The sequence below is a fragment of the Pempheris klunzingeri genome, chromosome 12 (assembly GCF_042242105.1).
Source record: "Pempheris klunzingeri isolate RE-2024b chromosome 12, fPemKlu1.hap1, whole genome shotgun sequence".
NCBI classification, from domain to species: domain Eukaryota; kingdom Metazoa; phylum Chordata; class Actinopteri; order Acropomatiformes; family Pempheridae; genus Pempheris; species Pempheris klunzingeri.
In genome coordinates this window covers 12618257-12728620 of record NC_092023.1, presented here as the reverse complement: position 1 = coordinate 12728620, position 110364 = coordinate 12618257, and the positions used below count along the sequence as shown (strand labels likewise).

Below are 110364 nucleotides of genomic sequence, written 5' to 3'. Positions count from 1 at the left end.
CATACTCTCCTATCTTTTAACCTTGTGATACCTGAGGAAATGTACACATACGCACATTTACATTCATATGAAACCACGCACAGACTCCCACAAGCTCTTATCTTCAGTATATTCCAGGGGGAGAAGTCTTCAAGCTTCCAGTGTCATACCAGAGCACAGAAAGGTGGACAAAAATTGGAAAACAACATGTCTCTGAGGAAAAAGTGAGATGATTAGGATTCAATAGCCTGATAAAACAAAGAATACAAGCTCTAAAAATGTACATCATGGGGGGGCTGTGGCCACTGAGACAACAGATAAGATGCATGTCTGCGCAGTAGAGAGGGGACTTGTGCAAACTCTCAGGAAAAGAACCTAAGCATAAACATAATGGGCACTTCTAATACACTGCTAATAAGTATGCCCATTCATTCAAGGAACCATAATACCTTGTCTTACTTGTATTTAGGGGGTAGCTTTGTTACTATAGTTCCCATGATGATTAAAAGTTTTCCAAATGAGCTATTAACAGCTCCTGTTTGCAATGCATCCATGGATGTAAAAACAACTATCAGTGGATTACTGATGATTCTTTGGTAAATTCTGGGCTTATAAAAGGACCTTCACAGCTTTCTAAGCAGATTTTAGAGACATTAGAGAGTTAGAGATAGAAATATCCTTGAGAATTGTAAGTTCCAATTGGATCTAAATATAGGTGTATCATGTCTGTGTGTTCAGATCTGAGAAAGAGTGTGAATTTGGAGCTGTTGGGTGCTACAGGTTGTAGTATCTTAATTGCCTATCTGAGCTTTGTCACAACCACTGCTGCAACTGCAATTCTTAGCCTGGTTGGTAAGAAGGACAAATCAGTGGGCCAAACTACAATTACCATGTTCCAGTGTTTTTCAGATCACCAGCATGCACTCATCCATTTCACCTAACACAGTATCTTTTCCACAGATCTCTCCTTCTACACCTCTGGTGTTAGCTAAGGATTCTGAGAGAATGCCAATAAAAATGACCATAAAACACTGTTAATCAATGAGCAGTTTGGTAATCTTAACATTACTGTTCTCCTTTTAATGACAGTTTAACAAGCTTTACAAGTATATGGAAAAATCTGTAAGCCAAGGGTGCAACTTTTCTAGAGAATACATTCGATATTTGATACTGGTGGTGATCAATTGTCAGTTACATACTGTTTTTACATTAGCTATACCAATATTTACAGAAATAATTACATTACTAAGCTTGTACCCTCTGTGTCTTGTTAGATAGCTATGTAGGAAGATGACGTTCCCATTCTTAATCCTACTTACCAAGTTCTCATTTGTCAACTGTCTCTCCAACCGGGGAAAACAGCCAACAATGGGCACAAACCCAGACTGACTACACTGTTTGGGGTGTAATAAATATTATAGCCTCTAGGGGTCACTAGTGGGGCTGTCGGTCTGCCTCTCACTCTCTCACTACGGTGGTTTTGTTGGAAGGTGTTACAGAACTCGACCCGCTGAGAAGAAAAAAAGAGGGGACGGACTGAAAACTATTTTCTTCTGAGTGAAAGTGCTGTGAGGCCTGGCGGCAGTGCACACACACACAGAGGAAACTACAGTGTATCTTCTCAACTGTCTCATTACAAGAAAGAGGGTTTGGTGGAGGAGAGTGGAGGGTGGGCAAAGTGGCGCCAGGCAGCAGGCCGAACCTCCCCCACACACACACACACACACACACACACACACACACACACAAAAGTCCCACAGGAGCCCATTCAGCTGTCAGTGGAAGAAGAATAGAGATGATAGACAGGCAGAACTAAATGAGGTAAAGGTAATACTATTCAAAAGAGGTGACAGGTACAGTCACTCTATATGTGTGTGTGTGTGTGTGTGTGTGTATGTGTGTGTATATCTCGGTGTTTTACAGGACATGTCAATCAGTAGGAAAATGAAGCTAGAGTGACATGACCGCTGGGCATGTGTCTTCATCGAGTGCCATATGTGAACATGTGTGTCTGAGCGTGTGTGTGTGTGTGTGTGTGTGTGTGTAGATCACTTGAAGTACCATTCCAGGTTTGGAGGGCGCGTGGAGGTGAGGAGTTGAAAAGTTCAGGTGTCCAGAGAAACAGAGCAAGAGAGACCTTTAGCCCCATAATGAAAGAAAAGCATACAATAAGCAGTAAATGAGAGAGTAGTAGACACACAAGTGATCAGACAAGGAAACAGGGAGAATTATATTATTATAACTATTGTAATACACAGAATCTACTCCAGGACAAACAAGTCCATAGGGCTGCAACTACTGATAAGTTTAACATTGATTAATCTGCAGATTATTTTCTCAATTAATTGATTGTTTTGTTTATAAAAAGTCAGAAAATGCACATTATGACTTCCCAGAGCCCAACAATTCATCTTTAAGTTCATTTTACTATCATTTATGACAAGGAAAAGCATCAAATTATCATATTGTAGAAGCTGGAAAAGACTAAATTTGGCATTCGTGCTTGAATAATTAAGCAATAATCAAAATATTTGCAAATTAATTTTCTCAATGGACTAATCAGTTGCTCCTCCAAACTCTGAATTTGTGATTGTAATGCACCTCTGAATTGTACTAGTTAATTTAAATGAGGAAATCAATCCAGTACCCAAATAATGGAGAATGTAATTCTCAAACATCATGTTGCGGCCTCAGTGTGTCTGTGTGCTTGTGTGTGCATGTGCAACAAAGAGGGAGAGACAGACGGACACAGGGTGACAGAGAGACGAGTGGAGGCTCTTCTAAGCAGATGTGTAAACGTCATTAGAGGAGGTAATGGAGGGAGGACGGTGGGAAGTGCAGGGGAAAAAAAAACCTACTTCAGCAGAGGTATTTACCCAACGGCTGGAGCAGAAACACAAACACAGCAGCAGTAATGACTGAGACAGGAGGGGCAGGGAAAGACAGAGAAAAAGAAGACGTGTTTGGTGGGGAATGTCTTTTCCAACAAATCTTCTGCCTAATCAAGACCTAACAGAGCAAGAGAGGGGGAGTCCTCTAGCCTAATCATGCCTACTAAATGTTTTAACAATCCAAAATTTCCACATTCCAACAGGATTTCACTAAACCAGCAACGGTTGTCTTTCACCCCTGTTCAGCTAATAGGCCTAATCCTGGCAAGTGTTTCTCTAAAAGCCGAGTGCATCTGCCCTACAGCAACGCCCAAGGGCAGGAAAGACAATACTTCCAAACCAGCAGCACAATTGCTGGCCGACTTCAAAGAGATTCTCGGGGACTATGTGCCTCTCCGGTGTCTGTCCCCTGTCACAGCGAAGGTGACACGTGTCACACTGACCGTGGTTTTGTTTATGTTGTTGGATTTTCTTCTCTTAAAGCTGTTTGGTGCCCTGTTGTTTGCCCCTCACCTCCTGACCACAAACACACATGTAAACGGTAAACACACACGTGGACTCACAAACAAACACAAATGATGAAATATGTCCATTTGTGTGCAGACACATAGACACACAAAATCAAAAACCAACATGTCTGCATACATACAACTGCTCACTCAATGCATAAACAGCACAACAGTATACATGCACATACATTTAAACTCTAGGAGTATTATTTCTTTTTTAAACTGTCTTGTATTTTTCTTCATATATACTATTTTTTTCCTCTAAGGACTACAGATCTGACAAATTCACAGAAAGGGTAGAGCAAAATTGCTCCTAATTGTGCCTAGAGGACAAAAGCTACACTACTGTAACATTTCTTGCAAGTCAGTTTTGTTTGTCAAATATTTGTACCTTCAAAAGTTCAATTTTATGTGGGACAAAATCATTTAAAGGACAAGGCTGTCATTTTATACAATACAAACAAGAGAGAGAGATCGTGAATTTGTTGGGGACTATTTTCAGCCGCACATTTGGTGTGCTGGCATTTTTTATTGTATACTGCAGCAGTGTCCATGTTTATCACAATGAAGGAAAATGTTACCTAGTGCAATGTTGTCTGCTATGCAAACAATGCTTGTCTGTAGCATCAAGTCATTATAGTTTTGGCCTGTTGACAGAAAAGTACAGATCAGTTGAAAGTCTTATTCTTAGAAGCAACAGTAGAATCAGTGAGTGATCTTGAGACATTGTGGCATGATCCCTTATTGGCTTCCCACCCATGAAGACAGTGGTGTTCAGTGAAGTTGCCAGCATATCTGGAAGCACTATAGCTATGGTGGATAACCTGCACCAATGAGGCGTGTTACCAGCGTGTTATCTTAAAAAAACTGTACCATTAGTAATAATTTAGTAAAGACATCAGCTGAGGCGCATTATGTGTCTGTATCTCTGCAAACATCTAGAAACATTCAGCTTAGTTAAAGCTTTCCACAATTGGTGTACACAACCACATATGCACTTTGAGGCACACGCACGTGCACACACAGAACCACACATAAACACACACAGCTGTCAGGAGCTCAGGAAGACGGGGTCCTTTAAAGTTGTTGTCAGATGCACAGAGTGAGATGGACCCTGGCAAAACGAAAGGTCACGACGAACGTCCCCTAGACTTCTCAGCGGTCTTATTTCCCCGTCACACACTCACACACACGCTGTCTGTCACCTCCCAGACGAGGCCATGACACCTTGGACACCTCTCAGCAGGCAGTGCCTCCCTCTGCCTCTCTCTCCCTGACAGGTTGACATGGCACAGAGTGGTCGCACGTCAATGGCACTCGGGACCAAGAAGTTTGTTCTCTTTGCTGTGACCTCAGAGATGGACGCTGGTGTCATATCTCCCTCCCCCCCCTGCTGCAGTACGCGCCTGTCTAGAAGTAGGAATAAAATCCTTTCTGGCGTCGACTCTCAGCTCTTCTTACCTTTACCTGGCAGTTGTCTATCACTCTTCATCACTGCAGTATGATCTTTAGTCTGGGCAGTGGGGTTTTCAAACTCACATTGGTTTCTATGTTGGGGTTGCAATGACCTCAATCATAGGATTTATACACAACAGCAGCTGACAATCATTTTCATTAATGGTTGCCATAATCCATTCCTCACTTTAAATTAAATAGGTCTTAAAATTGTAATTTCTTTGACCAACAGTCAAACAGACAATCAACTAATGGACTAATTATGTCAGTAACAGCCAGTTAGTCAGTGCTGTGAGCACCACAAACAAATATCCATTCACTTCTACCTCATGCTCATGTACATTTAATTTTTATTTTTCTCAGATTTATAGGAATTTCAGTGACATGATTTATTGCAGTCAGTCACAATAGGAGAACAAGTAAGGGTTTTGTGTCTTTCGAGGGCACAGACAGGATCGGATGAACATATTGGCTGTTTTGAGGACTAAACTGTCCATGTTTGCAGTTCTCCTCTCTCTACACCGTTAGATGCTTAACCAATTGCTAAATACAATATGAGTATACACACTGTAAAAAGAAAACTGATGATTGCTAGCTTCTTGGTTATAGACAGTTGACGTAATCAAGTTTGGCTTTTGTACTTGTTCAATGTCCACAGACACATTGGGGGAAAGTTCTTCCTATAATTGTGGAGTCTGGTTATTTGTCACATACATTAAGGAGTCAGTCAAGTTGCTGCTGAGGTTTGAAATCAGAAGAATGGAGGCACAAAATAAGACAATTGTGGACGTATGCACACTCACATCTAGCTATTCTTCATCTGTCAGAAAGCCTAAACACCTAGCCGTTAATGAAAACAGTCAAATCCTGACCCAAGACTCTCAATAAGAGGGTACAGTCATTGTGGAGCTTTAACGACATGGTCTGCACCCCATGAGACACATACATAGACACAAAAGGGGAAATTCTATGACACTGATTTCTGCTGTTTATTCAGGACAATAGCAGCGCTCTGCCTCTACTGCTGGGTCAAGTCATGTCTTGTCAGACCTCGTATCCTCTTTCCATTGAGCCTGATGGTTGCGAGTACCACAGGGCCCTATGCCGGGCCCCATGTTAAACACATTCACCCTGCAGTTAAACCTGTCTGACGTAAAGAGAAGAGGCTCGTCTTTCACATCAAACGACCATACCACCTTACCTGCCCCTTACAATTCAAACAGAGTTTACCACGTTTAGGTAAACGGTTACAGTTGAATGTTGGAGATTACATTCATGTAGCAGTTACTATTTGACCTAATTAAAAATATTATCCAACCCTTTTGTCCTCTCTTGCACGTCTCTCTTTTACCCATAATGCCATCTGTGGATTTGGTAATCTTCATTAGAGCCTCTGTGTGACAAGCACTTGAGAGCTTAGCAGTTAAAACAACACATCACTCTAAAGCATCATCTGGGAGGGTAAAAGTCATTTCTCACACGGGGAAGTGAGTTTGACAGAGGATGCGCAACTGCTGGTTTAAAAGCCTTCATGTGTTGTTATTACAAAACTCACATCTTGCAGACTGGACTGAGGCACATCCGACCACACAAGTATATGTTTTTACAGAGTGTTTGTACCTAATGTAGTCTGAATCTGTCTACAAACAAGACTAGTCAGACATTAACAAACATATTTTAGTAATACAGTCCATTCACCAAGCAGATTCTAAAGGGTCTAGGCCTAAACAGCTCCCCTGCCCTGGTTTGATGTCCTAAAATCTCAGTCTGATCTATAAGTGTGTGAAAACACTTAAACACATGCCAACATGAGGCCAGCCATGTGAAGCTCTTCAGCTTTCCATGTATGAGTGTGTGTGTGTGTGTGTGTGATGACGATCAGAGACAGTGAGGATGAATTAGTGTGCGACCACTGTGACAAATTTCCCACCGCCGTTCTTTTTAACATATGACAGGCCCTGCACTGGCTCACACATCCACCCCTTTCTCTCCCATACACGTACATAGGCTTAACGTCGTCTAGGCGGGCCGACCCCGGCGGCTCACTGTCGGCACGGCAACGAGCGCTATCCTGGCTAACATCTGCTGCACGACCCGGGGCCACTCAGAATGGGCCTTAATCCCCACACAGCCATGTTGTGGGGGAAAACATTCTTTCCTTTTAGTGAGTGCAGACAAACAGGGACAAGCAGTGCTGCTGGTAACCTGCAGGCAACCGGCCTCTTGGAAGGACCCAGAATGTTGTCGGTTACGTGGCCCCCAATTGTGCAGAGGCCCATTATGGCTGTGCAGAGGGGTGTGACCGCCAGCATCGGCAGCGAGTTGCCGTCACTGGTCCAGTTGGATGGATTTGGGTTTTGAGGTTAATGAAAGGTGGTGCGAGTGGGCTAGGTGGGGTGGGTCAGGGAGGGTTTGTCAGCCAGCGTTGTTATGCGAAAACAACAGTTGCATTGATAAAAAATGTGAACCACCTTCCACCCTCTCTGATGCGCATTAGCTGCCACATCAACTGGCTGTGGATCCAGGACACTGTTGCTGCCGCATTTCTGGTCATCCTTCAGTGAGTTTTTAAAAAGTGTTTGTTACTGTCAGCAGCAGAGCAACTGGAGAGTGAGCTTTCAGTTAGGACAGATGCACAACATCAACCTGTGGCGATTTGGTGACCCCTTGTGGTTACTATCAAGACACAAACACATTCACAGAGAAAAAACACTCTTATTTATACATAAAACACTTAGATACTCTCACCAAGAATCATTCAAAGTCACACCACGACAGGTGAACAACTCCTCTCTGAAACAAGCCGAGCCATGATCCTTCATATTACTGTTTCTGATAAAGATCTTTGGCAGTGACGCACGCAGGAAATTAAGACACAGCTCCATCAATCAGTCCATCAACTGCTATGAAATATGTATTTGTCTTAATATGGAGTTTGATTCCATCAAACCCATTTCACGGACCATTTCCCTATGCAAACACCTCCGGGAGAAAGAGGGAGAGAGAGAGTGGTTGAGGCTCGCTCAGAGGAGGAAACATACCTCCAAGGATGGCTCCGTGTGTGTATATTATGAGATTTAATTGAATAGTTCTGCATCAGTGCCAAGAAGTTAGTTGGTGTGTTTGCAGAGGTCTGTGTACTTTCTGATTGAGGGCTCGGTAGTTTTTTTTCTCCTCACCGCAAGCAAATACTTGGCTAGAAACAAAGTCCTTCTCTGGTTTCAATCACTGACAATCAGTGAGAGAGAAACTCAGAGAGGTGGTAGGTACATCAAGGCACATTGGAAACATTCGTACGCCTCCAGGCCTTGTCCTAAAAATGCCAAAGCCACACAATAACAACAGCTCAAATGGATCTGTAGGCTATTTCTAGAAGCATCTAATTCTCAGCTCGGCAAAGGGTTATTTGGAAAATGTGCTCTGCTTAGTATAAGACACAAATGGGCCTCGGAAAAATACATTTCCACAGATAATGAGAGGCATTGAAAAGGTATATATCATTGATGTTGAGTTATCACCTGCAACTTTGGTCATACAGGAATTTTCTTTGTTCAAAAGAGAAGTGAAAAAAGCCCACATCTTTCAGCTACCTGGGTAAGAATTTGGATAACACTTACGGCAGTTCGACCATGGATACATATTTTGTGTGAAGTCTGTTTCCACATGACATGACAGTTCCAGAAAGATTAGGTTATTTGAAGCTCAATGAGTTCTCATCAAAGCTGCGTTAATAATGGGCTCAAAGATAGATGAACTTCTTGAAAGCAGGAAGAACATTTTTTGCAGTTTACCATTTCCCCAGCTGGATGGCTGTCATGCTAATCATCTTAGAAATCGCTTCAAAAGGGGAGACAGAGGTTTGGGCTATATGTGCAAGGTGATTTCTTTTCCAATGATTTTCAATAGCACAAACATGCTCCATTATTGCACCTAGTTTCCCTTGTTTTACACATTGTATTCTCCGTCTCTTCCATCTCACTTTTTCCCCCATTTACTTCCCCCTGTAGAGCACTTTGTAACTTCTGTTTTCAAAAGTGCTATATACACATACTTTGCTTGCTTGCTTGGATTATTATAGTGGCTTCATGAAATCATCACAGACAGATAATTCTGCTGCTTATGTTCCCACTAAAGCCTTGGATAAATACTTTTTGGATTTGACCATGCAAATTTACAGAGATTTAAACTGTTCCCATATTGGAGGAAAACATGCTCCGGGTTTCAAGACAATTTGGCAGTGTAAAGTAGTGAGTTTAGCCTTGCAAAAAGCTTAACGGCCCACTCTTGTGTTTACTGTACTATTACATTTTTTTTTAAAATTTTTTTTAAACAAAGCAAAAGGGTGTCAAGATCACTCCGTTTCACAGAGCTGCCAAATTTCAGGGTGAGAATTTGAAATGACCCTCTAGTCGTAATCCCAGTTTTTAAAGCAAGAATATGGCTACAGCAACAAGTGTTTTTGGAGAGTTTTCACTACAAATCTATCAACAACAGTTTGCTGTGCAAAGTGACGGCCAAGAAAAACTGTGGTTACTACAGCCTTTCACTGACACCTAGTGGATTTTAATGGCTACTGCACATAATGGCAAACGACAGGACAGGCCAATGCATGTTCATTTTAAGCACAGCAACTGTCTGCATTACGGTGTAGGTAAAAAAGGAACCAAAAGTCTTCTGTTCCATTCGATCTAAAGCATCATCAGCTAATCCAAGATGACACCACGACACAGATATGCCACAAAGTAAACAGGGTGATGGTACAATGATGCAGAAGTTACATATGATGGATGATAGCAGTGACGATGATGTAATTATCTGCTGTTTGTGTGTTGTTTATGTACTTTTGTGGATGCGCTCGTGTGAGTGCAACCTGCTATCTCACCATGTCTGCTGGTACACTGTGAGGGCTATTTGGTCTAGCAAGGCAGATAAAAGGGCGATATTGAGGCTGGTGGGTGTGCTGGCTATCTGGCTGCCAACGTAACGGGGTCACTCAGGTGCACTCTGGAGGGAGAAGTGGAGGAGCAGAATAGGAGGAGATAAAGCAGGAGAGGACAGAAAGGGTGGAGATGAGGGAAGGTGAAATGACGAGGGAACAAAAGAGGAGGAGGAGGAGATGGAGTGGACAATGAACAGAGAGAGGGGTCAGAAGAGACAGGCGGCGCTGAGAGAGACGTGCTGCTGCTCAGGCCATCATGGACTTATCAAGATTTTCACAGCTCAGAGAGTCACAGTGTACTCTGTGTGTGTGCACATGTACGTGCATGCGTAAAATCCAGGCATTGCTGAGCTTTAAGCATGTTCGCACTCCATGTGTATAAGTATATGCATGTGAACGCATGTGTGTGTGTGTTTGTGGTTTGTGCATGTGTGAACTCTGCCTACTCCCCTCGCTTCTGTGGGGCTCCAGGTTTCGCCCAGTGGGTGGGACAAAACACCCACAATGCCGATTGTTTTCACAGCACGCACACAGAGGATCAGGCCAGCATGGCAAACTGGCACCAGATATTATCATGTGTGCCGCTGCTGTTTTTGGTTTCATTCTGATTTCCTTTTTACAAAGACAAAGTATGCCTAATCCCCTCATGTCAACCTGACTGTGGAGACTAACAGAGAAGAAAATAAACATTGTCTAACTTGTCAAATAACAGTTACAGCAACAACAGACTCTTTCAGATGTGCGCTTATGTGAAGTCATAACTGTCACAAGTCATTTTAATAAAAACTTTTCAGGGGATTTTCGGTAATTTAATAGCTGATGGTTCATAGCCGCACCTGATCCAGAGCACAGTGAAAGACACTATTTTGACAGAAAAAGCATTGCCTTAAAATCAGTAGATCCCAATTCCAGATATGAAGTTCAGAAATATAAAACGGCCTTCAATTCATACAGTGATAAGTTGCTAAAATAAGACGACATATGAGAGATGACTATTGGTGCTTTCATTCAATATTCACATACCAGAGATTTTTGAGAGAGAATCAAAACATGTAGAGTACTCCACTGTTCACATCTCTCAGTAAGAACATTTGAATACATTTAGAAAGTTGTGTCACAGAGGTGACGAATAAACACAAATGCCTCACCACAGTGATACTGAGTAACCAAATATTACAATACAATAATCCAGTCGCATCTCATGAAATCGATATCAATACTATATTGATACACAGCCAGGCTGGAATAGATGGAGTAGGAAATCAATCAACACAGAGGCAGAGAAAAATGAGGACGGCTATTTTACCACGAACTCAGCTACAGTATTAGCAATGCGATCATTTGTATCAATCTAAAAACAATAGAAATCTAGCTTACATATAATTTGCTTTGCTATCATGTACTGACGAAGCCTTGCAAATGCTAAAAACGTAAAAGTGTGGCTGTTTCCAAATTGCGTGCAACAAGCAAAAGTGCAAACACCATCATCATGAAATAGAATAAATACACAGAATCCAGAATCATCCAAATGACAAATGAATCTACTAAAAACTCTGATTACTTTATTAATATGTTAAATAGCGTCGCTGACATATGGTAGGTCTCATTGTTGTCTGTCTTGTAATGTCATGGTTGCCATAAAGAGAAGTACTACGAGCGATCGAGGCTTACTGGTCCTGCACATCATAAGAAAGTAAAAAAGAAAAAAGTGTGATGCAGTCAAATGGCTTTAACAAAAGCTTAACCTCACGGTCAGAGTTTCTTTAAATCTTCGTTCTCTCATAGATGATTCTCTTCCTGACGAGTGGCGTCGTTTCTATATTCTATGACGGAAAACTCTTAAACGTCTGGATCGACCTTTTGAGGAGTTCCCACATTTGGTCTGCAATTTAATTTTAGTATTTGAATATAAAACTTTTCCATTAACTTAAACTTGAGATCACAATTTCACAGTGATAAAGTGAAATACACAAAGCAATCAATACATAAAATGAATCTCTTTTTTCAGTCTTAAAACAGTATTTTCTGCTTTGTCCAAAATACCCCTGCAGATTGTCTTAGTTATCATATTATGGATCCTGACCTAAAATGAAATTTGGCACCATAATCATTCATTTAAAGTCACGTTTCATGTTTCTGGCCACCTGACAAGTCCAATATTCACTCTTCTTTTTAGTTGTGCAATGGTCTTCACCAACTTCTGAGGGATATTGATTATTATAGATATAGATTCTAAATGCTCCACCATGTTGACCAGCTATATCTGCAAAATTTGGCTACTGTTCTTCCCTTTGGCACTGGGCTGGTTTAGTTGGTTATCAATTAAAGTTCAACAAAAAACTGGATCATCAAAACAAGTTGACCACAGCATACTTCAAGGCCCTTCCGATCAATGTAATATACTCAGAGTGATCATACATCACTACGCCAGCAGGCAGACAGCTGTGAGCACCTATTTGTCCCACACTGACACCCATGACAGACACAAGCACATGCCACACAGAGGGGTAAAAATGTAACTGGAGCTGAGAGGAACACTGCCAGGCTGTGGCAGCTGCTTCAAACAGCTCTGAATCAGGCTTTCACACACACATCCTTTTGAGAAGGGAAGCGCCCGTGTTAGCCCCTGTCACTGGCAGGTGGAGACATGAAAAGCGAGGGCAGTTTTGGCCTTTGGATGGAGAATTGGTGGTGGTTCAGGTTCATTTTGTGCCATCAGTTTGACAGACAAGACAGCAGGATGTTGGACAAAAAGGCAAATATTATCATGACATGAGAATATCTGAGTCTAGCGCTCTAGTATTATCAGTGGATTTAAAACATCAACTCTTTAACTGAGTTCAGTCAAAATGCATGTAAATTAAATGCCAACTCTATATAGTGGATATACATTTCATTTGTGTTAGTCAGTTAGAATTGATCTATGTAGGAAATTCCTCTTTTGTAAACCTCCATGCAAAATGTCAGAGGTCAGAGCCACCTGCCAAACACCAGCCCTGCGACTTAATGCCCAAGGCTCCCTATGTTTTTATGTGTGTTTTATTGACAGGAAATTGATTACATTAAAAAGATGTAAACTATGATAATGTTGTAGGTATGATGATTATTTGATTTCCATCAGACATTGTTTAATCTAAAGAATGGGTCTATTCTCTGAAAGATGAGTGAGTAATGAAGGTGACAGCTGATGGAATAAAGGCATTACAGGCTAGGGTATGCTCTCAATCGCCTGTTGAGGACAGGGTGAAAAACCTGCCATCTTGGAGGAGGGGAGATGTGATAACTCCATTGGGGATACAAGTCTACAAATAACCCCTAATATTGTCCCTACGTAGCCAACACATAAATTGAAAATGGAAGCAAAATGGAAAACGGTGCTCACGCCACAACCAAGAATCTGTTTTAACCACAGTATCTTTTGGCACAGCGCTTTAACTCTGCAGACAGTCAACCAAGTTCTCCTACGGCGAGACCACGGGTGACTCCAGCCAGGTGTAACGCCATCTCCTCTGCTTTTTGTTGAAGTCATGTAATGAGCCTGTAATGAGGCCCTGAAATATTGATAACCATGCTCACCTAACACTGGGCTTCTGTAGGGGTCCTCTCAGCTCTATAAAAGGTAGGAGAAAGAAAACACTTTACACCTGCCTCGCTGAAGAACCAAAGACAAGGAGACAGCTTTGAAAACAATAGATCAAAATCTCTACGTGCAAACAAATTTTGTGATACATGCAGTGTATTAATTACATGTCCAGACTAAAAACACAGTTTAACAGAGATATTGCAGGATGCTTGATTGAATCATCCCTTGTGCCTGTGGGAAACTGAGGACCCTCTGCATCTGGTTTATGTTCACTGACCTGATCATAAAGTGTAAACAAGAAGCATCTACACGAAATCAAAACAGCGTCCTTCACTATTAATCACCACCATGCACACTAGCAGTCTCACTACTCTTCTACAAAGAGACAGACTGTCAGTCAGACAGAGGGGGAAAGAGGTGAGACAGGTAGCCAGCATCAACTTACCTTCATTGACTCCGTACTTGTAAATGTTTCCGTGCTCTTTCCGAGGCTGCTCAGCTCCAGTGGTTTGTGACCTTAACATACCCTAACTACAAAACTTGAAACGTGCCTGTCACTGCAAACATGTATAGCTAACTAGCTAGTCACTTTCGTTTGATTATGATAACATGTGAACGCCAGTCGCTCCGGGTAGTTAGCATCACCCAAACTTATCAACCAGCTTTACACTGGAAACGTTTACGTTTAACCAGCTTCATTTGACGTGCTGGTCGCTGCTCCGTCCGTCTAATAACACGTGTCGGTCCCCTGTCTGTCTTCCTAACGAGCTAAAGTAACTAACAAACTGTACTCTCGATGCTAGCTGCCACTTTGCTGGATACAGGTCGCTTAGCAACAAAAAGCGGCACTTTCAAGGCTATGCTAACCGTGTAGCAGACTGTAATGCTAACGAGTTAGCTCATAAAGCAGTGATATCCTTCAGAAGCCCGTTTATATAGCTTAGGTAATGGTAGCACTACTGATAGCGACGTTCTCTGTGACTATCCACGGTGTAACTTGAGAAAAGTTTGTAATTTTAATAAAGGACTACAGGAACCATGGGGAAAACTACAATTACCTGGCTCCTCAAACTGCCGTACGACTGTTACAAGTGTCGTGATCAACTGAGGACTTAAATAGGAGTGACCTCCGGGGTGAGCGAGAAGTGGGAGGAAGAGCAGCAGTTATCGTGTGACCATGGTGAGTACAGCTGTCTGATTTACCGGTTATTATTGTTCTCTGTCATATACTGTGGCGTAGATATCACGCAGATTTCCAAGTGATCCAGTAAACTCTTAACAAAGTGTGAATAAGTTCGCCAATGTTTGCTATGAGAGTTGACTTCATCGATACTTGACCGGTAACGTTACAGTATGGCTCGCTGCATGATGCAACCAGCCCCTCAGGACATAAAAGTTTATTTATTTAAAAAATCCAGTCCTCATGTCATATTCATGAAACGTAACGCTTTTGTTGTTAGTTTGCTAATTTAGGGGGTTGAATGAACGCTCCTCAATGGTAAAGATGGCGATGAACTCGATAACCTAATTATATCCTGGTTTTGTTATGTAACAGTGAGTGCTGTATGGAAAGAACCACAGTCTATTTTTGAACTGACCCCCTGCTTTCTAAAATCCTGTAGACAAGAAGAGACACCCACCCCACGTGCGCTGGACGATTAAACTGTCACTTTTCTACCTGTCCTCGTGGTGAAATCAATGCTAATAGCACTAACAGCTGTGCTCTTTGCTTTGTGTCCTGCAGTCTGAGCCTATTAGAGTTCTGGTGACCGGCGCTGCTGGGCAGATTGCCTATTCCTTGTTGTTCAGCATTGCCAAGGGAGATGTCTTTGGCAAAGATCAGGTAAAGAAGGGCTTTGTCTTGCTCACATGACACTCAATTCCCTTATCTCATTAGGCAGTGTAAGGGCAGTGTAACAAGACATGCACAGGATACTGACAACCTCCAGTAGACAGCTGTGAATACTACAAGCTATTCCAGGTCATATCTGGGGGCTGACATTGAGCAGATGTTGCTCCTGTGGGAATGGATCAGATTGCACCTGCTCGTGCATGCGCCCTAGGACGAGCCAGGATTGTCCTTGAAGTCAAGGAAATGGATCTAGTGCCAAGAGTCTTAGGCCAACTTTAAAGCCACTTGATCCATTTGGCGCAGGCCATAGTCAGTGAGCCACATGGCTTAGGCCACACTGTTCCAGGGACAACTAAGTCCCCCACTGTCTTGTCATTGGGAATTACAGTTGAAGTGGATTTAAATTCAGTCCAGCATGTTTTATTCATTTCATACCTACTTTCTTCCTCACTCCCTCTGTCAGCCAATCATCTTGCTCCTGTTGGACATTATGCCCATGTTGCCTGTCCTGGAAGGTGTTGTCATGGAGTTGCAGGACTGTGCCCTCCCACTTCTGAGAGGTAACCATTTAACCAAATCAAGGGTGGAACAAATAATTGTCTCCTATGAAATTTTGCTTTTGTCAGTTACTGTTAATTTGCCATTTTAATGAAACCTGTTCTTGAAGAGGCAGAGTCTGCACACACTGTTTTTGATTCTCAAATCGCCTCATAATACAGTGTATAATTATGTATTATATTTGATTATATTGTCATTTTAGGGTTCTGGCTTCCTTTTTGTAGAGAAAAATATTAATGTATTGTAGATGACTGTTTCATATGATACAGTCATGTTTGTGCACAATATATTAATGATATGAGTTATCCCATGAGATTCACTCCCAGTAACCATGCTGTAGCTCTGGCCTAAGTCCTAAGCATGTGCCATCATCATGCCGGCACACTTCACCTCGAATTTAGTCTTCTGCAGTTTTAGTTTTCTGAAGCCTCTAAAGAAAACTTACAGTTCACTCTTATAGGAGAGCTGCAACATCTATTGTTTGGGATGCAGCAACTATGGTTAGGTTTGATCATCAAATACCGCACATATTCAATAATTTCAAATAAATGTTGTTATGCATGAATAGTCTTTGATGTTGTAGGCAAATGGCGCAATTTGTGTAAAGAAAGATCAATAGGCATAATTTTGAGATGCTTGATAAATACAGCCCCGGCTCCTTCCATTCAAAATCACTGTTTGCTCGGTAGCACTGAGGAAAACATTACATTAAACAACTATCAGAGAAGGGATTTATTTTTCCCTGAAGCCAGCCATGCAGAGGTTTTAGGACCTTTTAATGCTATTGGGGCAGCAGTAGTTACACAGAGATGCTGGGGTAAAGGTGCACCAGACAGATCTTGTGTTTTTGCAGTGTGTGTACAATTTTATGGATGGAGCTGTCATCTCTTACAAAACCAGTCTCAAGATTTTTTTGAATCAGTCTATCATTGAAGGAGCCTGTTGTTATTTTTAACCAACACCTCCCAGAACATCATTCGCCACCAGCTGACCGCTATTCAACTTACCGAAATACCAAAATATTTGAGAACATTCATCAAACGCTTTTTACTCTTAGGACCAAATATCCACTGTCAGAATTTCAAGACAGCTGGGGCTTATTTCCTTCACTAAGATGCTTCATAAATATGGGTACTGGCTTCAATTTTTGGTGTCATCACTGTAAGCGTTGTCATAACATCAGTCGTGAGGCGCCATTATGTGCCATCTCCATTGTGACCTGGAATTTTTCCTTTGAATTGGTGCTGTTCTTTGCTTTGTTTGGACAGGGGCTGTGAGAGGCCCCTGTATTAACTAACTGTGCTGCAAAGACAACGCCTCATGCATGGAGATGGGCCCAGCCATATAGTACAATGCTGGTCACTCATGGGATACATCCAAAACACATTTCTCAAAATTGTGTGTGTGAGACAAAGAGAGAAATTAGTTTGAGGCTATTTAAGATGGAAATGGACAAGACTTTAGCTGTGTGCTTTGTGTAATCTGGGGTAATTGTTGTAGGGAGTGTATAAACATCTGTATTGTTCACTAACCTTTGTTTGGAATTCAAACTGAGGACGCATTTCTGTAGCACAGCGATCTTTGCTAAAAGACCGCCCTAATATCAGCTAACCAGTTAAAAGGATTGTTATGAACATACATTACCTACTTGGTTCCAGTCAAGTGGGAATCTGCCCAAAAATTTGTTTGGAAATTATAGAATGTCATTATCCTTGTTAAATTTGTGTATTTGTAATTTTATTTTCAACTGAAAAAAATACACCAAAGAACAAAAATGTCAGTATAGGTGAATCACTTCCTTATAGCCAAAACTTTGCAACCTTGTACACCTAACGTTTCTTTTGGTCAAGGACTAATTGGCCTATACATCTGCTGAGGTTTTTTTTGTTTTTTTAGATGAAAGATGTGAAGGAACAATACATACTATATAAACCTATTCAACCAGCATTGGTAATTTTCTCTTTCCACAGAGATCATCCCCACTGACAAGGAAGAGTTGGCCTTCAAGGACCTGGACGCAGCCATCTTGGTGGGCTCCATGCCAAGGAAGGATGGCATGGAGAGGAAGGACCTGCTCAAAGCCAACGTGGCCATCTTCAAGAGCCAGGGAGCTGCCCTGGACAAGTACGCCAAGAAGACTGTCAAGGTAAAGATGCAGGACTTGGCTCATAGACGTGCACTAACATGCAGATTTACTGAGATGTCCGCTCCCTGCCTTTTCTATTTGTGTCAAAGGCAGTTGAGTGACTGTTTTGCTTCTGGCTAAGTTGCTTATGTAACTTGCATTGTTTGTGTATAGGTAAACATTTGATGCTACTGTGCTTACACCAGTTTAATTCCCATTGTTCAGAGCTCTCATGTTAGCAGACATGGCAACACTGTTCAAAAGTACAAGTTTGTTTTCATCTTTAACACATTTTTTTTTTTTTGGCCCATTTTTTTCATGGAATTCATGGAATATCACTGCTTTTAAAACAAAGTGGCTCCACTCTGTTAATAAGATATAAAACCTCCAGCTGATTTTTAAATGAGTAACTCTACACCCTGGGAGGACATAGTAGTGGGTAGTTATTAATCTGTTACAATCATGAGTTTTCGATGAGTTGGATCAGATGAGTCACTTGGGTTGTATTTAAATGTGTGTGTGTGTGTTTTCAGGTGCTGGTTGTGGGAAACCCTGCCAACACCAACTGTCTGATTGCAGCCAAGTCTGCTCCCTCCATCCCCAAAGAGAACTTCTCCTGCCTCACTCGTCTAGACCACAACAGGGCTCGCTCTCAGGTGTGTTCCTTTCAGCTCCCTTTCTAACTTCCAGGTCTATTTACACTCCCCTTTACAAATTCGCAGACTTTTAGCTGCCACGTTGTCAGTTGTTAGTCTGAGCTGATGGTGAAGCTTAGGTTTGCTCTCTGTCCCTTATGCACCGACCCTGTAGGTGGCGATGCGCTGTGGCGTCCCTGCGACACATGTGAAGAATGTGATCATCTGGGGCAACCACTCGTCCACTCAGTACCCAGACGTGCATCACTGCATGGTCAACCTGTCCGGTAGTGACCTTGCCTGTTTTGATGCGGTCAAGGATGACACCTGGCTTAAAGGAGATTTCATTGCTGTGAGTTACAGAAGATTCACTGTAATCTATCGGACTGTGATACATTTTGCATTTATACACAGTTCCTGTGTCAGCCATTCAGAGGTGCATGATATGTAAAAATTATACTTTCTACGTCTGCTAAAGTATAGGACAATCTCCAGCAGTTAAAATGTGTTCACATTTTACAGAAAATTCTTCATTGATTTTCTAAAGTCAAATAATCAAATGGAGGAGTTATATTTGACAAGAGAAGTAATTAAGATCAAAAATTAAACTTGACCTGCTTAACAAACTATGAGCAGGTTTTATTGACATATTTTGATGCTTTGAGCACCACTGACAGAGATAACTGTTGCAGACATTTGAGCCTCGATCTCAGAACCTTGACAAAAAAGCAAAATTAGCAGTACCTTTTTTTTTTTTTTCTTTTTTTTTTTTAAACCCTGCATACTCATTTCCATGCTCCATGGTCTTTCATTGCAGACAGTGCAGCAGAGAGGTGCTGCAGTCATCAAGGCCAGGAAGCTGTCCAGCGCCATGTCTGCTGCCAAGGCCATCTGTGACCACATGAGAGACATCTGGTCAGGCACCACTGAGGTAAACGCCATATTTATTTATATTGTAGTCATCATGTGGGAATGTCGCCTGTTGCTGCAATCAATCCTCATTTGTTTATATTATTTTACCACATCCACAAACTGGATGGTGTGTCAGCCTGGTGGAAGAAAGGCAGATTTGTTCAATGTGCTGTCTGAATGAGATGAGAAAGAAAATGAATCTCATTTTTTTTTGTGTCCTTTTTACGGGGAACTATGCAATATTTTGTTTAGTAAGATAAAAACAGACATTGATGATGGAATATGAGTATGAATGATGCAAATGGATAGAGCCTGTTGTTCACATATGAAACATCTGGATTTGCTAGTTACTTGGAGAAAGCCTGGGATGTAGACAAAAAGCTCTTTATCAGGATAAACTGTAGGTATGCAGCAGTTCTTTTCAGTGAACAATTTATTTGAAGTGCGCCATTTCAAATGTTGTTTGAAAGAATATAGGCCTACATGTCCTTTATTTATTTGGTGAATGTTACCAGAAGATATATGTTTTGTAAAGTGACCGTGTCTTGTAATCCCATGAAGGATGGGCCAGAAGTGGCATAACGCAAAAATAAAACTCACTCACTCATTGACCAGGCTTATTTCAATGGTTGTTAATATCTCTTGTTCTGTTGGATGTGTGCACATGTTCTTCTGGCTAATTGTGGAAGTTAGATTCAGGTTCATGAACACGATTTCACAAACCATGGATTTGCAGGGTTTCATGAATTTTTAAATCTACCAAGAGTGTATATGCATATTTCTATGCCAGTGTAAGTGCAAGTGTACACATGTATCTACTACCAGGATTTTGTGGCTAAAGTGTGAGATTCAGTCTCTGTTTGTACTTCTGATGTTCTTTGTGGTGGAAGTTGAGTCTTATTACTTTGATTTCTGGCAGGTTACATATGGCTCTGTTTTTGTTGTATCATTGAATACCTATTTAGACAGTGGTGATGATGAGATACCACATCTGGAATACGCACCATTGTATTCTTCATGCACTCATGACCAGTTTTTCCTCCTTGTGTTTCAGGGTGAGTTCATCTCCATGGGTGTTTACTCCTCTGGTAACCCCTATGGGATCCCAGAGGACCTCATCTACTCATTCCCTGTCCAGATCAAGGTGAGGCATAACAGACCTTGTGTTTACTCCTCTAGTGGCCTATTTTAAATTCAACTAGTGTCCAACTTTCAATAAACAACATTGTGTTTGTCCTCCAAAATGTGAAACAATTTTGAGGTTTTAGAAAAGATGCAAGTGAGCAGTGAACATTAAGGTTTGTATGCATGTGTTCCAAAATACAGTACTTATAAAAGTATGCCGTGTCCTCAGGACAAGACCTGGAAGATCGTGGAGGGCCTGGCCATCAACCCCTTTTCCCAGTCTAAGATGGAAGCCACAGCGGCAGAGCTGATGGAGGAGAGAGATACAGCTGTGGCTTTCCTGGGAGTATGACTAGACCGCCCCCAAACTCCAGACGCACGCCTGTGATAAAGCACTCCACCAACCCCTACATTACTGTGTGTGTGAGAGCGAGCGAGAGCGAGAGAGTCAATGTTTATGAGTGTAAAGGCGGATCTATACTTGTGTGTTGGGAAGCTACGGTGTAGAAATGAGCCTCTGCACATAGCCATCATAGATTTAGCTACGCTGAGGTGCAGCTTTTCAAAAAATGTGGTGAGCTTGGGTTGTTTTTGATGCCGCTGGAGATTATTCATAGTGAAGACAACATTAGAGAAGGTGAAGAAGCTCAGTTTTCCACCTCCTTTTTGGTACAGACATAGTCTGTGATCTGTAGGACCAGACATATTGTGTGATCTGGCACAGCCCTTTGCACTACCAACTTTTTACTTGTTCTGATCAGTGTTGTCTGTCACAAAGCGGGGTGAAAAAAAGAACATAACCAGGTTTACATTGGCTATAAATTATTGCACTCCATTAGTCTCCTTTTCACGAGACACCCACAGCAAAGCCGCTTTACACCATGACACACAAGTATAACTCCACCTTAAGTATATACTGAAAGTCCACCAAATTTGTTACCAGCATAATTTATCTCAAGTGAAACATGGATGGTTGTTACATATAGTCAATGATGCATTGAGTCCTCAAACACTGGAACAGTTAACTTTTAAAGCTGAAACAATAAAACATTAAGTAATGTAGTTTCATAGTAGTCTCATTTCTCAAGATGCTACACTTCTAAATGTAGGCAGCATAGGGCCTGAGTGGTTGGCACTGTCACTTCATAGCAAGACAGCAGACCTAATTCTGGGAATAATCTGACATGTACATTTTGTCAATGTGTATCAATATTAACAAACTCAGGTTTGCATCATATAAAATTATACCTGGCAGACGTAGTTACCTGTATTGTGTATAGCTTTGGCAAAAGGTATTTGCAAACAGTTTATAGGTTAAATATTGTACAGTAGAAGGGAAAGTGCAGTGCAATGTCACAGTTTCACCAGCCAGGGGCAGTATTTCTTAGTTTTTCATTCTCTCTTAGCAGCATGAGAATGATTATGTAATGTCTTTAATTAGTTAAACTCACAACGTGACATTGTTGACTAAAATTCACCAATGACCCATTGTCATTAAAGGGGTAAATCTACTTTAAAAAAATGAATTAGTCCAACATTAATGGGGTAAATCTGTGGAGTGCTGCACACCCAGTTTAATACCATGTTATAATGTATGAATATACTTCAAAAGATGACCCGGTACTTTAAACCTCCGATACAAACACAACAGTCAGTACGACTATATGGACTTTTTTGGTATTTTTTTATTTCCAAACATTGAGTGCGTTCTTTAACCCGGAACTACCACAAACCACGTCTACACGTAGCGCAAATCTATTGGCTGTTAAATCACGTCACAGGAAAACAGCGTTTGTCATTGGTGGAGACCCTGCTGCAACGTTCCCATTCGCTCCTGCTCAGAATGGTACTGAAGTGTAAAATACCTTCAAACTAATTACCATTTTAAGTTCCTCAGATTTTTACCCTATTTTTATTTGTTTAATTCAGCAATGTCACAGGGAAAGAGAAAGGCAGTGTTTTAAGGTGGAAACCTGTTTAAATAAACCATTTTTTTGTACATCCCGTGCCTCCTCTGCGAGATTGCTGTGGTCCTTCAGACCCGCAGAACCAGGCCGACCCCATCGACTTTTCTTCCGCCAGCGTCCTACAGTCACACAGTAAGAAAATGGCTTTAAATATATGCACATTTTATGACTTTGTCGCATTATACCAAGCGGGTGTTGTCGATAATCGTCCAATCATGTTAGCCAACTTGTGTGTAGCCTAGCTCGCTTTTTTTTTTTAGACGTTTATCGAAAACGTTCCTCGTGTGGTGTTCACGGTACCGTCGTTAATTTGAACGTTTTGCTGCCTGTCGAGGATGCACATTAGGGGACGTCCATATGAATTAAACTTTAAGCGCGTACCGTCTCTCTCTGTCCATCCATCCACCTGGGCTTCATTTCAGCAGCCTCTAGCCTCTGAAGTTCCCCGTAAGGTAGCGTTGTGTCATGCGGGCGGACTCACTGGTGTGCACCTCCCCGGTTAATAATTAACGGGATGTTTGATGACAGCGTAAATAAAAAGAGGGGCTGAAAATCATCGACTCTGTGGCAATAAGGTAATAAAGAATTAAAGCGAAGGGGAGGAGGCAAAGGGAAAGCCATGGCCAGAGGTTTGTTGGCAGCCGCACAGCCAGGGTTTGTGACGTGGTTTACAGTACTGGGGGCTGGAAAATGAGAGGCAGACACCGCAAGCATTAAAAGATCCTGCCAGATCAGATCCAGCTTCCTGTTCAGGGACAACATTTGGCTGCTGTCCAGAAGATCCGTGGGATCGGACAAATGTGTCCTTGTGTCCTTTCTTGGTCTATTTTTTTGTTTCTATCTTGACGAGTACGTGAGGTAGACAGGACGTCTCATCCTCCAGAGCCCCAGTGGTGAATGGACTTGTAAAGGTTGCACTTCTGGTACTGATGATTGCTTTTAGGACACCTCAAGGAAACTTTTTAATTAATTTACGGGATGTTTGCTCAGTGACACTTCGGGTTTCACTGTGAATGATCTCAACAATATTTCACCTGAAGCGCTCCTGTTTGATCTGTTTTGGATTTCTCTTATTATTGAACCGTGTGTGTTGCTGAATTGATCGATACTTGGCGGCTGAACATGGCACTTTATGTAGAAGGTGAGTACTGTTTGTTGCGGAGGGTATATTCAACTCTTTACGTCAGATGTACAGGTGAATAAGTTACTATATGGCTAACCATAAGAGGACTTAAAGGGCCATGCCTGTGTTTTTTACCTCATCAAACATTTCTCAGAGCCAGATTCATTCTTCTAATCCACCTTTCATACCATGTTTGAGCTTTTAAATTGTATTTTACTGTCTTCCAAGCCGAAACTTAGTTCATTTCAGTACAGTATTTAAATCAACAGGCAAAGACTTGAAGTTTGCCTCACATATGAGCTGGGTTTCATATCTGTCTGAGTTTAAAATGCTATTTGATGCCTTCATGTGAAGGATGGACGCTCTGATACCTGACACTCAAGAGCACATTATAGTTTTCTTTACATCATCCCCTCTATCACCACATGAGCAGTATCCTAGTCCCCCTCTTGAATGCATTAAGAGATGGGTAATAAACTCTGAATTCTTAAATGGAGAAACTTCCCACCCACACCCCGCTGGACCTCACAAGTTAAAAAATGTAAGACATTTGTTATTGATTCAAATCAGTCCGGTCTGGAACAATGAATGTACCTACTAAAAAGACAGATTTTTGGGCATAGTTGCTAATTGTTTAAATCTTCAGATGAGAGCAGGACCTCAGAATGATGGCTGCTGATTAGTTGTCAAGTTGACTTAATACTTAGAGATATGATAAGCCCATTTGCTCAATCACCTGACTAATGTAACGACAAAGACGCAATCATCCTTGGAATTTGCAGAGGGAGCAGGGTATGAATAAGAAACCTTGGTCTGATGATCTGAGTGTCCTAGAAGTGGAATAAGGGTGCAGAAGTTCAGAAATGTATGAACGGGTGAGACCATGTAGGGGCTCGTATGTGACTTTGAAATCTACTCGATACAAGTCTACTCTACTGCCAGCGAAGGGATGGGAGGATCGGTGTGATGTAGGATCTACTGCTTAAGATAGTAAGATATCATAAGATCTTAAAATATCACTGTAAGCATTAGCCACAAACTAATAGCCAGGGATTGTGACATGCTGGTGTACTGCAAATCCTTCCTATTCCTCCTGCTGCCAAGTAAGGTTACTCCAGTTTGCTCACTGTGCAGTCTCTCTCCCCCATTCACACTAAGGCAGCGGTTCTCAAAGTCCAGGAGTCTTTTCAGTGGATTCCCACCAATTTATTTTTACTATAATTGAAAATCCTCAAGCAACACATTGACAAAACATATGGCTGTTTTGGTCATGGGTTTCATACACTCTCTGTAATAAAACATCTAAAAGTCCATCCACCCTGAGACAAAATCCTGTCAAATGGCAGTCCATGGTCTAATTTGTGTCGGTTTAGGGGTCCTTGAGGTGCTTGCTGTCCTTGACTTTGTCTGCACATATGTATCTATATCTTTTAAATGGTTGGTTTAGTTTTTAATTTTGATTTTGTATTTTTGGTCTTATTGCAGCTTTTTCTCACATGCTCATGAAACGTAACCAGTTCAACAGGTTAATTAGCTTTTATCGCACTCACAGTCACACCCCCAGCTGTCACACGTGGTCTTTGAACTTGTTTAGTACTCTCAGATAAATGTGTCATGAGCTAATAGCTATCATATTTATATATGCAAACTACACTTTAACTCCTTTTGTTAAACTCAGATGTGGGATCTGAGTCACACAATGTCACAAACAATTACTCCGGGTTTTATTTTTCCTGTTTTCTCCCGTTTTTAATCTTATCTATCTGTTCGAACTTGACACGTGCAGTGTTTTTGTGTTAAGCAAACACCATAATAATGTGGAGGGCGTTGTTGACCATGATAACAGGTACTAAAACAACTCCCTACATTCTGGATACTTCAGACCTGTTACATCATCATTGGTTATGAAAGTTAGAGCAACTCTCAAGATATCATTGCTTCATATGCTGCAACTCAACTCAATAAATAATTACTTGATTGATTACCCTGTTGATTATTTTTAGTTTGGTCCATAAAACATCAGGAAACAATGCCTACAATACTCTACTAAGAAAACCAGCAAACTCTTACATTTAAGAGCCTGGAACCAATAGTAAAGATATAGAGGAATATCAGTAGACCTTTAGTATTCCAACAAAATTTTCCTTTTGTAGCTTTTTTGTGATTTAAGTTAATAAAATAAATAATAGTGGTCCTATGAAACATTTCCAGAATCCAGAATAAGTTAACATTTAAGTATGTTGCAGCTGTGTAAAACTCTGTCCCTTGTCTTCCACTATCTTTCCTGTCCAGGTCTAGCAAGGAGTGAAGGAGTGACCAACGGAGGGATGGCTGAGTTCCAGGAAATGATGCGGCGGCAGCTGGAGAGCTCCATGCACACCGAGCTGGAGAAACTGCTGGATACCACCACAGGCACCGAGAGAGAGGTACACACACACACACACACACTCTCTCTCTCTCTGTGCCCCTCCCTCAGATTCTCTCCAACCATCTGGTTGTGATTTAGAGGGTGGTTGGGTCACACACGAACACAGGGAAAACACAAAAGTGACACATACTGACGCACGGTGCAAATGAGGGTCCCACCTACAGACACACACATACATAAAGTATACGTCATAAAATTGCAATAGGCGAAGTTTTTAAGCAAACATTCATCCATTTATCAGCCTAGGTCATAATAAAATGCGTCATTAAAGACTTCCAGCGCAACTCAGACCCTGTGGATTTGTCCTGTTTGCCCAAAATGAATTCTGGTGTTGGGAGTGGACACATCTCAGCCCTCAGCAGCAAATTAATGAAAAACCTAAGGGTGAAAACAAAACGGTCTCCTAAAGAGCAACAAGAAAGCCGGACTGACCATCATTTCATCTTTTGTTTCCTTTGGTATAAAACAATTATAGACCTTGAGGCAAACCTGTCTGAACACACACACACACACACACACACACACACACGTAAAAAGCATTAACCAGGCAAACTAGCAGGGATCACAAAAGATAGAATGATAGAGAACAGAGTTGACAGTCAGCCAACACAGGCGTGCCCTGCACTTCATACATATGTTTGATTCACGGGTGTTCACAGTAAAAAGCTTTTGTACTTGTAGTAAGCACTAACAGTTGCTGGTTGAACTGTGCAGGTCTCCAGTGTAAGCATATATACAAATGTGAATATGAAGCAGACCAGCGACAACCCACTTGGTTATTTATTTTGCTTACCCTCCAGGAATAGAGATTCTTTGCCACACATTTAAAATCAATTATTTATATTTTTCAAGACCTTAGGTGGCATTGTCGTTCCTTTTTTTCCCATCTTATTTTGTATAGGCATGTTAAAAACTAACATGTTAACTTGGAAAAAGCATCAGATTTTATATAGAAACAGAAATAATGGTGTAAAGACTTGGCTTAGTTACAGTCTTGATGATCACCGTGTCTTGTCTAAAATGACCAAATATCTGTCAATAACATTGACAAGGTCCCACATCACCATTCTGATAATGTTCTATGTATGATTACATCACATACAATCTTACAATCTTGGTAAGAATGTAAGCTCAACACATCCATAAACTGAATGAGTATCAATGTGTATCAATCAGTGTATAACAGAAATAAAATGTGCCAAGTGCTAAGACTTTACTACGTAGTGATTTGGTAGCTACAGTAAATGTCACCTGAAGAAATCAGCATTACTTAAACACTAAATACCCGTGCTTGGAAATTATTGTTTTCCCAGATGAACAAAGGTAGTTTTAAACGGCATCCGTATAACTAAATAGAACAGTGGAGCTTGTTCAGCAGCTGAGGTTAAACAACCTGTTTCACTGTGTAATTACAGCTAACTGAACCCACGTTTTGTATTTGAAGCTTTCAGCTGACTCTTTTATCTTTAGTGACTTTCCACACCAATAGAAGTTTCAATTCATAGATCACCAGCTTGATGTTGTGATTGAAAACCATAAATGGAATCATTGATGGCCAAAATCCTGTTAATTTACTATAATTTTTAAAGAGAAAAGTAGGTGTTTCAAAGATGCCACTGAGCATTTCTGCCAATCAGAGAAACCTGGTTGATAATCGGTGCACTTTTAGGAGTAATTAGTACAGTTTTCATCTTCCTGGACAGGAATGAGGAACTGTCATTGGGCAGAACTGCATTACTGACGTCAGCCCGATTTTTTTTTTTGGAGGTTCAAATAAAATCCTTGTGCTTTTCAGGTGTCCAGGAAAGACTTTGAGGGCTTCAAGAATCTTTTCCACAGATTTCTGCAGGTGAAGGGGCCATCGGTGGAGTGGATCAAGATACAAAGACCTCCAGAAGACTTGGTAAGTCTAGATTGTGCGTTTTTGTGTATTTCTGTGTGTGTGCACATGCATCTGAAAGAGTGAGAACATTATGTATGGTGAACCATATTAGAACCTGTAGTTTGCAACAAGCTCTTCATGTTTCCTGCATCTTACAAGTGACAGTACAAACTATTCCAGTGTGTGTTCTGCATGCACAGAAGGATTAAGCCGAGCAGTCCTTTGTACTTTCTTGTCAGGAGAACACTAAGTCAGAACAGGGCTGAAATCAGGCAGTAAAAACATCAGTTTTAGACATATAGAGAATCACAGTCTGCTCCATTTCAGACCCCAGCACCGCTCCATTAATGCACAGATGTTACATGAGTTTACGTCACCAGTGCACACAATCAGATTTTACCTTTGAACCACCTTTTATTTGAACACATTCCACCATTATTACATTTGCCTTGTCTTTGGTGTCTACAGATGTGTTGCACCTAGCAGGTTACAATTCAAAATGAAAGCAACCATATGCAGTTTTTCACCTTCAGTCAGTTGTGTGTTTTTAGTCAAAGACTCAGATGATCAAACTCCCATCCTGCACCCGTCACTCACCATGATGAGCTGTCACGAAGGAGAGCCCAGCTTTAGGCTGAAGCTGTGGCATCAGAGCATCAAACAAGATGACACCAGACACATTCGGTTTAAAAAACAAAATGATGATCATTGATACTATTGCACTTTTCTGCCACATTGTATTCCACTGTCTGGCAAAGAAGGACCCCCATATATTTTTTAAATTTCTTGGACCCTTTCAATGTATGCCAGATTTTCTTTCGGCTGTAAATTACTCAATATCTTTTTTCCACAGAGTATGAGAAGGCAGTATTGATGATTTACGTCCCATTAGTTTTTAGACATCTAGCCAATAATGTCACAAAGACAGTCAGACCCCTTTGGTGCCAGCCCAGGTAAAGGCACTGAGGAATGCAGAACAAAGCGGATGGCTCAATAAGTGTCCCACTTACCTCTGTCAAAGTATTTAAAAAGATGTACACAACGAAAACAAATGCACATGGTTTTGAAGTTGTTTGATGGCATTTTTCACACCAGGGGTCAACATTGTCAGATTTGGAAAAGCCTAACTTTGGTGTGAAATGTTTCAAACAGAAATACAGTTGATATATAAGACATTGTACCAACTGGAAATACAAGTTAAACCAGGACTGTGTTTAACAGAAGGAAACATGTGCCAATATTGGTGTAAATGGAAAGTGCATTTAAGTCCTGTTTCCTTTATGACTCATGTCTATGACCTGAAAAGGAGCCTAATTGATAACATCGTCTGACATCAAACTCAACAGTGTTATAATATCATGTGGCTCATAACTCCTATTTCAAACCATCTCAAATGTTAATCTCTATGTATTCTGAGAATTCCTGGCTGATGTCCATGTGGAGTTGCTAGAGGCAGTTATCTTGAAATACCTTTAACAAGTAAGTAATTACAGCGCAGTTCATTTGTCTGTTTGTCAGCAGGATTATGGAAAACTACTGGCCCCATTTTCCTGAAACTTGGTGGAAGGGTGTAGCATGGGCCATAGAATACCCATTAAATTTTGGAGCAGATCTGGATCTGATTCACAAACAAGCAACAATACAGGCTGAATTGTAACACCCATGTCTGTGGCAAAGTCAAAGGTGTGATGCAACTAAGCCTACAATTAAAATTTTTTTTACATAATTTTTATAGTTTTGGAAAAATATCCTGACATATAAAGTGGTTGAGCTTGCAGATTTACAGATCACAGAAGAGTGGGCTATTAGCCGTGCTGGAGGTCTGCGCTTTCTAGCTGTAATTATTTTATCACCATAATGACTAAAGTTAGCTCCCACTATATTTAAGTATTATATAAAGTAATCATGTTATGTAAGAGTTCAAATGATGGTTTCACTTGAAAGTCATTTTTTCTCTTTATGGCCTGTCAATCACTTGACTCCTGTTTCTCAGTTTTACTCGACTCAGACAAACAAAACTGCAAATCATTCATCTGTTTTATCGATGTACAATAATCCACTTCCATCCAGAATCTGTGAGTTTTTTGGGGACGCTCAGATAGAATTGTTTCCCCTGTGTTCATTCAGTAGCTTTGCACTGCCACTGCAGTCAATTATGAGTGCTGCTGCTAAAATCCTCCCTCTTTTCTTTGTCTAAAGAACATCTATGTAGTGTAGTGAGCCAGTGAGTGGTTAAGCCAGAGCGAAAAGCGAGCTGCTAAAAAGTGACAAGAAAGCAGCGGAGCAGAGGAAAAGGTTTGCAGTAAGTTGTCAATCTGGCAGTAAATGTACAGTATAGACTACAATGTGTCAGTTAATAAATGCTGCAACTTCATAAGACCAAGAAGCTTCTTCTGTTGTTTTCCCCAACTGCTGGAAAAGTGAGCAAACCTCTCCCCTGTGCTTCCAACTATAGTGTGTTGGCTGAGCAGAGACACCTAATTGATTATAAGGGAAATGTTGCTGCAGCAGCTCGAGAACGGTCAGCATACGTAATGTGCTCAATGGAGCCTCTCATGTTTATTGGCTGCTATATAATGTAAGCAAAATTCATAGGAAGTTAACATTGATGCAAATGAGCCGCAAGCTGGTCACCATTTAAGCTAATGAGGAGAGAGTTCCTTTGGATTTGTGTAATCTTTGTTGTGTTTCATTTAGTTTATGTTTAATTGTGACTTTCCTCCATATATTATTGTTTGCGGTAAACCACTTACGTCAATGTGGTCATTATGTCTGGACAGGACATTTGGTTAGTGTTGGTTAATGTTTGTTCGAGCATTGGGGGTAAGTCTACAGCAACTACAGCTTTGTTTTGGTGAATTGTTTGTTTGTCATGTGCATATCTCCCTCACTTTTCAAAGTTTATCAGAAAGAAAATCAAAAATGTACAAAAATATAATTTTCACCAGAATATAAAAACCCCTGAATGTCAGGTTAAAAGAATAATGATTTTTCTTACAGTCAGTAAATCCGCTGAAAAGACCAAAACTAACAATAAATTAATCTCACTAAGTGCTGTATTGCCTGTGGAGTTAAATCTTAATCCTCTGTGCCATAGAGCTCCATTATTCTCCAAAATCTTAGAAACACATAAATGAACCACACTGTTCCACTGGATGACTTGGTCCTTCATTACAATGAACCTGGGCACTGTTGTTTATTTTGAGTTGGTCCCACATACATGCATTTCATTTGTTGATATTAATCTCAACAAATTTCTTCCATCTGTTACTGTGTACAAATGTACAGTAGGGATTTAGGCCTCAAGAGCCCTTCTGGTGCCAACAGACACATTTTTAACTGCCTCTTCAAGGCGAAAATGCCGTTGTGCCATTATCCTGCACCAACATCTGTGTTAAACGTACTTAGATGGAACAGTGGGTCATTGTTGTTCCACCTCTGAGCCGGAGGTAGTAACAGAGCCGCATCAAAAAGGGTGAGCTGGCATGGCAGAACAACACTAGACACTGACACAGTTGTGTTACATGGTTATGTTACATGCAATTTTGCTCCTGGAAAGCAGGTATGCCGTCTAAAATCACACACTGGGGCGGCAATTTGCTGCCAGTGTGTGGCTCAGTGTAAAATCATGTGCATTGCTGCACCTCCACTGCCACTGCTCCATCCTAGGGAAAACACCGGATAGCAGGGTTTGAAGTTTTTATTGTGTTACTCAGCAAGGTGTAACAGGTTAATTAAAACAGACAGCTGATTATAATGAAGCAGTATCAGTGTTGTATAACAAAATGCTGGTTTTGCATCACATCTACAAGTGTGCAACCATCTCTCTCCACTCAACACTTGGATCAGATGACATGTGTGTAACCTGATTCAGGAAGCTGTGGTTCTGTACAGTACAATCCCCCCTTGTCTTCTTAAAACATGCACCACTTTTCTCGATCTTCTCCTCCCCAGTTATTCAATAGACACCCGAACCTCAATAACACACCTTGCCTGTTACAGCACTCTCTTGAGTTTCCTTGAGTGGGTTTGAACAAGTCGGTTGCAGGATAGATGAAACATGTCAAATTTCCCAAGTGTTCTATTTGTTCCATACCAGTGTCATGTGGTCCAGAGTATTGCTGGAGCACACAAAGTATTAGAGTCATGAACAGCACAGAGCACAGCAGTAACACTGCCAAGAGGGGTTTGTTGACCAATTAAGTTATTCAGAGCTGGGTGTGAGTGGCACTGTGTAATAAGCTGTAGTTTCAGCATCATCAACATTTCATCCAATGATGTGACTCAAGTTCAACATTCTGCCCGTGTGTGCACTCCGCTTGTCTCAACAACTGTTTATCTGATCTACTACACACTGTGCGAACAAGGAAGTGCACTGGCATGTATGAAGTTGTTAAAATGTGAAAGAGAAAACGGATCTTGATCTCTGCAATATGGATGAGCAGTTCTTGAACACAGCAAACGGCACCTACGAGGGCCAAACAATCAGCATGAGGTCCGAACGGCCGCCTGGTAGTCTGAACAGGCACTGCACTAGTCAGGTTAAAAGCTATTAAGCCACAAGACATTAGAGATATTAATTGTGGAACAATGACGATAACTCAACGTTCAGAGGGTAGTACCAGTGTTTTCAATTTCCATTAAGTTGACTACAAGAACTGTGATTGGATTAGAACTGTGATTGCTTTGTGCTATTTCACATACATGTTTTATGATGTCAAGGAGGTTGAAGATGGAGATAGAAGTCTTTTTTTCACTAACACACATCTAGCTTGACAGTATCGCTGTAAAACTTCTGGCCACTGCATTCATTAATATATGTAATGTAATGTTGTGTGAGTAGTTAAAGCAGGATATAGCCTGATGACTTGCAATACAGCCGCCTGGTGTTGTAGAGGTGCTCTTAATTGGTGGAAGCCGAGGCTGAACTATAAATCCTATCCAGCCTATCAAGCGCATATCTAGAGCGGGACTCCCATTTACTCCTTGCTTCGACCATTAATCCATCTTAATGTGAAGTTGATCCCTGGCACCTCCCGTCCGTTTTTGTCATGCAAGTGGTGAAAGACTATTATTGGCAGTGGTGGAAGATGTGCCTCTAAACTGACATAGTAGCCATGTTGAAAGGAAAAAAGTAGGGTAGGCTGATTCCACTGTAAGACAACTTAAACAACATTTTCATCTTTCTTTTATTTATATATATATATATATATATATAATACACTAATTGTGATGTGAAGGCATAGTGTCAACAGGATATCGTCCAAATTCAGAGATCAGATTGTGTCATGTAGTGTATGTTTCCTACTCTGAAAAGTCTACACTGACTTTAAAATGCCCCACTTAAATGTTCCAGCAGTCATTGCCTATACTAGACCTCTGTTGACTCTACATTGACTGTTCACTATCCTGTTGGCAGTAAACTAGACAAACCGCAGGAGTCTTAAGTTTCCTTTTGATGGTGATGTGGATCAGTCACTTACAAAGTCAATCCAAGTGCCCAGTCATCAGTGTTTCTTTGAGTTGGTTGTGCAGGATTTCCTTGTTCTCCTTTTCTGAAAAAGCACATGTTGAAGGTCTTCCTTCACTTTCAGTCACAAGGGATTCTCTCAGAGCTCTCCTTCAGTTTCCTGAACACTGGGTTTAACAGAGTTAAAAGTGCAAACTTATCTGATTCGGTTTGATGTCAAGGGAGGATCTTTGAAGTCTGAACTCTGTGTTTTGTGTCAGTCAAAATGCTGCGCAGTCTGAGGCAGCACTTGAGAAGAGCCTGTAAGGAAATGGAGCACCAGACGTACACGAGTCTTAGTGTTGGTTTGCAGGCTGCATTTTAAACCCTGAGAAAGTTCTTGCTGTTTTTTCTTTTCCTACTGTGACTTTGTGTTGCACTTAGCTAAACACGTCAGTGTCTATAATGTGAAGCACTTGAGAAAGAGAAATGGTCAATGGTTTTTCTGTGGCTGGCAAATTATGTACTTGGAAAAAAATTAAATTTCTACAAAGATACGTCAAAAATACATGAATCAGATTTGAACATTTATTTTTAATTCGCTGTGAAGAAAATCAGTCCTAGTTTGCTGTCTACCCACAATCATCTGTTTTTGTAAGAAGAATGGATTTAACCTCATATATTTTTTATTTTGTTGTGATGGGAGAATGTATGACTCACAAGAGAACTGAAAACACTGCAGCTGTGAGTTGTTAAGGCGTAAGATCAGATTACCGACAGGCTGAGACCAAACATAAGAGCATGTTAGAGTAAAGGAAAAAATTAACTATTCTATCCTACTAAAGATACTAAAATCTGCAGGTGGACTGCTGATGGATTTAGAGATATGAATGTCATCAATGAAAGCCAAATCTACAGTGAGACACACTGACTTATTTACTGCGAAATGCTTATATTGATTACTTGTCAGATTCTTCAGTCTCTGCAGCTCTCTTTTCATGGTAATAGTGAGAAAAAAGTCAATGAAAATATTCATGGATGAGTTGTCATTATCAGGAAATGAACGATGCAATAAAGGCGCATGCCATCATCTATATCAGGTTGGAGCTGAAATACAATATTGGAAATTTTGTGTCATGCAGCACAGATATGATGCACATTGTTTTAATTTTGATCAGATTCCACACCAGCTTGCATGAGTTAGTTTCATGCAAGTTCCAATGATTTAATACCATAATCAGAAAGTTGCATATAAAAACCTTCAAAGACAAAATGATTTTCATATGTGACCATTTTTAACATTGCACTCGTTCACGTATGAAAACCAACTGTCGTGTGTCTAAAGTGCAGTTTCTGAAGCTACACTAAGGAGAAAAGGCTGATATGAAAACGTGTCAACACACACACACACACACACACACACACACACACACACACACACTGAGCAGAGGATATCAGCGCTAGAAAGTGGCTGGATGTGACTTGGTATGTTAAACACATTACCAGGCAGCTGTGCAAAATGTAGTGACAGTGAATCACTAAGATGGTTTTTCCCAACCGTTTTAACTTGTGATATGCTTGTGAGTCATAAGCAGTTCAACTAAAAAGTGGTTTGATAAAAAAAAAATGATAGAAAAGTAAACTTAATTTTGCTTTTTTTTCATTCCTTTAATCATTGTGTGACTCTGGGTACCACATGGTGACTCTCAATGGATCAAAGCTTTATCTCTTTAGCTTTATCTCAAAAGTAAAAAAACAGACTGGTCGGTAAAATCATACACAAAGCACGATAAAAACATAATGTGTTTGGAATTATGAAATAATGCCAAAGTTGCCAGAGCTGTATTGAAACCTTGGTAGATAAAGGTGCTGAACAGACGCACACGAAGGTGTGTTTAAGGAAAGTTACTTGTTATTTCTGACATTTTTCCTAATTATCCACCAGATAAAACAAACAAGATTTGTTGCCACATGCAATGTTCCTACACCCTGTTGTGAAATACAAACCGTGCTCCAAATATTCTTTTCAAAGAAATTTCACAGGTTCAGTTGGTTCATGCCAGAGATGTTGCAGTGTGGCATTTGTTGGCCATTTTTGTTTCAGTCTCAGTGAACATTTACAAAACTTCCTCATTTGCTCGCCTGGCACTGGACTCTAACCAAGCCTACACAAACACAAAGCCTGAACTGTCTTCTCCTCCTCAGTCTGTAGCAAGCAAGGAGTAACTGCATCACTCCCCAATTCTGAGCCACCTCATTTATTTTTACAGAGAGAGAGGGAGAGAGAGAGAGAGAGAGAGAGAAATGGAGGAGAATAAAGATGAAGTGCAAAAAGAAGAGGTTTTGCAGTGGAAGTGAGAGTTACATAAAAGAGAGACAGAGGCAGAGAGAAGATTAGAGCTTTGGGAGGGAAAGTGGTGAGACAAGTATTGAAACAGGGAACATTAAGTGAAATAGAAAATGACAGTGACACACAGTAATGAGATGGGGAAACAGACTGTGTGTGTGTGTGTGTGTGTGTGTGAGATGAGGGAACAAGGGTAAAGAGTCGTCATTTAGCAACATCCTATGAGTAAGAGTGTAAGTATGGGAAAGAGGAGAAAGGAAAGTAAATTACACTTTTTTTAACAACAACTGCCAAAGACAGACTCACCATCTCCCCCAACCATATTAATTATTCAGTAGCTTTTTAGTCTATGAAGCCAGTTTTGACACACACTCACTCCAGCGACTAGTGGAGCTGACAGGCTGACCTGTCGCAGCAATAATTAATTGGTATATTTTTGGCATTTTTCAAGTTGTGCTGATGGATGAAATGAAAGAAGAGTGGTGAAGGCAGAAGGAGATGGTGCTCTTTTTATGGGCACTTCCCTGATCACTGGATAGTACACTCAGTAATATTGTCCAGAAACACAATAATGGACAGTGCCAAACGTATTGTAGTGGCAGAGTACAGATTTAAGATAAGATATTCCTGTATTAGTGCCACGGCGTGTGTGTTACAGCAGCAAGTACGCAAAAGCAAAAGAACAGCAGAAACAGAACTTCAGTAAAACAATAAATAATAAACTAGTGGACAGAGATACACACAATGTGTTCAATTTAAAGAAGATGAAGTATAAAAATAGGGACAATGTACAAAGGGGGGAATATAAAAAGTATTGCACATGAAGTGCGGAAAATTTAGTTCTAAATAAATATATTGCATAGACTGATGTTCTGAATGATAACAGTTGGTGTACATTATAGTGCTGTTATTGTCAGATTTGGTGCATGTGTGGTCCACTTGGAGCAGTGCTGGTTGTAGAGTCTGACAGCTGCCGGAAGGAAGGACCTGCGATATTGCTCCTTCACACACTGAGAGTGTGTTGCTGAAGGAGCTCTCCAGTGCTGTCAGTGTGTCCTTCATGTGATGGAAGTTGTTCCGTCTCATGGATGATAACTTTGCCATCATCCTCCTCTTGAGCCTTCTTGATGAGCTTGTCCAGTCTCTTCCTGTCCACAGCTGTGATGCTGCTCCTCCAGTAGACCACTCTATATAAGATGGCTGATGCCACAACAGAGTCATAGACGGTCTTAAACAGTGCCCCCTGCACTCCAAAAGGCCTGAGCCTCCTGAGCAGATAGAGTCTGCTTTGCCCTTAATTGTAAAGGGCATGTGAGTTGTCGGTCCAGTCTAGTTTATTGTTGAACTTCTGCAGGTGGCAGGTGTGTGAGTTGTAAGTCTGCAATGTAGAGGGTGAAGAGGAATGGAGCCAGTACCATTCCCTGCGGGGCCCCCGTACTGCAGACAACCATATCAGACACGCAGTCCCATGTCCTCACTTACTGTAGAGGGTTGGTGAGGTAGTCCAGCAGGAGGTGATGGTCCACAGCGGTGTTCTCCAGCTTGTCCCTCAGAAGTGCAGGCAAGTGCTTTTTGGTAATACTCCCAAGATAAGCGCACTGCCGAAAGCATGCCTAGTTGTGTCCTGATGAATAGTGTAGGAATTGATGTTTCTGTTTTTAATTGTAAATATAGTACTCTAATTTTAACTGTAATTTGACATATTAAGATAAACTTAAATTTGGTGTCATTATATATCAGATTATGTATCAGTTGCTCCTCCAACAGACTGCACAGTCATTAGCATGGCACTCGGTAATTAAGGGCTGTATGTATCAGGTATTTTAAAGGTGTGGATCTGGCTGAGCCTGTCAGACAGACAGAAGTAGCACCAGATTTACCTGCTCTACCTGGCCTCTGACACCCAGTGCCGTACGCAGACGTCTTCTGCTCAGCCTGGTGTTTAATCCTCCATATGAGGTTTAAAAGTGAGACTTCTGTCTAACTAGATTTCCAGGTATTTATAAGACTGGACATCTTCAATTTCAACAGAGTCCTGCGTTTTTAAGAATAAAACACATTAAGTCTTATCAGCAAAAGCCATGGGCACACAAGATTGTTTAATCTCCATACAAATTGGTATTAGAAGTCTGTGTTGGAGTAATTATTAGCTGCCACCAGCAGCTCTATAACTTTTCTCTGTTTGTTGGTCTGTTCACGCAGATTTCCTCCCACCATGGCAGCTACAGTTTTCACCCCAGGATGCTAAAACTTGCCATGGATATCAAGTCTGTTTGTGTGTGTGACTGCATGCATGTGTAGATGCATTAGTGTGTGTGGCTGCAGCTATTGCGAATTTATACTTGTATAGCCTGTGAATAATAATAGATCAAGCACAGAAACCTGCGGTACCCCATTTGTTATTAAAAGGGAGGTTGATCTGAGACCATCAGCACAGATCTCTTGTATTCTGTCATGTGAGGGTTGTCTCTGAATTATTTGTAGGTATTTGTTTCACTGTTCAGTGTTTTCTCGTGTATGTTGTGTTTTTGTATAAGCCCCTGTAATAATGGAAATCCACTGTGTACTCCGACACTAGAAGACAAGAAAGCTTCTACCCACGGGCCAGTGTCGCAAACAGGAAGCAGTGTGCTAACTTTCTCACCGCTGTAGCAACACCAACAACAAATCAAGCATGTTCTAGTTATAATAACTGTGTGCTTCCACTTGGACTCCAGTCATGCAGATATCTTCCCTCCTCCACTGATGCTGATTAACATGTTGTGCAAACCATATTTTAGTTGTATAACAGTGTGAATCCCTCTGGCACAAATCTGTGTCGAAGCAATACTGAAATCCATCACTGGGCTCTCTTTGCTCTAAATAAAATGTCCCGTGGGTGTCTTCCAGGTGCTCAGTCCTACAGCTGACAGCAGCTTGTCAGTCAAAGTAAAAACATTATGCCACAGTTTGCACAAGAACTGATGGCTTAAGAATAAAAAATGATACAGAAGAAGCTTTATCCAGCAGCCTGGTCTGAGAGGTGTTTCCTACAGGCTACTAAGTGTTGTGTTAACTTGGCTGGAGTAGCTGCAAAAACACAAACTCACACACAACACACACGCGAGGAAAGAAAAAAGCGTCTTGTCAAGGAAGGGAAATGAACATCTGGGAGGGGAAGCTGTTTAACTCCAGGGGTACAGGGGTAGGATGGGAATCCCAGCTGAAAAACGTTTAACTCAGTATAACAACATGCACACCAACGACCTCTCTCTTCCCCCTGAATTTCCAGCTAGCGTTTTTTAGCTGCTGGGATTCGTACCAGTCAACACTGTAATGAACATTAACATTCCTTTCATTTTACAACTTTGGACCATGAAACATCTTTTGTCCTACGTGATGATCACTTCCCATCTCTGTGAAGAACAGAGAGTGAGCGGCAGCTGTGTCTGTTGTATTTGTAACCTCAGCCCTCATGTGGTGCGAGGTGAGGGGGTGAGGAGTGGGGAGGGGGTGAGGAGTGGGGGGGGGGGGGGGTGTAAACACCTCCTGATGGAAACCGTCTGCTGTGTGTCCGCTGTCACTTATTGGCAAGTCTGTGCTTTTAGCAGGAAAGGACGCAGGATGACTCCAGACCTTTTCATTTCCTAACACACACACACACACACACACACACACACACACACTGGTAGATTTATTTTATTTTCAGAATGCAGACGGACTCGCACAGATCTAACGTCGACACGCTCCCACCCATTTTAACAACAAAAAGCTGTCGTAACATCTGGTTAGAATCCGCTGTCCCTGGATGCCTCCACACACAGCTCAGTTTTCAAATTGATTTTAAAAAATCCTCTTGAAAGAACGAAATTCATTAAAGATGAATGAAACTCGAGGAGAAACACAACAACAGTGGAAAAGCAGGCGGTTTCTTCCAAACTGATCCTGCTGCTGTTTCACGTTTAATTTGTAAGTGAAATTCCTGTGAATTTATACAGACGACACATGCTCCAGGTTCAGATGGTCAGCAGCTACGTGGTCACATCCTGTGATGTATCCTCCCTTCACTCCTTCCTGCTCTGTGAGAGAGAATGAAAGAAGTCAATGGGTGTGTATACGCTGATGTGAGAGTATTGACCCAGTAATGTAGCTACTCACACATACACACACACACACAGTTCTCCAATGATTTTTGTGCTGAAGACCATATTAGAAACAGGTTATCTTCTGCATTAAGCCACCAGAACTCCTAATATCTACACCAATCATACAAAAAGCACATCACAAAATGTGCCATGTGTCTTTTCTATTGTATTTTATGCATGCAGCATTTCCTTCCTTCTTTCAAAAAACACTTTGCACCAGAATACATTTCACATTTACATGTTGGTTCAGCCCATTACATTGGAACTGGTAATGGTTAGCTGGTAACTAATCAGCCCACACTCAAAGCTGTTACAGTCTCTGTGCTACATTTCTTGGGTAAAAACCACTACGATAAGCAGTAAGATTAGAAAAATGGACATCAAATTACCACATATGGCCTCTTGATGTCAAATGAAGTCAAATTCAAATGACAGTCATGATTGACAGCGACTGCCTCTCTTTCCCTCTCATCCAGATCCAGCCCTACGATAAGATCGCTGCTCGAGGCCTGCCAGACAACGTTGCTGACAGCCTGAACAAACTGGTGGTGGTGAAGCTGAACGGAGGCCTGGGCACCAGCATGGGATGTAAGGGCCCCAAGAGCCTGATCAGTGTCCGCAATGAGAACACATTCCTGGACCTCACTGTGCAGCAGATAGAGGTACAGAAACATAGAAACACATGACTTTAAGGCCTTGGAGAGCAAAGATGTATTTGTAAGATGTCAGAACCTTGAAGGTTTATTGTTCAGTTGCTCCGAAATAGACATTTCAGTGAGTAAAATGCTATAAAAGATGTAAAGTGGCAAAAACGAATGTGAGCTGCTGCCATTCAGAAAGACCTTTAACTATATAAGTATATATTCGTCCACAGCTCACTGATGAAACCACTCGTTTCATTTAGGCATAAGAACCAACCAACAGTTTACGGATCTTTATTTCAGAAGAAATAATGGATCAGGCCGCTGTGACACTTAAACTTTTTCGGAAGTTGTTCTCATCTCGCAATGTTTCTTTAGGTGGTTTTTTTTATTGTTTGATGTCAGCAAACCTCCCACCCCTTCTGGTAAATCCATCATTGCATAATAGCTTAAATTTTACTTTCTTCTCTCTCACAAGCATGCCTTTACAAATCCCATTCTTGGCAGCAGGATCGACAGTTAGGTATTGCCCAACTCAACACGGTCGTGTATACAGCAGTAAAATGGCCGGTTCCTACTCTGGCGCACATGGTGTGGCTATGATGTCAGAGTGGGTGTGGCGCAGCGAGCAGAAAGCGATGTAATATTCATCTGCTCTGAGAGCAGTCATTCTGCTTTTAGTTTGAGTTGTCAGACAATCACAAGCGAGGAGCTTTCTTGATCACTCCAAGCTACAAAAGTGCAGAAAAATATGTTTACCTGAGGATTGAGAATACTGCCACCTGTGCTTCTCAGAAACCCCAGATTACAAGCACATGTCTCTTCCTCTTCTTACCGTGCAGCATGTATCACAAGTCTCTATTTCTTTACGTATCTGAGTTGCTGGGGGAGGAGATGTGTTTTTTAAGAGCTGGCAGTCTTTTGAAAGGAATTCAGTGGAATATCTGGGGGGAGTTGTAGTGAAAGAGGATCTGTTGGTGTGCAAGCAGGCAGGTCTGCAGGATTGGCAGGGAAACAGAGGGGGCTGTGTGTTGGAGTAGAGGAGTGTGTGTGTGTGTGTGTGTGCATATATGTGTGTGTGTGTGTGTGTGAACATGTGTGTGGTTGTTTTTGCCTGATTATACATCGAGACATGACATATACAATAAAAAACCTTATTCACTACACCAGCCATACAACTACAACCTTTGATTCATATATGTCCATTCAGACTTTAGTATGCTCCACAAAAAATAAAATAATAAGAAGAATCACATATTCAAGCAGCATTTTGGGAGAAGTTATATACAGATCAAAGTGAAGCCAAAGTTTTGAGACAGCATTAATATGAAGAAAAATATCTGTCTGTCAGCGATGATGATGCCAGAGCCTTGGTGTGTGCAGTATTGTGTAATTGAGTTTATATAGAGCGTGTGTGTGTGTGTGTGTGTGTGTGTGTGTGTGTGTGTGTGTGTGTGTGTGTGTGTGTGTGTGTGTGTGTGTGTGTGTGTGTGTGTGTGTGTGTGTGTGTGTGCGTGTGTTTGATAACAGCCTCACGGGACACTTCTCTTCTCCCAGCACACTGCTCTCTGTGTCCGAGTCACTGCTCTCCATTTTCCTCCCAGGTCTGGTCAGATTACCTCCCAACTGAATCAGCCTATTTAGAAAGAGAGAAAATGGATCCATACACACACCGACCCGTAACCACGTCTCCTGTGTGAGACGCCCTTCTCAGCCACCACACATTTCAGCACAGAGACCTGAACACGCACACTTAGAGCAGCCATGCAAGATTGGGCTTACTGGAATGGCGCCACCTGGCTGCTGAAGACTTACTGCTTTCACCTGAGCAGCTCTCTGTTACTGCAGCTGTTAAGCAAGTTGAGTTAAGAAGCAGGTGTAAAAGAGTCTTTGGGCATGATATCTTCAACATGTCTAAGATTACCTTCAGACCTGTTGGAATTAGTGCCATCCATATTAGAGCATCTTTTTCTGTTAATGCAAGTTAGAGAAGCAGCAGGAAAACTGGACTGTAGCTTCTTTTCAGACTTGCACATGGTCGGTATTTTACTGGCTGTTTTTGCTGCATGTAGCCTCAACATATTTTAGAGCTGATTATAGTATAATAATAATAAAAAAGATACACATTATATTTTACATTCGGCCCTTTTACTCCACTTTTTACTCCAAGAAATCAAATGATCTAATATTGGTACAAAAAAAAAGAAGCAAAGATTGGAGAAAAGTCCAAAAAGGAAAACAAATTAGTTTTTTCTTCTTTAATGCACTTTGGACCCTTCAGATTTATCTTGTGACACTTTGGAGGTTTCCAAATCCTAGGTTGGGAACCACTGAACTAACTGTACTGTATTTAAAGTAATTACAACAAGCACCACTTCTACCTGTCATATATAATAATATGTCAAAGAATTGACATTTCACTACTGAACCAGAACTTTCACTTCCAGTACATTTAGCAGATAGTACATGTGTACTTTGCTCATGAAGGATGAAAATCATTAATTGTTTTATGATTCAGGCAGCAAAAGAAGTGAGTCCAACTTTTGCCCTTGCGTAAGCAATTTGCTGTTGCCACCAAAATGTTTGGTGTTTGTTTGGTGGCTTTCTTGTCACTGCTCATCATGTGGACGTGGCAACTACAGCAACCACATAAAGGAAAAAAGAGCTCATTTTTGCAGAAGTGGACCCTGGTTTACGTGACATTTCTTCAAGAATATACAAAAATAGAAAATAAAGAAATGTCTTAAAGTCACACATCAAAATTACATTTATATTTGGTAAAACTCAATTAGTTTTTAAAACATGTAGACAGAAGGCAAATAAAACTTAATCCATTTTTATAATTAAATAGTTACAGTTACACACATGCAGTTGTACCCAGTTTTATCTAGATTGCCAACATGTAGGAATTTTTGAAGACTCCTGTGTTCTCTTTTATACTGTCAAGGTTTTCTTAGTACAAAACAGCAGTTTAAAAATGCAAAAGAACATTTCTACACATTGGAGCTTTAAGATATCCATTGTCCAGTGTGTATCCAATAGGTGCATGGAACGGCACAATATTAAGACAACATTGGACAAAATGTTCAAGTCACTTTGGTTACTCTAAGTCATTGTCATCCCTCCTGTCCTTCGTTTCCACACACCCACTGTCAACATATCAGCAAATTGTGAGTTACTCCTTTCTTAGTGTGTTTGCAGTGCGTTATGTTGTAGTGTTTGTGGGCAAAAGTGATGTAAAAGTTAAGAGAGGTCTTTAACAACTCGAAGTGTCATGACGGTTCCACAGAAGGATGTGGGGAAGTTATACACAGTCACGCTCAGTTTATCCACTTATTTAACTCTTGCAAATGAGAGGTCAGTGTTCGTCCTGCCCACCCATCCTGCTTTATTAATGGAAAGGAAGATGTTCTCGCTTGAGTTTAGAAAAGTCAAATTAGCGCTTGTTTTCTGCCACAGGCTGGAAATTCAACTCTTTAACAACATCCTCACGTCAACCTCCCCACTGATTCATATCCAATCCCAACGTCTTCCTCTATTCACTTTAATGTTCTCTTATCTTGGTAAAAAAAAAAAAGAAAATGCTTCCTTCTCTCCCTGGGTATTACTGTCCTTCTTTGTATTCATTCTTATCACACAATCACGTTACAGAAATATTGTTTCCTGGGCAGTTGTTCTTAGTATTCATTACATGTTATACTGATCCAGGAATTCATATGTATTTTGTTGTGTCACTCCTTCTACAAAACCAAGTACAAATGCCATAACTGTCGCTTGTATACAAAGACAGACTCCTAAACAGATGTTCAACACATTTATCATACGTACGATAAATGTGTTGAACACATATCCTGCTTCCCATAGATCTACATACATAAAGATAATGGTCTAATTCTAAATCATCAACATAATTCATTGTTATTTATCTCCATGGTTTCCTTTCTGACTTGGTGGGTATTTTAAAGGGTGTTTCTCGCCTCAACATATTTTAGAGCTGATTAGTCACTGAATTGATTTATCTTTGATATAATCTGCATAAAGTTTTTGTCCTATGTTGCATTTCCTTACAGTGAGACATTGATAGCATTAGCAATAGCGTAGCGTTAATATACAAATGGCCATCCCCTCTGGTCACATGATGATCAGCCCGAACTCCAAATATGAAAGACATTTCTGAAAGATGGTTCACATGGAGTCTGTCAGCCTCTCACAATACCTGCCTGCTCACTGTTACAGACTATCCAGTCCATTTTAATTAGTGGGTCAACCTAAATGTATAGTCTATCACTGAAATCAGAATTGTATACATATAAAATAAAAAAATACATTTTATTTTCTTTATTTTATATGTATACAATTCTGATTTTTCTAAACCATTTTCTAAACATATGCAAAAATGTTCAGTCAGATCTTTGACATTTCCATCCATTTTCTTTACCTCTAACTTTAACCTTGTTATCCCCTCAGGAACCACTGTTAATGTGTGCTTTAAAATTCATTTACTGTCAGTTGCTGCGTTAGCGCTGCGCATTGGCCGCTTGTAGAGGTCAACTGTTCAACTGTCGCTGGTATTTATATGGTTTGTGTTTGCTTTGTCAATGTCCCTTAGCACCTGAACAAGACTTACAACACAGACGTGCCCCTGGTCCTCATGAACTCCTTCAACACAGACGAAGACACAAAGAAGATCCTGCAAAAGTACACACACCACCGCGTCAAAATACACACCTTCAACCAGAGCAGGTGAGAGAACACACTGGTAACTCTTCAAGTACAAGTCATGTTGGATAACACGCCTGACATTATATCAGCCAATACTAATGTATGCTGAGATTAGGTCATACCAGATATTAAATTGGAAGACGATAGAGTACACAGAAACAGTTATGGGCAGATTTAAGCGACACCACTCGTTAGCAGTATTGAACCCAAATGTACTGAGTGAACTCACTTTGCTCTAATAATGACCTGATCTATACTGTGTGTCTGAGTAGCCAGTAGACAATCCCCTGCTGTGTGCTGCGTCTGATTCTACACTTGAACAGCAGCATCCAGACAGGAAATGTCATGTAATGTATGGAGGAAGTCATTAATATTTAATGCCCTAGTGTCTCCAATGTGTCAGTCAAGGGTAACGTACTTTTTACTATCTGCTTTGAATTATTCAGAGCGCTTGTATGTTGTGTGTGACAGAGGGTGCAAATCAGTTTTGGACTGGGTGGGGGGATGTTAGCTCTAGCAGCACAGAGAAAGTGGTTGAGTAGTTGAAATGTCAATCAATAGGAGAACAAAGAGAAGTCTGTGGTCGGGGTCGTGAGAGTAATTCATAAAAGGCAAATTAAATTCATTGCTCATCACACTATCTGGTGTTCCAGTTCATGAGGGAAAGTAATCTGCTTTATCCACCAGACAAATCCAAAAGTTGTCCTACCTCTTTCATTATTTTTTAGCCAAACTAAACTCCCCACTTGCCTGCCAAAGTGATGAGGAGAATAAATAAACTTAACAGTCCCGCTTGTAGATCTAACTCTGTGTATGCTTGATTCTTTTTCAAACTTTTTTTCCAAACCATTCCTGCAAAGATCCCAAAAATCAAGTTAATTCTAAACTCCAATTAAAATATAGGTAAGAAAGCCAGCTGTTTCCTAGTATTAACTAACTAAGGAAAATAAGTACAGTTGTAAATGAAATAGATAAGAAAAAATAACATACACACAAATACAATGAAACTCACCAAAATCTGTAGATGAGACTAAAAAAACAAAGTGACTTGTACTTGAGAAGGAGGAATGAGAAAATGCAGATTCACAGCTGAGATCAGTGAACAACTCTAAGTGTTATTGATACTCATTTAAAAAAACAAAATCTAAGCGATTCCTTGATAAGATATATGATGATTTGCCTGTGTAGTCTGGAAAGAATAACTGTTCCTTCTGAGGCAGAAATACTGGATCTAAGAGACGAAAAACAATTTTGTGGACATAACAAAATGTTCTTCGACTTGGGCCTGAGAGGAAATAAAACCTTTGAAGTCTATGAGCTCACATCAAAACCGCTCATCTGAAACACCTTCTCGGAAGAGGCGGCTGGATTTAAACCCCCATTAAAAAATGGTGCACCGTGCAGCTCCTCTCACCTGACCAGCTCATCTGCATGCTGAAATATCCCCAAACTGCCAGAAACACAGGCAGCTCCCACTCAGTGCTGTTCCTCACGATGAGGTTTGTTAACTCAACCTGACGTAGATCCTTCTTAGAAACCCTTTGATCAGTTTAATGCAGAGCGCGATGACGGCTTGGACTCTCTGGCTTGTTGCCTCATCTGCCTTCCTGGAAACGGCAAAAAAAAGTTTACTTTTTGACACCGTTGTTTGAAGTCCTTCAGTGATATGAAAAGATGAAATTTCCATGCCGCCTGGCGTGTTACTTTGTTGGGAAGCTTCACTGGCTTTGGATGTGGAGCAAAAAGAGTTCAGACTGCTTTGTCTTTGTGCTGTTTGTCTATTCAACATGTGCAGTGTCAGACTGACAGCTCTGACTGTTTGACTGAGATTAAAAAGTTACTCTGGCTTTCTTTTTAGAATGACTTACATAGTAGTCTTATATAAGAAATACAGACCTTATACATACCAACAGAACAGGAGATAAATGTTATATTTCATCATCACATGTATTTATTTAAATATTCAGCATTTCATCCACAGTTATTAGGATTAATTTTACTCTGATAATCAATATTTTTATATTAACAATACTTGAAGTAATTACATCTAGTGTGAAGGGTGTCCTGTGCAGTGTTCATGTACGTGTTTGCAATACGTGAACAGTATGTTGAGTTTAAAGCTCGTTGCACTGCCCCCAAGTGGCCTGAAAAACAAATAAATGCAGGTTTAAATGTGGGTTTTGTCCTCTCTAGATCTAGGTTAAAGTCAGCTCTACTCGTCCACACTCACACTTTTAATTCCAATCGAATCTCAGATCTTTGATTAACTTCAAGCTGACAGTTGATGATGCTGAAGATGAAAACATTTTTGCAGTGGATACGATATGACGAACAAATGATAAATTACAATGTTGAGTTATCATCCAGCCAAATGTTTGTTGATGTATAAAGTGAATTTAAAACAAAGAAAAACTTCATAGCTGATAGCTGAGCTTGATTGCTTCCTCTGTCCAGGTACCCTCGCATCAACAAAGAGTCCCTCCTCCCTGTGGCCACAAACCTGAGCATGACTGGGCAGAGCGCAGAAGGCTGGTACCCTCCCGGGCACGGCGACATTTACGCCAGCTTCTACAACTCGGGCCTGTTGGACCAGCTGATCGCGCAGGGGAAGGAGTACATCTTTGTGTCCAACATCGACAACCTGGGAGCCACCGTCGACCTCCACATCCTGCACCACCTGACCAGCCAGCCCAACGGCAAGCGCTGCGAGTTCATCATGGAGGTGACGGATAAGACGCGCGCTGACGTCAAGGTACGTGGAGAAGGTGGACTGGGTTTATGTATAGCGAGTGTTGATTTGTGGATTCAAGCCATCACAATATGTAAATCACAATTTCTTTACACATAGAGGAGGGAGATATTCTTTGTATCAGTTCATGCAGCATTATTTTGCGTCGGTTTGCATCAGTAGACATGAGACATCTATGTATATCCAGTAAAGAAAGATATTAAAATTTAACTAGAGTAGTCTTTATGTCTGAAATAAATGGAGAATAACTTCAGTGTGAAATTGCTGTTGGTTGTAATTTTCATGTTTTCTTCATATTTTCAGCCATACAGATAAATTTAGCTTAGTTTCATATAAAAGTATCATATAAAAATCATATAAAAATTATGTAAAATTTTGTAAAATAAGTGACTGATGTTTTTCAGGGTGGCACACTGATCCAATATGAAGGAAAACTGCGTCTGCTGGAGATCGCTCAGGTCCCCAAGTCCCATGTGGACGAGTTCAAATCGGTTTCAAAGTTCAAGATCTTCAACACCAACAACCTGTGGCTCTCTCTGGCTGCTATCAAGAGGCTGCAGGAGCAGAAGGCAATGGACTTGGAGGTTATAGTCAACCCCAAGGTGAGTGAGGAGGGGAGGGAAAAATACAGTCATGGCAAATATAAATCAATTATTTGGAATATGGCAAAAAAGAGCCCAGATAATAATGTCTAATTCCCTGTATGTCTTCCACTCAAATACTACAGTGAAATATATCAAGGTATAAAATGTAGAATTTCTTCTAATTTTCCGCGGTCACATAACGAAGTCACTGTTTTTTTTGTTTGTTGGTTTTGTTTTTTGCTGAGATGAGTGAACAAGAAAGAAAGTTTCTGCAGTTTAGTGAGGTTTTCTGTTGGTTCAGATGAGCTGACGATGATTAGTAAAGGATTTAGCTGTAGATTAGAGGTAAAGACCTTAGAAATGCTGTCAAAAAGCCTGACCAAACTGCTTAAATTTCAGAACATGCAGAAAAACCATGGCTTAAAATTGGAGGACTGAGGACAGACATCTTTCACATACGGCCGTCAGTGCTGTGAAAACACACCCACTGCTACCTTACAAAGACTTTAGTGCCTAAGCCCGATTAACACAGTTTTACTACCGCGTCCATCAGGACAGATAACATGAGCCTCGACCCTGTTATGTCAACAACAACATAAATTCTCTAGTCGGAGGTTTTCAAACTGTGAGAGGTCGCATGAGAGTTGAAGGTGGAGATTCAAAAATAGAGGGTGGTACAAAGATACTACGTGAGGTTAAAGGTGGGAAACAGTGGGAAGTTAGTTTGACTCTGTGGTGTGACCCACTCGATAACACGGTCGGCAGCAACAGCAACAGCAACAGTGGAGGCAATTAAGGTACTTTAACCTTTAGAGGGAGACATAAAATCTGAAGATGCACACATGATACACATATTATTAGATTCAGTGGGACCTCCCAGGTGATCATTCATCCTGATTTAAATTAATGTCCTAAATGTCCTGTTCAGACTCTGATCAGAGAAGAAAGACACTCCTTATTTCTCCTGAACTTGCCTGAGAATCCTCATGTTTCATTATCAAAGTAATTCAGTTGCAGTTGTCTGTACATCTTTGGCTGCATTGCAAACAGGAGCTGCTAATAGTGAATTCAGCAAACTTTAAACTGGGAATTTGCCAAAATGTAAAGGCTGTATAAAGGCTAAAAAAAACCTGGGCTTACATTGTAGCCCACAGCTAACTCACTGACTCCACTGCAACAGTAAATTCCCTGTTTACACCCCCAACAGAACCCAAATTGTGGGAACTGCAGTTCCAAATTTAGAATAAATGGGGGGGTTGGGAGAGCACAGCTGTCTCATGTTTGTCTGTCTGATGCTACTGTTTGTCTGTCTTCATTTCCATCCTGTATGACAGCACAAGCTCTCCTCCTCAATCAGCTAAGTTGTTAGAGCGCGATCAGTCTACTCTACTGCTCTGTCATGTAAGATGCTCTGTTCTTTGTGTTTCTCCCTCATCCTTCCCTTCCAATAAATTATGGAGCCCATCAGAGTGAAATGACTCATAAATGTCCTTGTAATAGTCCGCTGTCAGATCATCAAGTATGAGCCTAAAGGGAGCCAGTATAAAGAGGGACCGCACCAGGATGTCTGAGTGTGGAACAGATGCCCAGACGAAACACTTTCAATAGCCAGCCGGCCTCCCAGAATAATATCATCTGTCCGGTTTTACCACGTCCATCCTGTCCCATCAGAAGACGTAGTTTTGCATAGCAGAGCAGAGAGATGTCTGCGCCACTCGGCTCTACAGAGACCACCACTTCTGAATAAATCATATCTCACTAAAAAGAGTGCTGAGGAAACCTACATTTGAAAACCTCGCTCCTCTCACTGTTTCTGCCGTCCTGCAGGGCTTTCTGAGCCCTTTGTTGTCACGTGGAGTTTTTACATACAAAGGAGAGAAAAGGAGCTTTAATCCAATCCAGTTTTCTGGTCACCTCTCTGGTGGCTCATGCGCTCTGCTGGAGTCCAGATTAAGCAGCGTGTGTGTTTAAAGGGGAGAGTGTGTGTGTGTGTGTGATGGCAAAGGAGAGACGGAGACAAAAATGAAAGTTTTATTTCCCCCCACAAATATTTTTTTACTTCATAGGCCACTTGTGTGACTTAAACTTTAAAGCTTGTTTTCATATAGTTTACTTTTACATACATTTCTTTTTAATGACAAAGTGAAGCAGCAAAATTTGAGCTACAAGAATCGACCTAAAGGAAAGGTTTGACTAAATAGTTAAAGTTGAATTTAATCTTTTTTTTCTTTGTGGAAGTTTCATTCTAAGACCCCACGTCTTCCCTGTGCCTGTTTATCTTTTATTGCCCTCCAAAGTGCTCGGCGACAGAGCGATCTTGTTAGAAGCAGCGCAGCAAACAAATTTGACTCGATGCGACTTGATGTTATTTTGGTTGTGCTCACCCAGAGGCACAGCGCCGTGCCTCTGCTAACCCCCTCAGTGGAGGAGCACAGCCCCAGGCTATGCAAATCTGCAACCAGCACAATAAATACACAGCTGAACCCCCAGCCTCATTCCTGTTTGTTGCTTTTCATGACCTATAGATGTAATTGTCCAGCCCCTGGCTTCAGAGTCGCACACCGTGTCATAGCAACAGTTATGTAACCACTGATAACTGTGTGCTGTGTGGCTGCAAAACAAGTAGTTAAAAACATGTTAAATTCAATGTTTGATTCAAGTCTTTTTTTTCCCACAACAACCAAAATGCCGTATTCTTTGTTGCTGTCAGACTCTCGACGGAGGCCAGAACGTCATCCAGCTGGAGACGGCGGTTGGTTCCGCCATCAAATGCTTTGACAACGCTCTGGGGATCAACGTACCTCGCAGCCGCTTCCTGCCCGTCAAGACCACATCGGATCTGCTGCTGGTCATGTCCAACCTGTACAGCCTGGAGGCCGGCTCTCTCACCATGAGCCCTAAGAGAGAGTTCCCAACAACGCCGCACGTCAAACTGGGCAGCTCCTTCACCAAGGTGATTACTTAACAGTGTGACTGCAAAAGCATGGAACAAAAACATGTCAAAACAGCCGCGAGTTTACCTACTGTTATTATTCAGAGGTTCTCTGATCATTTAAGGGGCCTGAAAAGGCTCACACACACGCAGCAGGTTGTTTACATTTATTTACTCTTACGTCTGTCTGCATTCAGGTTCAAGAGTACTTGACTCGCTTCGAAAGCATCCCCGACATGCTGGAGCTCGACCACCTGACCGTGTCAGGAGACGTCACCTTGGGGAAAAATGTTTCTCTCAAGGTAAACATCTTCACTCAAATTAAAGTTTAATTGGAAATAAAGCAAGGAAGATTTTCATGTTGTGATCAAAACCCAACATCACTGTCAACTCTCTTGTGAAATTTAAAGGTTTTAAGGGCACAAATTGCACTTAGCCAGGAAATTAAATTTGTATTTGGTCTAAATGTGCAGAAGTCTCCTCGGTAGTGTGAGATAACCCAGAAAGACCATTGCATTATTTATCCTGGCGAGCACACTGATGGCACAAGATGCTAGAGATACACTGTGGCTATTATAAAGGCCATGAGTGATGAGTGGCTTCCAGCTTTTTCAGTTTCCATATTCATTGTTGTGGTATCGATGAGGTGCCAAGTTACAGAGATAAACCTGTAAATTGTACTGAAAACTCAATGTACATTTTAACCAGGGATGGAGGGAGTGACAAGTAAGTCAGTTAAAATGTAGGGTCAAGAAGTAATGTCATATGATGATGCTATATGATAGAGGTGTTAAATTAAAGACCATCTTTAGCATACTAAATAAAGTGCATTAACATTTCAGCAGAACAGCATCACGCCACAGAGCCCTCATGTAGCCTCACTAGAATTAAACAGAAAAAAGGAAAAAACTCAAACAATTAATTAAACAAAAATGACAGACAATAATAAAAAGGGATGTCAAGCAAAGGGCCATTAATAAGCTTCAGAAATTGACACTTTAACAACAAAACAGCAGTTACAGCCCTCAGACACACATATCACACACTACAATACTGATTTTTTTTTTTTTTTAAAGTTCCCAAAAGACAATAATGAGAATAAGTTTCAGTTTTAAGGACATGATGAGGATGAAACAGAACTTTTCAGAGTTAAAGTCTTTGAAAGTGACCGGCCCTGCTGGCAGGTGGCTGTCATTGATGTATTGCTTTAATTAAATCCTGGTTTGAAAATGTCTTCCTGTACTCCTTATTATCTCTGACAAACAAAGAAACGAAACTCATCACTCTTCCTCCTTACAGGGCACCGTCATCATCATCGCCAACCACGGAGATCGGATTGATATTCCAGCTGGCTCCATGCTGGAAAACAAAATCGTATCGGGCAACCTTCGCATCATGGACCACTAAAGCCTTTTGCGATCCCCCCTCCCCCCCATCTAACCCCCCCCCCCCCCCCCCCAACACACACACACACACACACACACACACACACCCTCATCATGTGACCTAGTTGGCTTTATCCCAGACATGTGACCTGTTTGCCATGTTTCCCCAACACCAACACATTGTGAAAGGAAGTGGCTTTTCCCTGAAGGTTGTGTATGTGAGTGTGTGTGTGTGTGTGTGTGTGTGTGTGTGTGTGTGTGATTGCATGTGCAGTGCTACTTTGCAGCTGAAGGCTGGGACTGCTTGTTGCTGGGATACTACCGCCCTCCACGGGCCGTTTATTTTATGATAAAACATTTAATAGTGTTAATAATGAGCCTCTCATAGCCGTCACTTTAAACAGTGGCCTATGTGGCCATGATAGAGAGAAAAACAACAAATCAGATTTTATTTTTATTCTTTTTCAACTCTAGTGATTTTGACTGTTTCTTGGCCAGAAAACAAAACCTGCCAAAGCAGACTCAAGACAGATAGGCATACTATAATAGCTGTGTGATAATAATAATAATAATAATAATAGGAATACTAATGGGACTACACTTAGAAGAACAAACCAGATGAATCTGTCATCATCTCCACCCTGAGTGTGCGCTAACAGCACTGCTAATGCAATCACAGAGTGCACTTGCATAGAGAGGTAAAGTCACGGTTTCTGAACTTATGGAAGAGTTGTGACCAGCACAAAGGACTCACTATCAGCTGTGATAAGATATGTTCAGCCTAAAGAAGTTACTGCAATAATGTGCGGTTACATTTTGCTGACATATCCGTGTCCCATGATTCCAGGGGCTGGAGTCGTTCCCAGCTTGCAGGTCGCCCGTGTTTCACAGGGCTGATACATACAAACAAGCAACTATTTACTCTAGATTTAAACCCCTTTTACACAGCCGGTTCAAAGCGGGAACATTGTGCCATTACTCCACCTTGGCATCTGTATACAACATACGAACAGAGAATATGGGGAACTGTTGTTCCACCTTTTTCGCTGCCATCAGAGGTAATCCATATGCGACAGCCAGACTGATGTTTGTGCTGAAAGGATGAACTGGCAGGACGAGACAGGAGTGTGTTTCTGTTGTTTAGACATGTTGTCTGACACTGATACTGTGTTGCACGTCTCGCCTGTCCTGCCTGTCTTGCCTCCAGAATGCCGGCATGTGATCTGAAATCACTCAGTGGGGCATCACTATGCCGTGGTTTGGTTCACTGTGAAAAAAAAAAAGCAAAATTGGCGTGATGACAGGTCGTCTTTACGGCAGTATTGTGAGATCTCTGTAAAAAAGGGATAGTCTCCAGTTTATCTGACCATCTTTGAACTTAAGGAAGGAAAACCCCTGAAGATACACAGAGAACAAATATGGATTTGAACCCTTAACTGATTCAGTTCAGCCCTGTGATAAGTTCCTGTAAATCAGACATATAATCCATTGTAGATGAACGTCATGTACACAAAGCCTGTGACTTAAACGTCACTCAAGCTTCCACTGAAGAGGCAAAAACATCAGATCTGTGCAGAGAGATGAGGAGACTATAAAGCTCCTTGAATCACATGGTTTTTCTTAGCCACTGTTTTAATTACGTAATCTTGCACCTTCCTCCTCTGCTGTTTAAAGTCAACCAATTGGAGAATTGCTGCGTGTTAGTGCACATTTTCTTTGTGTGTGGTGCTGGGCAGGTAGTGTAGAGTGGGTTTATCAGGACTGTAAACAGCTGCGTGCTGCGTCTTTACACTCAGCCAAAACATTAAAGTTGGGAAAATCAAATCAAATGAGTTTAAAGACACAAAAAGCTGCAGGGAGGTGATAATTCTCAGTGGGGTCGTAACTGTGAATCCAGTTAAAACATTATGAAGTTGTGGAACCCTGCAGAAATCAAGTCTGAAGTGAAGTTTGTGCAAAGAAATAAATTGGTAACTTTCATCCAGAGCAATGACAACTGTGACTTCCATGTAATTGAGCGTCGACCGTACTCCCACTGGATATCTTTACCCCTCCAGCGTCCAGGCTAACCTTGTCTTGACTTAAAGCTCCCAGACGTTTGTGCCATGGAGGAGAAACTAATGTGTGTGATGTCTGAGCGACTTCTGTCTCTGCCTGTTTGGCGCCCTTCATGATAATCCTGGATGAAGACTGTAATGATCCGCATCCAGGCACGACCGCAATGCCATGAAATTATATGTAAGAATTGCAATGATATCATTTTAAAGCAAAGGCCTTTATTTGTGATGTGAATGATGGAATATATCAACAATGTTGTGCATTATTTTTGTTTCTATCCTGTATGTTTACTCACATTTTGACCTTAATGTTGTAAGAAACCTCATGCCTCCATTACTTTGTCAAATCCCTCCTGTTGCCTCTGTCCATCCCGTCATTCGGCGTTTGCTCCTCACACAAAGCGACACAGGAGGTGCAATACTTTCTGTAGTGTTTACACACACACACACACACACTCACACTCACACTCACAGATTCAAATGGCAGACATTTTTAAGACATGTACACAAAGTTTCAGCGTGAGAATACTTGAGATGGGTCTGACACGTGCAGACCGGAAGCCTGAAAGCAATAAGTGTTGATCTGTGACAGAGAAGAGGTCTCAGCCCAGCCCAGCTCTGCGTCCTCAGAGCTGAATAAAGTGCAATATGAAACAACGAGCATGTGTCATCTGTTGTGTCCCGATCACACCCACAATCACTTCACCCATCAGTAACCTAATCCAGTTCAGATTTAACAAACAAGATACAACACATGATTCACTGAGCGTTGGAGGTGCTGGCAGGTGGATTTCTGTACAGAGCCAGGCTAGCTGCCCCTCATTGTTTTCAGTCTTTATGCTAAGCTAAGCTAACTGTCTGCTGGCTGTAGCCTCTTATTTAATAGACAGACATGAGAGTGGTGTTAATCTAATTTTATTATATATATATATATATATATATATATAATATATCACTTCTCTGCAAACAAGCTTTGTGTTATCACTGATCCAATGGGAAGCCTTTGTCGACTGTTTTTGTGGCCACATACAGCACAAATTTATGACAATGGGTTTCTTTATTTGGTTGAGTTAATTTGGTCCCAATAATTCTTCCAAACACAAGACAACAAGTAATAAAATAGCAAATTCAGAGCTTTTATCTGTTTAACATCATGTTTTTGTACCTATTATACATTTGTCATTAAAAATACAACCATCCTGTCTAAAGGTAAACATTCAACCAGCCCACAGCCTAAAAAACACCCAGAAGTAGCACTAGCATGAATAGATCTGATACAAACAGTTTTTAATCGTACAGAAAGAGTCCCTATATATTTCTCAAATAAATACGGTCTGGTCACAACAAGTGGGTACTTTCTCAGATTCACAGGTACCATTTTTCAGTCAGACGATCAACAATATGCAGCGGTTTAGCCACTGGTGGCGTCGTCTCTCTCCTCCGTCCCATTCCAGGCATCACAAGATTCTTTGGGATCTGCCATAATCGGTCTGTTTTGAATCCCTCTCTCTCTATTCTCTTCACCAGTCTGCCATTCACCTGGTCCAGTAAAAACACAGACAGCCAGTCACTCATCTGCTCCCCTCATGCAGCAGTTAAGCACACACAGGGTGTCACAGCACTCACCATGGTGAAGCGGTCGAACATGGACATAGAGTCAGACTGAGAGAAGACAACGTTCATCTCCTCAAACAGTGGACTCCCAGTGTCGGGGTAGCGGATCGCCATGTTCCCTGTGTTTAAAGAAAGATAGTGACGTAAACTTCAAGTGCATTAGTCTGTTTAATGTCAGTGGTGTTTCTTATGTGTTTTTCTGTGGAAATAAGCACCTGGACATGCTGCGTAGACAAACAGGGCATCAGACTCCACCGGCCACAGTTGCTCCTGTTTGACGCCTGACAGCTCACTCGCATCAAAACAGGGCTGCTTTGAACATCGCTCCACTTCAACTGAGAAAAAGAATTAAAACATATATATAGTATGTTGTACAAAAGATTAGCACTTTGTTCATGTGTTCTTCCAGTTACAGTCTTTATTTTACAGTCAGATTTTATGCATTTTGATGTCAATTACAAACCTCCTCGACATGCTTGTATCACGAACAGTTTGGGCTTCCCGCGCAGTGCTGGGCATCTTCGGTTGTCGAACATCTCGAAGATTCTCTGCAGCTCGATCTGGCCATCGGACACATTAATGTGCCCAAGACTTCCATGGGCCATGATGAAGAGGGTGAGGCAGCAGACATCTTCATCCAGAGACGTCTTAAAGTCTTTCAGTTGCTCCATCAGACCCTTAGAAGCCAGTAGAAGTCAGTGACAGGCCCATAAAAGGAAAACAGTAAAGGGTTGAAGTGAAGGAAAGAAGAAAATGTAGTCGTACCACTTCAGTGAACTTGGTTGTCTCATAGCAGCTAAATCCATGCTGCGCACCGAACTCAAGCACACGTTGAAAGTCGTGCTGGGATCCTTCTCTTGATTTGTCACAGACTATCAGAGCCAGTCGTCGTCCATCCATTGTGTACCTGCCCTCAGGTTGGTGAGCCTGCAGAGGACAAGACAGCTGACGTGATATGATGAAGTCAAAGGTAAACTAAAATGTTCTATTGCTTTGAGCCTGAAAGTATCTTCTGTCTTGGCCGTGAACACTTGATTAAGACGGGTCACAGCGTTAAGTGGGGAGGGGTCAGAGGTCAAGAGAGAAACATCAGGAGTCACTGCTCGGACAGAGGAAGGAAACATCTCCCTTTGGTAATAACATTACGTTTCACCGGTTACAACATACAAAACATAATTCAGTACATTCAATACACATTAGTAATAGTTCTTGATGTTTTTACATTATTTAAGGTTTTTTTTTTTTTTTACACCAAGCATAATGTAAAATGATGGTATTCAGGTAAACATACTGAATGACACACACCAATCATAGGTCAAACCATTGCTGAATTCTAAAAGCTAGAAGTGGCACTACGACCAGAGACGGTTCTGGTTCAGTAAAAAGAGCACAAGATAAAGCAAAACAAAAAGAGAAAACTCAGTTTGCTGCCATCTCTTCCTGTCACTTGTGCATTTATAATAGAAATATACACGGACCAGTCGGGGAAACGATCCCCTGTCTGTTCTGTACATCCTATGTGACCTCTACATGTCTGTGACACTCTTAACTCTTTCACATTGTCCTTAAAATCAGGCTCTCAGGGCTTCTTCCAATTAAATTAAAAAATGATAAATAATTTACCATCATCCAATCATTGCTGCTGTCTGAGTACAGTCATTCAGTGCCTGTGTGACAGCAGATACTGTAACACCTCGCAGTCTGCTAAAATATGATTTGGACACAATATAAAGGTCACACCTATTACATTTACATTATAACAGTGGCTGTTTATCAGTTTGGGGCAGATGACTAGTTTGTAAAGCTTAGTGTTCATAATTTGGCATTTATGGCGGTTATTACAGAGTTTGATCTCACATCTGGATAACACAGCTCACGTTCTGCTTTCAGACTCGCACTTTAACGACACTTAAAAAGTTAAACCCAGATAAGGCTTCATGAACTAAAACATTAGCAGGCAGATGATGGTACTTACGATCATGTTGTGTGGTTGATTGTTTATCAGGAGGGTTTGAAGGCTCAGAGCTATTTCTTCTTCTGTGATTTTGTGGGTTGAGTTTTGATATGTCGTTAACATCTCACGGTACCTGGCTTGGCTCAGCGCTACATAATCTTTCGCGTACACAGCTTCCACACAGACTTCTTGATATTACATCCAGCGCTCCACTTGAGCGTTGGTGCTCAGCTGGTTTGAGTAATTTGCCATCTTTCAAACTAATCTTTAGGAAAAGTAAAGTTACAGCGATGTACAATCTTCTCTCTGCATCCTCATCATATGTGCACCGGAATGGAAAGATGAGCGTTAAATACAGCAGCACAGCGCCACACCCACTGTGCTGAGATAGGTGTAGGCTACTGCAGGTGAAACTGAAAGAAGAAGCAGATAAAGTCCCTGTCTTTAAGTGTTTCATCTCAAGTGTGACAAAGGGTGGGTATGGAGGCCCATGTGATGGAAAAAAGACCGTGTGTGTCAGAGAAAGTCTCAAAATAATGACTTCTTTTGGATATTAAGTCATTATTTTAAGATAGTTTCTCATCATTTTGAGATACTAAATCATTATTTCAAGAAGGTTTCTCATTATAATGACCTACAGGGTCTTTTTTTGAATTACAGTGGTGAACATTGGCCTCCATAGGTTGGTCATACCAAGTAGATTATGATCAGCTCAAAGATAACAGGATGAAAAGATGAAAACATTCGGCAGATGTTCCCAGATATGAAAATAGATCCAACACCTGTTTTCCAGTAATAACATTGCTTGAAGTTGGGCCTGACGACAGCACTGCAACTGTGGACACCGATGAACTGAAAGTCATATTTATTTATTGCACCCACTGACACAAACACACACACACACACACACACACACACACACACACACACACACACACACACACACACAGGACCAGTTAATCTTGTTTCTCTTCCAGTAACTTGTTGTCTGTTTATCTGTCTATTTTCTAAAAATATGTCAATGCAAATCATTTCTCCATCAGCAGAACATAATGTTAAGCATGTCTGCCTGACCTTCCCTTCAGTTTGTGTGTGCGTGAACTTCAAAGAAATACTGGTTATCTTTGGCAGATCTTACTGTAAAAGATGAACATTTCCTTGTTCATTACAGAAATAACTGTTATTTTAGTCTTTTTTTGACGTCTCTGATCACTTGATTGTGTTTACTGACTTTGCAGCATTTGTCATAAATACTGCATGTGTTGTCAGGTTGATGAAGATGTTTCCTTAATTATTTAATTTGCTTGTGTTTTATCTATTGGCATGTGTTTGTAGTGCGTCAATCTCTCAAGGCCAATGCACTCCAAAGCCCAAATCAGTCAAATCTTATTTGTGTGGCACCTTTCACACAGGTTAGTATCAGTAGAGTTGCGTTGAAGACTGAAGTGCTGCAGTGAGATCCATCAGTTCCTAGAGTCGCCAATTTCCAATCGATGAAAATGAAATGTAATTCAAATTTTAATTAACTTAATTAAAGCAAAATTAAATTTTGTGTCACAAAAATACATACAAATATATAATAATGGAGCAGTGAGATCTGCTCTTTGCTAAAACCTGGTCACTGTGACTGCAATTTTAATAGTATTATAAATGAAAAGTATTATATCCGAGCTTGACCTTTACACCGTGGATCACCAAATTCTTTTACATCAACGTTAAGACAAAGCATTCTTGGTCATAGTCGGTAAGGCCTCCTTTCCTTGCCTCATTTACAGGTGGTGTCCCTCAGAGGTCAACATTTGGCCCCTTCTCAATTTGCATGCTCTCTGTAGGTCATTTATTCATAATATCACAACTTCAGCCTCTTTGGAAAACGCAACCATTCACAGGACTCTTTGTATCTGGTCACAAACAGTCTTGTCCAGGTCGTGTGTGTGGGATCAGCTTAGGGCTCGGCTAGTTCTCATTTACAGGCAAGTCTACAGTTAAAGTCGCAGGTGTCAATTCTTAGCAGGTTGAAAAAACTATTTATTTTGGAGCAGTAACGTTTAATATTAAGAACTGGTTCCTTTAACCAAGATCAAAAAAGTGAAGGTTTACCGATGCCAGGAGAATAAATAACTAAACCAATAACATAAATCTTTAAAGGAAGGGACCACTAATCAACCTGGACTTACAGTCTTAAATGTTTAAAGACTTAATGACCTCATTGCAACACAGTGACAGTAAAAGTATTTAATCTGTGTAATGAAGACAAACCAGTTTGCTCCTACAGTGGATTTCCAGTAAAGCGATGGCATGGTGTTGACTCTAAATATGAAGTACGTCAACAGCGCAGACACACTGACTACATAACCGCCTACTGACTAAAGGTCTCTGACGAGGCTGTGACACGCAGAGATGGCACATGCTTCTAACATGGTAAGTTTTATTTATATAGATTTGAGTCTCTAAAACCCAGATTGTGTTAAGAAATAGTCAATCATCATTTGTTCTGCCTGGTGGCTTCAGTCATGTAATGCTGCTTTTCTTGTCTTTTAGGGTCTGGAGAGATATGACATGACAGGGAAACGTGAAGCACTGATGCTGTGTGTGATGAAAGGAAATCAGGGTGGCCCAGCAGACCTTCAGATCATGAAAACGTTTTTCAAGGATTTTGGTTTTGTGTCTGAATTCCTGATTGACGGATCCGTCCAGGTAGGCCTGTGTTCTAACTATGAGCAAATATCAAAATGAATTTATAATGAATAATGTTTTGCATTAGCTACAATATTCCTTTTGGTGGGGGGGCTGGGAAATGTGGGGAATCAGGAAATGAGAGAAAAACTGAGATCCTTCAGGGACAGAATCAACCGCAGTGACGAGAACATCAGCTGCGTGCTCGTGGCGACCTCCTCCCACGGAGTCCGCAAAGGCATCATTGATCCGTATCAAAAGGAGCTGCAAGTGGAAGAAATCCTACAGAATTTCAGTGATCAACAGTGCCCCAAGCTGAAGGGCAAACCAAAGATTTTCATGTTTGATGCCTGCAGGGGACGTGAGTAGAATCCAGCTGTTATTACTGACATTAACCCAAGTAAACCAAATCAGCCCAACAACTAGTCCTTTTATGTGTTATTTGCTAGATTCATATTTGAAGCTAAATATAATTATTTTATGTATTGTTGGTTTGTTTAATCTGTAATTATGAACCATATCATGTAAATTCATCATGTTTTGCATGTAAGACCTTTATGTGCAAAGAAACCACAGCTCTTAGATGAATGTAGTGGAATAAATAGTACAACGTTTCCAATGGTAGAAAGGAACTTAGTACATTTACTCTAGAACTATCAGTGTTGAAGTACTTGTACCTTTTAAGAGCATTTGATCTACTCCATCCTATTTCAAAGGCAAATATTGTGCTTTTAACTCGAATGCATTTTTCTGGCAGTGTTAGTCACTAGTTATTAGTATACTTGGATAATCTTATAAAATCAAATGCATTGTTGATGAGTACATTTTCAACATTTTTCGGCATGAGGCCCCTTACGAAAAATAGTTACGTTTGAAACAATGATAAATAAAGTGTGACAAATTTGAAATGTTTCATTTGCTGTGTGTAGACCTGAAGGACCCTGGTGTGTCAGCTGATAGAGAAAAAGACCGTAGACTGCAGGCTCAGTTAAACGAACAGATGAAGAAAGAAAAGCACAGAGTCTTCATGAAAACCTATCAGTCACCGTGGATTCATGACATGATACTCTTTTATCCAACCAGACCAGGTAATGCCCCGACACCTGGCATTATAAAAGGTGACAGGAGCATAAAAGCAGGCCTAATCCTGTGTTTGTCTGCTCACAGACTTTGTGGCCTGGATGACAACCGAAGGATCCAGCATGTTTGTCAAAATGGCCGAGGTGCTTGCATCAGCCGACACAGAGAACGAGCATCTGCGTGACCTGTTTGTGAAGGTAATTCTTCTCAAATTGCTCTGCTTTACAGTTGGTTTTCATAACGCTAACAGAGGGTAAAACATGATCTCTCCCATTTAATAGGTGAACAAAAAGATGGTCAATGAAGATATTATGAGCAAAGATGGGATCAGAAAGAACGTCATGACCACTGAGTCAACCCTCTCCAAACTGGTCTACTTGGGCAGAAGGAGAGGCTCAAGTGCTGAGGACACTCGCCATATTTTCCTTCTGTCATGTTTTCTCGCCTGTTTACGGACTTTTAGAGTTAGATTTTTGAGGGGCTCAAGAGCCCTGTACATATTGCTTCAATCAGACTGAGGTGAAGATGGATGCATGGATGTGTTATAAGAGGAAGTGCAGTCACTTTGCTTGCCAAATTCTTGAGCCAAAAAAGGATTTTCTAGCTTCTGTGTTACATGATTAGTGTTTCTCCTGCTGACACGTAGACTTTAGATGAAGTTGATGTCATGCAAATAAACATAGCGTTTGTTGGCTCTATAAAACCCTCATCGATATAAAACAGTGGCATTGAGGTCTCATGAATGTCTTCAATGCATTTCCTTCCTTCTAAAACACTAGAACTCTGTGAATGTTATTATTCCTGTATGACATCCATCCCTCCGCTACCTGTCGTTTTCTCAAATAAACCCGGCACACAGTGAAATGTGTCACTTTTACACTTTATTGTTTAAAGTCGTTACAAAAAAGTGTTGGAAACATTCTTTGCTTTCGCCTTTACAAGCACAAGGAGACGGGAGGAGAAGACGACGAAGAGGAGCGAGTGGAGGGAAGTGGGAGGGACTGACAGACGTGTGTTTGTGTAAAAAACAGGGTTGAGATAACAGTACAGAGACAAGAGTGAAGCCCTTACTCACACACTTTATCCACACAGAGAGATGCGGCACCTCAGAGCTCATGAAACAAAACAAAACTGTGTGAAAAGAGAAGCAAGACACAAAACTTTAAATCCAGAATAGACTTTTTGAGGTATCCTCAGAAGACCTTAGCAGTGTGTGTGTGTGTGTGTGTGTGTGTGTGTGTGTGTGTGTGTGTGTGTGTGTGACACAAGTCATTGTTTTTCTCCCTGAGGTGAGTTAGCGTGTTACAGTCCGAGCACTGGGGTGATGACCACGATCTGTGTACGGTGTGGACAGATGGACACATAGTGCACACTTACAATCATCAAAAACACATCAATTACAATCTCTCTACCACACACACACACACACACACACACACACACACACACACACACACACACACACACACACACACACACACACACACACACACACACACACACACACACACAATCGATACCTGCGGAGGCTCTGTGTGAACACTAACGAACACATTGTGGACGGTTTGGAAGTGACTCTGATCATTAAAGCTGCTTCACTGTTGGGAAGTTTCTACAGTTCGAGTGTGTGTCTCGCTCTTCGAGTAACCTTGGACGGACCACAGTGACGCTGCAGGATGTGTTGTTGTATGTGTACGTAGCAGGAGTCCGACAGAATTTGTGTTTTAAATAATGTGCAACACATCAGGACGGTTTTCTCTGCACTCATTATTTAGTCTCAGATTGTGTGTGTTGTTGTTGAAGTCACATTATGGGTCATAAATATTTTTTTGTCTCCTGACATTTGAAACAGTTGTTGACACAGCAATCTAACTACATGGTCCATTTAGCAGTTGTACTGGAGCTTTTGATCATATCACATCATCTTCCTCAGCAGTTTTGTCATGAATGTGGATGCTAAGATTTACATTTTTTTGATCACTTTAAAGCCTTCTCATTTACGCTGGCTTAGAAACTGACATGTTTTTTTTTTTTAACAGCATTACGATCAAGACTCAAAATGCAACAATTGTCTATAAACGAAAGAAAGAGTTCCTTTCTTGTTGTTTACCCACCTCACAGAATTAACGTGTTATTCATTTGAGGTTTTAAACGTGTACTTTCTTCAAAATTGAACAAAAATTGATCTGTTGGGGAGAGTGTGTCAATATAGATGCTGTAATTGTAATGAAACCACCCCTACAGCTTAAGACACTGTTAACTGCACACTTCAGAGTGAAATGTTGATGTAAAACAATGACCAGATGATCTGCATTAGAAAACTACAACCAAATATTAGATGTTCATACAAAAAGTAAAAGAGAAGTCCAGATATTTTGTACTCACATTGTAGAGCCTCCTCAAACATAAAATCGCTCCATCAGGCCCACTTCAACACACTGTTTGGAAAGCACAAATTTACCCGAAGCCCTGATGAGTACACACACACACACACACACACGCATCCATGAAGAGAATTTTGTAGCTTGAAGCCATGTGTGTGTTTGCGTGCATCAAACCTGAGTCAAACTGCTACAGTTGTCTTTTTCTGAAACGTGTTTCGTTGCTCGATGTGTCGGGCGGATGGGACTTGCTGTGCTGTCGCATTTCAGGTGAGAGAAAGAGAAGTGAAACGGCTTTTGAATGACTTCCCTTCAGCTGCCTCAAGTCCCCCTTCTCTGTCATTATTTTCAAAATAAAACAGGTAATTATCAGCCTCTGATATGGCTGACAGCAGCATCTTACAATACGGTCTGGAGCAAAGTTTCCATTTCATTTAAATGTCTTTTGTGGCTAAAACAGTCGAGAAGCTGTCGTAAGATGCCATTATTTATTTCTTAGCTCAATGCTCATCGATTAATAGTGATCAGAATAGCTGAGCCCCCAGACATCACAGCAGACAACCAGACGACTGTTCTGCTGCAGCACTGAGTCAGTTTAACCATGTACCAGTTCCTTTTTACTTTTAATATACTGAATCGTATTTGACCAGGTCTGGTTAGAGAGTGTGTGTGTGTGTGTGTGTGTGTTTGTGTGTGTTTGTGTGTGTCCGTGCATACTGTGTGACATTAGCTACATAGCTGCGATATCATTGCTAACCTGTGATCAGAAAAGATTCACTCACCCACAGAAAAGTTTCACTCGGACTTTAAAGGGAGGGAGCAGTCATTCAGGCTATCTGACCGTTACACAGACGCCAAGAAGACTCAGTTTCCCATAATGCTTTAGGAGGTTTCCATTCCAAATCTATTGCTCTGAATGTGAAAAGGCCATGGTGATGCCTAATGAGAGAGGAGTATAACTGAAGGGTTAACACACAAAGTGAGAGCACGCCAGAGGACGGGGCGAATAAATATGACGAACAGATCAGAGAGGTGAACATGGGGGAAAGACACAGAACGAAACCCTCAGAACACACCTAGAACTTTATATCTGATTAACAATATACTGTATTTTCAAATTAAAATGCTAAATAGTATTGACGTTAGGCATATCTGACAGATAAAGGATGAAGCGATGGTTCCTGGGCCATAAATAAACATCTTTGTTTAAATTAGCTCTAAGAGATGTACACAGATGTATATTGCAACAATAAACATGAATTAAAACCGTATGTTTGCGCTACGGTATGTTAGTAATTTTGAAAAATACTGTTGTTGAAAGTTCTTTCCGAGAAACAAACAAAACCTTTACCCAGCAGTGTTCTTTGTTTGGTTTTTGTGTCTCTGGTTTCACATGAAAATATAGAAATCTTTGTTGTCATTCATGAAAAAGCAATACAAAGGTCACTTAAATATGAGAAAGAGACAAAAAAAGGTCCAGAAAAAGTTTATATTTTAACTGCAGAGGAGGGGAAACAAATCGATGTTGCTCCCCATTTTCAATGCAGGGTCAGCGTCCAAACAAAAAAAAAAACTCCCCGCTCTGTCTCACCCAAAGGATGCTGGGAAGTTGTCCCTGCTAGTCGAGGGGTCCCTGGAAGATGAGTCTGACGTAGCCCTGCTCACCTGTCAGCTGCTGGGCGCAGAAGGGACAGGCGGCGTGGAAGGTGTGTGTGCCGTGCGGCAGCGGGATCTGGCTCCAGAAGGCTGCCGTCTTTTCCGAACAAACATGGCCACAGGGGTTAAAGGCGTGGGTGGGTGGGGCGGCGTCTACATAAAACCCCGCCTCACAGCCCAACCACAGCGGCACGTACGGCCCTTTAGCCCTGCACATGGGACACTCCCTCTGCCGGCCCTCCCGGCCCTCCCGCTCCTCGCGGTGGTTGCCCCAGTTGTGGTAGCCGTGCACGTGGCCACACTGGAGGTAGACCCAGGGTTGCTTCTCGTCCGGCGTGTCCTTGCGCCGCATGGAGGGAAAGGCCAGCGTGTTGAAGCCCACGGGACACTGAGGACGGGCTGCGTTGATCTCCTGTCGCAGCGCCTCCAGGTGCTTGAGCGTGGGAGTTCGCGCCAGGCCTTCAGCAGTGCGCCACAGCAAGGTTGCGCCACAAAGGTCGATGAGAGAGCCGTCGACCAGCTCCTGACTCTCAGTCTCCACCTGGAACAGAGAGTTAGAGATGAGCAATAGCATAAAAACACAAAATACAGCAGATGAAGAGCCATATTCTGACTTTATGACGACACCAGGTATTATGACAATTTATAGTCTACAAAATAAAGAAAATCATGTCTTGTTTTGTCCAAAACTGAGAAATATTCACTTCAAAATTATATAAACAGGAAAATTTTCTTTTTTTCCCCAAATATTCCTACTTGTTTTCTTACGTTTATTCCCACTCCAGTGATGGAATATCCCACCACACCTCTCACATATTGCATGCAGGGACAGGCTCCAACCCTCATGACACTGAATTTAAATAAGCAGTTTAGAGAACGGATGCTGTGTATGAATGACTGCTTCCTGCTTCAAACGTACAGTAGGTGGCAGCGTGACACAGGAGCTCTCCCTCAGACAGCTGTGTGATTCAGGGAAGAGCCAGGGGACTGACAGCTGGAGGCAAGATGACATGAGGAAACTGAAATAACAACAGTGTAGCCCCGAAGCTCGGTCAGATCAGACACAGAGGGGAATTCCATGTTTAGATAACCAGAGAACAACAGGGGAGGGACAAAAACAGTGGATGAGGGAGGGAAAAACACGAATAAACAAACTATTTTTAAAAAAGAGATACACAGATGAGGGGAGGAGCTGCTCCCAGGTCTCTGGTGAGAGCAGTCATACCGACACTGGTGCTGAGGTCACTCTGTTTGTCTCGAGGGAAATGCATTTCTGTGGCAGCAGCACAACACCGCCACGGGTTGATGTCTCCCTCCTGGTGACAGTTTCTAACCTTCATGTATCCTGGGAAGGTTCGCCGAGCGCACATGTGTCCTTTATGTCATCGATGCTCTGTTTCACGTTGATGCCTTAACACACATTCACATCTGCCCAGTAAAATCACTGCCTTTCTACTGCTGGCCAACAAGCTGCTCAACTGGAACGAGCCAGAGTTCAGTGTCTCACTCCAGGGAAACAGTTGTTGTTGTTTTTTGCTGCCCGGATCAGATTTTCCCAGCTGTTTAGCTGATTGCAAACCTGAAACTTTTGCGTCACACGGCTGCTCCTCTAACCATTAACCTAGTGCCGCATCAACAACAAGATGACAATATGAAAAATTGTCTGTCTAATCAATAAACGACCACACATGCATTTAATGATCGGACTGCTCTGGGTCGATTCCATCAAACATCCACACACTCTCACCCTCGACGCACAGTTATGATTTAATTACACAGAAGCGAATCATTTATCAGCACAAAAGCTTAAACACAACAGGAGCTCAGACGCTGTACTCTGCTCATTTATTATACTTCACAACAGTCCCCGCAGCAACCACTGTGTGTGTGTGTGTGTGTGTGTGTGTGTGTGTGTGTGTGTGTGTGTGTGAACTGCACTGTAAGATATTCCTAATTAAAGTGGCTTCAACCTTGTGTCCAACTGCAGAAGGTCAAACAGCTGGCCTGCTGGCAAGGCTGAGTGAGTCTGTCCAAAAACTGCAACAAGCCTGCACGAATTATCTTTACCTCACAACAAAAACTAAAAATCACCTGGTGTTTATTTCTTTAGAGTAAATAAAACCATGCATCAAAACTGGGATGTTAATTTTAGCCTCATTTGTCTTCTCTCAGTTTTATATTCTTTAATATTCTTTATATTCTTATATATAGTATAGTATATTCTATACTGATGGATGTTTTTAAAAACAATGTAAGGACAGACGAGATAACAAACAAGGGATCTTGAAACCAAAAACTCAGTTTCAGATTCAGAGATTCATTCTCGGACACACACACACACACACACACACACACACACACACAGAGAAAGAGCCTCTCTCCTGGTAGCTGTTAGTTAGCCCAGACAGCCTTTTGGCAAACTTGCTGAGCTAACTCCCCCCCCTCCCATTCAATCAGAAAGTCCTTCAGCTGTTAACCTTCGCTAACGCGGGGCAGTTATCCCATTTAGAGAGCTGTGTGCTTTGCAAAGACATCGAGGGGGAGGGTGCAATGTGTTAGATTACAAAGCTGAAAAAGGTTTGTGTGAAATGCTGTATACTACTGAAGTCCAGCTGAATTTTATATTTAAGCATCCCTTTTTTTCACTCAAAAATCAATGTCAATGTACTTTCAATGTGTTGTTAATAGTGTTTAATACTTAAACGAAGAAAAAAATATTTCCTATCATGTCAGCAGCAGCTGGAGAGGCGTGTCTGTGTTTGATTGACAGCAGCTGGCAGGCTGAGCACTGGCATGGGAACAGGGAACGACTTGCGCCACAGCCACAGGCGGGCATCGTGTAGTTGGAGGTGCTGAAGAGTGAGGACCACACCAGCATCTAACCGCAGCAAGTGACATTTGAAGTTAGCTGACCAGCCAAATAGCTGTCTAGCCGGCAAATTTTGTGCAAGCAGTGCGTTTTTGCTTGGTGAATGTTCAGTCGCTTGTTCAGCAAGCTAAAGGTGAAAAATAAGACATGTGTCCATGTCTGTAAGTTAAATAAGAACGACACTTTAGCAGGAATGTTAAAATGGGTTGGGTCTGTGTCTGCTGTGCTGTGCTGTCAGTCTCAGTGTGACTGTCTGCCTATGATCAAACCCTGATATTACTGCTTTACGCAAATATGATTTAAAATGAAGCCATTTGATTAAGAAAACAAGCTCTCCATCAATGTAGACGGAGAACTAATAGTATTCCGACGAATTAAATACATTTCTCCCATTTGATTTACAGAGCTATTTAATTTCTTTTTTTTTCCATCTGCAAGCAACATTTGTCATTAAATGCCATTTAGATTCTAGTTTGTCTTTTAACATCTGCATAATGGTCCCTACAATAAACATCATTTTTCAAAATGTATCCAAATATTTGAAAAATCGTCTCTATCATCACTCTGAATAACACAGAGCTCCACTGTTGAGTGGTCTTGTGTGCATTCAGCATGACAATTAAACCCCATAATATTCTTACACTGTACATAATGAGAGTAGGTGCTTTCCCATATCTAAATTGTCATTTAACTGGGGAATAATGAGTGGTTTCTATGGTCATGGATAATACACACACAGTTAACTCTCTGCATGGTAAAGGGCAGGTGGAGATAAGAGAGCTGTTAATATGAGCAGCATTGAATACACTCGAAAACAGGTGGGATACCAGATAAAGAGGGTAATTAATAATAGAACGGTGGACGAGCTGACTGTGTGCTTGTGGTTGATGATGTGCATGATGCAGAGGAGAGGGACAGAGGAGAAAAAACAAAGACCTAATTAAACACCACCAACAACAGAAATCCAATCAGATGAATTCCACAGGTGGACACGCTGATGACACAGCGGGAGTGTTACGATTGGCCGACAGCCTCTGATGTCAGTTATAGGATCCCTTTACGAGGTCCTGTTACACACTGCTTTGACAGCCGGACCTGTTGCCATGGAGATGGTATCACGATAACCTCCTGGTGATGTTGAGCTATGACTGATGTACCCCTGCCAGAGTGACAGGGTCAGTACGTGAGTTGTGAGTTGGAGCGAGGGAACGAATGAGAAAGTGAGAAAGAAGGAAAGATAGAAGCTTTTTGGTGTTTAAAAAAACCCCACTGAACTCTACCTGCTCAGCAACAAACAGCAGATACATTTAGCTACTAATTGGTGAACTAAGTGGAGCATTTAGCAGCTAAAGAGCTAGATATTTCCATTAGGAGTTGTTAGAGACCGAAAACAGCTCAAAGAGAGTGAATATTGGGTTTAAATTCATCAGGTGGTTTGAATAAACACGATTCTAAATGAATAATAATGTTGCTGGATATGTAAATAAGCAGCTGTTTGCTAACAAGTATTCAGGTTAGTCTCAAAATAATCTGGGAACACACTCTGGCTGCGAAAGACAAAGTTCTTCAGCGGTTGCATCCCAGTTTTGAATGTTCTGAGCACGAGTTGCTACCTGTCCTGCTTCTTTTCTCACCATCTTTCCCCGCTGCTGTGCTGAGCGGGTCTCCCGCAGGGTGAAGACGTTGCCGCAGACTGAGATCTCCCTCCAGACACCTGGTTTTGAGTCCTGGGTGAAGCCATTTCGAGGGTGCATCACCAGCACGCCATTGGTGGTCAACCCATCCATTTGACCATCGGAGGTCTTCCACTTGGCAGCTTTCTCCTGAGATAAACAAAGAAACATGGGAAGGTGTGATCAGGACAATTCAATTACGTTCATCTACAGTTACAGACCTGAATCGAAGATCTGTTCTACCTAAATACATCATGTATTACTTGTCACGTAGCTGTCCAACATTAAGAAGCTCTATTGTCATGCATATATTGTTTATCATATTGAGACTTGGCCAACTCTTCTTTCTTGACTTGTGTCACAGCTGCATTTTGTTGTGCACACCGATGCTGACACTGCAGCTTGAAAAACACAAGAATGAAAAGTAAATGTTGTTGCCAAGGACGCTTTTAAAGGACATTAGCTGTTCGTCTGCTGTCATGACTTTGATGAGAAGAATAATGTTTTTAGCGTCTGACATGAAATGAAGAAGATAAAAGGGCACATTTGGGAAAAGACAACATATTATCAGAACAGACGCTGTCCTTCTGGTTTTGTGATGCTTTCGCCTTTCATCTTTCTGCCCTTTACTCTTTCACACTTGCCTACATGTGACTGAAGCACAGCTCACCCCAAGGAAGATGTTCTTGGACGAGTCGAAGCCTGCGGCGTAGATGCGTGCGGTGTAAGGCGGCGTGCGCTGGCACTTGATGCGGCAGGCGAAGCGGGAGATGGTGCTCTGGACCGACTGGGTGTCTGCATTGCTCTGGCTTCCCGCTACCGTGTCTGTCACTACAAAGTCTATGGGACTCTCTGTCGATCGACCAATCTGGTGAAAAGACATGGAAAAGATCTGTCCAAAATGCATTCCAGCTATGAGATAATATAATAATGTGTTTCCTCAGGGGAAGCTGGTTGGAAAAGAGAAAAACAGCAGAAAAATGAAGACAAAAATAATTAAAAATAACTTGTGCAGAAATTGTATAATATGTAATCCACTAAACAGTTGAAATACAGGTGGATAGTGACAAAAAGTATTGGTATTACATTTTACACTTTATTATGTTAAGCAGCATGTAGGCACAGGCCGTGGAAGTTTTCATCTGGTTGACATGCACTGCTAACCTTGAACAAAGCCCATAATAACATTGAGGACATTCTGTACTGTGATGATGGATACTTTGCTGCCCCTGTCAGCTAGCTGCATCACCACTGTACCATAATCACTGCACAGGATGGCCTCCCACAGTGTCATTGCTATAATCAAGCAAAGAACAGGAAGACTTTGCAAAAACATTTTGAAAAATCTGTGTGAACAACATTTCTAATCCAGGAGCATAAAACTAAATATCCTAATATTGCTATATATATTTGTAATATATTTGCTAAGTATGCAGAATTAGCTTTTAGCAGTTTCTGTTTGCAATTTATCTGGATTACTTTGACGCTGAACATGTGATGATGAGGAGCGTTTTTTTTTCCTTCTTTATGAGTGGATTTATGGACATTTATTCGCAGTCGGATGCAACTGTCTACCGATTTCCTCTGGAAATGTACGTCAAACTGAATATTAATATATGTGTATCATGTCTCTGAGTTGAGCTTTGACTGAGTTGTGACTCCGAGAAGGAGTACAAACCTTGCCCCAAACTGCAGAGCAGATTGCAGCGATTTTTCATGTGCAAATGTGAGGCATTCTTCCCCAGATACATGCAGTGTATATATCAAACAAAGTAGCAGGTATACAGTAGCACAGGATGGGTATATATGAGCCACGAGGTTGTGGTTGAGAAAAGAAATGTGAATTAACTTTTAACCTACAGGAATATCAACATAAAAGTTCACTAAACTATGAAAAAATAAACTGCCCTGCACTTCACCCTCTGTGTCCCACCGTGAACTTTCCCCTTGAGTTCCCCCTGGGAAGGTGAATCTCACAGTTTGAAACCCTGTGCTCTAACACAGTCAATGGTGCAGCTCCATTACTAAGCCCTGTTTAAGCTGTAGGGCTGAAATGGAAAAAAAGAGAACTGTAACTGGCTGTAAAACTCCATTCCTGGTGGTAAAAGCTGAGGCTTGTTACCTGGAACATGTCTGTATTGCTGTCATGGGTGTACTCCACCACCACCGTCTGGGCTCGAGAAAGAGTGTAAGAGATGCTGTGCTGGTCTTTGTTGCTTATGGCCTGGTGGGACAGGACGAAAGCAGAAATGAATGCAGAGAAGATAAAGAGAGGGAGAAAGATACTTTTGGATGTTCTCAAATCAAACCTGTCACTTAAAATGTGCATGGGGATTGAACATGAACATGCTTTATAGCAAAAACCTCTCTCATCTGCTCTCTGATCCTTACAGGAGAACAATAGATACACATGGGATGGGTGGGGCGGGTGAAGAGTTCAGCTATGCAGTCACTAGCTGGACTTAACACAGCCTCAACATCTTCTCAGTAAGTCAGGACCACCCAAAGTACAGAACAGGAGAATCATGCTTTCAGACTCTTTGAATTACTGCAGCTAAAAGCCTCTGTGTGTGTGTGTGTGTGTGTGTGTGTGTGTGTGTGTGTGAGTAAGAGAGGGTGCTAAAGTATGTGTGTCCGCAGAGGGTCCACAAAGTGCAGATGTTAAATCTAAATAAGCAAAAGGTCCTATCACACTTACACCCACACACACACGCCTTGCAGTCCTCTGGTCATTTGACAGATTTTGGAGGATTTCTGGGCACCCTCATAGTTGACGACGGAAACACACGGACATGTGCTTCCCAGGACTACAAAACGCTCAGTTACCTTCCTCTGGACCGCTCCCATTTGTTTCTCTTATAAAACCTTCAGTGTGCTCTAGTTAAACGCTACGTAAAAACCATTGTTCAAATACCTTTTAAACCTGGACTGAGCCTTCTACTTGCTTGTTTTCTGCTCACTCAGGGAAGCATTGCTGAGCTGTACTTTTCCTGTCCTGTTCTAGGGTGTGTGTGTGTGTAATACTTTAATATCACAGACCAAAAAGCAAACAGAATTTCACAAAAGCCTTTGGTGGAGCAGCACACGTCAAATCCACCAAACTGGGTGTGTTTTATTTGATGTTGTTAACACACAAAATCATACACCTAAAAAGTCAAAGCAGAACATTTTCTAACTTTTCATTATCATTTTCTGTGTTTTAATATGCTTCATGAACACTAAAGCCACCAAACTCTGATGCAAACTTTCAGTTCAAGAAGAAAAGAATCGAAACTGCTGACAGTGTGGAGTTTCGCTGACTACAGATACAGTCCCTGGGATGACTAAATGATACTGTATTTTATGTTTAAGTGTGTGTGTGTGTGTGTGTGTGTGTTTTTCACCTTGGCTGCCTGTGGAGAGCAGGCGACGTGAACTGTGCTGGGTTTCACCCCGTTTGCCTTCGGTCTCTTACAAAGTGCAAAACGGCTTTTACGTCGGCCTCGGTCGCCATTGGGCAGAGAGCCATTGTACCTGCACGCACACACACACACACACACACACACACACACACACACACACAAACGTAAACACACACACAAGCATACATACAAAAAACAATGGGGCATTATTGTCTGAGCAGCTGTATAATACACTGGAAAAACAGTTGTTGTGGAAAATGTTTGAGGCATTTTGGTGCACCTCTTCCATGGCCCTAAGACCGTGTACATGATCTCACACACACACACACACACACACACACACACACACACACACACACACACACACAAATAGCAGCCTATACTTTTCATACATGCGTTTTACAAAAGCACGTCATGTCCCATAAACAACAAAGGCCTCCAAACATAACCCCTGAAAGGCTGAGAAAATAAACACACAAAGAGACTCATTTAGCCTGATACATGGCTGAGGAAAGGAGAATAAACAGAGGCGTTCCCTCCAACAGAATGGAGTCTCTGTGATTCCCAACAGCACCGTGACTGTGCTGTTGTGTCTCAGAGTGTGTGCTTGCTTAATATCCTAAAGTAAGAAAACACTGAGAAAACCTTCATCATCTCCAACTACTGTTCAGAGTTTTCAACAGCATTTTTATGGGTTTCTGAGACTGAATTGACTGAAATGGACCTGTGTACAGATGATTCATTATAGTGTTTATATGCCAGGGTAACATAAAAGAAAAGGGATTAAACCCTCCCAAAAAAACAGTGTTCATAGAAATCAAGATTCAACAGAGCAAAAGATACCCTTTGACAACAATCTTCAGTGATTAACAGCCAAATCAGTGGACAGTTTTAGGACTGAAATTAAAAACGCTGGATAGAGAAATAAAGTGCACATTTGCTATAGCAGCCAATGATTAAAATTGTAGCTCTACTTTGAGTTTCCACTGGTATAAATATATGTATATGGAGCACATTGAATATACAGATGTTTCAAAGGTTTATTCTGTATTGCATACACACACAGAAACACACACACATGTTTTAGATAAGCCATTACCAGTGTTAAGTGATATTCCTGCTAACAGAACCACAGCTTTATAAACATTACCACATGCACAAACACCGCTCACTATTTCAACATTGTTATGACATCCAGAAGCCACATAAGTTATGGACTCCTCTGCCTTTGCTGATATACTGCAACTCGACTGCTGTAAATGCAATGTGATAACTCAGAGAAACACGACAGAGGCATGATCAGAGATGAAATTGCTTCCTACAGCTTTTTGCTTAGCTATGAATTTTTCCATTTTCAGCAAACGTTTACTAGAAAGCCTGTAATTCTAACTTTGTCATCATCCAAGTTTAAGGTCTTGTCCTTTGAAAAAGTATCTAAATATCAGCAAACCGGATATTAAATGCTTTGGCTAAGGCTAAGTCAGCAAACACAATAAAAAAGAACAGCATGTCTTCTCCTAAACTTTCAGAATGCGTACCATTACCCAAAATGTTTAAAAGTCAACTTTTAAGATTTTCAAACTTTTCAGAAGATTTCCACATAAGTACAATCCAGTGAAAACCTTTACAAATCACAGGTAAGCACATACAGAAACTGAAGGTTGATCATTTTAAACCAGTCCAAAAAGTTTTCTTTAAAGAAGTTAGCATGAATAAGAAAAAACAAGAGAAGACGCTGAGACTGGAGTGGTACTGCAGTGCTGGCTGGACGACCTCAGCACAGTCAGAACGTGTCTCTGACCAATAGGATTCTTGAAATGAAACCACCCACTGTACTGAGTCCAGTAAAGTCGACTCAGACAGGTTGCAGTGACGCCCAGCCTGCAGCGAAATGTTTCTGTGAGAGGGCAGATCTGCTGGGATCAAACAGCGCTGGGAGGGTTTATGAGTAACCATGGTGAGAGAACAGAGTCACAGCAACGTTTGGGAAGAGTAACCATGGCAAGAGCGTAACCATGGTGAAGTTTAGCCCGTATCCGGAGAGAGGGCAGGGCACTCTGCTGGAGAAAGCTCAAAGTGCTGCTGGCAGTTCAAACCCAGGTTCCCATGGGTAGCAGTAATGTGTTAGTGTACATACACAGTGTATCCAAATACTCTCAAAACAATGGTCTAAAGGCTAAAGGTCAGCAACAAGTTTGTATGCGTTTGTGTGTGTGCGCCTTTACAGGTTGTTCATACAGTGAACAGGAAGGACCAGAGTTAGGAAAAAGTTAGTCTGTGTGTGCAGACACATACTACAATTAGCAACATGTGTGTGTGTGTGTGTGTGTGTGTGTTCTCTCCAAACACAAGTAAACTAAAACTCAGCAACAAGCAACCACTTATACAGTAAACCCCTAAAAATATAAAGGCAGGCTGTATGACCAATTACTCTCTAAGTTGCTCTCTGTGTCTCCTGTTAACATATGTTAACATAACACGGTTAATAAACCAAAGGCACAGGCTGCCAAATATATAAAAGTTTGTTTTTAAAACACATGGTGCTTAACACAGAAGTTACAAAGTAGATATCAAATGACAGCATAGATGTTAAAATATATCCACGTGCCGAAACAACTTATACGCGGTGTGGAAGTGAGAAAATGTTTCTTTCAGTGAGCTCCATCTCCATGTGTGAATATATAGTGCCTCATAAATACAGCTGCACTGTTGTACACTGCACTTCGTGTTTGTGGCATATGTGAAAATTCAGTCCACGCAAATTAAAAAACGCAGTTGTATAAACATGCATGTGGACATACAATTACTATGTTAATAGAAAATCACACACAGTGACAGCAGTGATGGATTTGGAGGGACTGCAATGTCGTCACAGTTGTTTAAAAAGCCACATGGATGTCCAGAACGCCTGTAAACAGATCGTCCCCAGAGACGCACTGCAGCATTCCTCCGGATTTGGCCATTAGCATCACTAGGCTTCAAACATGGTAATGTTAGGCTGGGGTTAGCGAGGAGGCCAGACACAACACTGTGCTGTGTGTTGATGGGGTTCTCCGTTAGTACTTGTGCGTGTGTGAGTCTGTTCTTGGTCACTCAGGAGTTTCAATTAAATCCAAACACTTGTTTCAGCGTTCAGAGAGAACCAGATGGGTGTGGTTTACCACAACTGAGCTGTTTACTTAGCTTGATCAGGAAGACATTCTGTACTAGCTTACAAGTAATTTACCGTGATTGTCCATCACCTACTAAACTAAAACCAACCAAATTAGCATAATAAATGTACTCAGAAAACAATGACAACCTTGAAGAATTATTACTAACATCATCGGTATCAGGATAAGAGTTTTGTGTCCTTTAAAGTTTTTTTGGTATTATTCTGTTATTCATGAAGGCACACACACGAAAGATCAACAAACACAAGGAAGAAGAAGACTGCAAGCAAGCAGACATGAATACAAATAATGCACAGTTGGAGATATTCAAAAACGTCTGGTTTGCAAATGTTTTATGTGGAGGGAGATGTACTCAACACATTTGTCACACCTGAAGGACACACATAATGTACAATTTTTGTTTGTTTAGAAAGAAACCTCCACAGAGCACCTTTAAGTCATTGTCACAGTAAAATTTAGCTGCACCTGGAGGGAAGCAAGCTTTTTACCGTTTAACTGGGGGTGACCTTAACTTTAGGTGCACAACAGGGTCCTGAGCAGCCTGATGCAAATGTAATGAGTCAACTATAAAATATAATCGTTTGCGCCTTTTAAGATTCTGCTTTCAATGTTTGCAGCTACATTAAAGCCATATTTTGTGAGGGAAAAGAGCGTCCTATGTTGTCATGACCTTATGTGGCCATTATATTTCAATGAAGTAGTTCTGAAGGTTTGAGGCCACACACACTGTAATGCATATCAACTACACCTAGAGCAGCCTTATTTGCAACACAGTGCGTGATTACTCATGTCATCCAGCAAAAAGTGCCCCTATTTACCTTTTAGAAAGTGTGGCCTGACCCAGAATCAAACACTAGGAGCAGAAAAAGACGAGTAAAATGGAAAACTGGGGTTCTCCCTTGTAAAGGCATGGGACTGCCTTTACTGCTCACTGCGTTTTTCCACTGGGGAAAATTTCCACGGTCATCTCCCTGACAAAACCGATCCAGCACAACCCAGAACAACAAACTGTGAGTCAGCTGTGAAGCCAACTGTGTGTGTCAGAGTGACACATGAAAAATGTGTGTGTGTATTTGTGCGAGGCTCTGCTGTACGTGCACAAGAAAATCAAGTGTGTGCGTGTGCAAGGAGTCTTTCCGACATCTGCATTCCTCTGTGGAGTGGGCTGGGATGGGGAGTGGAGTGGAATAGCCCTTTGGGGAATAAACAGGAGACAGACAGATAAAGGAAGTCCTTCACCATCAGTTGTTATTGGAGAAAGAGTGTGTGTGTGTGTGTGTGTGTGTGTGTGTGTGTGCACTTATATGTCCTCTATGCTGAAGATGCAGGGTGGGGTGGAGGGTTTTTCCTACAGCTGAGTATGTGGACTTGAGTCAAAACAAATCTCTGGAGGGAGAGACAGCCAAGGTGTTTATGATGAGTATCCGGCGCTGCTCCTGGCCAAAATTGATCTCATCTTGTAATACAGACCCTTTCCAAAAAATTTGAATATCATGGAAAAGTTTATTTATTTCCATAATTCCATTCAAAAAGTTAAACTTTCATAGATTATAGATTCAGGGCCCACAATTTAAACGATTTCAAGTATTTATTTGTTTATTTTTACATAATTTGGGCTTCCAGCTCGTGAAACCCACGAAAACAGGAATTCAAAAAATTAGAATACTGTGGAGAAATCAGCCCAAATTTTGCGGGGCATGAATGTTTTAAACTGAGTGTCACACACTAATCATCTACTAAACTCAAAGCACCTGCACAGGTTTCCCCAGGTGTCATTAAATTGCTTCAGTTTGGTTCAATTGTCTCAGTTCGGTTCAATATGGGGAAGACTGCAGACTTGACAACTGGCCAGAAGACCATCATTGATACCCTCCATAGGATGGGTAAGCCACATAAGTTCATAGCTAAGGAGGCTGGCTGTTCACAGAGTGCTGTGTCCAAGCATATCAATGGAAAGTCTAGTGGAAGGGCAAAATGTGGCAGGAGAAGATGTGGCAGGAGACGATGTGTGCTTCAGCGGATTATCAAACAGAGAAGATTCAAGAATCTGGCAGAGATCCAGAAAGAGTGGAATGAGGCGGGAGTCACAGCTTCAAAAACCACCACATTCAGACGCATCCGGGAGGTGGGCTACAACTGTCGGGTTCCTCGGGTTAAGCCACTTCTGAGCCTGAGCCAACATAGGAAGCGTCTCAACTGGGCCAAGGACAAGAAGGACTGGACTCTTGGCCAGTGGTCCAAGGTCCTCTTTTCCGATGAAAGTAAAGTGTGCCTTTCATGGCACAGGACCTTCAGGACCTGGCCCCTGCCCATACCACCAGAAGCACCAAAACCTGGTTTGATGCCCATGCCATCACAGTGCTTGACTGGCCAGCCAACTCGCCGGACCTAAACCCCATTGAGAATCTATGGGGTATTATCAAGAGGAAAATGAGGGGCCCAAAAACAAAGAAGAGCTGACGGCAAGCATCAAGGAAATCTGGGCTTCCATAACTCCCAGGCAATGCCACAGGCTGATTGCATCAATGCCACGGCGCATCGAGGCAGTGATTAAGGCAAAGGGATTCCCAACCAAGTATTGAAGATTGAGATATCGTTTTGAAAATACCATATTTTGATTGATTTGATGTGATCCTAATTTCTTTCTTTTTTTTTCTGCAAAAACTGAGAATCTATCTATCTATCTATCTATCTAAATTCCTGCGAGTCAACTGAGCAACCCAAGTGCTTTTAAACCCTTACTGCATATGCCATCAGATGTTTGGTCTGTTACAACAAGAGCTCTTTGTCACAACTATTTCCATAGTTCTTAAGTTAGAATTATCTCTTTAATTATAACATGTCATCATTGGCATATAGTGTAAACAAAAGAACGACACAAAGTCACATCAAATATACACTAAATTGTGTGCTGCACTGTGTTCAGACTGTGTCTCTGTATCGTGGTAATTCAAGCTTAACTATTAGTATCCAGGTGCCACAAGGAGCCCTGTAGTGTTTTCCAGTAAACAAATATAAATTATACATTTTCAAGTCCAAAGTGAATTTATGTGGCTCCAAACTAGTACTCAGATATTGGGAGTGTTGGAAACACTGACTGGACTGAGCTAGAACAGCAGCAAACTGCGACCAACACATCCAACCATTATCAGCCATGACTCATAGATCCAACAGTGACTAATACAGTCAATTGGGGCCAAACGACACAGTTCATGGTCAAGCTACACAACATAAAGTACATAAGAACCTGGCTTAAACCTGCAATAACTGAGCAGAAATACCACAATACTGACATATCAGCACCTTTTAAGCTGAAATGGCGAACTGTTTGGCAAACAGTTGCTAATTTACAGATCCAGCAATTACAGAGAAGCATTATCATTCATTTGGAGTTGTGTTTTGGCCAACTGATAAGTCCAATATTCACTCTTGTTTTAGCTCTGTTTTTGGTCTCTACCACCTCCTGATGGAAGTATAATTAATGTTTGTAGTGGCTGTTTATCTATGCTTAGCGGCTGCAAATAAGCTACGGCTAAAAGTCTCACATACATGCCTCGTCCCTGTCAAATAAATCAATTAAATTAAATTAATATGTCTCTTTAGCTACTAAACTCTCCACCATGTTCACCTGCTAGTTACCAATTACACCTGCCTGCTGTTTGGTGCTGAGAAGGTGGTCTACAGTGGGGTTTTAGAGTGTTTTGTTCATCACTATGAACGACCCCTTTCACATTGTCATCTGATGCATTCTTATAATAAAAATATCATATTGTAGCTGCTTTAATATCACAGTGTCGAGATTGTTATTTATGGGGCGGAAATGTATGTTTTTCCTTGGACATGTGTATGTATTAGATAGATGCTGGTCACTACGATTAAAAATAAATCTTACAGAAAAGTTAAAAAATGAGGGGTACATTCACAGAAGTATGTTCTGGTTGTAAAAGTGAGTGTGTGTAATCTGTTGTTGCTTACCCCAGCACAATGAGCTCTCCATACTTCACTGGCACTTTGGTGGAGGCGGTGGTGGAGATGTTTTCCTGCTCCGGGGAGTACATTGGGCACGGCTGATTGAGGCTTGGAGGAGGAGGGGAGGCAAAATGGGTGAGATCCAACAGGACGAGGGAGACAGGAAGGGGAAAGGAGGGGAAGGGAGGGGGGAGGTGCTGATCGAGTGGAGCACTGGGGGGAAAGGAGGAGAAGGAAGGGGAAGGGTCAGCTGAGCCTCAGCTCCACCCTCTCATGCTGCATGAGTCCGTCTCTCGCAGCGCCACTTGTCCTGCCCTGCATGGTGACAAGGAAAAGATTTACACAAAGATTAGTGTGTTTACTTAAGAGAGGGATTCACATTAAGTTTCCATCTTAAAATTGTATATGTTTTCTAGATATAGATTTCTATAAATGCCCTTTTATATTTGATTTTATGCATGTGGATAGCAATCAGTTTATCTGTTTTTGGGGTGACTTCTACCTCCTGAACACTTTCCTCTGAATATTGATGTGATTTACCATCACGGCTGCGTTTTAAAAGTCCAGTTTTAGGCCTAGTAGTACACATGTTGTGATTTAGGCAATGTTTAGACAGACAACAGCTCTACATAAATAAGGTCCCATTGGGGTGTGTTGGTTCTGTTGGGAAGTCGGTGAGAGATGAAATTTTTGTCTGCTACTGGTTGGTCTCCTCGCACTACACAGTCCCATTGAAGCTCCTCACTGATGGATGAAAAGACTCAGGGGGTCACATGTCTCTCTACTTCTTCTCCAAGTCAACTGTGAAGTTGCAGAACAGTAAAGCGCAGAAAACAGAGCCATCCCCTTAAAGCTGATGTAGTGTAATTTTAACCAAGACATTCAGAGCCACTTTAAATAGCTCAGTAGGTACAAAAAATGCAAAAGACACACCGACACACTTCAGCCTCCAAAGATATTGTTGCAAAGTTTCAAATAAAAAGGCCTTCATCAAGAGATACAGGAGTGCATGTGATTTGCTGGGCAGGGTGGCTGTCTGTAAATGCTGACTTCATAGAATGACTCAAAACGCACAGCTTTCTAAATACACAGGAAGTCACAGCGAAAGTAGACACAGAAAGCATGTGTGAGAAAAGAAGGCATGAGAAAAAGGAGAGGATGGACTTCCTGTTGCAGCAAACCCAGGAAGATTTTGTGCACTTTCGACATTGTGGGTTTACATTAAACATGACCTTTCTTGTATGTCTTTCCCTCTCTCCCACTAACATGACAAAAAAAGCAGAGTAAACATGCTAAGCTATCTTTAAAAACAGGAGCAGAATAGAAATAATAACGTCTTCACTTCCAGGCAGCCCTGCTTATGTGAAGCTGAATATTTCTTCTGCAATTCCCAGAGTGCAAGAGAATGCAAAACCACACATGAATAAAGCATAGGAAGTTAAGTGTTTTGATGATGAATACGAATGGGGAACTTTGTTTCTTAGAGCTCTCAGTAAGCAATGATGAGCAAGAGGGCTGATACAGTCCCATCAGGCCGAGTGGGAGAGAGTCACACAGCGGGCTTCCAACAAAATGTCAGAATAAAGCATTATTCAGTATATGCGAAGGCAATGTTTGTATGCGGCATCAAAATGGACAATGTAGCCTGCAGTTCAGTAAGACTAGCTGAACCTTAGTATGACTGCATCATTCAGCTCTGTCAGTCTTACAGATGCCAAATGTCCCATGTGAACACTACCTAACATGTGCTCATCAGCGAACATTTCTGAACTTTACCAGCTGTATGATTTAGTTTAGCATAGAGACTAAAAACAGAGGGAACCTGCTCGACTGGCTCTGTCCAATGGTTACAAAGAAAGATCACCAATCAACAAGTTACGTCTGTTTGTTTAATTCGTATAAAAACTGAAATAAACGAACAATAGTTCAGTATTTCAAGAGCAAAGCTAAGCTAACCAGCTGCTGGCTGGAGGCTTAATAGAGACCCAACGTCCTGGTGTCATCTCATTTTTTTCAAAAACTTTTTCGCTGTAAACGCTGCTGTCTTTTACAAGGCTTGCTCCTCTCTGTCCTGCTGTTAGTACAGACGTGTCTCAGCTAGAAGAAGCCCTTCGACTTGCCCATGGACTTCTTTTGTTGAGATGAGAGATTTAGCCTGTGACAGTCTAGGGTTAAAAACTGTCATCCTTATATATACAAATGAGTGAATCTCACATTTGAGTAAAGTTACGTCCCAGAACTGGAGTTTTTGGTATTTATGTTACTACAAATGCCAGTGGGATTCTAAGCGAGGCTTTCTTACTCCTGAAACAGAACCAGGAAGTTGCACTTTCACTGTGACTCTTTGTGGACATACATTAAAGTGGTATACTTTATTCAAGAAAATGAATAAATGTATCTCCCAAAATGTCAAACTAAAAACTATTGTTCAGATGATTTGCTGTGATCTAACCTTCATGAAACAGTTTGCATAGAATCAAATATAATATTACTGAACAGCAGCACCATGTGTTGCACCCACTCCTACAACAAGTGGTGCCAATCTCCCTGTCTCAGCCTGTCAATCACACCTCCAGCCCACATGCTCGGTGGCATCCTGTAAGGAGAGTTCCTCTTTGCACTATACCATAAATGCATACACACAATCAGTTCCCCCTTGGAAATGGGAAGTTACAGGGTATTTACACTGTCACCAGCTTCGCTCATGGGTTCTCCAGTTTTCATACACTGGTGGTGGTTTCCAGCTTTGGTCTTTAACAGCTACAAAGTTTTAATTTGCAAAAGCAAATAAAGCTCTTGTGTTTTATATTTATATTTATTCATTTAAACTATCAGTTTAAATTAATAGCAAACATAACCAACAAGATGAGTTGATTAAATGAACATATACTAAAAAGAAATCTAAGGAACTGGATCCTGTAATAAAAACACTCTTTGGAGAATCAGATTGTCTGGATATCATATAGGTGAAGGGCCACGTAACACTAAAAATGGCTTATTTAGGTTCAACTGGCCTGTCTTAAAGTGTTAGAGTGCTCTACCTGCAAACTGAGGACCTACAATTATACAAATTGTTTCACAGCCTCACACTTTAGTGAGAAGTAACACTTAAAGTTATAACTCATATCTCAATATCTCACCTCGCAGTGTTAACATTGTGTTAACAATAGATCTATATTCAGTGTAACACAACACAACATCAGTGTAGCTGTGGACAATAAACCGCTTCATCACACACAGTGAGAGGGAGAAAGGAGGTTGGAAATGAAATAGTGGTGACACAGTCAGTAATCTCATTAGGGTTCAACACATTTAAATTAGGGTTCAGCAAACTTTTCAGCTTTTTCTGACAGATGACAGTGAGGTCGTGGTTTTCTTCCAGATGGAGGCAATAAAAGCAAAATGGAGGACCCTGAAGATTTTGCAGGAAGGAGAGAGAGTTGAGGGCATCTGGCTCGGACTACAAAACTGGACATAAGTCTGAGCCCCACCTGCGCCACTGACAGAAGGGGTTAATCCCACACACATGCACACATGAGGCATTGTCACTGCATGCGAGAACACCAAGCTAAACTGTGAGTGTGTAAATTCCTCCCTGTGCACACACACACTCACTCGTACCTGCACACAGTCAGTAGTGTCGAGGGAGCTGTTGGCTGACTTGCCAGGAATTGATTTTTACCTATGGATCCAGACACTGAAGACCAAAAAGAAAATAGGCCAGAGTGTGACTGGGTCCTGCTATTGTACACATGTCCAGAGTGCTGAATTATCTTGCTGTTTTGACGCTACTGTTATCAAGAACTCAATAAAAAGCAGAAGCTGCCTCTCCAGAGCCCATGTCTTCCTCATCCTTCAATCACAAACAGTCTTCCTCCATGCTTTCTCCTGCGTGGCACAAGGACAGCAACTCACCCAGCCCAGTCTCCCTGGATATAATAATAATAACACTGGGCCATTGTTCAGTACAGCACTGTACATGCAAATAAGCCAAAAGTATGGTGAAGAGTTTGGGGTGGTGCACAGAAAATCCTCAACATTAGATATATACATTAGACACTGCGAACAAATGACTTATTATGTCTGTTTTAATTAAAAGCTCCACTCGTGGGGAGCTGGGTCAATGCAATGCTGAGTGACAGTTGTACTTTCTTTCATTTAAACTTTCTCCTTTATTTGCTTGCTATGAAACCAATCATGTCAATTGTTTTTATGAGGCTTTCATTGAGGAAAAACATGCATTGTGCATTATTGATCATTAAAATCGTTTTAGTATTTTCTCAGAATTTGCATCCACGTGCGTACACGTGTTATAAATATGGGTGTGTATATAATTTTACAGAGTGTGTGCCTGACGAAGCGCTCGGCCTCTGCATCTCCGCATGACACAGAGCTCTGTGTGGCTGTGTGCCAACTGCTGCTTAGCTACCGAGACACACAGTCCTACAACAATGGATCTAGAGCTCAGTGAGAATGACTGTGCTGGCCGGGGTCAGGGATTGTAACAGCATGCTGCTGACAGCAGGAACAGCAACCTCACACTTACAAAAGCCCTCATAAAACTTAACTGCAAGGAGGCATGGACGACACCTGCCATTCCCACTGGCTACCAATGCAGCACAACACATGACAAACAAATGCACATGCACTCAGGCAGGAGCAAACATACATACTCCCGTCCTCATGTTAACGCCGAAGCAGGGCAACAGCTGCACTTCTTTTGAATGTATCGCCAGCTGAGCTGCAGTGCAACATGTCAAACTGTCCTATTTAGCATACAAGCATATCAGAGGGCAACACATAACCATGTTTTCTGAGGATCTGAGTCCTGCACAATGCTTTCATATAGACTTAAATGGTTGTAATGCTTGAAATGGTAAAATGCTATGCAAAAAGGGTGACACACTTTCAGGATCATACGGCATGGTTCTGTGGTAACAAACAACTTAACCAAAGGAAATGTTTCTCGGCTGGTAGGTCAGGAACCAAAAATGGGTCAGCAGATATTAACAGGGTGGGTCATGGACAAAGACAAAGACAAGTCAATTATTCGACTAATCTACTTCAACATCAGAAAATACTAGAAAATGCTCATTTTAATTTCCCATAGCCTAAGATGCCATATTGCAATTACTTGTTTTGTCCAACCAATGGTCTAACCCAATGATATCCAGTTTAGTATATGACAAAGAAAGGTAGTAAATCTCTCATTTCACAGGCTGGGAATATTTGGCATTTTTGCTTGAAAAATCACTGAAAAAAGTACTACTTGGTTAACTGACTGATTGTTCATCTTACATTATTAGCCTAGAAACCATCTTTAACTACAGTAACAAAAACAAAGTGAGCCCCTTTTGCTGGGAACAGATGGATGCAAAACAAGACATAAAATAACAGGAAATAAAAAAATAAAAGCTGACTCAAAAACTAAAGCAAACACAGCCAAACAAGAAGACGGCCCACATCAGGCAGTGGGTCAGGGACCCAAAAGTTAGAAAAGAAAACCAGGACCTCCTACACAGTGCACCATCTTCATTACTGGAAAGTGGTAATGATACCCTCCCGGTAAAGTGGGTCATCGGATCAATAAATAATAACAGATGCCTGGCACAGACTCAGAGAGGATGACATGTTTCTGGCTTTCTGGACTTGTGGAGCTGTTTAATATGAAGTCCAGCTCCTGCTGTGTGAAAAGACAACAAAATGGACTTCATTTCCAAAGTTAAATAGAATATAATCATTCTAAAATATTTAGGGTTACATTTGATTCGATTGAACAATATCTGTTACTACCTGTATTATCATTTATTATTATTAAATGACTTGTTGAAAACAATCTATCTTGCTTGGGTTGCTCATATTTCTTTTCCAGACAGGGATGGCATCCTCATGTGTCTGCGGTCTCCAGAATATGTTTAGAAAACTGTAGGTTATGGATTTATTTTTCTGTGTTTTCAAAGGACACTCAAAGAGCGACGATATTTTGCCTGCTGAGCTGAAACTAGCTGTCAATACAACGTAGGCTGAGAGTGGATGACAGCTGTGTTAGTGCAGTTATGTGTGTGTGTGAAAATGAGAAATGTATGGGAGGGAAAAAAGTGAGCTCGTCTTCTTACTTGTGGCTACTGTGATCTTTGTCATAGCCTCTCGTCAAGAAGGTCAACAGATACCTAATCACCACAGTATTACTGGCTCTCACCACATCCTCAAACACTCTCAGGCTTTTCGGCGTTTCGCACCTTTCATGTTCCTAGCGAGCGGCTTGTGTGTGAGCGAGAGGCTTTGAGTTCCCCAGCTGTTCAGAGCTGAGCAGCGGAATCACACGTTTTCTTCAAAAGCTTACAGCAACAATTTTCCAAAGACAGAAAGTCTCTCTCCGCCTCTCCCTCCTCTTCAGTCTTTTCATCTTTGCATCGTTTCTGATAAATGGCCCATTCCCTTTATCACAAATTGATGGTAGATGACATGATTGGGGATTGAACTTCTTGGTGTTTTATGTACACTAAACCAATACATTCACATTGCACCTCTCGTCATTTTCCTGTCTCACGTCAGCGGCTCACTTTACAGAGAAATGCTCACTTCTATATAACAGATCCTGGTCGGATTGAGTTACAGTAGTGCCAAAGCCAAGTCTGAAACTAAAGACAGAACATTTTCAAAGAGTAATGTGTGCTGTCAAATAAAAAATGGGCAGAGCCAGACCTAAAATGGAGTACTGACAGTCAACTGGCACAGCCGGATGCCACCTGTGAGATAATCTAGAACAGAGGTTTTACTGTATGACGTGTCTCAGACAGATAGAGGGGAGACGGAGGGTGAGACATGTGGCAAAGATATAAGATGCATGGCTTGAAGTTAGGTATTGTAATTTGGCTCGACAGTTGCAGCAGTGGGTGTGACACACAGCTCAGTGAGGCAACCTTAACAGCTTTAGCACTTGATAACTGCAATTTGAGTCATAGTGTAACTCAATCAAATACACACATTTCTATACTCAGTGACTTTCTGAGGACATTATTATCTCAAAATTCTTGTGAATATATGTCTGTAAATCTCCAGGGACATCATAAAAAAATGACACTCCTCACAACTCCAGAACTTAATATATCTTAAAATATCATGTTTATTCATTTTTTTCATTATCAAAGTAATTCAGTAATAACTATTCTTTACATTAATGGGTACATTGCAAACCGGAAATGCTAATAGCTAATTCAGCATACATTTAATGCTAAAACACTATGGTGTAAGGAATGATGAAAGACATTATTCATCTTGATCTGAGCTGAGCTTCCTGTCTCTTTTAAAACAAACAGCTGCTTAACAGATGTGTGTTTGAAAACGACTAAGTGAAAATACACCCTTAAGTTACAGTTCATGTTCATTCTAGTGCTGAATATATTCATCAATTAGTTCATTTGTAGAATGACAGAAAATTCATATTCATCCATTTGTGCTGATTTTGATATTTTAAAGAGTAAACGATTTATCAGAAAACTGATCAGTAATGAAAATCATTAGTCCATCTAGCAGAAGCGACTTTAGCTACTTAAGAGAGAGCATGGGCCTCACATCTCTTCCTAACATACAGTGAGCTCTGGTGGATGGAGCATGAAAAAAATTGCCCAGATACACTACAAATCATGTTGCAGCGTAAGAAGGGAATGAGATTTTTTTCAGTGCTGTTGTAATTTCATGTCTCAGATATTGATTCATAATGCGATTTTCTTCGGTTTTAATCATGAGGATCATACAAGATGTGCTGCTGCTCGACCTCATAAATGAGTCTCTCTTCAGCTGTGTTGACTGCTGTCTGGAGGGAAAACCGAAACGGAAAAGTCAAGCAAGTAGGAGCAGGTTGAAGGTGAAGCAAGGACACCAAACTTTGAGCCGGGGCGGGAGGTTTTTCAAAGAAGCAACACATCTCTTAGCCACTTAGCAGGTTAGGGCATCTTCACTGGGAAAAACTGAAACTATGTGATGTTCACTCATTCACATCCAGACCACTTCTGGAATCTGTGTTAGCCTACTTTCCCCTAGAATTTAAAAAGATGCTTTAATGGTGAAGCTAGTGCGGTTAATAGTAATGTCAGCGACATACCCCACACACTCTCATTTCCTGTCACATGCAGGTCAGGTTTCTATTTCTATTTTAGTTGTTAACCTCAGCCTTACTGCATAAATAACAGATTACTGCACAGTGAAAAGGGATTTCCCTGTAAACAAAATGATGACATAGCAAATTGTACAAGAAGTGTCCATGTTCAAACAATAAACATGCCAGTAAGACAATAATGAGAACAAAGACATAGTTGAAATAAGCACGCTCAGCTGATCGACCTCAATAGCTTTCTCTGTCAAATTTCCACTCCAAGAGGAACTCCAACCCACTTAACCTGTGTCCTGTTTGGAAAGCAGTGCAGCCTTTCAGCTCAGTGGAAGAGAAAAGACATATCCACGTGCTTAAAGTCATGGCAGAGGAGCGAGCCCTCAAGGAAAAGAGGGGACTGCTGCAACAGTCAAACCCCAAATGGAACAGTAGTGAAAACGTCTCTTGGGAGGTGTAATTGAAAACTTAAGTGAAATTTTTGTCAAGTTGAAATTTGAAACTTTTTTGACACAGTGGCAGCAAAGGTCTGTCTTAAAAAGCAACTTGGGGAGTATTACAGTGTAAGATTAACTTTTGGGGGAATGTAGCAGCCATGGACTCCACCATTTAATCAGTGAGGGGTGAGGGTTAGCAGTTGTGCCATTGAGTTAAAGGGTGGTGTTAAACATCTACAACTCACCTAAAGTTTCTCCAATCATCATACAGAGCAAAAGAAAAAAGAATTTAGCATTCAGCTCAAGGACAACAGTCTGTCTCTGAAAGGACCTGCATGTGAGGGAGGACAGAGCCACGTCAACACCTAAAATCAGAAACCTCCCAACTTTCTGTGACAAACACCAGCTGCTTGGTGAGACATAGTCGAGTGGCCTGCGAGTCGTCTGCCTGTCATTCATCTCACAGTCAAAAACCGCACATTGCTCTGCTCAAAATGATAAAAATTATAATTCTCTGCCACATTATGATTTCCCATCCAGAAAACAGTGAACCAGCTGGTCAGCCACAGCTGAATGTGCCAATGTTCAATGAGTGGATGAGACGAATTGCCGCCTCTTCTCAGCCGTACAGCCGACATGATTTTTGTGAAAGTGCAAACTCTAAATTAAGTATTTTGCACAAAAGCATATTTGGGTAAATTGTTTCACATGAATGTGTTTTGAAAATGGACCACGCCAACCAAGGCAGCAGGTGTTCGACTGGTGAGACAGCCTTTCCCACAACTGAATGTAAGGTTAGTTTGACACAGTGGCACAGGAAAAGTGACAGTAAAAAAGCCTTATGGATCTGGACGTCAGTCATCCGGTTATTGGCTTGAAAGAAGAAAAGAGCATGAGATTAAAGGCTTCCTACAGTTTCTTGGAATGTCTTTCATTGCTCTTCCAAAGGGTGACTAATCTGCAGAATTATGCAGCACATCTTGCAGGAGGTTTTACGGTGGTAGGAAAAGGGGGGACTGCTGGGTCTGACCATAAACCTCATCCTTGTAAGTGGTGCTTGTTAACCCTACAAATAAAGTGTTCCGGAGATATTCGTTTGACTGTGTGAGGCCGTATGTGTACATCGGCGGGGACGTGAACTGCATTTGAGCGTGCATATGTGAGCATTCGTGTGGGTGCGAGCTCATTTTCAGACACCCTGGGTCTGGTCTCCAGTGTGTAGAGTTGCATGGTCGGGTCAGTGGAGAGGATTGGTTTGCACACTGTGAAGATTAGACGCTCGATGATTCGGAAACTGATCTGTGTGGCGGACGGGGAGCTGGCAAACCTGACGCCAGATTCTCTTTTCTCCTCTATCTTCCATTGTGTTTCTTATCCTTGGTCGACCTCATCTGATCGATGAACATGGACAGTTTCCATCAGCATTGCGGAAAGAAAGATGAAAGATGGGAAACATTGTATCCTAGTCATCTGGGACATGGGAGGCATTGTTTTTTCCCAATATTTTCACAAAATGTATGCAATTGAAGTGTATAAGCATATGTGCTTGAACAGAAGGGTTCCACTTAGCTTATGCCTGTTGCATTGACACAAGTCTTGATTATCCCAGTGTTGATCAAGATCTCTAGATCATTACTTCTAATTCTTAAAATATCACACTGTACCTGCAGCAAATGGTTGTTGTTTTTTATCTGCCAATGCTCATTTATATTTTCATTCAAAATTGTTATGAAGTGCACTCTCAAACTAAAGTGGGCCTACAGTAAAACTAGCAGATGAATCCAATTTTAAAAAAAGATAAGTTTGAAATCTGCTTTGCATTAAGTAAATATAGTTCAGTGCAGTTTTGTTCTGAGGCGTGTTGCACCTGCAAAACATTGCTGGGATATACTGTTGTTTTAAACCCAAAGCGACACCACATAGTGTTAGTGTGCACCAATTAGAACTGCTGGCTGCTATTTTATACTTGTTTATGCCACTCCACAGATCACATGCTTTCATCACTTTAGAAAGAGTCTCCAGTGTTTTCACAAAGTTCATCTTTTTGACATCTGAGTTCAGTTTGTCATAATAAGGTAATGGTGTGAAGGAGAGCAGAGTTTGATCAGTTAAAAAAAAAAAATTTGTTGGCCACTGTCTGGAACTTGCAGATTGTCTAACGAGTCACTCGATATATGTCTTTTAACAATCACCCTAATGGTAAGATCAGTTTTATGTTTGGTTAAAGACATAATCGTCATCTCCATAGTGCTGCTCAGACTAAGCCTGAATCACTGACAGAAAATACTGAAGGAAACCACACAATTCAAAAAGGTTTATTAATGGTAATCACCCGAATAATTATTGGGAACTACATTTTTATAGGTTAGCCTATATGATACATTTATACAATAGAGAGACCTCCCAGAGCATTGCTGGCTACCTACCAAACTAACTGGGTGAAAACACTCTCTTTGAGACAAAATGTAATATCCGCCAGTGTTGTAGAGAATCGCTAGGGGTAATTTTCAAGTCTGTTCATACTTTTTCAGTGGTGTGAATTGGATTTCAGGAGCAGGGCTGCAACATGTTTTCAATTTTCTTGTATTTATTCACTGCATGCTAAGATTTTTACGTGTCTGAATGAATGTGTGCTGCGATACTGCAACTGTAGCTGGCGACTGTTTTTTCCCAACCCTCGTGGGAAATGATCAGACTCATTTCTATTCACACACCAGGTCGCACAAAAACTCTGAATATACCATTTCAAAATAAACCCACAGTGTGTTCTAGCACACATAAACAATTTCCATCCACAGGAACTATAAACCTGACATAGGACCTTTTGACAGGGAAAATCAGTACTGATGCAACATTGTAGAAAATTAATGTAGTGTGAATTACGTCTCCTGAAGCTCAGCTGGGTGCACACAGACAGATAAGACTGGATTATCAACACAAACCAGAGTGTGAATTACTAATAATTACACAAAGAAATAGAATAATATAAATGTTCATGTGTGTGAGCATATGCATGGTTTAAAGATATTTTTCTTTCTATATCATACTTATTTCTGGAAAGCTAAACACACACTGGACCAAAAGCACAGGGCCCTTTCTGTCTAGGCATACACATGCCTGTAGCTGCTCCAAAGTGATTTAGGCTGCACAGAGTCAGCGTGTCGATGCACATACAACGTCCCAATTCCCAGCCCACTCTCAGACGGGCACTCACTTCTCATGTTCAATGGTCCCTGGAGGTGTTTTCCAGTGTGTCCCGGTGTGTGTGTGGTCCACTATTTACACCAAGATGGCGGGAAACATACTGTATGCCACAATCATATGAGACCATTACACACTGCTTGAGAGGAAGGAAGAAATATCAGAGGGCACACACAACAAATGGACAGCCACTTCCAGGTTAGAGGACGCTGGAGACAACAAGGTTGTAGCTGAGTGTGACCTCTGGACTAACCCTTAAAAACACTCCTAACAAGAACTGCAACACACAAAACTCCTGTTCAGCACAAAGAAAAGTAAAGCAGTAGCTGCTGTCAGGTCTACATTCAGAAACACAGAACTATCTCAAAAAACTGTAACATGGGCTGCAACTAACATCTATTTTCAATCAACACATTTGTCTGCAGCTATTTTGCTAATTGATCATTTATTTCGGTCATTTTCTAAGCAAAACATTTAATATTGCCTTGTTCCAGCTTCTTCGTGAGTATCTTTGGGTTTGGGAATGTTAGACAAAACACGACATGATATTTTTTATATTTTCTGACATTTTATGGACAAAACATTGAAACAATCGAGGGCAACAAGCAGCCAACATGTTTTCTACAGAAAGAAAAGCTTCTGGTGAACTAATCTACAGCGAGTGATTTGAAGCTCGTGAGTCTAGTCATCATATTTACTCCAGGCTGCACCTTATGTCCACCTTATCACTGGGATGATTTGATTGCCCCTAAATACAAGTCTGTCTTCACTGGGTCTGATTTTGTTGTTTGTCTGAATCATTATAGTTAAGCAGCACTGTAATTCACTCTGGATTAGAGAGTCTGCCAAATGCCACGATTAGAAATGTGAATAAACAGTAGACTTTCTGTGTGACGACCAACCTGCCTACTCAGGATGGTGCACACATGCTCTCTAACATGACGAATAAAAAATTAATTAGCTTCGGCCCATCTGTCAAATTTTTTTTTTCACCCTTTTAATGGAAACATATTACAAGATATCTACACTCAGTGGTGTCTGGGCTCTCTGGATTAACTATTATCCTATACCAGAGAGCTTATAAACTAGTGCACAAAGCAGACAACTTCCCCATGTGCTGTTACAAACACTGTGAGTCTGTACAGACAACAAAGTGGGCAATATTAGACCATGCTGAGCTACTTTTGTAACTATGACTATGACGGAAAAAAGGAGTAGTCTGTAACAAGGCAGACTACAATAATCCACTTGGGCATGGTACCAAGCACTTGACCTGAGGAAGCGTTGCCACAACAATACTCACACTCATCAGCTATAAACAGCAAGGCATGAAATATGTGGAGCGGGTCAGGAAAAGGACTTGAACATTAGAAACAAGGTGAGGAATGTAAACCCGAGCTGTGTTGTTGAAAGCAGATGTGTACATAGTGAAGATGGCATCAAAAGCCATTGGGCCTCACACTTACCAAAACCAACACATGAGGACGCATGCTGAAATGTCCTGTAAACGTTTTCTAGGTGGCTGAAAAGCCAACACACATCACACCTCTCTGACCAATTTCAGCTGTGAACATCGCACGTCAACCAAGGCACAGATCCCCTAAAGAAAAATAAACACGTTTCAATTGAAAAGTATGCTAAATGTAATGTACGTGCAGGACTAGATCTTTCATAATGCACAACAGCACTATTCGCACCTCCACCATCCACTTCAAAAAAAGCAGACAGGAGTCGGACCCTTTGGCGCCAAACTCCTACTGAGAATTAAATTAACTCAAAACAAACTACCGGTTGCTGTGGAGGCTCCAAGGGTCTGGCATCTCCAAAGAGCCCAGGATACAGGGCCGCTCCCAACAAAACAGGGTCCTCAGTTTGACCCTGAGGCGTTGGATAGCCGGACTTGTGCCAAAGGTCCGCCTGTTTGGAGAATCAGTGGACTAGAGTACATGTCAGGTACTCATTTCACCATGAAACAAGGTGAATCTGTTGTGTAATCCCAGCGTTTCCTTATTTCTGCTGTTCAAAACATTGCTAATAAAAGGAGCTTAGGACAAGCAGTGGTAGTTCCTGTTTTTTTTTGTGAATAACTTTTGAAATATGCAAGTGAATCAGACTTACTCCCATAATCTAATTTAAGATGCCTTGAATTAAAAATAATCAGAGTAAGCCTGCATTCTCAAAAAAGTAGCTCACTTGGAATGAGGAGTGGAAAAATGAATTTAACATAGAGGACATTTCCAGAAAAAAAGACATGTTATACAATTTATATAATTCTGCTATGATGAAGATCAATCAAAAGGAATCAATTAAGGGGTGAAACTGACAACAAACACTTTCCCCAGTTATTTGAGTAGCCCAATCTTTTGGTCTTTATTGAGAAACTACTCAAATTGTTTGTTTTCAACCAGCAGTCCAAAACCCAATGACCTACAACTTACTATCCTGTAAGACTAAGAGAACCAGAAGATGTTCACATTTGAAAATCTACAACCACTGAATTCTTGGTATTTTTGCTGAAAAATACAAGTTAAACAAATATCAGAGAGTAAAACAGTCAACAAACAAAAGTTTTTCTCAAACAACTAACCGTCTTTCAGCTCTACCACTTCCTTTGGCAGGTTTATTGATTACGTATAAGCTTTATGCCTACAAGCATACAGTGATTGGAATAGAATGACGTACTGTGCATCAAAAATATGTGAAAAAATGTGTGGACACTATGACGTGGTGAGTAACCATTTTTCCAGTTTGAGTTTGATCATTCAGGTGTAATAAAAATTTTGGAACTGGAAAAGGCTTAAAGTTACTGTAACTGTTTCTGTGGTGCTTTGTCCATTTTGTAACTACCACAATTGCTTTTTCAGTTTCAAGGGCAGGTCTGCAGCCTGCGCTTCGTCAGAGCAGCCGACTGGTTTTCCTGTAAGCTGCGGCGGGAGGAAGCTAACTGGTGACAGAAGGCAGAGAAAGAAATAGGAGGGCCAGCGTTCGAATTACAGTCTCATCAATGATTCAGTGGGAAGAACGCAGACTGGTGTACACACACAGACAACAAACAGGCCTGCTGGTAGGCGACAACGAGATACAAACACATGCAAAGTCCACAGAGATGCAGACATGTAAGCATGTGAGCAAACACACACACACACACACATATAATGACAAACTGATGCTGGTACAGTCATGCACATGAGGACGTATTGTACAGACAGACACACACACGCACAACACCAAGTGCCTCTACTGCCAAGTGCCATCTCCTGATTGTACAAAGCATGCAATGTGACCTTCCTACAAGCAAAGTACAGCAGAACAGTGTGTGTGTGTGTGTATGTGTGTGTGTGTGTGTGTGTGTGTGTGTGTGTGAGAAATGTACGCTCAGCATTCAGTGCAGTAGAGAAAATTGAAAACCTATTTAAAGAGCCGTTATTCACTTGATATTTACATGATTTACAAACAAGTTTGTAGTGCTGCATAATTTAAATAACTGACAAAATGAAACCTCATTACTGCAAGGTGTGACTGAGGTCAACATAAGTCAGTCTTTAGGGACACAATGCATCCATATCATGGCTGTGTAACACACAGTGTATTAGTGTACCCTATGGACGGATGGGACACATGCGCTGAGCTGGAATACTGAGGCTTCGTTTCTTTACAGCTGATTTTCTCTCTCTGACCTGCTGTGGTGTCTGTCACTTCAGCTTTTTGCCAGTCACCAGTTGCTGTGCGTTACAAAAAGCTCATGCACACTATTTCATCTACACTGTCTGTAAAACTATGTCAAATAACAGCTCTTTATAATCCAGAGGATAAACAAATTCTCTGACTCATTCCACCTTTTTGATGAATTATTTTGCCTTTTTAGGGGGTGGTTTTCCTCTTTTATTACTGTTATTATGTTGACGTATAGACAATTTTCAGAATTGCTTATACCACTGTATATACAGGCAAAATGCTGTGATTGAAAGTGCGAAAGTGTAATTCCACTGCTTGCTTATATTTCTTAACACTGAGCAAGGAATGCCAAAGTCAATTTATCAGCAGCTTAGCACTGGTTGATTGGTTTAAAGGAAAGAATGCTATAGCACCAAGCAGCAACATAAGTAACTGCAAACATGGGTGTGGGATGCCGTCAGCCTATCGTGATTATAGTTCTCATCTCATTATTGTTTTATAGAATTTGGCCAGACATTTGAAATATTTAGGCTACATCATTTCACGTCAGCTGTAGTTCAAAACAGTAAGAATTGAGGTATGAAATGCCCAAAATAAACGCTATTACTAGTAAGTAAGTTCCTAGAAAACATCAGGGGGGAAGAGGTTTTCTACAGTTGCGTGCTAGAGGTTGATTCATGTTTCTGTTTCATCCATTCCTGTTTGGGTCCTTGCTCTGTTGGTGGAGGTTGCGTTTCTCTGGGGATTGAAAAGGGAGCGGTCTATATAGGTCTAATTGTGCTGCACCTGGTCATAGTTTGTAATCATTAGCCTCTTGTCCACTCGATTGAGGCGAGCTAGTGCTTAGTGCTGCTAGCATTCAGGCTTCAGTGGGGTTAGTTAGGATTTTGGCATCACTTCCACCTCAGACGTCTGGCTCTAATTCCTGGATTTTTTAAAATAAAACAGACTTCAGATTTCTGGAAATGAGTGGGACTAAAAGTTTATCTTTGGTCTAAACAACAGTTTCACATGTTATGTAACCCATTTAAGAATGACCAATTCTGCTTGTGTTTCATCACAGCAACTGTCTGCTGTTGCACACAAGGACCCTCAGACTTTGATTATTTAATGGATTTTCAGCAACTACTGCCCAGTCTTTCTCCGAGAGAGCAGTGCTGCCTGCAGAAGCCACAGCTTCAACAACTTAGACACTCAACCATTTGTGTGTGAGTGTGAGGATGTACACGCAAGCCCATTTGGGACAGGAAGGTTGGAAAGTGAAGCAGGAAATGGCAATCATGCAAGATCAGAAGGGACTTGATAATTACAGGTCTGTGTGTGCATGTGAATATGTGCAACAGTGTGTGTGTGTGTGTGTGTGTGTGTGTGTGTGTGTGTGGAAATGTGGAAAAGAGAAGGTGCCAAATTATAGCCGTAGTTTCAGCTGCAATAGCCTGTATGAACGACACAGCACGGAAACCACAGAGATGGAATCATATAAACACACATACACACACTCTCACAAAACTTTCTTTTACATTTTCTATATAACCTCAACACGGCTTTCAGTTCCTGCTTGTAAAAGGAAATTAAGGTCCATGCAGCAACAGGCTGTGGTTTCAGTTTGGGCAGCAGAAGTGTTAAACACACCCAAAACTGAAAGGTGAAAAATTAAGAAAGTACTTCGTTTTCGTTTGCCTTTTTCTGGTGCTGAACAGCTGTCATTCAAAGTAGGAAATGGCTGACATCTACCACTTAAAACCTTTTGTCTACATTTGGGATGCTTCAGCGCTCCACCAGCCACTTTGGAACGTCACAAATTATTGTCAGGAGGTCTTCCTCTGCTGTAAATCTACTGGGTCCTGTTTTGGTGTTACAATACATCCATTTAGCACCTGTGTCACAATGCATGCATCTGTGATTGTCACACTGCAAAGAACACAGTGTATTAAGGCAAAACAGGCCGACCATGGTACACTACATAAATCATTCACTGTATGACAGAAACTAGCAGTCTAGTCCATCTGGTTTTGCCAGACTAGACTGCTAGTTTGACAGTTACGCTACTTCATTAACCATCGTCGGACTATTAACGAAATAGTTGCAGATACAACTATTCGACTAATTATTTCTGCTCTAAAAATGGGTGATGAAAAAACCCCAAAATGTTGATGAAAAAAGTAGACACTTTGAAGTTTTGAAAAAGACGTTGAGCACAAACAAGTTCCGCTCTCTTTCACTCCTTCCCAGTCGAGCTAAATAGCTTAAATGCTTACATCATGCAGACAATAAAGTAAAATGTTGCAATGTTATTAGTTTTCCCTCCTGACATGTTTCAGCTCCTCTTGTGTCAGCACATCCCTGACATTAACAGACATTTTTCCCTGAACTCCACCAACATTTACAAATAAGGATTCTATTCATGAATCCGGCTGGTTTACCGTTAAAAGTCATAAAGCTGCCAAATAGGACTGTGAACTCCCCAACAGCTTTTTTTTTTTTAAATGAGCTGAACAGTCTCACTATGATTCAGTTCCCCCCCTCCCTTACTTTTCTGACTCAGGTATTGGCAGCAGTGGAGAAGCCTTGGTGTTACTTCCACTGACAAAGAGGCAAAAGGAGGAAAGAGACAAATACAAACTTTGTAAGTGTGAAAGATACATAAGACAGTGAGAGACATAAGAGATTTATTCATTTTTTAACCAACAAACAGGTGACCACACACACCCGTGCGCACAGACAAAGTGCTGAAATAGCTTCTTGAATAAATAATAAATAGTCTCCTCAGAAGAGTGAGATTAAGACAGATGGTGTCATGAAGAGGGTAGGCACTCACAGAAAGAGAGTCTGCATTTAATGTTTGTGCAGGTGTATTTTCTGTGTCTTTTGTTGTCCTCTTTCACTATGCATTCAATAACACAACAACTCTGAAGGGACCAAATTTAAATATTTTATAGGGTTTACAATAAACTGATTCCTGCACTACCTTAATTTGCATAATTAATATGGAAGCGTCTTATTACTACCAGACAATAACAGAGGGGAAATACAGGGACTTGGTTAGTGTTAGTTTTTTTAATGAGGTGAATTTTCATTCAGCTTAGTTGCATGTTAAGCCTATGTGAAGACGCAAGTAGGTAGTAGGTAGGTAGTAGCCATCCCAGACCAAAAAGTGTCAGAGCTAATTGAATATGCAATAATGTGAGTGACAAATACCAAATTTGCACCTATCACAAAGCTTTAAGACTCACGTTCATAATTGTGTGGAGACAAGGGGAGAGACTGGATGAGGATGACAGAACTGGAGTTCCTGATGAGGTCAATGAATAGAAGCCAATCACCTAACTTGCTTGCAGTATGAATGCCTTGTTAGCAAATGTATGGGAAACTGATTGAAAATGATTCTGACAGGAGGGAGAGTAAAAAAGAATTGTACTGAGCACAAGCAGCCTCAAGCAACACTATGGAAAAACGCTGGTGGTTTAATGCCCCCCCTCCACCCTCCTCTTTCCTTCCCTACCTTGGAGAAACAAGGCCATAAAAACGTGCCCACTGTCTGACCCACTTTCCATGACAGACGTAATCTCCCTCCACAAACTTCAGCCTATTTACCAGCCCAGCAGACAGTAAGCCGGACCGGGAGGAGAATGCCAAGCTCTTCACACACAGTAGGGGGAAAGCTGCCGCTCAGCTGTGCCGAAGATTACACCCGCGGATCCCCGCTGAGCTCAACGGCCCTTCCTAATGAAACTACACATCACAAGCACGTGTACCCAAAAAGATCTGTGCAAACACTTACCAAAACAAAACTCTCCTCTCACGATAAACACGCAGTACACGTCATTGAGGTTTAAAAAGGTGCAAACACGCAGTCCTTTGGCATGTTGTTGATATGTTGGTTTAAAATCAAACAAGCTCACTCAACACCAGGGTGTTAACCGACTGCTGGCATGATTGTAAAGCTTTCATCTATTTCCATTGTATATGCAGTAAAAGTAGGTTTCCACACAGTCCACACCTAGCTCAGTCTAAGAGTTCGACTGTTTCCTGTAACTATTATTCATTTGCTACCTGACAATAGTTCTTACTGTCAAATAACTTGAAGGACATATACATTACATATATGACAGTCACTTAAAGGCCCCATATTATACAAAATGCACCTTCAAAAGTGTCCCCGGTGTGTCTAAAGTCTGTCAAACTCTGAGAAAAGACTGTCCTCTCTCCATTTCTCCTGTTTCCATCTTTCCTGTGTTAAAACATGCCGTTTAGATTTGTCTCCTCTTATGATGTCACAAGGGGATCTGAAAACACTTACAATGTGTTTTTTTTTTAACATTAAATCATGTAAATGTGTTCTAGTCAGACCTCCAAATACAAGTACGAGCTTGAAAATGAGCAGAATATGGGACCTTTAATGAGTTTGGCTACTGTCTTTTTATCTTATAACTAGGACTTGGTTGGAAGTCAAAGAATTCAGAAGCTTCTGCTTATTATGCAACACAGATGCAGAATTTTAGAATAATAGAATAATAACACTAGTGAATCTCATCTTGAAATACTAGACCCTTCACATATCTTACTATTGAAAGTCATTCTTATTAAACTGACTGAGTACTTTTAATGAGTTTCTTGTTTCTTCTATATGACACAACTTGCTGAGCCTAAACAAGACCGCACAAAACCTTTGAATTAAATTAAATCATTAGAATTAATTGATGAAATTGGGGTTGTGAGTTTTTTTTTTTCCTGGACAGCAGTGATACAGCATCCAGCCCAGGCCAAGACTGGGAGGCCTCTCTGTGTCCCTACAGACTGGGTTACTAAGGATACTGGCAGCACTGAGCCTCCATTAAGACATCAGAGCTCTCTCTGCGCTCCCGTCTGACACCGTCGGCTCCAGTTTCCTCCCTGAAATTGAGACTCTAAACTGTGCTGGAGAACACACACACACACACCCAAATTGCAAATGTGCAAACACCAACGTGTATGGGCAACACTTACACACTCCACTGTTACATGGGAAACACTGTGTCCCAAGCACTTCACACTAGAAGTGGTCACCATTTATAGGACTGTGAGAATGCAGACTTTAAATAGTCTGTGCAAAAATATAATAATGAATCTTCGTTATAACCGGCAGCGCTGTTTTAGCAGGTATCGGTGTTGCAACTTGACTCTTTAAAGCTCTCTACACCAGATCCAGCTCACTGTTATAGATCTCAAGTTCAAGTTCAAAATACTGCATTTGTCCCTAAAGGAGCAATTTGAGGCGGCAAGCATGCAAACACATAAACAATTAATTTAAAACAAACAGAATACAATCCAAAAATACAAATACTACAAAATAAGTTACCACCAGAAGGAATATTATCTTTAGAAGAGGTAAAGATTAAAGAGTAAAGAAGTAAAAACAAGATTTGACATGGACACAAACAATTTAATTTTATGCTAAGTTGATGAATCTCATACGCATGGCCTGTACTGATGGTTTTCTGCACTATGTGTTTGTAAGTTTCTTTTTATAATAACAATAATAATAATCATAATCATTCTTTTCATCCACGCCTGGTTTCTCCTGTGTTACACTTTTCGAAAGCTCACCAAATAGTGACGAAAAAAAAAGGTCAAAAAGTTGCCTATGAAGCAGTTGTAGGACTTTGAAGGGAGATGCAACAAGTATGTAAATGCAAAGTTTCAGTATGAAATGTAGCTCTTCCAATACTTTATTCTCACTGCTGGTAACTTCAGTAGGCAACTAACTAATGAGTAACTAACTAAGGGGGAAAGAGTCACTAGACTAATGAAATGTAATGGCCACCACCACTGGCCTGCATTTCAGAAACTTAAAGTTTCCTGATCAATCATCACATTGACAAGAAGACAATGGAAATAAGGTCTGGGATAGATTAGTGTAAGTCTGTCTTAATGTAACATTTCCAACACGGAGAAGGGAAGTCAGCGAGATCCCTGTCAGCCAGCCAAACCTATCAAATCATGGTTTACCAGTACAGAGTGGCAAGGAGACAGCAAGGAGGGTGGGAGAGGAAAAGAAAGAGAGGGGGGAGAGAGACACGGAGGCAGACTGAGATGGGAGATGGAGATAGAGAAAGAGAGGGAGGGGAGGACGGGAGGGGAAGTCATTAACTGGCAATCAAGCTTTAGTAATGGCAAGAGTTCGTGCATTTGCTTAATTCCTTATCAGGCAATGTTCCCTTTCTCCCCCGCACCACCCACCCACCCACACCCCCTCCGTGACAGGTCAGCATGCAGTCTGAAAGTGATGTAAACTAATATCTGCAGCTCTGTAGCCTCCACACACTCAGACAGATAAGTCACTGCTGACCAGAAGCTTTATCTTTACAGGGCGTCTGATTTCTACTGAGATAAAGAGAGTCAAAACAGGTGCATGGGTGTGTGTGTGTGTGTGTGTGAGTGTGAGTGTGAGTGTGTGTGTGTGTGTGTGTGTGTGTGTGTGTGTGTGTGTGTGTGCAGACAACTTGACAAAGATCAGTACTTTGCAGCTGCAGCTCTCACAATATTAGCCCTGTGATGACTTACCTGCCGAGTGCACGGACATTACTACAGTAAATGAGGTGAGGTGGCGTTAATAAAATGATCACTTCATGGTGTCAGAAGGACAAAGCAGGTGACGGTTGATAACAAGGGACGCTGAACAGGCTGGCTAACGCTGAATTAGCCCACTGACATAAAGCGTCTGAGCACTATCATCGTTATTTAGGAAAGTCAGGTGGCTTGTAAACACGTACTCACTGCGATATAAATGATGAGAGGTCCCTTTATTGTCTTCGGCGTGGCTGGCCGAGCTGCTAGCTTGTGAGGCTTTCCCAACTTGCTGAGGATAGCAAGCTAGCTAACGGTCCACCGGCATAAAAAAAAGGATATTTCGTCTTAATTTCTCCCTTTTCTGGTTTACCAAAAGAAAAAAGTAAACCAGCACCACGTAAAAGATGAGCCGATGCGAGCTTGAGTTATTTAATCTCCTGTTCCCGGAGTTACGACTTGCAAACGCTCACCGTGAGACGAAATATCCACGGTGTTTTATTTTAAATGTCAGGCTCTCCGCGGTGTGCTGTCCTTTGTTGTGAGCATCTCATCGTAAACACTGAGCTGATCTGTTCTGCCCGTTCTCAGCCTGCGAGCGTACGCTGTAGGAGGGGACCGACGTCGCCGCAAAGGACTCTGGAACTTGTAGTTTCACCCCGCTGCTAGCAAGCAGGGCTCTAGCACACGTGTTTTTAGTCTAAATACGTTTCTGAGTATTCTTCCACTATTCAATGATGCAGCCGTAACTATTTAATATACTGTTGAGTAGTTTAATGTGTGACTGTAGAACTCATCATTTTGAATGTGAAATATCAATCCAGTAACCAGAACAGTTAGATTAATGTGAGGTAAGTATTACATTTGTATGTCTTTTTGAAATGACAGTGGAGTATATGAAGTCTACACTTGAAGAAAAAAATTATTTATAAATATTTGAATTAAATTCCAGTAACTGTAACTAAGTACATTACATGAATAAATGTATTTCATTGCTGTCCATGGTGCAGTGGTCAGTACTGTTGCCCCACAGCAAGAAGGTTGCAGGTTCAAAGTTTGTATGATCTCCTTGGATGGGTTTTCTCCTGGTACTCTGGCTTCCTGCCACACTCTAAAGACATGCAGGTTAGTTTAATTGGTCACTCTAAATTGCCCGTAGTGTGAGCGCAAGTGGTTGTCTTGTCTCTATGTGTTGGCCCTGTGACTGACTGGCAACCAGTCCAGGGTGTACCCCGCCACTCGCCCAATGACAGATGGGATTGGCTCCAGACTCCCTGCGGCCCTTAAGGATAAGTGGTACAGACAATGGATGGATGGATGGTTTCCAACACTGCTGCTGAGTAATCCTTGGTTCAACAGATCATTGTTTAAGTGGCTAATACCTGTCATATCCTGTAGTTTTGCAAAGTAAATGCACACAACCAGCATTTAAAATGTACTTTGTACTTGTAAGAGTGAAGCTAAGAGTGCAGCTAATCAGCAGTGAAATATAAAATAAATCTCACAACTCTCACAAAACTTTATTTCATTAAGAGGTCAGATCTTAAGACCACAGTAATTGTCCACCTCTGGGTGAAATCAATGATCACATCTGTCAAGCATAAAGTGTCCCAATATGACATGCAGCTGACAGCAGCATGAACTCACCTTGAACGCCACTCAAGACCTTCAGCTGCTCCTCTGCTTCATTGCCTCCACGTTGAACTTTGATGTGAATCCGAGAGATTTAGGCTCCGCAGACACACATGACTCCACTCCCTCATAGGCTCTTTCATGCTCGCTTTCATTCAAAACACCTGGCATACCATGAGTGCTTAAATTTTCAGACTGGGTGGATCCAACTGGAATGAAACACGACTTGCAGAGCTGTTTCTGTCTGCATTACTGCTGTAAGGAAGAAAATCTAAGTTTTCTAACCTGTTCTACTTTTTTTGCTTTTATTTGGTCTAAATAATATAATTGTTAGATCCATTTAAAGAACTTTATTGATTCCCCTGAGGGCCCATGCACAGTGAGCCACACAGGTTACAGCAGACAAAGACATACTGCCACAGAAGGAGTAATAGTAACACATGCTTATATTCCAAGACAGCATTTATGTAGCTCAGAAGATGATAATAATGTTAAGTATTTGATGCAGATGATCACATATTCAATAAATTGCTGGCCATAAGTGGTGCACCTGATAACATGACCAATAAAATATGTAACAAACATAAAAATGAAATCTTAAAAATTAACTGTAAGAACAATAACTAGGAAACAGAAACATAAAATTTTGTTAGAAGCACGAACTGTGTCAAAACAAGCGAGTGTCATTAAGAGGTTTCACAGCTGTGGGTATAAAAGACCTTTTAAATCATTCGTAGAAAACGACCTTTCACTTGAGAAGTGAATCCGTTCCAGATGTGAAGCAAACAGCATCGACCTCCAGTTTGTCAGTGTGTGTGTGTTTGTGTGTGTGTGTGTGCAAGACTAAAAACACGTGTGTGTATGTATGCACACATACTAGATCTGAGTGGGAGACAGTTCCTTCAATGTGAGAATAAATGGAAAAATCAGATGAAGCCAAAACCAGATTAAGTAATATTTAACTTCCCTCATGATAATGACACACACACAGACATGCACAGAGAAACAGACTTTTTTTTTAAACTGCTGAGACGCTGTAATAGACACACTTACGCTTGATAATAAAATACATGCCTGCTGCTGTACTGAATGCCAGAAGTGAGTAGAGGGCGTTGCAAGTGTGTTTCAGTAAAAGGAGTTTGCCTTTAAGACTTTGCCTTAAGCAACATAAGAAACCATGTGTGTCTGCACATATGCACACACACACACACACACACACACACACACACCTTACATAATCTTTGCTCACATTTTAATCTGTGTTTGAACCCTCATGTTTACGTTGCTATGGTTACAGCACCACCACCTCTCCTGGACGTTTCCAGGGCTTGAAGCAGCGGACACACCTTCCTTTGATTCCACGGGTGAAGGCGCTGCAGCCAGTTCGCTTCCCTCCTGATGGATGTTTTGACATGTGCTTCTCTTTCCAAGAGCCAATGAGCTGCACTTCTGTGTGAAGCGTCAGGATATTATGAAAAATGTCGAGAGGCACACACACACACATGGTGCGTGTGGTCTGATTACAACCCTCAGGTATCAGAATCAGAATCAGAATCAGAATTACTTTAATAATCCCCAGGGGGAAATTGCTTTTTGTTACACACAGCTTCAAAAGAATAAGATTAAACTTCAAACACAAAAGTAATAATAGTGATAATAATAATAATGATACAAATAATACCACTACTACTAATAATGATATATAACAACATGTACATTCAGAGTGAGGAGCTGTATTATATTATAATAATAATACAAATAATACCACTACTACTAATAATAATATATAACAACATGTACATTCAGAGTGAGGAGCTGTATTATATTATAATAATAATACAAATAATACCACTACTAATAATAATAATATATAACAAGTTGTTTTTTCACTGTTTGTTTTTATCTGTGTGTTGTACGGTGTCCTTGAGTGCCTTGAAAGGCACCTATAAATAAAATGTATTATTATTATTATTACTCCGAGTGAGGAGCTGTACTATATCATAATAATAATAATAATGACATATAACAACATGTACACTCAGAGTGAGGAGCTGTATTATATAATAATAATAATCAGGTGAGTCCAGAGTCCAGGGTCCTCTCCTCTGTGGTGGAACAGTTCACGTACTGGGTGAAGTTGGGCAGTGCCTTTGCCATGGTGACATGGTTGAAGACAGAGATAGCAGTGAGTGCACTCAGGTGTAGAGTCTGTACCCGGGCTATGGCGGAGTGGATGACGTCACACGCCGAAGTTGGGTTGGCAGAAGGAGGAATGTAAACAGTCACCATGACAACAGATATATAAGTTAACAGTATACGGTGGATCCTGCCGATGCTTGTGCTTTCACATTGTATAAGTCCTTGCTTAAGTGCAAACCCATGTTATTCTTTGAAACTTAGGGCATATTATCTGTTGCAGGTTGATTATTTAACTTGCAATGAAAATAATTCCAATTCCACATTTATGGTACCTTTAACAAACACTTATGGAAAAGTGATAAGTGAAGTGCTATAAGAGACACACAAACAGAAAATAGTAAAATACATAATAAAACAGTTAGATAACAACTTTTCACTGTTTTATGTGCTTCTGATGCTTTTTTCAATATGCACTGGATAAATTCTCACCATTTTTAATTTAACAAACTTTAATTTGATATGCATGCAAAAAACAGTTCGTATGAACATAACAACCATATTTTGTGATGTTCTTATTTTCTTTATTTCAGTTCTCATAAAATGTTTTTTGAGTCCTCAAACTACACTGCAAGACAATCTTAAGGACCCAAAGAGTGTAGGCTGTAGTGCAGCTGCCTGAAAATGTCTGCAGTGAAGCTAAGTATGATCGTTAAAGTGTTCAAACCAAGTCTGAGTCTAAATTGTAGTCATGAATGTGGAAATAGTCTCTTGGCCTTTAAGTTAAAACCTCCGCTGCAGCATTCTGACTGAACTGGAGATGAAAAGTTATTTCTGTCTGCGGAGGATTAAAAAAAAGTTTTGGATTTTGATGTGCCTTACTTGCAGCAGAGATTCATCCCCAGAAATACCATATCATAATAGTTTTTCATAGCTCAGTATTTGAATTAACAGCAGCTTCTTGCAGTTTCTGTGTTTGACAGGACGCAGGTCTGCTACTGAATGTTTTGACAGCAATTGAACTGTGACCTCAGATTTATGAGACAGTCTGTTTAGCAACTAGAACACCTCCAACTGAGTTTTTCAGCTCTGAAACGCTGCTATTTTGAGGATCATATTCTCAGTTTCATTTGAGGTCTCATTTTGGCATCAAACTGCATCAGGACAAACAGATCTGTTTTTGTCCTGACTTAGTTCACTTGATGCTTTTCCCTAAAATGATGGACATGCCCTAAATCTCAACAAAAGCGTCTGCTCTGGTCCCATGTGATGCTGACAGTGGACAAAGTGTGTGGGATTGCACTAAGGGCAGACTGTTCTCTGTGAGCATTTTATCCTTTGTTGTTGTTGTGCGATAAGACCAAAACATAGCAACAGCTGGGCTGCGTTCAGCCCACGAGAGAGTCAAGAAGGGCTGCATGGAGAAGTCTTCGCTGGTGTGACAGGATTATGTGATAGAAACATGCTGTGCTCATGAGTAGCCAAATATTAAATAACACTACTGTCCCGTGTTTGAGGGGCCGAGCTGAGCGCTGTTGTCATGCTGCCATGGTGACAGTAACCATGCGCTGGATAATGTTTACAGAATGTTTAGCATATCACAAAGCAGGCACATAGGGTGACTGGACCAGATGAATCAAGTGTGTGTGTGTGTGTGTGTGTGTGTGTGTGTGTAAGCGTCTGTGTGTCTGTGTGTGTGTGTGTCTGTGTGTGTGTATGCATCTGTGTTTCTGTGTGTGTGTGCATGAGCTGGCACTGCAAGACTAAAAACAGTTTTAACTGACAGACTTTGGTCTTTGTGCATGTGTGCGTGTGTGTGTGTCCTATGAGTCCTGTATTTGATTATCAAACTGAAGCCAATTGCTCACTCTGTGAATGAGTCTACTGTGGGACTGGCACTGCTTAACACTGTATTGCTGTGTAACTATACAATAATGTTTCTGTGTGTGGGAGAGAAAGTTAAATGTTCTGTATTGTGTGGTCTGCACATATTATGCAGCATTATACTGTTATTTGGAGTAAACAACTCCTCTCATGGTAACATCATTTCTTAATTTTTTCTGATAAGATGTCAAGACATCAGCACCTGCCTGCACGCATCATAAGACATACAAATGATATTTGGCAATCCCTGAATGCAGCCAGGTTGTAAATTGGTTATGGGCGGTTTGAGAAGATAAACATGCCAAGACAAGAGGCAGACAACTGGCAAGATGTTTTTCCATCTTTGCTGTTGGTAGCCCAGCTTGCTGTGACGCTAAGATGAGACTGAATGCACCCAAAACTGCATCCAAAAGCTGCTAAATGAAGTCGTTTATTTGTGCTCTTGCAAAACTAGACAATGGTAAATTCTATGTATAAAATGCCATGCCACTTTGTTACTTGCAAACTTTGCACTGCATCTTGCAAGTTGAATTGTCTAAGTCCCTAAGATAATTAAAACAGATGGAGACATGCACACCAACAGTCACCATCAGCAGTTCAGTCTCCTCTACAGCATGCTGATGATGACATTTTAGATCTGGCATCCTGCTGGTCACCCAGAGATCAGCTGGACCTTTGGGGAGCTGTCTCTGTAATGATGTCAGTGACGCAGTAGCAAATTGGAAAAGGCGGTAAAGCTATAATAAACTGCAATAGAGGAGCACCACATACTCATAAACGCTGATATCGGATGTTGCCAGGAGGAAACAAAAAAGCTTCTGGAACTGAACAAGGTGCTGGTTAAAATTCAGGCTAATACTGGCAAGGAAAGTTTAATTTGTTGATTGTGTCCCTGGTGAAGTGAAATCATCTCCCAAATAGTGACCATTATAACCTTTATTGCCGTATATACTACTGTATATATTACTACTCTTTGTTAGCTGAGACAGCAGTGAACTTGATGCGAGGTTTAATTTCAAGCTGAGGTCAACTACAGCAGTTTTCAAGAACAATAAAGAATGGAAAATTTTGCAAATATAATCACATGATGTGTTGTAAAATGATTAGCAGAAACGTAAACCAGATGGAGGCAGCTGTAAATTGGGTTTAACTCTAAATGTTACTGGAATTCTCCTTTAATTAAAGTTCGAGAAACATCTGGATCATTTTCATCAATTACCAGGACTGTTCCTCTACCACGTTTGATTAATCATCTTGCCTTTTGACTTCCATGATGTCAATTTAATGGAGCATTTTGTACATTCTGTCCATGCCACGGCACATACAGTATATTGTGACTCAGTT

At 41.2% G+C, this 110364-nt stretch overlaps 5 protein-coding genes across 7 annotated transcripts; 3 read left to right on the top strand and 2 right to left on the bottom strand.

Annotated features, from left to right (window-relative positions):
- The first annotated feature begins 14478 nt into the window (after positions 1-14478).
- On the top strand, positions 14479-21817 carry mdh1ab (malate dehydrogenase 1Ab, NAD (soluble)). Its single transcript, XM_070841062.1, has 9 exons — positions 14479-14536; positions 15101-15199; positions 15672-15768; positions 17737-17912; positions 18425-18547; positions 18702-18878; positions 19344-19457; positions 20493-20582; positions 20793-21817. Exons 1-9 carry the CDS (start codon positions 14534-14536, stop codon positions 20913-20915), a joined length of 1002 nt encoding a protein of 333 aa, XP_070697163.1. The 5' UTR covers positions 14479-14533; the 3' UTR covers positions 20916-21817.
- A 745-nt stretch (positions 21818-22562) lies between these two features.
- Positions 22563-52940, top strand: ugp2b (UDP-glucose pyrophosphorylase 2b). 2 transcript variants are annotated; one of them, XM_070841371.1, is made up of 10 exons: positions 22563-22662; positions 25946-26079; positions 27877-27984; positions 40360-40545; positions 45134-45267; positions 47701-47998; positions 48400-48597; positions 51290-51532; positions 51709-51813; positions 52811-52940. In XM_070841371.1, the coding sequence occupies exons 2-10, from the start codon at positions 25981-25983 to the stop codon at positions 52916-52918; spliced, it is 1479 nt and encodes a 492-aa protein (XP_070697472.1). In that variant the 5' UTR covers positions 22563-22662; positions 25946-25980; the 3' UTR covers positions 52919-52940. The 2 variants fall into 2 exon arrangements, with proteins under 2 accessions (XP_070697472.1, XP_070697471.1); XM_070841370.1 differs by lacking the exon at positions 22563-22662 and adding an exon at positions 23241-23671.
- A 3128-nt stretch (positions 52941-56068) lies between these two features.
- On the bottom strand, positions 56069-58630 carry LOC139211161 (caspase-14-like). Of its 2 annotated transcripts, none has more exons than XM_070841435.1 (6): positions 58543-58630; positions 57333-57494; positions 57031-57244; positions 56783-56902; positions 56580-56686; positions 56069-56492 (listed from the first exon to the last, which is right to left on the bottom strand). In XM_070841435.1, the coding sequence occupies exons 1-6, from the start codon at positions 58546-58548 to the stop codon at positions 56319-56321; spliced, it is 783 nt and encodes a 260-aa protein (XP_070697536.1). In that variant the 5' UTR covers positions 58549-58630; the 3' UTR covers positions 56069-56318. The 2 variants fall into 2 exon arrangements, with proteins under 2 accessions (XP_070697536.1, XP_070697537.1); XM_070841436.1 differs by having other exon boundaries at positions 56783-56896.
- A 2243-nt stretch (positions 58631-60873) lies between these two features.
- LOC139211196 (caspase-14-like) lies at positions 60874-63093 on the top strand. The gene is made up of 6 exons (XM_070841475.1): positions 60874-60942; positions 61063-61218; positions 61333-61558; positions 62127-62285; positions 62365-62474; positions 62559-63093. Exons 1-6 carry the CDS (start codon positions 60922-60924, stop codon positions 62793-62795), a joined length of 909 nt encoding a protein of 302 aa, XP_070697576.1. The 5' UTR covers positions 60874-60921; the 3' UTR covers positions 62796-63093.
- Positions 63094-64698: 1605 nt separating this feature from the next.
- peli1b (pellino E3 ubiquitin protein ligase 1b) lies at positions 64699-81629 on the bottom strand. The gene is made up of 6 exons (XM_070840737.1): positions 81406-81629; positions 74240-74369; positions 72979-73080; positions 71527-71724; positions 70818-71006; positions 64699-66855 (listed from the first exon to the last, which is right to left on the bottom strand). Exons 1-6 carry the CDS (start codon positions 81486-81488, stop codon positions 66277-66279), a joined length of 1281 nt encoding a protein of 426 aa, XP_070696838.1. The 5' UTR covers positions 81489-81629; the 3' UTR covers positions 64699-66276.
- Positions 81630-110364: the final 28735 nt, after the last annotated feature.

What these genes read in the sequence shown, in the direction of transcription:
- peli1b (XM_070840737.1), bottom strand. Translation starts at nt 81,488, where the DNA reads ATGTACTCCCCGGAGCAGGAAAACATCTCCACCACCGCCTCCACCAAA. An exon ending in GCTCTCCACAGGCAGCCAAG is followed by an intron (nt 73,081 to 74,239) that starts GTGAAAAACACA and finishes CTGTCCCACCAG; the next exon opens with GCCATAAGCAACAAAGACCA. An exon ending in CACAGCAGCGGGGAAAGATG is followed by an intron (nt 66,856 to 70,817) that starts GTGAGAAAAGAA and finishes TCTCTGTTCCAG; the next exon opens with GTGGAGACTGAGAGTCAGGA.
- LOC139211196 (XM_070841475.1), top strand. Translation starts at nt 60,922, where the DNA reads ATGGCACATGCTTCTAACATG. An exon ending in GTTTGATGCCTGCAGGGGAC is followed by an intron (nt 61,559 to 62,126) that starts GTGAGTAGAATC and finishes TGCTGTGTGTAG; the next exon opens with ACCTGAAGGACCCTGGTGTG. An exon ending in CTTTTATCCAACCAGACCAG is followed by an intron (nt 62,286 to 62,364) that starts GTAATGCCCCGA and finishes GTCTGCTCACAG; the next exon opens with ACTTTGTGGCCTGGATGACA.
- ugp2b (XM_070841370.1), top strand. An exon ending in CACACCTTCAACCAGAGCAG is followed by an intron (nt 45,268 to 47,700) that starts GTGAGAGAACAC and finishes TCCTCTGTCCAG; the next exon opens with GTACCCTCGCATCAACAAAG. An exon ending in TGGGCAGCTCCTTCACCAAG is followed by an intron (nt 51,533 to 51,708) that starts GTGATTACTTAA and finishes GTCTGCATTCAG; the next exon opens with GTTCAAGAGTACTTGACTCG.
- LOC139211161 (XM_070841435.1), bottom strand. An exon ending in CAACCAAGTTCACTGAAGTG is followed by an intron (nt 57,245 to 57,332) that starts GTACGACTACAT and finishes CTGGCTTCTAAG; the next exon opens with GGTCTGATGGAGCAACTGAA. An exon ending in TGTTCGACCGCTTCACCATG is followed by an intron (nt 56,493 to 56,579) that starts GTGAGTGCTGTG and finishes TTACTGGACCAG; the next exon opens with GTGAATGGCAGACTGGTGAA.
- mdh1ab (XM_070841062.1), top strand. An exon ending in ATGTCTTTGGCAAAGATCAG is followed by an intron (nt 15,200 to 15,671) that starts GTAAAGAAGGGC and finishes TCCCTCTGTCAG; the next exon opens with CCAATCATCTTGCTCCTGTT. An exon ending in CATTCCCTGTCCAGATCAAG is followed by an intron (nt 20,583 to 20,792) that starts GTGAGGCATAAC and finishes CCGTGTCCTCAG; the next exon opens with GACAAGACCTGGAAGATCGT.